At 51.0% G+C, this 135685-nt stretch overlaps 6 protein-coding genes across 20 annotated transcripts; 3 read left to right on the top strand and 3 right to left on the bottom strand.

Moving 5' to 3' along the window:
- Positions 1-21242: 21242 nt before the first annotated feature.
- On the bottom strand, positions 21243-23058 carry Zg16b (zymogen granule protein 16B). Its single transcript, XM_047534419.1, has 3 exons — positions 22924-23058; positions 22610-22715; positions 21243-21611 (listed from the first exon to the last, which is right to left on the bottom strand). Exons 1-3 carry the CDS (start codon positions 22988-22990, stop codon positions 21275-21277), a joined length of 510 nt encoding a protein of 169 aa, XP_047390375.1. The 5' UTR covers positions 22991-23058; the 3' UTR covers positions 21243-21274.
- A 4771-nt stretch (positions 23059-27829) lies between these two features.
- Positions 27830-36597, bottom strand: LOC124970807 (serine protease 41-like). Of its 3 annotated transcripts, none has more exons than XM_047534417.1 (7): positions 36485-36593; positions 36365-36391; positions 36255-36281; positions 35914-36079; positions 35012-35292; positions 28628-28785; positions 27830-28281 (listed from the first exon to the last, which is right to left on the bottom strand). In XM_047534417.1, exons 1-7 carry the CDS (start codon positions 36558-36560, stop codon positions 28027-28029), a joined length of 990 nt encoding a protein of 329 aa, XP_047390373.1. In that variant the 5' UTR covers positions 36561-36593; the 3' UTR covers positions 27830-28026. The 3 variants fall into 3 exon arrangements, with proteins under 3 accessions (XP_047390373.1, XP_047390374.1, XP_047390372.1); XM_047534418.1 differs by having other exon boundaries at positions 36508-36590; XM_047534416.1 differs by having other exon boundaries at positions 36365-36597.
- Positions 36598-43351: 6754 nt separating this feature from the next.
- On the top strand, positions 43352-52431 carry LOC124969967 (testisin-like). Its single transcript, XM_047532961.1, has 7 exons — positions 43352-43487; positions 48498-48644; positions 48740-48766; positions 49093-49258; positions 49878-50161; positions 51770-51924; positions 52189-52431. The coding sequence occupies exons 1-7, from the start codon at positions 43352-43354 to the stop codon at positions 52429-52431; spliced, it is 1158 nt and encodes a 385-aa protein (XP_047388917.1).
- Positions 52432-58122: 5691 nt separating this feature from the next.
- LOC124970540 (serine protease 33-like) lies at positions 58123-67106 on the top strand. 4 transcript variants are annotated; one of them, XM_047533947.1, is made up of 10 exons: positions 58123-58231; positions 58324-58350; positions 58434-58460; positions 58636-58801; positions 59423-59703; positions 65088-65114; positions 65205-65367; positions 65494-65765; positions 65973-66142; positions 66840-67106. In XM_047533947.1, exons 1-10 carry the CDS (start codon positions 58156-58158, stop codon positions 66858-66860), a joined length of 1230 nt encoding a protein of 409 aa, XP_047389903.1. In that variant the 5' UTR covers positions 58123-58155; the 3' UTR covers positions 66861-67106. The 4 variants fall into 4 exon arrangements, with proteins under 4 accessions (XP_047389903.1, XP_047389900.1, XP_047389902.1 ...); XM_047533944.1 differs by having other exon boundaries at positions 66749-67106; XM_047533946.1 differs by having other exon boundaries at positions 66339-66883.
- Positions 67107-70279: 3173 nt separating this feature from the next.
- Elob (elongin B) lies at positions 70280-75243 on the top strand. Its single transcript, XM_047534270.1, has 4 exons — positions 70280-70589; positions 70699-70833; positions 71548-71653; positions 74564-75243. The coding sequence occupies exons 1-4, from the start codon at positions 70320-70322 to the stop codon at positions 74674-74676; spliced, it is 624 nt and encodes a 207-aa protein (XP_047390226.1). The 5' UTR covers positions 70280-70319; the 3' UTR covers positions 74677-75243.
- Srrm2 (serine/arginine repetitive matrix 2) lies at positions 75244-93722 on the bottom strand. 10 transcript variants are annotated; one of them, XM_047534265.1, is made up of 15 exons: positions 93523-93722; positions 90179-90448; positions 89207-89314; positions 88842-89006; positions 88550-88627; positions 88216-88278; positions 88071-88103; positions 87471-87521; positions 87205-87297; positions 86379-86571; positions 78300-84973; positions 77265-77552; positions 76098-76211; positions 75887-75997; positions 75244-75783 (listed from the first exon to the last, which is right to left on the bottom strand). In XM_047534265.1, exons 2-15 carry the CDS (start codon positions 90418-90420, stop codon positions 75774-75776), a joined length of 8223 nt encoding a protein of 2740 aa, XP_047390221.1. In that variant the 5' UTR covers positions 90421-90448; positions 93523-93722; the 3' UTR covers positions 75244-75773. The 10 variants fall into 10 exon arrangements, 5 of the variants coding, with proteins under 5 accessions (XP_047390221.1, XP_047390223.1, XP_047390224.1 ...); XM_047534267.1 differs by having other exon boundaries at positions 75887-75994; XM_047534268.1 differs by having other exon boundaries at positions 88216-88275.
- Positions 93723-135685: the final 41963 nt, after the last annotated feature.

Here is a 135685-nt window from a genome sequence, read left to right as displayed (position 1 = left end):
CCACGGTCCCCCACCTTCCTCCTTCCTTTAGTCTCTGATGCAGTTTCAATGCCTAAACTTCAAGTCAGCAGGCTAATGGCGGTGGACAAAGATTCAGAAGCCACAGCCTGCTTCCATCGGGCTTCTCGTTTGCTTTAAGCCATTGCTGGTCGGTTTTCTTTTACTCGTAGCTAAATGCATTCCAACTGACATACCTGCCTCAAACCCGCTATTTTAGAAGCACTTTAGATTTGCAGAAATCTTTTTTTCTTGCTTTTTTCCCCCAGAATGCTCTTCTTGTTTTCATAGATGCAGTATATTTGATTCCATTGGCACAATCGAATAATAAATTACCTGAATGACGAAGGCTCTGGGCTCCTACGGTCAGCTCCACGTGTCCCAGGTGTCTTCTCTCTCTGCCCTGCTGCAGGCCTCCCGCTCGGTGTAGCTGCCCAGAATGGCACCTGCAGGAGTCTCACCGTTGCCCTGGTGGCGGTCTCCAGGGGCCCACCAGCGTCCTTGCTGAGGGCGCCGTGTCCCCAGGTTCCCTGGGCTGCCACCCAGTCCCGGCTGGACTGCTTGGGTTTCCTGTGGTGGGGAAGGAATGGCATGTCCTGGCTCTGAGCCACGCAGTTGACCCCTGCGCCCACGTGGCGGGACTTTGGTGTCATAAGCGTCTCATGGAGAGAGGGTCTGACTTCCTGTAAGCAGCTGCGAGCCACCATGCGGACAGTGGGCAGGGTTGTCGCAGACCATACAGAGGTGCAGCAATCATTTTCTTGGACAAAGACACTTTGCTTTGTTTCTCTTCTTCCCGACCTGGAGCGATGGAGGTCCTAGTCAGCACACGGTGGTTTCCCTCCTGTGTCACTTACAGTCATCCCTTGGGTTGTAGCTGCAGGTGGTCGCAGAGGGAGCAGTCTCCCTGTCTTACGCTCCCCGTGCGGTCGATACAGCTCATTCTTAGTTATTTGTTGTTTGTTTTTTTTAAATGTGGTACTGGGGATCGAACCCAGTGCCTCACGCATGTTGGGCAAGCACTCTAACACTGAGCCACAACCCCAGCCCACAAAGCTCACTCTTAACGTGACCCAGAGGAATCCAAACACCCCCACCCAGGCCCGCCTCCCTTCCCAGGAAGGGAAACCTCGGAGCAAGAGCCCCTCGTGCTGATGGGAGGGAGCCATGGGGCTGTCACACATTGCTGGTGGAGAGGCAAAGTCCTGGACAGAGGCTGGTCTTTCCTCTAAAGTTTAACATACGGGCAGCAATCCTAAGCCTACAAGTCTTTCAAGAGAACAGAAAGCAGATTCATGAAAAAACCTGTATGCAAATATTTATAGCAGCCTGTTCAAGGTGAACGAAACCTAGAATCCATGTCAGGGGATTAATTCGCTGATTGGGTTTCAGCTCTCGTAACCCAATCATTTCACCCCCAAACCTTCTTGCTTTGTCTTGCACGTGAACTTTTGGGGGATACCTCACATCTAAGCCATAACACCTGGGTTTCTGTGATAGTCTCCAGACTGGGATCCTTACTTCTGCTTTGGCCCCACTGTAGATGGTCTGTGGTTTTTAATGGTTTGATTTACAATAGTGAGGAACTGACACATGTCCAGCAGAATTTTGATCTACTGAATCAAAATTCAGTTGCTTCACAGACCATTCATGGGTGGGTGGTGGCAGTAGCCCTGCCAGGACAGGGGGACGCAGTCCACATTCTGAAGCGTGCTATGCAAAAATATTCTGAATTTATCAGAGTTAGGCCTTTATCTTGCTCACCTTGTACTGTCTGTATCTGGGAGAAGAGTCCAGAAGGGTAGCAAATGTTACTGGACGTTTCACTAGTTAATGGTAATAAGTGCGATCTGGCTCATCACTCTGGCGGGCAATGCACGTGCATGTCTGTGGTTTTTCTAACTGATCACTGGGTTAATCCAGGCCCAGATTGGATGAATCAGAAATTCATTCTCTCCTAAGACCTTCCCGCTCCACCCATGAATCGTCCACGTATCCTGGGGGTTCATCAGTTCTAGGGAACTAGAAACTCCCATCATTCCTTCAGTTAGTTCTGTTGTTTTGGTCAGTATCAAGCTGACGATCACTGGTCCCCATGCTCTGATGGACATCCCCAGTGACCTGGTGATGCCCTTGTTCATAGAGCTTATGGCCAGTCCTGCCTTGTTATCTTTCATGTGGAATCTGAGGTTTATCGATCCTTCTAAACACAGAAACTGTGAAAGCAAAAGGGATTTTATTGGGGTCTCAGGGATTGCCATTCGGGGGGCACGGATGCAGAGGGCACTGAACCATGTTTCCAAGGAAGGCAGGGAGGGGAGAGTTCACGAGGGCTACGAACACTGAGGAGAAGCAGCGGCAAAGAGGCCCACGGAAGATAAAGGAAAGGATGTAGGAACAGATGGGCACCCCTGCAAAGCAGGGTCCAGGAGCCTCACAACATGCACCCGGTGCCTCTGCGTGTTACCAGAGCCTGAATCTGGGGGTCCCAAAAGACCAGATTTGCTCACGGGCCACCTTGAGACATGAGCGGTGGTGAAGCAAGAAAGGAATTCATTCAGTGTGCATTCTAAGCCCCGCCCGGAGGAGAGCCTCAGGTCTACAGAGGGGAAGGACAGAGGCTGGAGTGAGGAGTGTCATCCTCCAGCAGTCTTGGTCCCCTGTGGTCTGGCTGGTGATGATCTCAGGCCTGGATCCAGGAGGTCCTGCCCGAGATCGTGAGATGATTGCTTCCACTTGGGGGCAGTAGCGGTTCCAATCACAGGGTGATCTGCCTGCAAGACTCGCTGTCCTGGAATCTTGAAAATCTCTCCCTTACTGTCATCTTGGTGTCTTCAGCTTTGAAGCGGAAGGACAGAAGGTTGGTAGATTCAGGGCTAATCAGCCTTGATTACCAGGTTTTAGAGACACTCTAAATGATGAACACGTCTATGTGCAGAGTTGAGCAGGAAACTGGTCAAAGGAGCCACGTGGAACACGAAGGCAGAGGAGCCAAGCTGTCACCCTGCTTAGTTACCCATTGGCCATTTGCAGGCCCGAGGGAAGCTTTTTTTTACTAAAAGCAGCCTTCAGGTCCCTGCTGCGTAGATGTAACAGGACTGTGGATGTCAGGTGGGTTCTTTATCTCATGAGTTCAAAGAAGAGACTCCACAGACACAGGTGAGAGCAAAGTGACAAGATTTATTAAAGTAATAGAGAGCAGAGCTCCTGAAAAGGGAGGGTTTTTTAAGGGCTTGATCTGTCCCTACGGGTGATTAATGGAATGACATGTAAATATAGGATTGTAAAGGGGGTCAATCAAATCTTTATTCTGTCTTCTTCAGCGAATCCAGAGGAAAGTGATTTATAAGCCTTTATTACCACAAGGGGGTGTGGAGAGTCTATTGGGATAAGAGAAGCTGCCCTTCGCGGTTGGTTCAGTCTAGGGCTGTTAAGGAGCCGTCCTGCGGCTGGGGCCAACTGGGTCTGAAGCTCGATTTCCCTGTCCTCTCTTCCTCTCGGCCTTCTCCGAGACCTTCCTGGCTGCCTATGGGTGTCTGTCTCATGTGCACAGTGAAGTTGTCCAGTTCGGGCTCCAGATGCCTGCAACCCGGGGGCGGAGGGGGACCAGGCTGACACCCAGGCCTCAGTGGAGGCTCTGACCCCGCTTTGAGTTGCTCTTTCAATGTCGCTTTCACCACAACCCCCTGTGTTTTCTGGTCTTCAGTTCTTCCCCTCTCACCGTTTCCCAGAGCACGGCACCTGTGCGGCCTCAGTCTTTGGGTTTGCATAGGGTTCATGCATCCCACTGGGCTGGGCTGTTCTAATCAGAAGAGCAACTCTGGCAACACCAAACCTCACCAAACTCTACTCTGATGACTGACCTCCTACCTCTATTTAAGTTCTATTTACTATTTGGGCTTACTCCCATTTCTTGTTTTCTCCTGTTGGTGGATCTGCTTGTGATTCTTGGAGTTTCGGTGAGTTTTGCATGTGTGAGTTTTATCATTCAGATTGCCTAGTGATATGGGGTCCAGGAAATGCTGCTGCTGTTTCCTTGTGCTGTCATGGAGTCTGCGCATCAGGAAAAGTTAGTCTAGAGACAGGAGCTTAATGCACACACCAGGAAGTTGTGGCCACGTCATGGGGAACTCTAAAGACTTGATGACAGATTCCTCTAGAGTTGCTCCCTGGCCCTGTGTATATTTGCTCAAGACATCACTCAGATTTGCCTATCAATGTTTTTACTTAATTCAGTGAAGGAACCAGGGAGACGTTACAACTGGCTCAGAGAATTCAGAGTACATACATATAGAGACCATCAGGAAAATTGAAATTAATTGGCTTAATAAATGCAAAAGAAGCTTCTTCACACTGAGGAAGGGAAATACACTAAACTTCTAAAAATACAATTCATTTGCATGTCTGTGGATCAGAATAGTTTGCATTTCTATCAGGTATCTACAACTTACAGAGTATGAAATTGCTCAAAGATAGGGATTCCTGTAGAATCAGAAAATATAGAAGGATGAGCTGGATAACCCTGATGAAGATACCCAATACTCTTTGGTCCACTTAAAGTCTCACAAGTTTCTCTTGCAAAATAAAGTTTATTGAAGTTAATTGATGCTGGCAAGTGTTCAGGGATGCCAGGCAAGTATTCTACCACTGAGCTACACCCCCAGTCCCACTAACTTCTCATTTATAGGTTCACTCTCCATACTGTGTCTCCTCTCCCTCCCTCTCTCTCTCTCTCCTGGTAGACTGTCTTACATTAATAAAAGCAGTTACTAAGAGCACTGCCTAGGGCAAGAAATTTACTGGACTGAACACGACAATATTCCTTTTTCATTTGTTAGCTGGAATTCTTCCATAAAGAGAAAATTTTCTTTGCAGTCTAATTATAATTTCCTTGCAGACTCATTATAATTAAAATTATCAGTTATTTCCTTACCATGATCAATAAATGACAAAGTCTTTCTGTCCTTCCATTGTGAGCTCATGAGTTTAAATTTGTTTGATGTACTTCAATCACTTGAAATTAATGCTCCTACTGGTGCCCAAAGTGTCCTCTCTGTTCAGTGGGCGCCTCTCCCAGTTGGCTCCTGAGAGGGACCATTCATTTCACAGATGAGGACCTAAGGCTCAGAGTTCAGGGATTACCAACAAAGGGATCAGCTGGTAGGACACAAGATCAGGCTTCAAACCCAGGTGTGTCCAACAGGGTCCAGTCATCACAGTAGCCACTGTTATTGGAACAACTAGAATTTTACACCAAGAAGTATCAGCTAAGTCTAAGGGCGCCAGGGTATCTGAAAGGGCAAAGAGGTTTAAAACGTCTAGGTTGCTAGTAACTGCAAGAAGAAGCGTCACCCGAAGGCTACGGCAGGGTAAGAGCTTGGACTCGTTCAAATTTAGAGGCACAGAAGGGCCCTGCGTGGAGCAGACGCTCAGGCCTGAGAAGGCAAGGCTCGGCTGGTGCTGGTGAGCTTGGGCCTGGGAGGCTGCGCTCCCGTCCTTCGGTCTGAGATGAGGCAGGGTCAAACTTCCTCTGGAAGTGTTGGGGAAACCCACGGCTCCGGTAGGGAAACGAGGCTGTCAGGGTGAGAGCACGCGACTGAGACGGTGCTCCTGGAACATCAGGGTGACCGGAACCTCGCTGCGGGAGCACGGTAAGCCCACCGGAAGCTCGCTGGAAGCCCAGAGGAAGTTCGTTGGGTTCTCGCTAGAAAAGTACAGGAAGTTTGTCGGAACATCTTCAGAAACGCACAGGAAGAACTATTCTCTTCTTCCCGCGCAGTCCCAAACGCGCCCTAGCGCCCCCTGTTGGTAGAGCCGGCCCGCAGCGCTGGCATGAGGTTTGCAGGTGGGCTTGTGAGCATCTGTCGGCCGTCTACCGGCGGGTTTAGAGCTGAAAAGCAACAACTGGGTCATCAAGGAGGCCTGGCCTCTCAGTCAAGGTTTGAGGCCCTGTGAAGCACCAGTGCATGGTGCATGGCGGTGCAGCAGCCTTGGGGACTGGCCCAGAGCCCACACTCCCTGGGCCGTCTCTGCATCTGTCCCTGGAATGGGGGTGAAAGATTTGGAGCAGCCACTGCAGCGAGTAAAGAATACCTGAAAACATTGGCTCTTTCAGAGTTGACACGTCCTGGTATGGAGGCCAGTCCTGGATGTGTTTGTTCCCTTAGTGACCAACAAGAATCCATGGGCTCCTGCTCCTTAAATAAGGTTGGCCAAAGGAGGACCATGACCTGCAGCACCCACCTCAGTGGCAGCGCACCTGCCTAGCGTGTGGGAGGCCTGGGGTTCCGCACTGAAAAGAGTGAAAAAGAGAGGTGGGCCAGTCTCCCCTGGTGCCACCTTAGTCTCCGTTCAGTTTAGGTCACAGTAGCACTTCTCAGTGTGAGGGTGGAAAAAACACAAGCGACAAACCAAAAGTGGGGGTGGGGGTGGGGTGTGGCTCAGTGGCAGAGCGCTTGCCTGGCATGTGTGAGGCCCTGGGTTCAAGTCTCAGCACCACATAAAAATAATTAATTAATTAATAATGAAGGTCCATCCACAGGTAAAAAATATATATATCAAAATAATGGGCTGGGGTCGTGGCTCAGTGGCAGCACACTTGCCTGGCATGTGTGAGGCCCTGGGTTCCATTCTCAGCACCACATACAAATTAATTAATTAGTTAATTAAGTAATAAAATAAAGGTCCATTGACAACTGAAAAAATATTTTTAAAAAGTGTGGGTAGAGTTGGGCCAGCAGCCAACTGTTACTGCTCATTGAAGAGCTAAGAACAAGATGCAGAATCCATGTTTAGAATGCATTTAGAATAATTTAACGAGTAATTTTAAAATGATCTCTTTTTTTCCCACAAAAATCAACTTTTTTTTTTTTTTTTTTGGTACTGGGGATTGAACTCAGGGTCACTCGACTGAGTCACATCCCCACCCCTATTTTGTATTTTATTTAGAGACAGAGTCTCACTAAGTTGCTTAGGGTCTCACTAAGATGCTGAGCCTGGCTTTGAACTCATGCTCTTCCTGCCTCAGCCTCCTGATCTGCTTGGATTACAGGCAACTACAAAAATTGGCTTTCCTGAAGTACAATTTGCATATGACATATGGCACCTGTTTTGATTGTACATCTTGATGCATCTTGGCCCACTTCTATATCCCTGTGTCCTCACTGCATAAAGGTACAGAGCATTTTAGTTATCTCCAAATCTCCCCAGTGCCCCTTCTGGTCAGTTTGCTAGCCCACTGCCCAGTTCCCAGGAAAACATTTATCTGCTGTCTTTTCTACAGTTTCATAGAAATGAAACCATGCAGTGTGTAGTCCTTGGTGCCTGGCTTCTTTCACCCCACCGTTGCCTGTGAGGTGCAGCCAGGCTGTTGGGTATGTTGGGTGCTGTGGCTCAGTGATACTCTCGTGTGGGAGTGCCCCAGTTCACACACCCACTCTCCTTGGTGGGCACTGGGTTGTTCCAGTTTGGAGCTATTACAAATCGCGCTGTGTAAGGACCTCTGTGCGTGTTTCCTGTGCTCTTGGGCACGGTGTTGATGTGGAGTGGCTGGGACACAGGCAGGTGACATCTAGCTGCCCCACTCCTTTCCATGGCCGCCTCACCATTGCATATCCACACCCCCCCTGGAGTCACCCTGCAGCAGAGGGAGGGAGTGCCCCATGGGCCTGAGCTGAGGGGGAGCATCCTCTGCTGAGGAGCAGGGACTGGACAAGGGCTCTGGTCCCTCTGCAGGAGGTGCTGCCCGGCCAGGCTGGACTCCCCAGATGGAGCATCACCTCGCATGCCTGTGTTCCTTCTGTGTCTCCAGAGCTGGGGAGGCTGTGTCCCGGCTTGCTCAGGACAGTCTTGTGCTGTGTGCTTACTAGTAGCTTTCCCATTCCCTCTCAAGAGTGACACCAGAGTGGGATGATGACATGGCCATGGTGGCACAGCCAGCCTACCATCCCCTTGAAGCCCACAGGACTTTCAGTTTCAGCATCCTTGTGTGGTTGCTGTGGCCACCAGAAACGGGGCCTGCTCTGCCAGCTCCCCTCCCCTGCTGGCGACTGCAGGACCAGGCCCTCCACCTGTGTCCTGGGGGCATGGACAAGACAGCCCTTTGCAGAGCCTGGCCAGCTCATGCAGGGAAGGACACGTTTGGGGGCTTGCATCCTCTTGTCACAACATGACCAGCTCCCACTGCCTTTGTGGGACGAGGCGGCCAGGCCATGAGGACCATGCGGAGGACTGCCTTCTTGGGGGGCCATCTCTACCCGCGGGGTTGAGTCTCTACCTCCTGCAACCACTGCCCACACACAACGCCTCCCGCCACCCCAGAGTGGGGTTTGTCTTCCTGGGGCAGAGGGCGGGGACGAGGGGGAGCAGTGGGCCTGGCACTGCTGGAAACTCTGTCCTTCCGAGGGGCAGGCACCCTGGACAGCCGCCGAGTTATGCCTGGGGGAAATCTCCATCCCTCACTGTGGAAAGGTGGGGTGCTGAAGAACCGCTTGCTCCTCCCGGGCGTGCCCTTCTGAGCAGCCTGCTCTGTGCTCTGCTGCCCTGTCTTCCCAGGGACCCAGCCCTGCCCCTGTGCCTCTGCCTGCATCCCAGGAAGGGCTGCATCCAGAGGGGCCTCACCAGCCTTCCCGACCTGAGTCCCGCAGGTAGGTTTCTGGCCTTTCCGATTCTCTGTCTTGTCTGATAACTTCCTGGGGCTGTTTTGCTAGGCTCTCTTGTAATGCAACAGGGTCCACTTTAGCCTTTAAACACAAGCCCCGCTGCTTTGCCCCTGAAGCTCATTTTACTTTTTGTAGTTGTGGATGGACAGAATGCCTTTATTTTATTTGTTTATTTTTATAAGGTGCTGAGGATCGAACCCAGTGCCTCACACATGTTAGACAAGCGCTGTGCCACTGAGCCACAGCCCAGCCCCTCTGAGGCTCATTTTAAAACCGATATGTTGCCTTGTGTGTTGGGGCACACCTGTAATCCCAGTAGCTCAAGAGGCTGAGGCAGGAGGATCGCAAATTCAAGGCCAGCCCCAGCAAGGCCCTAAACAACTTAACAAGACCCTATGGCTCAGTGGTAAAGCACCCGTGGTTTCAATCCCCTGGTACCAAAAAATAAAGGACACTTTTTTCCCCTCCTCTCCTCACTCTTGCACAACTAACCATGAGAGAAACATGATTAACTTTCTTCCTATCCCAGTGTCCCAGTGTCAGTAACCTGAACTTCAGCTCACCCGGCCACAGGAGGAAGGCGTTCAGACTTCAGCGGATTCAGGATAGGTCTCTCAAGGCTGCAGATGAATTTTGACTTGTGGCAGAGGGCACAGCTGGAGCAGAGGCTCAGTACCCGCTCTGTGAAAGCCCTCTGTTCCCCCAGCAGTGGGAGTCACGGCCTCTGGGACAGGAGTTACCTGTGTTTCTCCTTTGCTACCAGAGCAATAAAATTTCTGCCCCCTCCCTTTTTTCTTCAGTGCTGGGGGTTAAACCCAGGGCCTCACACATCTTAGGTAAGTGCTGTACCACTGAGATAAGCCCCCAACCCTAAAATTTCTTTTTTCCTCTTTTTTTCAAAACCTTGTCCTCATCGTTGGATCCGCATGGGGGACAGGACCAAGCTTTCAGTATCAGGAATAATCTCCTTCCAGAAGCCAGTGAGGAGAAGGTGGTGGATTAGGGGGAAACCCCAGCTGTTCTTCTGTATCTCTGCTGAACATGTTATATCAGCTGGCAACTCCCCCTCAAAGCTGGGGCCGCCCAGGAGGTCTCCAAGACACCACCCCCAGTCTCTGGATGCCTGTGCAGGCTGCGCACGCTCTGGGTGTCTGTGTGTCTCTGAGTTGTGGGTTCCTCAGACCCCACCCACACTTCCCAGCAGCAGGCAGACAAACACAGCCCCACCTGCCTCAGGGGCTGCCCCCACGCCTTCCCTGTCTGCCAACAGTGGGTTCCAGGAAGGATCCCGAGAGCAACAAGAGCAACAAGTACCACGGAAGGATTTTCTCCGTCTGACCTTGTCTGCAGTACAAACAGGGTCGCCTTTGTCTGACTTGCCTCTCCCTCCACGGGCGGTGTTTGTGGAGGACTTAGAGACTGGCAGCTGGGACCACGAAGCTCCTCCCAGCCCCCACCTACTGCAACAGACCAGGAGGTTCTCCTGGTGCAGTGCGGGGGCGTCGCGGGTGTAACAGTTGGGTACCTGGGTCAGCACTGCTTCCCACGGCTCCAGCCCCAGCTCCTCCATCGGCACTGGAGTGGGCACTGGGTACCCCTGAAGAACACGCCTGCTGGCTGCACTGTCCGTGCACCCTGGATGGCCTCCTGCAGGCCCCAGGGTGACTGATATGTTCGGGGACAGGTCGGGGCAGAGCTGCCTGGTTCATTGTTGTGCAACAGGAGACAAGTCATGGCTGACACCCAGACGTTCCTCCAGGGTTGAGCCCGAACACGGATAAGGAAGTGGTTACAATTTATTCAGATGTTGTGGAAGGCTTACAGGGTGACTTCTGTCTAAAGGCGGGAGTCGTCTCTCCACCCCCTCACCCAGCATTGGGGGATGTTTTGCCAAGAGGAGAAGCAGGAGCAGAGGCAGGAGCCAGCCAGGTGTGGGATAAACAGTTCCGTCCTCACCCAGGACCACGGGGTTCAGGCCGGTTCAGCCTCATCAGGGAACGTGCAGTGAGTCGGTGAGAAGGAATTCACAGGGACAAGGGGGCTCTGCAAGCCATGCTGTGTGAGGCTGGGCCTGAGTTTCCAGAACAAGAAAAGCCCACGCTCTGCGCGCTGACATAGGTGGGCCCTTGCAATGCAGGGACACTCAGGAGAGGATGTCCCCTAGGAGGGGGCGGGGCTGGCGTCTGAGCAAGAGTGTCCAGAAGGTCCGTAGAATTTGGATTTAAGTCCTATGACTCACCAGGTAAGTTACTTCAACTCTCTGAGCCTTGGCTTCCACATCTGTAAAAATTGGAAATTAAGGGCTGGGGAGATAGCTCAGTTGGCAAAGTGCTTGCCTGGCAAGCACAAGGCCCTGGGTTCAATCCCCAGCACTGCAAAAAAAAAAAAAAAAAAAAAAAAAAAAAAAATTAGAAATTAACAGAGTGTTTATGATGATCAAGTTGCAAATAATTGTGCAAATGCCTTCCATCATGTGTGGTCCAAAATTGGTACATGATGAATGGTAGGGTGTTATTACATCCATCCATCCATCCACCACCCATCCTTCCCTCTATCCATCCATCCATCCATCCATCCACCACCCATCCTTCCCTCTATCCATCCATCCATCCATCCATCCACCACCCATCCTTCCCTCTATCCATCCATCCATCCATCCATCCCTCCATCCATCCATCCCTCCATCCACCACCCATCCTTCCCTCTATCCATCCATCCCTCCATCCACCACCCATCCATCCCTCCATCCACCACCCATCCACCCCATCCATTTATTTCTTTTTTCCAGGAAAAAGATTCAAACCACAGGAGACTCCCCAGCACAAACACTCAAAACACTTCAGCAGAAACTGACTTCTGGGGGCAGGGGCGGTGCTTGGGACAGATCGTAACCACCTTCCATCACAGAGTTCCTCACTGTCGTCTAAACCTCCCTCGACATCCCGCCTTCTCAGCCCTTAGCCTCACGCTTGACCTGGAGATGCCAGGGCCTGGTTTCTTTTGTCCGCTCTTGAATCTTTCAAGTTGCCCTGGACAAGTTTTTCTTGTGGACTTCTCCTCTTGCCCCCAGAGCAGCTCTCTCCCTAAGCCACTCTCAATGGCTGGAGGCACTTACCCACCTGAGATCCTCTCACATGTCTACAGTGACTTTAAACACTGGGTGGAGACAGGTCAAGATGTCGACAGTGAGTATCTCTGGGTGATGGCCCTTGTTTTTATATATACACATACTGGGGATTGAACCCAAGGATGCTCTACCACCAGACTACACTCCAAGTCCGTTTTATTTTAATTTTTTAAAATTTTGAGACAGAGTCCTGGTCCGTTGCTTAGGGCCTCACTGAGTTGCTGAGGCAGGTCTTGAACTTTCATTTCTCCTGCCTCAGCCTCCCGAGTCTCTAGGATTATAGGTGTGAGCCATTTATGACTTTTGTGATTTAAAAAAAAAAAAGATATTTCAAAATGACATTTCAAAGAAACTTCTATTTCAATTTTGATTGCTTATCCTTAAAATTTTGATTTTTCTGTCAAAATTTCTTAATTTGCCAACTTTTGAAATGTTTTTAGCCCCGTTATTGAAGGAGACTTATGCAATTGGGTTAAAGGTGGTAGGGTTAGTTCCAAATTTGTCAAAAAATGAAGACCTTTCAGAGAAAACCCATCTTCTGCAACACAACTGCCTCTGGCCACACCCTCTTACCTTTCCTGAGCCCTGGTAGAGGTAGGCAGGGCTGGAAATGAGAGGGGTCCCTCCCGACAACATTTGCATGTGGTCACTAGACCCCACTTCACCTGACATGCCAAGATGGTGGCTAGAGGAAGGAGGAGCTTGCAATGAAAACATGAAGCAGCTGGGAGCAGCCACTCATGCCTGTAATCCCAGCAATCCCAGCGGCTCGGGAGGCTGAGGCAGGAGGATCGCAAATTCAAAGCCAACCTCAGCAAAATCAAGCTGGACAAAAAGTGGGGTATGTACTTCACAGAGGAAGACATGGTAGACACCACACAGGGCAAGAAGCCCACATCACTGGTTACCAGGGAGATTCCTGATACCAACTGTCAAACAGGAGCAGAGCAACTGGAGCAGCTGGAGAGGGCGCCACCTGCACAGCCTCCTGGGACAGTCGTTTGACAGTCTGTTACAAATGCACACTCAGCCCCCCCTCCAGGATGTTCATCAGAAGGAAGGAACCATGTGTCACACTGATGTTCATCAAAGCTTCATCATGGGCGCTGGGCTGGGCTCAGCAGCAGAGCACTCAGCGAGCGTGAGAGGCACATAAAAATAAATAAAATAAAGGTCCATCGACAACTGAAGGAATATTTTTTAAAAAAGCTTTATGATGAAAACCTTCAACAGCACAAGTGTTCATCACCTGGCAAACAAATAAATAAACCGAGTTGTACATAAAAAGAATAAACTACTGCACTGCAAATAACAGAGGAATCTCAAAAACCACGCAGAATAAGAGAAGCCAGACACAGGTGCACTTGTTTAAGACTTTAGAGAAAGCCAGACGGTGAGGATCAGAAGCAGATGTGGTCTAGAATGAGGGTCTGAGGGTGGGGGAGAATGAACGTCAGGAGAAACTTTTGGGGTGATGCAACTTTGTATATATGTGTGGCTGGCCCTGAGCTTGCGATCCTCCTGCCTCGGCCTCCTGAGTCTCGGGGAGCAGGTGTGCAGCCACCAGGCCTGACTGACTTTCCATATTAATGGCACCAGTTACCCTGGTGTGCACCTCTGTCAAAATCCATTCAACTGCGCTGTCAGCACAGATGCACTTCTTTATGTGGAAATTATACCGCTCTGATCCTGTCTCTCTGGGTTATCCATGTCAATTCATATAATGTGAGAGGTTAGCAAATGTGACGCTTTGTTTTGTTTTTGTTTTTTGGTACCAGGGCACTTAACCACTGAGCCACATCCCCAGCCCAGTTTTGTGTTTTATTTAGAGATAGAGTTTCACTGAGTTGCTTAGGGTCTCGCTAAGTTGCTGAGGCTGACTTTGAACTCAGGATCCTCCTACCTCAGCCTCCAGAGCCGCTGGGATTACAGGTGTGCATCACTGTGTGCCTCCGTGCCCAGCAGCAAATGTGTTCTTATCATGGTAAAATCTACATAAAATGCGAGATACCGTACGGGGGCTGCATGCTGAGTGCAGGACTTGGCGATGGTGTGCTGGCAGGTGGCAGGCCTGAGCGCAGCCACAGTACTCCATGCCGTCAGCTCGCACTTAAAAACTGGTGCAAACTGCAAATTTTATATTATGCATGTTTTTTTTTTTTCTTTTTACCTTTTGTGGTGCTGGGGGTTGAGCCCTGGGCCTTGTGCATGCGAGGCAAGCACTCTACCGACTGAGCTACATCCTAGCCCCCTTGTGTATGCTTTACCACAATAAAAACCAAGTATTTGCTAACCTCTCACAACCAGGAATTGATATGGGAAATGCCAGAGAGACTGGGGACGAGGATCTGGAAGGGAAGAAGCTCGGATAAAATACCCATGCCCCAAGTCTTCCATCCCATCTACTTGGGAGCTGGAGGTGTAAAAGAGTAGAGACCCCCCCCCTCCTGCTTTACAGAAAGAAAACGGTAGAGAGTGTGATTAAAAACAGATACAAAATGGGTGTAAATAAAATCTTTTGAGTTGTGCTGACGGTGGTGAATACAAGGACACAAATACCCAAGATGAAATAATATGGCCATCAGTTAAGGACATTGGGACTATTTCTGCAAAGCAACCCATTCCTCCGGAGGCCCCAGAAACTGCCAGTTTCAGATATGGGTCGTCTGACTCCCGCGCCCCGCTTCCACCTGGCTGGCCCCGCGAACTCGCCAGGTGCAGCCCAAGATAGATAAACTAAAGCTTGCTGTTTGTATTCCTTGGGAAAAAAAGAAAAGAAAGACCCCTATTGTGAGCCTGCCAAGATTTTTTTGTGTATGATTTTTCACTTTAAAAACCAGCTTGCTGAAGTCACTACTACTGCCCTGCTTGGAGTGGGGGTCCTTGCCTGTCTATTTCCCACCACTCTGACACTTGACACGGTTCTGTTGGAATTGAGGACTCAACTTTTGACACGGATCTGTTGAACAACCATCCTCCCTCTTGGGGGTCATAGGCATGGTATATACCCATATGCAGTTGCTTTTAATCAATATATCCTTAGATTCAGATTATAGAGAATACTGGGGAGATTTCATGGTGTTGGGACACAAAATAATATACAATAAAGTTTAATATTAATACGTAGATGAAATCATAAGTAAACAATTATGATTTGCTCAAATTTGTAAGGAGCCTGTGATTTCTTTAGTATACAAATTCTCTAAAAGTTGTATATAGGTATATGAGAGTGCATTCCTCTGAGCTTTGATGTGGTGTTTGGTCTTCATTGCTTTCTTAGTGTTCATGATTAAGGATTATTTTTCCCACTTAAAAAAGAAATAGGTTAATCATAAGTACAATTTGTATTCTTCCTATGTCTAGTTCTTTAAAGATCAAAATAGAGTTTTAGTCCGCCATTGAGTCCATGACATAGAATAAATATTAACTAGAGGCTGATTCCTCTATTCTCTGTTAGTAACAACAGAAACTTTCCACTGTTAATAACTAACATTAGAGCTCATGGAAAGGGTGATTTCTATAGAAACTTAATGACGTATTCTTTCTGGGAAATTAAAACTAAACAGAGCATGGTGCCCTCTACCTTGCTGGGAACTGGGTTGTTCTGATTTAACTATCATGCAGTAAGAACATGTTTCTTAAAAAAGATGATTAATTATACTCTTAAAGATCTTTACGTTACATTTCTTTGTATTAACCATGAAATGATGTAATCAATACCAAAGTAAAAACATACAAAAAGATTCTGTGAATAATAAAGATTGAGATTCGGCCTCAGGACACTTGGCGCCTGTCTGCCGTTTCTCCCCCGAGCTGACCTCCCGTCCACCCAGGACCCCGACCGCTGCTGGGGCTGGACCCCGGCAGTCCTGACGCCTCAGTGTGTTTTCTTTTCTGTTCTTTTTTTCCCCCTTCCCCAAAGTAAACTTTTGTCCTACTTTAGTTTCTGGTGGTCTCACTATGTGTTGATAACTGGACCCCACAACGGAGGCAGGAGGGTCACAAGTTCACAGCCAGCCTGGACAATTCAAGGAGACCCTGTCTCAAAATAAGAAAGAAAGAAAAGGGACTGGGGATCGCCCAGGCAAGCTGCCCATGGTACAGCACTCGCTTAACACAAGGGAGGTCCTGGGTTCAGTTCCCGGACTGGGAAAAACAGAACAAAAAACCTGCAGGCAAGGCTTCCTGCCTCAGGCTTGAGGAAGCCTGGATCACGAGGCCTTGGCCTGCTCTTCCCAGTGACCCGCCATCCCTGTGCCCACCGGGGCCCCTTCCCTCTCCCCCTGCACTGCTGCAGTTTGCTGAGGGCCTAGGGGCTTAGCAGGCGGCAGCTCCCCAGAGTGCCTCCTGTCCCTCCTGTCCTTCCCCAGATCCCCTCCTGAGCATTGCAGCCTCCCTCAGGAGGTTCGCCCAGGCTTTGGGTAGGAGGACAGGGCTCCCCACCACTAGGCAACCTCCCAGGGCCCCAGGATTCCTTGGAAAGAAAGTTCCTGGGTTCCTGCAAGAACCCCTGCCAGGGGTAGAGCCCTCGAGGTCCCACATGAGAGGATGGATGAGGGGCACCCGGGTATAAACAGGCTGAGGGGCTCAGACCGTGCAGTGTAGGTAAGAGAGGGGATGGGTCCCAGGTGGCCCTGGGAGGAGAGGCCAGAGTGGAAGAGAGGGCATGAGTTGACCCACCTGGAGACTGGATCAGGAAGCAGGGATGGGAGGGGTCTTACAATATGGGGCTCTTCCAGGACTGGCTGCAGACTTTGGGGAGCCTAGTGTGAAAGGGGGGGCCCTTTGATGAAACCTTAGGAATTTTGGCACAGCAACACTCGAACTTTGAACACAGGGTCCTACTGAGCCACTGTGCAGTCACCTCCCGCAAGACACCAGCGCTGGAGGCTTCTGGCAACTCCCCCCAGAGCTTCGTTGAAGTGTTGCCCTTCCCGGGGCTCCAGACCAAAAGGCCTGTGCCCAGCGCTGCTGGAGCCATGATGCTGTTCCCGAGCCGGGCTCTCCTCTGGTTCCGCCGGCAGCGCCCAGGGTGAGCGCTGTCCCGGCCGGCTCGGGGTGCAGCCCTGGCCTCCCACGGTTTGACCTCAGGCACAGGGGCCGAACGGGGAGCTGCAGCACGGTCTGAGACGCAGGGCTGGCCTCAGGGCTCTTCTGTGCCACCTTGCTGCAACCTTTCTCCAGAGATGCAGGGCGGCGGCTCCTACTTCTCACTCAGGGCGAAGAGCAGGGAGAGAACCAGGGCATGCGGGTCTTCGTGGGAACCCTGGGCCTCATCAAGGGGTCAGGCTCTGGCTCCTGGGCCTCCGCGCCACACTCGCGCTTGCGCCCACACCCTGCTCTCGCTGGAGCCACTAGAGGGCGCGCTGTCCTCACGCACCAGACAGGGACGCTGCGGGCTTCCGGGGCCTGACCGCGCGCCCCTGCGAGGAGAAGGGCAGAAATGCCCAGGCGCGGGTGGACGGGCGCACCCTCAGGGAGGCGGAGGAAAGCGCTTCGGGTTTCGAATTACTGGGCTCCGAGGGCCCTTGCTCCCGGAGGTCTGGCGGCCTTAGGGCCGCTTGGTCGTGAGCACAGACTGAAAAGACCCCTTTGCCTTCGCCCGTGGAACAGCGCAGTTCTCCCCCACACCCTCCACTGGTCCTTCTTGATATCCAAGAAAGGCAGTGTCTCCCGACAGGCCGGAACTTGACTGTTCCCACCAGTCTGAGCCTCCCCAAGGGCCCTGGGTATCTTGGGTCAGGGTTGCCAAGTTTAGTAAATGAAAGTGAGGTGTACCCAGCTCAGCTGAATTTCAGATCAAAGATAAATTGTCACTATTGTTAGGTAGAGGGATTGAATCTAGTGGTGCTCTACTGCTGAGCTACATCTTCGGCCTATTTATATTTATTTGTTTGTTCTGGGGTCGAACCTAGCGCCTTGAGCATGACAGGCAAGTGCTCTACCAACTGAACTACATTCCCAGATCTTTTATTTTTATTTTAAAACAAGATCTCACTAAATTGCCCAGGCTGACCTGAACTTGTGACCCTCTCGCCTCAGCCTCCCAAAGCGGGAAGATTATGGGCCTTCTATTTTCTAGAGTAAGCGTGTCCTGTACAGCATTGGGGATATACTTGTCCCCGTAAAAATCCAATGACTGCACAGGGCTCAGTGGTGCACACTTATAATTCCAGCAACTCGGGTTGCTGAGGGAGGGAGATGGCAAGTTCAAGGTCCACCTTGGCAATTTAGAGACTGTCTCAAAACTAAATGACCAAGGGCTGCAGATGTAGCTCAGTGGGAGAGCACTCCTGGGTTCCATCCCCAGTAACACACACACATCAAAAAAATTCACTATTTTCGATATGGTTATACTTTTAAAATGCAACGTTCGGGATACACTTAAAAAAGTTCATTGTTTATCTGAAATTCAAAGTGAACCGAAAGACCTGCATTTTATCTGCTTGGGATGTCTTAGCACTCCCCTATTCATATGCAACGAGACCATGCAAAGCCTGGTCCGATTTGCTGTCTCTGACCCTGAGAATAACCGGTCCAGCGTGGGTCAAGGTCCTCCTCTGGTCTACTCGGTCTAAGGGAGGGATCTCAAGGTGGCAGCTGCGGCCTGACTCTGGGTGGTTTGGGGAGGAGGCTCCCAGGAGGAGAAATTGTGAGCTGTGCAGACCCTGCAAAAGATGCAGCCTCAGGCTCAGGATGGGGCCGGCAGTAGGAGAGCTGACCCGCAAGGTCGCAGCTGGTCGATCCCGGCCCACAAGGACGTGCAGGAATAGGCCCAGGCGCGAGGGCTCCAGGACCGCGGGAGAAGCACACCCACTTGGAGCCAGGATCTCGGGGGATCGGGGGGAGGGGCGTATCTCAAGAGGCGGAGGCCGGAACCAGCAGCCAGGGGAGGACAGACTGACCCTTGCCAAGCGGAGCGCGGCCGGCACCTGCCCGGAGCCCGAAGCGTGCGTTCTGAACGCGGGGAGGGCCCAGCCTGCAAGGGAAGAAACTGGCTGTCCCTGGGGGCTGTGCGGGCTGACTCGGTCTCTGCCCAGCATCCTGCAGCCGCTCGGCGCGCTCGGGAGCCGGCGCCGCGTAGAACCGGCGGCCGCGCGCTGGAGCTCCTGCTGCCGGCGGGCGAGCGCGTGACCGCCGTAGACCGCAGCGCACGGCCCGGGTCCGACACCTGCGCTGGACCACCAGCAGGAGGCGCTAGGTCACCTTCGCGCGCCCGGCAGGCCGGAAGTTCCGCGCCCACCCTCCGGCTCCCGGCCAGCAGCTCCTGTCCGCTAAAGGCCGGCACTGGCTCCTCTGACGCTTGGGAATCGGCTCCAAATGGGGCTTTACCCCAGCGAAGCCGCCCACCCAGGGCCCACCGAGGTCCCCGAGGGGCCGAGCGCCCGCGTGGACAAGGGCTCCGGAGCGGGTTCTGCGCCCCTACCCGGCGCCGCTTCCTGGTGCCCCTGTGCGCTCGCCGGGTGGGGCTGGGAGATCTGATGACCCCGGGCTGGAGGCAGCAAGGCCAGAGCGGCCCCGAATCCCCGGTTGCGTAGTTTCGCACCTGTGAGAGCCGGTGCGGCCCTCGTCACTAAGGAGAGTGGGCTCGTTTTGGCCCTACACCCGCGCACTAAGCCGTTTGCACGGGGACGGCCTCCAAGTCTACGCAGTCGGACCCGAGGTCCCCGAGAGCAAGCGCAGCACCCCAGCCAGAGCCGGTGTCGATGCAGGGCTTGGCACGCAGAGTGCTCTGAGTGTTGGCTGTGGGCACCATGACGGGATTCCCCGGAAGTCTCCAACCGGGTTGCCCGTGCCGCTTTGCGCTCCGCAACCGCTCCTTGAGAGGGCGTCATCGCCTTCGGCTGCTGGCTCCCTCCTCGAGTTCCCAGACACCTCGTCCTCTCCATCTTCCCTCACAAAGCAGAGGATGCCTTGGGGGAGCAGAGCTGTCACTCAAGTCCACGGCCCCATTCCTGACCATCCCTGTTGCCATACCAAGGCATTGGAAGACAGGTGCCACCTCCCGTCTCCCGTGCGGCCCAAGAAAGGACAAAGAGTCTGGGTAGTACTGCAAACCAATTTCCCTTTTAGAAGCCGGTTGAAGGAAATAAATTAAGCTACAGAACTGACTGCCCAGCATGGTGGAAAAACTGGGAAGGCGAGGGGGGAGGTCCCCAGCCAACCCCAGTGGCTTCTCCTCCCCCACACAGGAAAAAAAAAGGGGGGGGGCAGGATCCCCTGCAAAATCACTGCATCTACACTTGCTAGAACGTTCTTTTTTTAAAAAAAAAAAAATATTTTCAGTTGCAGATGGACTCAATGCCTTTGTTTATTTATGTGGTGCTGAGAATCAAACCCAGTGCCTCACACGTGCTAGGCAAGTACTCTACCACTGGGCCACAACCCCAGCCCAAAGAATGTTGTCTTAAACATAAATGCCTGCCCTAAGGGACGAGCCCCATGACCCCTATGAGAGTCAATTTTTAGGTGCCTGTGATGACCACAACTGGTGTGTTAAATTCACAGATGTCATTGTGCGGCATGTCAGGTCACGTTCATACAGAAGGGATCACAAAACATCCAATGGAGGGCAAAGCCAGTAAAGACACCCCCAACCCCACCCTGGTTCCTGGTTCCCTGAGGTTCCTGGGCTCTCCACATTTACAATTTCAGAAAGAAAAAAAAAAAAAATGAAAGGAGAGAACAATATCAGCATGGATCTCATGCAGAGCGTTGAGGAGTTTGTGAGATCTTTGCCTTCATCCAGGATCCAGGTTCCAGCCTGCAGCTGGGCCCTACCACTGCCACTTCGTGCTGTGTGAGCCAGGTCAACATCCTCTGTGCCCCATGCCTCAGTTTCCTCGTTTTGCACACAGAGACCATGGAGAGTCTGTCTGTGGACTGCTGTGAGCAGGGTGTGCAGGCAGAGCCCTGTCCTCAGCTTTCCCTGGCTCTCCTTGCCTTTGGCTGCGTTGATCCTGCGCCTGGGGCGTCCTCCTCCCTCTCCTTTAAGACTTCCCAGATGCTGCCTCCTCCAGGAAGTGGTCCCCGAAGCACAATGCCACCACCCACAAGTGCCTATCTATGCACAACTACCTGCTGGTGTCCCTATCAGTACAGATGCCACAACACGCTGCCACCGTCTGCCTCTGCATCTGTCCCACTGGGACAGCCAGTTCCTCAGCTGGACACGTCACTGGCCCTTTTTCAATTCCCCAATGTTCAGGGGAAGCAAGTGTGAACAAGACCTTCGCAAAAGCTTGCTTTGTGAACAAACGAAGGAATGAATGGCATCCCTGTCCCTGCACACTCAGAGAAGCCTGCAGCTGGGCCTGGTCAGTGGAGGTCAGCTGGATGGGCCCATCCCTCATCTCTACTCACTGGGCTCCAGCCCTGGGGACTTTGGTTCCTCAAACCCAAGGAGCGAGCCTGGACACACTGCTATTGCAGAAGCTTTATTGATTGGTAGATTCGAAAGCCAGACTTGAGCCAGCGCAGCCCGACGGCCTCACTTAGGGTAGCCGTTTTCTTCTGCAGTTGAGTTCAGTGGTACAGAACCCCACTTAAGGGCAATGCCCTTGATGCCAATGAGACCATGCACGCCACAGATGCCCGTGAGCACATGGTCTTCTTCTTTGGGGAAGGCGGAGAAGTTCTGGCCAACCATCTTCCCAAACGAGGCACAGCGAGCCCAGTTGGTGCACAGGATCAAATACTTGAGGTTGAGTAAGAAGGAGCCGTGGACCTCTGTGATGTACTCGTCTGACCCCAGCTCTAATTCCTGAGCCCGTCCACCTGGAACGCCCTGGATATCATCCCAGGAGTCTCCAAACTTCACCTGGAAACTGGGAGACAGATCAAGCTCTGAGCAGCCCTGCACTGCCCGGCTCCTCTGGGCCCTGCTCCCTCCTGCACTGTGCTTCCTGAGTGAGACCCTGGGCTTCAGCAGTCTCGGGGCCTGTGGTCTTGAGTCCGTTGCCCAGCCTCCCCCCGCTCAGTTTCCTCCTGTGTAAAGTGGGAAGAACTGCTGGGAAGGGTCACTGAGGGCATCCTGAGAGCTCAGGCAGGGTCCAGTCATCGTGACCTGTGATCCTCAGGAGGAGCTGGCTGCTGTCATGTACCAGGCCTGGACATCCTCAGTCCGAGTCACTCCTAGGAGCAGGTCACAGGCCTGAGGAGCAGTTCCTTCCAGGTGCGTCAGTTGTTCACCTACCCCACCTGGCTGGGCTTATCCGAGTCCTTTGGCTCACTCTGGTGCTGTCTTAGGGCTTCCCTAGCTTGCCCCACCCACTGTCTGCTTTGCCATTGGTGGCTCTACACCATTCTGTCTCCCACATCCCCAGTAACCCCTAAGTGCAAGGCAAAAATCCGCCCCAGACCTCAAGCAGGGGCATCCAGTATTAGGGTTTCCAGCCTCTAACACTTCGGCCACACATGTTCAGTCAGCAGCCTGCGCTGACCCTCACCTCCTTTTCTCTTCAACCCTAGCATGATACACCTTCCCTTGGTTGTCCCATCAGGCCTTGGAACTGAGGGGCCATTTTTGGTTGAGTTGTTTGGGTTGAAAGGAGAGGGTAGGGAGAAGCACTGCCAGCCCTCTCTGAGCACCCAGAAGGCAAGAGTGTGGAGTCAAGAGGGAGGCAGCGAGCAGGACAGGAGGTGCTAGGGAAAGGGAGGCTGGGTAGGTGGCTCTGCGACTCAGGAATCCACCGGCTTGAAGAGCCGTTGGGAGCCAGGCGAGGATTCGGGGAGAAGAGGCCCTGCGTGGACCTTCTACCAGGTTCTTGACACCCGGGAGGGTTGGGACACTGAGGCAGGGTCCCACCACCCAGACCCCACTCACTTTAAAATTATGCCAAGGATATTCGTAGACACCCGGATCCCCTTGATGGCTTCTCCCTTGTGCTCAGAGGTACAGAAAAACGTGCCCTTGTTGGACCCATACATCTCTGCGTGGATGAGGACCAAGATGGGAGAAAACCCACGCCGTCAGCTGGAGGCCACCTCTGCCCCAAATAGTGGACCCCACCCCACAGGCAGAGAGCATGGCCCTGGGAGCAGGCAGCCTGGGACAGGGGCTGGGAGAGTCTCTGGGCCTCTTGGGCAGAGGGAGGTGAGGTGGCCACCAGGGACGTGGGCTGGAGGGGGCAGACCCACCAGACATTTGGTCCGCCCAGCAGGCTGGGCTCCCCAGCAGGGCGAGGAGGGTCAGCAACAGCAGCATGGCTTCCAGTCAGCACCCAGGGTTCTTGGCAGGAGAGTGGAGACGCCGGATTCCCGGTGCACCTTACCTGCCGGGAGAGCCTCCTGCAGCCTGGGTGCCCTTCCTCGCCCCTTATATGCTCCTGGTGCCTGTGGCCCCCGTCCAGAAGGAAGGAGCCAGGGGCCACCAGGGGGCCAGGAAGGAAGGAGCTGAGCAGTGGGGGCTCTTCCCAGGGGAATCCCCAGGGCCAGGCGGGAGGCTCCCGGATGTGCTGTGTTGGCTGTTTTGGCCCAGGAATCTGCACAAACAGAACTGGGGACAGTGACAGGCACTGGGGACAGTGACGGGCACTGTGCTCTTACTCCTGGGTTCTCTTCCATCAGCACTGGGATCGACCTGGACTTCAGGGGTTGGAGAGCCCTTCCCTGACCTGGCCAGGCAGGTTTTGACCCTGGGGGCTTGAGGGCCTGCGGGCAGCAGGATAGGTGTCCTCAGAAGCTCTCTGGGGCCCAGACACCTGCCTGTCTAGAGCCGGGTTCAGGACCTCGTTCAGCCTGGCAGGGCCCCAGGTCTGGCAGGTTTTCAGAGCCCAAGCCAAGCTCCTCCTGAGCCAGAGTGGACAGTCTTGGCTGTCCCCAGGGCTCCCACCTTTGGGACAGACACCGTGTGGTGATGGTCAACACTGGGTACTGGAGCCTGGCTTGGGGGCAGATCCCACTCCCTGCTCACCAGGGCTGAGACCGTGTCATCTGTTACGTGTGGATTATTGTCTGCATAGAATCTACTCTTGGGGTGGCTGTGAGGATCCAGATTCTCCATCTAAAGGCTGGAATGCCTAAGCCTGCTCGCAGGTGCTGCGGGCAGACGACGGCTGATTCTCTGGGAAAAGCAGCAGGTTACCAAGGACAGCCTCTCCTAGCAATGACAGGGCGCAGACACAGTGGCGTCCACCACACCCCAACACCGCAGAGGTGTGGGGAGGAGGGCCCATGTCCTCGCCACGCGGGCCTTTCCCCCAAGGGAACCCTGTGTGGGTGAGCATGTCTGGATGCCCCCGTGAGCTTCTAAGAGAAAAGGTGGGGAGGGAGTGGCTGGAAGTCGCACAGACTCTTGGGAATGGGGACCCTGGTCTCATGGGATGGCAGGAGGGGAGGGGCTGCAGGACAGGCCGGGCTTCCCCAGGGCCCCCAGGACTCCCCGGGCCAGGCACTACCTATGCCAGGGGTGGGCAAACCATGGCCCTCAGGCCAAAGCAGCCCACCACCCGTTGCTGAGCTAAGAATGTTCTTCACACGTTAAACCATCAGACGAATTTAAAAGAAGAGCATGTTCTGTGACTTGGGAGCATGCCGCCATCCACAGAGGACGCATCAGGGCGGGAAGCCACACCCAGTCATGCCGCCCGCCCGGGGCTGCTTCCCGCACACAGGCAGCACAGGCACCCTCCGCCCACGAAGCCCACGACTGTGCTACCCGGCCCCTCGCACACTGTCTGCCCACCCAGGAGGGCACCCGCTCCCCTCCCTGGAGCAACGCAGAGCCCTCTTGGTTTTGGCTAGACGGGTGGAGTCAGGTGACTACGCCAAACAGCCTTTAGAGCCCCTGGTTCCAGCCCCAGCGGTGTCTGCCTGGGGAGGCTTGGCCGATTCAGGTGCCTTCCGAGCCCCAGTCCTACCTGTCCTCCCAGGGACCCTCTGGCCTGCAGATGCAGTGGAGGCTGGGTCAGGGACAGGGTAGCAGGGCCCCCTGCTGAGGCCATGGGCAGCTTTCGGGAGGTGAGGTGGAGGTGGAGGAGCCGAGCCCTCGGCAGCAGAGCTCTTGGAGGCAGGGGCCTGGAGGCCACACAAAGGGGGCTGTGTTCTGTCCCAGCCTGAGGCACCTTTGCAGGCTTGCTGCCTGTTCCAATGCCTTCTGGAAGGATCTGGCACCCAGGAGAAGGTCTGTGTGGGCCAGGACTCCAGGAAGCATCCCCCAGGGTAGTGGGAAATTGGAGGAAGAGGCAGTTGGCAGCTTGGCCAGAGGTGGACAGGACATGCCAACAGCACACGTGAGGCACGTTTCCACAGAGCGGACCAGTGTGGCCTCAGACCCACATGCCTGCCTGTGCTCGGCAGTGCAGGCCACACACTTGACCCCGGCTCTTATACGCAGGAGTAGGCACACACGTGTTGGCCCTGTGTGTGCACAGCGGGGAGGTCCGGATCCCGGATCAACCCCACGCTGCACCCTCCAGCCACCTAGGCCGAGTGCTGGCCCTGAGCCTGCTCTCACAGATGCTCAACACAGGCCCTTTGTCCCCTGGGATCAGGGCTCCCAGGAGGGGGATTTACTGAGCATTTACTCCATGTCCTGGGCACGCCCCAGGCTGCACTCTGCCAGGAAGCTGAACAATGAGGCCTTCTCCTCCCAGAGAGGTGGGCCCTGGCTGGGTGGCCTTGTGTGTCAGAAGTTGGATTAGGTCACACAGGCCCGGCCTCCCTGCCCTCCTGACGTGGGGCTTGGGAAGACCGATCTCAGCACAGCAGGCCAGAGGGCCTCCATCAGTGGCTCATTCAGAGCTGCAGCCTGAGGGACAGGCTCCTCCTCTGTAGGACGTCCCAGCCTCACGTGGAGGTGGGAGTCTCAGTCCCTACCTCTGGCCTTGGGACAGAGTGAACTTTCCGGGGCGAAGGGGGAACTGGCTTCACCATGCAGCCTCCGCCCATCACTGAGACCTCGGACACCAGAAGAGGCTGCTGGGAAGGGGATGGGAACTCTCAGGGGTGAGGGCAGAGGCTGCCTTCGTGCATGGACTTCCCTTGAGTGGCTACCATGGGGGAATGAGGCCCCCTCCCCAGAAGGCTTCGAGGCGTTGGGGAGCAGGAGGCGAGTCCACTCTAAGTCCCTGGGACCCTGCTGCTGCATCTACTCGTGTTCACGTTGGGCACTTGCTGGGCATTTTATCTATTCTCTCCAGGAAAACTCAATACCTACTGGACAGTCAGGACATCCGGGCATGCATTTTACCTAATCTTTAATGTTATTAAAATCCCATTAGTATGGGTATTAAATTTTTAAAAAAATTAAACTATATTCAAATGGGGAGGCAGGGCTGGCGGCTCCTACTTGGTGTCTTAACGAGCTCAGGCTGCCCCGAGGACTGCCATGGCTTAGCAACGGCCGGTTATGCTTGGAGGCTGGAAGTCTAGGGTCAAGGTTCCTATGGATTGGGTTCTCGGTGATGGCTGCTTCCTGGCTGGTAGGCAGCTGCCTTCTCCCGTGTCCTCCCTGGCCAGGAGGAAGGCAGCTGAGGAGAGTTCTGAGGTTAGGACCTCTTAGCATGAGGGTCCTAACCCCATCCTGGAGCCCCGCCCTCATGACCTCACCAGCACCCGATCACCTCCAAAGGTTCCACCCCCTCATAGTCACATTGGAAGTCACAAATTGAGGGGACATAGGCATTCAGCTCGGGCTGCCTCTGTACTGGGAGTTGAGGAGTCCCAGCCAGGTTGAGGGAGCAGGGGCTGAAGAAGAGTCGACCCCTGCAGCTGGGAGCGCCAGGCTCTGCAACTACCTTTTCTCTCTGACAGGTTCCTCCAGGCCACCGTCCACCTGCACCCTGCTGGCCAATCAGTCTGTTGAGCTGTGGCCAGGCTCAGACTCAGGAAAAGCACCTGGATTCTTCTCCAGGCCCCACCCTTCCGACGTCCCAGCAGCATGTGGCATTGGGTCTGTGACCCACTGCTTATTTCTGACACGATCCCTCTGACCAACTTCCACTCTAGTCCATTGTTCAGTGCCATCCAGAAGTCCCCAGATCAGACAGGGCCCTGGATCACCTCTTCTCTCTGGAATCGGCATGTGGCTCCAGACACCCCTCGGAACCTCCCTTCCGATCCACACCCAGCTCTCCTACCTGCTCCATCTTCCTCTTCTCCAGACAGGGACTCTCCTCTACTCCCCATGGATGGCACCCCAGGAGTCAGAGGGACAATGCAGCCTCCCTGCAGCAAACTGGCCAGTCCACCCACATCAGCTGAACTGCCCACTGATGATGCAGACCCACAGGGCAGACGGATAGCAAGGTAGTGGACCCCTGCCCAGGATGGGGAATCAGAGCCCTCTCCGGCCTTCCTCCCAGACACAGAGGTCAAAGGAACATGAGCTTCAGGGGTGCATTTTCCATGAAGTGAGGCTTGGGGAGGTGGCACTGGGAGGGAGGAATCTGGCCAGAGCATCTCCGTCTTCTGGGCTCAGAGCATTCGGGAATCTTGCAAAACCCGCTCTGCTTGAATAGGCTAGAGCCCCGCCGCAAGGCTGCCCTGGTGGACAGGAGCCCTGGCCACGCTGAGGAGGGCCTGCGGGGCACAGACAAGGCAGGTGCCTTCCCACTGCTCCTGCCTCACCTGCTGCTGCTGCTTCGGGTGGTGAAGCTCTGACTGACAGCCTCAGCTGGGATCAGCTCCTGCTCTGGAGAATCCCATGCCTCCGGACCTTGCTGTGCCTTGGGGGTCAGGAGGAATGCCAGCCCTGCTGTCCTTGTCCTCAGTGGGTGAGTGTGAGGTTACCCACAATGGTAACCTCCTTTTTGTATAATCTCTGTCCTCCCTGCCCTGGTTTCCCCACTTCGTCACATCCCAAGTAAACTACCTGCACCTAGTCCTGGTCTTAGGTTGGCTTTTGGGGGACCATGGTAGGATCAAGCTCAGCTGGCACTGGGGTGATGGGGCACACTATATGGGGGTCCTCAGTTGGGAGTGATTGCTCTCTGGCACCCTACCCCAGTCTTCCCTGGCTCAGACATCCTGGGGCTTTCCATAAGTCACCTTTATGACTGAACCTGCTGGAGAGGGTTCGGCTAGTTGGACAAGGTTTAGGAGTTTGGGACAGGTCCTGGGCTGGACTGGTCATGGGTGAACACAGACAGTTGTCCAGGAAGCCACTGGATGCCAAGAAAGCTCTGCAGAGCACAAATTCAGACACGCACTGTGTTTATTAGCAAATGGGTCAGGAGGGGACTGACGCCTGGTCTGGCAGGCTGTCCCCACAGGACCCTGAGTGTATCAGCACTGTGGTGCTCACATGGGCCAACTGGACTCAGCCAGCTCCAGGAACTGCAGAGCCCAGAGCGTAGAGAGGAACAGCGGCAGCAGGGAGGCGTCTAGCCTGTGTGCACTGTGGGACATCAGTGTCCAGAGCCATCCGAAGTGCCAGCTGACGTTGGTGTAGACTCCAGGCCTGGTGGGCCGACCACAGCCCACTCCCCAGCTCACAATTCCAATCTGATACCACAGCCCTTCCAGGTCGCAGACTAAGGGTCCTCCTGAGTCACCCTGGGGAGAAGCCTAGGTGAGCCCAGCCAGGGCGGGGTGCGTGGGGCCTGCAGAGGAGCTGGGGGAGCAGGGGTGGCTGTGGAGCTGGCAGGGGGCCGTGAGTCCTATTCCCTGCTCCCCGGCAGGGACAGAGCCCCAGTTTCTGCATCTGCAAAGTGCAGTCTCTACTTCCAGGATGGATGGGATGTGGGAGGAGGCACCACCAGTGGAAAGTGAGCAGTGTGTATCTCACTGGTGAATAAGGATGCAGTTGCTTCAACTCCAAGTGTGGGCTGGAAGGGGGCTCGGAGACTGCTCTCAGCCCTGGGGCGGGGAGGTGGGATTTCCGGTGGGACAAGGCACTCACGTAGCAGGAATCTGCACTGCCATTCTCAGCACCAGCACAGATCATGTCGAAACTGATGAAGCTGCGTTGAAAGGGCAACTTGAACAGGTCCCTGCACCTGCTGTTGTTCAGGATGGTAACCTGCGCTTCCCGGAGGCGGTAGGGGGGTGGCAGAGGTACTGGGGTAGGACAGGGACAGAAAGCAAGCTCAGCCTCTCCTCTGCCATCTGGAGCAGGGTGGGCTGGAGGTCACGGCCGGTAGCAGGGGAAGGTCCCGGGTGACCACCTCACATCAGGGGCAATCAGCACCGTCCCAGAGGGACCCAATGGATAGGCTGGTGTTGCACCTCCCCCGAGACTCAGTTCCCAATTTGTACAATGCAGATGGCAGCCCGAGTGCACCACTGGAGAGATTCCCTGCCAAAGCACAGAGAAAGTAGAGCTTAAGGAGGGCGAGGTGGTTTGGGGCTGCAGGATCCAGAATGAAAGATCCAAGATCTAAGGAAAGACATGAAACTACAAGTGCAAGAAGCCACGCAAGCTCCAGTCTGGGTGAACACAAAGATCCACACTGAGACACATTGTGATGAGATCATCAAGCAAAGACAGCCGTGTCGACCACAGAGAGAAGCAAGGCATCAGTTCAAGGGGCCGTCCACAAGATCGACAGCTGGCTTCTTCCCAGAAACCGTGGAGGGCAGAAAGCAGTGAAAGACACATTTAAAATCAAAGGGCATGGGGAAATGGTCATGCCAGAGTTCTATTATCATACAAAGCTCTCCTTCATGAAAAAAGGAGAAAGTAAGACATTCTCAGATAAACAACAGCCGAGAGGGTTCATTGCGAGCAGACCGACCCCCACAGGAAACGGAAAAGGGGTGCTCCAGGCTGAAACGAAGGGACACCAGACAGTAGCCTGAAGTCATCCGAGGAAAGAAACAGCACCTTTGAAGGAAAATGCACTGGAAAACAGAAAAGCCAGTCTTACTGTGTTTTTAGTTGATGACTCTTTATTTCCTATCCAAGGTAAAAGACAAATGTGTGGGGCTGGTGTGTAGCTCACAGATAGAGCACTTGCCTAGCATGCCCTGGGTTCAGTCCCCAGCCCTGAGGAAGTACATGAAGCAATAATTGTGAATTCATGTGAATGTTCTGCATAAAGATATAAATTGGGATAAGAAGAATAAAAAGTGAAGGAATAAAGCTATACAGGAATAGAGATTTTGTATACTGTTGAGGCTAAGTTGGTATTAATTCAATAGTTATTATTACAAGTTGGAGATACAAATTGTAATATCCAGGGCAACCACTAAGAAAATAACTGAAAAATATAATAAAACAAAAACAGAGAAAACCTATATGATATCCTAATAAATCATTTAAATGCAAGTGAAAAAATAAGAAACAAAGAAGAGCCCGTGTGGCGGTACATGGCTATAATCCCAGCTACTTGGGAGGCTGAGGCAGAAGGATTGCAAGTTTGAGATCAGTTGACCTCAAAATGAAAAATCAAGAGGGCTCAGATGTAGCTCTGTGATAGAGCACCACTGCGTTCCATGCTCGGTACCAAGAGGCGGGGGGTGGGTAGAGAGAGAGAGAGAGAGAGGGAGAGAGAGGGAGAGAGAGGGAGGAGATATAAGAGATAGCTATAGATATACAAAGATATAAGATATAGAAAACAAATAAAAAATAGAAGCAAGGATTTCCTGTTCAGTGATTACTTACAATGTACAGGAATTAGATGTTCCATCTAGAAAGCAGAGATTGGCAGAATGATTTAGGATCAGGGTCCAGTTGTACACCTTCTACACAGGATTCACTTTAGATCCAAAGACATACAAAGGCAGAAGGTTGGCAACAGAGACTCTATGGAAATAATAACCAAGAGAGCTAAGGCTGCTAAACTATATCATAACAAGTGAACTTTAAATCAACACTTGTTATAAAGTCAAAGAAGGAAATTACATATTGATAAAAGAGACCAATCCTCAAGAAAATATAGAAATTATTAACATCCATGCACCTAATAACAGAACCCCAAAAAACATAAAGCAAAATTGACAGAATTGGTGGTAAGAACAGAACATTCCGTATCAATAGCTGAAGACTCTGATTCCCTGCCTTTAATAATGGATGGGGAAAGCAGAGAGATCAATAAAAATAGAAAATGTGAACAACATCATAAGCCAAGTATATCACAGAAATACACAGAACAGACCTCCAAAAAGCCAGCAGAATATACATCCCCCTGAGGTGTGTGCAACAGTCTCTGTGACACGCTGCGTGTAGCTGAGTTGGAAAACACTGACACCATACAGCACATCCTCCCTGGGAAGAAGAAATCAGGAACGGCAAGAAGATGGAATAATCCACACGCCTGTGCGTATTAAACAGCACACTCTTAAACGGTCCATGAGTAAAGAAGAAATCACAGAGAAAATTAGGATAGACCCTGAACGGCAGGAAGATGGACACAAACCCACAGACAGCAGCAAAAGCACTTTGGAGCGCGGCCGGCGCCGACTAATGAGGAGGGAAATCTCGGATCCGTGGCCCAGGGTCACATAGTAAGGAGCTGGAAAAAGAAGAATAAACCAAAGCCACCAGGAAGAAGGAAATGAGAAGTTGATGGAGAAAAGCTATAGAGAAAATCAATGAAACCAAAGAGGAGCAGGACGAGCCAGCAGAGTGAGGACAGGAGATGAGCCGGGGCAGTGCACGAAGGAATCCGTGACCAAAGAGCCTCCAGCGAAGAAGAGCTCGGGTGGGACAGCGTCCAAGAAGAACGGACACCAGCCCTTCCTGAGCTCTCCCCAAAAACGACCAAGGAAAACACTGCCCGGGGAGCCTGAGAGCAGCCCCGAGAACGCCACAGCAACAAGAGAGAAAGCTAGAAAACAAGCTCCCTTCTGAAAGCATGAGGGAAATCTTCAGCAGAACACTAGCAAAGCCTGCTCCATTGCTTCATTCCGGAGGACGCGGGGTCTGCGTTTGGAACTCAATACGGCGTAGACACAATAGAACAAGGAAGAAAACAGGGCTACCTGGACTGTGGCAGAAAAGGCATCGACAAAATTCAGTGGCCTTCCACAGAGGAGGAACAGAGGGACTGCTCAACACCACCAAGGCCCTGCAGACGAGCCCACGGGGAAAGGCTTGCTCCAGAGCAAACAACTGGACGTTTTCCCTCTAAGGCCAGGCACAGGGGAAGGATGCCCGATCCCACCCCTCCATCCACGTAGTGCTTTCCATGTAGAGGTGGAAGTTCTCACCAGAGCAATGAGGAGAGAGAGAGAGAGAGAGAGAGAGAGAGAGAGAGAGAGAGAGAGAGAGAGAGAGAAGGAAGGAAAGAAAAGAAAACCCAATGGGGGGCTGGAGAATAAAATGACCTCCATTCCCAGATGACATGACCTTATATACAGAAAGAGTGAGTGCACAAGAAATGTGTATAGAAATGCTGCTAGAGCTAATAAACAAATGCAGCAGTGCAGGCTACAGACTCAACGATCAAGAATCATGCCTGTAATCCCAGGAGAACAGAGGCAGGAAGATTGCAAGTTAGAGGCTAGCCTCAGCAAGTTAGCGAGGCCCTGTCTCAAAACAAAATGAAAAAGGGCTGGGATGTAGCTCAGAGAGAAGGCCCCCCGAGTTCAGTCCCAACACTGAAAAAGAAGTCATTTGTGTTCCTATATACTAACAATGCACACTCCAAAGAGGAAATTAAGAAAACATTCCATTTACAATAGCATCAAAAGATAAAAACTTGGATAAATTTAACTTAGGTGTTATAAGACTTGTACAAAAAAACCACAAATTTCTACTGAAAGCAAGGAAAGGTGTGAATAAATGGAAATGTGTATATTGATGATTGCAGATGTATTAACATGACAATGCACCCTTAAACAACCCAGGTATTCAATGCAATCCCCGTCCAAATCTCAGTGGCCTTTTTCAATATTGACAACCTGCCTCTAAAATTTGCCAGAATATGCAGGGGCCCTAAGTAACTAAAATAATATTGAAAAAAACAGAACAAAGTTGGATAATTCACTTCCTGATTTCAAAACACACTGCAAAGATACATGAATCGAACAGCATGGTCCTGTTTGATTCTACAAAGACAGATGTACAGAACAATGTAACAGAATTGTGAGTCTTAGATATAAACCAACACATCTATGGATGATTGATTTTTCACAAGGTTCCAGCAAAATTCAATGGTCTTTAACAAATGGTGCTTGGACAACTGGCTACCCACAAGCCAAAGAGTGAGACTGGACCACTACTTCTTATCGCATGCAAACCTCAGCTCAAAATGATTCAAAATTATGAACATAAGAGCTAAAATTACAAAAGAAAATGTAGGGGAAATACGTGAATATTCAGGATTCTGGATCTGACAATGTTGTTTTAGATACAACACCAAAAGCCATGCCTGTAATCCCTATGACTCCAGAGCCTTAGGCAAGAGGATCACAAGTTCAAGACCAGCCTCAGGAGTTTGGAAAGGCCTGCCACAAAATAGAAAATAAAAAGGGCTAAGGATGTAGGCTATTGGTAGAATGCCCCTGCACAGAAAAAAAAAAAAAAAGATAAAACTCCAAAAGTACAAGCAAAAAAGGAAGACAAATTATATTATATGCATTTGTGAATATGTCAAAATGAACCCCACTAGTATGTATAACTATAATGCACTAATGAAAATATTTTTTAAAAGGAAGAAATAAATAACTTGGATTTCATTAATATTAAAAGGTTCTGTACATCAAAATACATAACCAAGAGAGTGAAAAGAAAATCCAGATAATGGGAGAATGTATTTGCCAATCATATATTCTATTAGGATCTACCTAGAGTAGATCAGCAGTATGACTCAACCAAAAGATAACCCCATTATTAACGGACAAAGAATTTGAATAGCGATTTTTCCTAGGCATACAGAAAGGTCAATGAACACATGGAAGAAGCTCAGCGTCATTTGTCATTAGGGAAGTATAAGTGGGAATCACAATTAGACACCATCACACCCACAAAGACAGTCACAATCAAAACTGGAAAACGGGAGGGGTGTGGCTGAGAGGTAGAGCACCTGCCAGGCATGCTTGAGGACCTGGGTCGGCCCTCAGAACTAACCGGAAGAAAAGAGAAGGACCGGTGAAAACAACACATGCCGGCAGATGGACTAACAGGATGCAGGCAGGAGCTGCCGCTGCCACCACTGGTGTCCCAAGGTCTGACACAGAATCACCTCCTGGTCCCATACGGTGACCGGGAGCACACCAAGGGTACCTGGAGGGGCATCAAGCAGTGTGCATGTGTGTGCTCAGCCCGGCAGCCACCACTCAGCAGGCCAAACCCTGAGGGCCCAGCAACCAATGACGGGACAAGGACTTTGGTCGGGACCAATGTGCCAAAGGGGGAACACTGCTGTCCATGGGAAGCACTGAGCTCGGACACCGGCTAGCAGGGGAGGCTGTGAAAGAAGCCAGAGCAGAGGCCATTTCTCTAGATACCCAGGAGAAGCCAAGGCAGAGGAGAAGTCTGGGTGGTGGCTCTCGGGCTGCAGGGAGGGCCCACAAGGAGCCACAGCTAGGTGGCAAGGGGGTCTCCATGGAGTCCTCCCTTGTACAGGGTTATGAACGTGCTGAATACACCGAGCTGTGATTCTTCACATTTCCAGTGGTTCAATTGATGTTCTGTCATTTGTACATCAAAAAAAAAAAAAAAAAAAAAAAAAAAAAAGAAAAGAAAAAGAAAAAGAAAGAAAGAAAGAAAAGAAAGGAAAGGAAAAAGGAAGGAGGGATGCAGGATTGACAGGCACCGCAAACTGGACAAACCTGGGAAGAAGCAGACACAAAAGGCCACCCACTGTGCACTGCATTAGTAGGAAGGTCCAGAACAGGCAGAGGGCAGGCGGTGTTGCCACCGGCGACGGGTCCAGGGCACAGGGGGCATTGAGAGGAATGACCAAGGAGGGCAGGGGCTCCTGCTGAGAAGGAGCTGCCCTGCAGTTAGTGCCCACGGCCACACAGCTCTGTGAACGTTCAGACTCTGAACGGCATGCTTGGCCACTGCTGGCTTTAAAGTTTTGGTTTGTGAACTAACTCTCAGTGTAAGGAAGTTAAGGCCTGAGACCCCTGTCAGGAGGCTGTCCTGAGCCCGCCACCCGCTGGCTAGCAAAGGCACCTGCCAAGCCGGCCTCCCCTGCACCCTGCCTCTGGCCCACGCAGTGTCTGAAGGGAAGGGACTGAGCCTGTGCTTCCTGCCCTCAGTGGGAGCAAGAGGAGGGAAGCCCATGAGGAGAGAGTGCTGAGCAGGTGCCCAAGGCCATCGAGGGGCAGCTGGGCCTGGTGGCTGAATGGGATGAGGACAGTGCCCAGCCCAGCCCTCTGTCCCCAGCCTTACCCATATTCTCATGGATTGCTCCCCAGCCAGTCACCCAGCAGTCAGACCGGTGCAGGAACATGAAGGTGGAAGACAGGACACAGATGGGCTGGACGTACTTGCTGTAGGTGACTGAGGAGGCCAGCCTCAGCAGGGCGATGTCGTGGAGCTTCCCTTCAGCCCGGGGGTTCACAATGATGTCCTTCACTCTGTACCGGTTGCGGTAAGCCCGCAGGTTCCAGAAAGATGAGTGCAGAGTCAGCTCACCAAGCTGGACTACCCACTTGGAAGCACGAGGGGTCCTAGCAGGGGAGAAGAGAGCCATCACCAGGGCCCTGGGAAGGGGCACTGGCCACCTGAGCACACCTGGGCCCAGGTGATGCTGTGGGGCTGCTACCACTTGCTCATCGTGGACACCATTAGTGTGCATGGCAAGTCCTTCTTACGGGCCCCAGGGACCCATGTAGAGACCAGGGACCCAGACAGCCCCAGCCAGACACTGGGGAGGAGGGGCAGGACTGTGCTGCCCCTGGTGACTTGTCCGGGCCCAGACCCTTGTGGATCTGGCCAAGAAGGACTGAGCACGTGTGAGGCCAGTGCCGGGCCTGCGCTGGGAGTCCCGCAGCGGCTGGGGGCCAGCGCAGCCCCTCCTCAACGCAAGCCGCCCACTCCACTGGGAGGCGAAATAAGGTGAAGCCGTTTGGTTAAAAAGAAGGGAAAACACAGCACAAATGCACGGTAGCGCTCTGGTGAAGCCGGCGGCAGCGTGTGAAAGGGCTCCCTCCAGGGGCGCCTCTGTGAAGTCGTTCGTCTGCCAGGAGGTGCAGCGCTGCTCGAAGCAAAGGGGAGCACGAGGCCCGGTCCAGGAACCAGGCGCGCCCCCCGCGAGGCCGGGTGGCGTCCCTGCGCCCGCGCAGACTCACCTGCGGAAGCAGTGCGCGGCCGACAGCACCCAGCGGCGGCTGAGCAGGCTGCCGCCGCACTTCTCGCCGCTGGGCACGCGCACCAGGGCCTGCCACGGCCAGCGCCCGCGCGAGGCCTCCACTCCGCCCACGATCAGAGGGCGCACCGCCCGGCGGCCGCAGGGCCCTGGCGCGCAGACAGCCGCGGTGAGCTCGCGAGCAGGCCCGCCGCGGCCCGGGCTGCCTGGCCACGAGGGGCTCCCCGGAGCTCGCCCCCCGGGCCCGCGCGATCCCGGGCCTGCGGCGGAGGAAGAGGGCACTCTCGCGCCCGCCCCGGCCCTCCCCCAGGGTCCGGCCGTTACTTGACAGCAGCAGCGTGTTCATGGGACCTGAGGCGGAGGAGAGGGAAAGATGAGCGACCTCGGCGCGCGCTGCGGGCCACCGCGCGGGAGCGCACGGCCTGGCCGCTCACCTGACTCCGGGTTCTCTTCCTGCGATTCTGAGTGGGGGCGAGAAGGTGAGCGCCCCTGGACCTGCACGGCCCCAGGGTCCCACATCGCCCCGTCCTGCCCGCAGCGCCCCCTGAATTCACCCTGCGCCTCGAGTCCCATGCACCTCAGCAGCGCCAGCAGCAGCAGCAGTGGCAGCCAGCAGGGCCGCTCGCCCATGGCCTCCTCTGCAACCTGACGGCCCCTCTGCTTCTGCCGCTCCACATCCTGCCGGCGCCCCCTGCGGGAGGCGCAGGAGGCTGGCGGCCTTGACCACCGCCTTCTCCCAGGGAGCTCCCTGGGGCCAGGGGCCGCTCGGGGACCACAGTGCCTTCGGCTCCTCCATCCTGATGTGGTGCTGCAGCCAGTGAACCCCAACCACCCCGCTCTTGTCTCAGCCCCGGGGGTGCTGGCTGCCTCCTCGGATGCCCTTCCCCCACTCACAGATTCCCCCAGGAACAAGGACATGGTCCCCAGCCAGGAGCCCCCCAGGAAAGCCCATTAGCACCCCCTGATGGGAGGCTGGTCTGCAGGCAGCTGTGTGGGGCCTCCTGCTGAAGGTGCTTGTCCTTTGCAGAGTCGGACCTGACTCTTTGACCATGCCCAGGGCTTGAGCTGCCTGCAGGGGCCTCACACAACTGCAAGGGGCCTCCAGGGACTCTACTTCCTGTGGGAGCAGGGGCAGTGCGCCCCCACTGGTGAATGGAAGCCAGCCAGGCATCCACACCGACACCCCTGGTCAGAGATTCCTGGGGGTCCCACAGAACTCAGAAGGGTCAGTGTGCTCCTGGGTGAGGACACAAGCCCAAGCTTCCAGTGTGCTCCCCAGCAGAGGCCAGTGTCAGGGCTGATTCCCCCAGAGTGGACCTGAGATTGCTGGCCTGAAGTAGTGCCACAGGGAAGCTAGCGGCATCTGAGCGCCAGGCCTGGACTGAGGTGTGCTCAGGGAGGCATGAGATGCCCAGGTGGGGACCTTGGTTACTCAGTCTCCAGCCCCTGCACAGGTGCAAGTGTGCCACGTGGCCCGAGCCCCACGGGGAATCCCACTCTTAGTGGGGCCAAGAGTTCACCATCCTCCAGGGTTGCAGGGACACTCCTTGGGAAGGATGGTCCAAGGGCTCCCGTGATTCCCCCAGAGCTGGTCAAGGGCAGTGCTTTGCTTGGGCTGTGCTGGATTGGAGCAACCTGCTCCTGCTGAGTTAGCCCTGGACTGCAGGACGAGGAGGATGAGGAATGTCCCAGGAGCCTTCATCAGAGAGCTCTGTTGCAGTAAGGTCAGCTGAGCGCAGAGAGAGTCCAGATCACCCAGGGAGAGCAGACACCTGGGAAAGTGCTTCTTTGTTCTTCCTACTGGAGGTACAGCCCGGGGTGCTCTAACACCCAGCCATCCCCCAGCCCTTTCAAATAAAGTTAGAGACAGGATCTGCTAAGTTACCAAGGATGGCCTGACTTGAGATCCTCCTGCCTCAGCCTCCTGAGTCACTGGGATTACCAGCATGCGCCTCCACACCCTGAGGGAACTAGTGTCCCTCAGCAAGATTCAGGAGGAGTCTGCAGGGAGGAGGCAAGAATTGTGCAGGAAAGGAGCCATCAGAGAACAAGAGTGTGGAGAAGTTGGAAATATCACTGCTGAAGCAGAGCATCTTCAGAAGGGCTGAGCACTACTTGGTCATAGCTGAGGAATGCGGTGGTGAGCTCACAGAGAAAGCAAAGAAAGAAGCTCGGAAGGCAGAGCGAAGATTTGGAGGGGTGTTATGGCTTGGATGTGAGGTGTGCCCCAAAATCTCACGTGTGAGACAATGCAAGAAGTTCAGAGAAGAAATGATTGGCTTGTGAGAGCCTTAACCCAATAGTGCCTTAATCCCCTGATAGGGATTACCAGAGTGGCAATTGAAGGCTGGTAGGGTGTGGCTGGAGGAGGTGGACTTTAGGGGTGTGGTCAGGGGCCTATGTGTATCTGTTGGGAGAGCCTCTCTGCTTCCTGATCATCCTTGAGCTGCTTCCCTCTGCCACTGCTTTCGGCCATGATGCTCAGCCTCACCTGGAGCCCTGAGCAATGGAGCCTGCTGTCTATGAATTGAGACCTCTTAAACTGTGAGCCCCCAATCAACCTTTCCTCCTCTGCAGTTGTTCTGGTCGGGTCTTTCAGTCGCAGCAGTGAAAAAGCTGACTAAAACGGATTGGGGTGTTCCATGAGCAAAGGCTGTAAAGACCAAGACTCAGCCAGATGTGGTGGCGAATGCCTGTAATCCCAGCAGCTCAGAAGAATGAGGCAGGAGCATCCTGAGTCCCAGGACAGCCTGGGCAACTTCTGACCCTGCACAGGACCGGCCCTGACTCTGCCAGGCTGTCAGTGGATGGCTAAAGCTGGGGTCACAAATGTTAGGAGGCCTGAAGAGGACGGGGACATGCTGCCCTTTTTCCTGTCCCAAAATCAAAAATAAAAACAATAGGGGCCCTCGGGTGTGGCTCAGTAGCACAGCGCTTGCCTTGCACAGGTGAGACACTGGGTTTGATCCCTAGCACCACATAAAAATAAATTAATAAGGATATGAATAGACACTTCACAGAAGAAGATCTACAAGCAATGAACAAACATATGAAAAAATGTTCACCATCTTTAGTAATAAGAGAAATGCAAGTCAAAACTACACTAAGATTCCATCTCACCCCAATTAAAATGGCGATTTTCAAGAATAGAAGCAACAATAGGTGTTGGAGAGGATGGGGGGAAAAAGGTACACTCATACATTGCTGGTGGGATTGCAAATTAGTGCAGCCACTCTGAAAGCAGTGTGGAGATTCCTTAGAAAACTTGGAAAGGACCCACCATTTGACCCAGCTATCCCACTCCTCGGCCTATACCCAAAGGACTTAAAATCAGCATACTACAGAGATACAGCCACATCAATGTTCATAGCTGCTCAATTCACAATAGCCAGACTGTGGAACCATCCTAGATGTCCTTCAATTGATGAATGGATAAAGAAACTGTGGTATATATACAATGGAATATCACTCAGCTATAAAGAATAATAAAATTATGGCATTTGCAGGCAAATGGATGAAATTGGAGAATATCATGTTAAGTGAGATAAGCCAATCTCAAAAATCCAAAAGGCAAATGATCTCACTGATAAGTGGATGATGACACATAATGGAGGTGGGAGGGGGGCAAGAATGGAGGAAGGAGGGACTGTATAGAGGGAAAAGAGAGGTGGGAAGACTGGGGGGGAAGGAAAAAAATAACGGAATGAATCAAACATCATTACTCTATGTAAACGTATGATTACACAAATGGTATGCTGTTACTCCATGTACAAACAGAAACAACATGTATCCCATTTGTTTACAATAAAAATAAATTTAAAAAATAAAGTAATAAAATAAAGGTATTGCGTCCATCTACAACTAAAAAAAAAAAATTAAAAAGAGAAAACCAATAGGGGTCAGGGGTGTGGGAATTTAACTCAGGGATAGAGCACTTGTCTGGCTTGTGGACAACTCTGGGTCCAGCTGCCTGTATCATATAAATGGGTAAATAAAGAGGGAGAAGGTAAAGATGGCCTCTGCAGTGGTGAGTGTCCGAACCAGGGGGCAGGATGCTGCTGGACTCCTGTGCCTCAGTGTGCACCCTCATTTTCCACCGTTAAAAGTGTGGGAAATAGATGGGGGACTGGAAGAGAGGAAGAGCCAGGTGGGCTCCAGGAATGCCCCCAGCACCCGTTTGGTGCTGGGACGTGCTGGGGTCCCGCCCGGGGGCTCCAGGTGCATGAGCAGGGGGTGTGTCCAGACCGAGCAAGTCTGAAGAGGCAGAAGCACTAGCTGCACTTGGAACATCCCTGACCCCACGTGGGCTGAAGCAAGTGATGGGTACCCTTGGCAGGGAGGGCTTGGAAGGCTCTTCCCTTTCCCAGGAAGTAGGTCACCGGGGCCAGGCAGAGACCCTCCTCAGCACCAGACTCGGCAGGCAAGCCACTACCCAGGAGCACAAAGAGGCTCAGTCACGATGGCTGGGTGTCCTGGGAGCAGCTCACTGATGCGGATGGTGCTGGAGATGACAAGGACTGGGGTGATGTCTTCAAAGGAGACTTGCAGGCCGGCACTGGATCCCTTCCACTAGGAACCACCCCCAAAACAGAGACTGCTCCAGTGGGAGGCTGTGCCTTTATCCCCACAAGTTTTCTGAATCATGTGAAACTCACAGAACTCCATCATTGGGTTAATAAGAATAGGTGAGCATCTTTTTCTTATTTTTCTTCTGTTTTGAGAAGAGATTCTGAGAAGAGGTCCTGAGACTGAACCCAGGGGCACTGAGCTACACTCCCAGTCCTTTTTTAGTTCTAGTTTGCTGCAGGGTCTCGCTGAGTGGCTGAGACTGGCCTTGATCTTGCACCCCTCCTGCCTCAGCCTCACAAGTCACTGGCATCACAGGTGTGAGCCATCACACTCAGCAAAACTGGACCTTCTTACAAGATGCCAGCTGGCATATTCCTGTGAATGCAAGCAGAAGTGGGTGAGGACAGGTTTTCTGTCATTTCTTTCTATTTGATTTTTTGTTTGAGGTACCAGTGATCGATCACACCCAGGGACTTGTGCATGCTAGGCATGAGTTCTACGGGTCAGCCACATCCCCCGCCTGTCGTTTCTTTCCAAATGCTTTCCTTCTATTTCAGTTTTCATCTACATTGTTGAAAGAATTGCAGAAAAAAATGAAAGCAGATGTGGAAATTTTACTGTCACATAAAATGTGGTCTTAGGTTTGAAAACCGAGGATGTTTTCCCCAGACAAAAGTTGCATTCTACTGAAAGATGTAGGAGGCATGTACCTTTAATCCCCAGAGCAGAGGTCTTGGTAACACGTAAGCAAAATATTGTTCAAAATACCTGAGAAATGAAAATCCACATTTCCCCCCTCAGAAATCAGATTCGTTAAAAGACGAAAATGAGTAAGTGGAAAAGCAGTCATGCAGAGTGGTTCCCAGGCATGATTTCTACTGCACTTAAGCAGAAGGTCACCGGGTGCTGGGAGCACCAAGCCCCTTGGAAGGCTGTTGGTTACCTGGAAGTGAGGTGGAAGGAAGCCCCAGTGCCAAGGCCGTCCAGAGATCCCTTGCCCAGGGAGGCCCACGGCGCCCCCTGGTGGCAAGTGTGTGGATGTCATGGCGCTTGCTCTGTGGTGAGAGGGTAAGTACTTGGGTTTTTCCTGTTGAGATCCAGTCTCCTTGATTAATGAACTTACCTCTCTCATCCCAGGTTTCCTGGCCCACCTAAGCCCCCCTCCCAGAGCCCCAAGATGGAAGGTCAATGGTCAACAGGGCAGAGCGGGTGTGCTTGGACAAGACGCCTGTGGCAGGCTCTGGGGTCTGCAGCTCCACTGCCCATGCGGTGGCTTCCACCCCACAGGCCTGCAGGCAGCTGCAGCACAGAGCAGAAGCAGGATATCCCAGCTGAGTGCCGTGGCACTGGGGCAGGTCCTGTACCCTGCAGTCTCAGCTCCTCAGCTCACAGTGGGGGTCATAAGAGCTCCTGGGAGGCGGGCGAGGTGGGTGTCCAGGAGGTGTCAGGCCAGGTACTTCAGCCCGCACCCAATGAAAGGCAGGCGTTGTGATTCCAGAGCAGAGCAAGGGAAGGGAGGCCCTGGGGGCTGGGTCAAGGACCCCAGATCATGCAGGCCAGGGCCCCTGTTCTCAGGCATTAGGTGGGGCTTCAGGCCCTGCCCAAGTTTGGAGGACAGCTGTGAGTCCAGCCCCACCCCAGGGTGAGCCCAGGAGCCCACGAGCTGTAGTCACCTCCCTCCTTCCCAGAGTGTCGGGCACTCTGGTCCCAAGACCAGCCCGGTGTGCAGGTGTGGTGCATCATGGCCTGGCCCTCCCACCATCCTGCTCTTCCTCCTACTCAGAGCCCTCCTGGGAGTGAGAGTCCTCCATGAGTAAATGGCATAAGCAGAACAGATATGGAGAGGGAACAGGAGCTGCAGGAGGACACACCTGGGATAGGCAGCCTGGGATGGGGTCGATCCAGAGCAGGGCCCGACCCCAGGTCCTTGTCGCCTGCACCTCACTGGCCATGTGCAGTGCTCCCATGACACCCAAGACCGAAGCCCACACAGCTCCCAGTGCTGCTGCGACCAAGGAGGGCAGAAGGAGGGCAGCGGTGACAGGCAGGTAGCTGCCGGGTGCAACCCGGTTCCACCACCTCTTCTCAGTTCGTGGACACCCAGGGACATTGGTAGCATTACACAGAAGCAGGATGTCCTTCCAGGCCTGTGGTCTCACAGGTCATCCTGAGGGACAGTGAGTGCATGGGGGTGGTCCTGGACCGCTGCCGCCCACTGCTCAGCTAGTGGGGGTCTTCCCAGGCCAGTGAGACCTCCGTCCACTCCTCTCAGCACCCTCATTCTCCCTCCAACCCCGGCCTTCGCCCACCATGGCAGGAGTGAGACAGGCTCATGTCTACCTGGCATCCTGCTCATCCATCCAAGATGGCCCAGTCTCTGGGCTGGCACTGGGGTGAGAGTGGAGGAGTCAGACTCAGCCCTGACCCCAAGAAATGCTCCTGTCCCTGGAAACCTTTTGGTTCTTTCTGGGCAGCATGTCCTTTGCTGATCTAAGGTCTCGCATGCTCTGCTCACTCGTCAGGCGTCCCTTGGACGGCTGACCTGCAGATGTGTTCCATGCCTGCAGAGCTGAGGAAACGGGAGACTTGCAGGACCGCGGGACCTTTAACAGTGACCATTAAGCGGGACGCTCCGTGTTGCTGCCGCGTGCTCAGCTCTCCAGAAGGTCCCGTGGTGATATCAGGGTCCCCATACAGAGAACGCCATTTGTGCTCACCACGGGATCACAGCGTGGCTCTAGGGCTCCCCTGGCTTCCTCACCCCAGGAACCAGCCCTGTCTGCCGACCTTGTGCTGCCACTCCATCTCCCCCTCCACGGACAAGGAGTCTGGGAGCTGCGCGCCACGGCCCAATGCTGGCGCCCGAGTGCTCACAGGAATGTGGCCGTGGAGACACTGTGCTGGGGGTGCAGCTGGTCTCCTCAGTCACCTTCAATGGCCTCATCCTGCCAGTCTGCCTCCCCCAATCTGGAGATGCTCTGGATCCTGGTACCTGGCATTGGATCACCGGCTGAGGTCACATCACCCCCAGTCTAGGCAAGGATGTTCAGAGCGGGTGGCAAGGTCGGGGAGGCAGGGGTGACTCAGCAGGGCTGGTCCTGATGATGTCCCTGGGCCAGCTGCCCCAGCCATCACCCTCCATGGACTGACCCAGGGGAGGTGCACATGCCATCACAGGGTGGTGCCATTGAAACAGTGCCACGTCGGCTTGTCACCACTGCCAGTCCCCACTGGTCCTCCCGGCCTCCAATAACCAAAAGATGAGTGCTGGGCCCAGACAGGGAGGGAGTAGTTTCCATTCAAAGCCAGCTTGGAGGAAGACGGGAGCTTTTTCTTCCTTGGGTCTCCATCTTGAGGGGACGCAGGGGTAGAGGAAGGCAGTGGGACAGAGGCAGGAAAGACACGAGTGGATTGGCGAGGCTGTGTCTTCAGAGACTGTTGCAGCCTCCGCACCCACTGGGGCCAAGGTGGTGGGGGTGCTTCAGCTTCTGTTCTCAGTGTGAGGACGTTGGGAAGTTAAAACAATTGGCATCTTTTCATTTCAAAGGGGGTCTTTTTCAATGGGCTGCACCCCAGGGCCTGCCTGGGCTATCCTGTCTGGGTGGTCTCCAGCAGCCTCGCTGGGTCATGGTGCTGCCTCTGATGAGGGCGAGCTCATGAGAGCCACCCTGGCAGGGTTAATGTCAGGGTGACATGGAGTGATGCTTTGGGGGCATTTTTCACAGGGTTGGTGACTGTCATCAGTATCATCTTCATCATCAATGCTCACGTTTGTGACAGCATCTCATTTCAGTCTCCTGGGGCTGCTGTAACAAATGACCACAAACTGAATGGTTTATAAAACAGAAAGGTGTTCCCTCTCAGTCCTGGAGGCTGACGTCTAAAATTAAGGTGTTGTCTGGGTCTTGCTCCCTCTGGAGGTTCTGCGGAGGTTCTCTTCTTGTCTCTCCAAGCCTCTGCTAGCACCTGGTAGTCTTTGGCTTTTAACATATGACTCCAGACTCTGCCTCCATCTTTGTGGCTCCTGCCCTATGCATGTCTTCCTGGATCATCTCCTCTTCAGTCTCTTATAAGACGCTCTCACCCTAATAATCCACGCTGACCTCATCTTAACTAATGGCCTCTACCTGCAGAACCCCTATTTCCAAGGTCACATTCTGAGGTTCTGGGTAGACAGGAATTTGGAGGTCACACCACTCAACTCACTCTACTAAATCACCTTTGACCTGAGACTTGGAAAGCTGAGCAGAGCAGGGTCATGTGGAAGGGACTCGACCATGGTCCTGGGCCACCAAGTGTCCATCCCACCCTGCTGCCCTACTGCTGGGATGGATCTGAAGTTCAGTGCCAGGGCTGTGGTCAGGGCTGGGGGTCACGCCTGGGCCTGCCTGGAGTGGGCCGGTGGTGTGATGTCTCACACCTACTGGGTACAAATGGCACAGGAGCAGTCGCAGACGGGGGTGCTCTCAGTCTCTCTCCTTTCTCACTCTTCTTTCCAGTGTCTCCAGGGAACTCTGGGTACTAACCCAAGATATCCAAGAAGAGAGCTGGAGGCCCAGCAGGGTTGGAGGGACAAGTGAGGACCCCTGGCCCAGAGGTAGGAAATGGGAGCCGTGGAGCCTCTTTGGGAAGGAGTCTCAGTCTCCATCCCAGGGCCCTGGGAGCCTCTGCTGCAGGCCCCCACGGGGACCTTCTCTCCCAGCCTCACGCTCACTCTCTGGGGCTCCCTCCAGGGTGTCCCTTCCTTGCTGCCTTACTCCCCTGGACCCAGGCTCCTCTGGACATGCGGGGCATGTGTCCCTGTCACTCCTTCTCAGCGGCTGTGACCGGACTGTCTGCCTCCAAGACTGACTCCTTATGGCCGGTGAGTCCAGCAGAGCTAAGGGAGAGCTAGGGCTGGGAGGACGGGGCTGGGAGGAGGCCAGGCCAGAGACCAGGGGGTGTAGCTGACCATGCTGGAGGAAAACAGCCCACACTGTTTCCAGATCAGCCAGCTGGTCAGTTACAGAAGACTACAGCTGACTGACCACCAGGGACACAGCATGATCACCTGGCCCCAAAGCTCCTACATGCCACATGTGACGTGTGCCCACGGGACCCTGTGCTGCCTGTCTGGGGTGGAAGGAGAAGGAGCATGGCCCTCCCCTCATACAGAAGACCCCTCCCACACCACACACCATGCATGTACCCCCGGCTGCTGCTGCTCACCTTCTCCGGGCTTCCTGCCCTGTGGGAGCCTGGGGCTGGCAGCCTGGTGTGCTACAGGAGAGCAGAGAGGAGGGGAGGAAGGGCTTTCCCCACCCCATGGCCTCCCGGGACTTCTGAGCCTGGCAGACCTTGCCTCTGGCCTCCACAGAGCTGAGATTCCCCAAGGTGTCCACAGGGCTGCCCAGTGAGACCCAGGGCTGAGCCACTCCTTGGCAGGTGGTCCCACTGACCTGCCTCTGAGCCCTCAACCCCGGACACTGTGAGCCTCCTGTTCCTACTCCTCCAGAGCCTCCCTTCCTTTCGTCCCCATCAACCGACCGCTTCACAAATGTTCCCCAAGCCTGCCTTGAGCAGAGGTCGGAGGTGGCGGAGGTGGCCAATAACCACGCACAAGCACCAGATGAGGCCATTCCAGACACACCGCTCAGCTGTGGGGGCAGTGGGTGGACAGACAGGGGGGCCTTCAGGGTTTACTTTCCACAGGGAGCAGAGGTGAAGTGAGGGACCTGAATGCCAGGAAGAAGCCTCCGGCAGCTCTCTGGGAGGCGGGCAGTCTGAAGGTTTGTTCAGGACCTGCAGACGGAGGGCTCCCTCGGCCTGCAGTTGAGAAGGTCTCCCTGGGCCTCCCCACAGCATCAGAGGTGGTGGTTGGTGGTATGTCTTGGGTGATGATCTGAGTTTGGTCCCAGTGGCCAGGAGTGCTCAGGAAACTGGCTCAGATACATGTGCTGGAGGGCTAAGGGAAGCAGAGGGGGACCATCTTAGGGACACTCTTGCCCCATTGTCATGCACATGGACCTGATCTCTCCCCAAGCCTTGGCCTGCTGTGGAGGCCTGTTCTGCCCAAGTGCCTTGGCCTGAGCCCAGGTCCATGGCCACTTTCTCTGCAGAGGTGACCTGGTCACTGATGTGTGAAGTCAAGGAGACATGAAAGTGGACTGTCGTAACCACAGCAGCACTCAATGTGCCCGGTCAAGGACACCATCTGGAATGCTCTCTGCTGTGCCTCCAGCCAGGGTCCTTGTCCGCCTCTGCTTCATGCCCTGACCCAAGACCGAGGACTCCAGGAAGTGGACACCTTTGGGACACTCCTGCAAATCCTGACTGTCCTACCTGGAGGGAGCTCCCTGAAGGCCAGGGGAAGTCAACACTCTGAAAATCCACCCTCTCCCTGGGAGTGTCCCGGACACAGAGGGGTACAAGCCGGCACAACCCTCCACAGACCCCCTCCAGAAGCCTCAGGTCACAGGGACACTGGGATGGACAACCCAGTGGTGTCTCTATCTCCCTTTCCATGCATTCCCTTGATCCTTGGACAATAAAGTTTGTCAAAGGCAGTTTCAGCTCTGCCAGATTTGTATTGGTTGCCTTTCACCACAGCCATGATGCAGGTCTGCAGAGCTGAGCACAGCAAGAAAGCTAGGTTCAGGTTTACAGCAGGACACTGCTCAGCCCAGTGTCAGATGAAATCCTCTCATCTGCAGCAGCATTTATGTATGAGCTGGACAACATTATGGTAAATTAAATAAGGTGGGCCCAGAAAGACAAAAAGTGACTTCACCTATATGTGGAAGCTAAAAGCAGTTCATCTCAAAGAAGTAGAGAATGGAATGGGGTCACAAGAGGCTGGGAAGAAGCGGGAGGATGGTTACCAGGTGCAGGGGTGCAGTTACACAGGAGGAATAAATTCTAAAGTGCCACCCAGTGAGGAAACTGTGGTTGACAACAACTTACCTAATATTCAAATTAGCTAATGTAGAGGATTTTGTATGTTCCCAACACAAAGAAATGATAAATGTTTGTGGTGATGGATATGATCACTATGTATTGTATGCATGCATCAAAATGTCACATTGTACTCCATACATATGTACAATTATGTGTCAGTTAAAAACAAAAGATATACCAGCAATCCAGGAGGCTGAGGCAGGAAGATCTCAAGCTTGAGACCAGCCTAGGTGAGTAAGCAGCATCCTAACTCAAAAAATAAAGAGGGCTGGGGATGTAGCTCATCTGTAAGGCACCCTTGAGTTCAATTCCCAGTACTACTAAATAAATAAATTTTAAGTGGGTGTATAAATATACTTTATTTTAAAAAAATATATATATATTTTATTTTTAAAAAACATATTTTAGGGTTGGGGCTATAGCTCAGTTGGTAGAGTGCTTGCCTTGCAAGCACAAGGCCCTGGGTTCAAATCCCCAGCACCGAAAAAAAAAAAAAAAAAAAAAAAAAAATATATATATATATATATATATATATATATATATATATATATATATATATATATATATATTTAAGGCAATCCGCTGATACTCCATACCCCACCTAGACCCCATTAAAAAAAAAAAAAAAAAAAAAAAAAAAAAGGCTCAACGTGGAGGGTGAGACGGGCTTGCCGCTAGGGGGCAGCCTAGGCGGGTGGGAACCAGACCGCGGTCTGCTGGCAGAGACAAAGCCCAAGACCCTCACTTTCCCCAACAAGTCCTGTGAAGGTACATATTCCTGCCCGGCAAACAAGGAGGAGGTGCTAATGAGTTTTCCTGGGGGCTCCTGGTTAAGGACCAGGTCCTTGGTCCGGAGGAATTTGTGGGTAGAGGAAAGGGAGCAACAGGGGAGGCAACCAGGAGACAAGAAAGGAGTCGTCGAGGTTCACTGTCTGCTGCCCCGTATCAAGGGGTGTAGCAGCTGAGCCCAAGGGCTTCTGTGGTGTCCAGCCAGCCCGAGCCCAGGGAGCTCCTGCTGGGGGAGGGTGGTGGCCAGGGCTCTCAGTCTGCTGCCGCCCCCAGGGGGCTCCAGCCCGGCCCGGAGTAGTAGGAAGCAGAGGGGCCGCCAGGCTGCAGGAGAGGAGGCCATGAGCACTCGGGGAGAGAAGCTGCTGCTGCTGGCGCTGCTGCTGGCGCTGCTGCTGGCGCGGGTGGGACCCGAGGAGGAGGGTGAGCACAGGGGGCGCTGCGGGCAGTACTCCGGGCGAGGGAGGGGATGACGGGCGCGGAGGTCAAGGGGAGCTCACCTTCTCGCCTCCACCCAGAATCACAGGAAGTGGACCTGTTGTCAGGTAAGGCGCCCAGGATGCCCGCTACCTGTGTGGCTGTGTGCGCCTGCGTCGGGGTGCAAAGAAGGCCTCATCCCTTCCTCTGCCTCGCCCAGGATGGAGAGCTCGACGGTGCTCGAAAGTAGCGGGGCCCTGTGGGAGGCGGGCCGCCGCGGGCCACGTGGGGAGGATCCCGGAAACACCTTCTCCTTCCACAGTCGACCCCGCATGCGCGCGGGCACTTGCGTGGGACTCGACAGAGCCCCTGCGGGTCAAGCACCCTGGGGGCAAGCCGGGCGGGGTGGGCCTGTCTCCCGCGAGGCAGCCACAGGTCCGTCTGACCATCCCAGGGCCGTGCGGCCACCGGACCATCCCGTCCCGCGTGGTGGGTGGAGATGATGCGAAGCTCGGGAGCTGGCCATGGCAAGGGAGCCTGCGCCTGTGGGGCAGCCACGTGTGTGGAGCCAGCCTGCTCAGCCGCCGCTGGGTGCTTACTGCCGCCCACTGCTTTGAAAAGTGAGTGCGGGAGAGAGCAGGGGCCAGGGCCCACCTGAGCACGCGGTGGTTGCAGCTGGTCTTGTACTGAGCCAAGGCTCTGCTGCAGCTGGTTATATCCACAGGAGTTTCTGTGGGTGCCCCTGGAAGGAACCTTCTTCAGTTTCCTCCAGAATGTTCTTCCACTGCACTCCCATGCACCTCGTGTATTGCTTGCCCTTTCTTCCCTGCCATGCTCCACGGACCTGCAGATGCATACTTCAGGGGTGGGAGGGGTGGGTACAGGGGTGGGCAGGTGCTTAGCAAGCAGCCTGGCCAGCGGAGCTCTCTCCAGAGCAGCCCTTTTACTTAATCCTGCCCAGCACCCCCACCCCCACATCTGTTTGCTTCTCTTGGGCTACATAGGGGTCCCTGTCCTTAGGACAGCTCTTGGAGGTGACAAGACCACTGGAGGGAGCCACTGTCCTCCGAGTGCCCAGAAGTGAGGGCTTTGGGTGTCTGTCTTGTTTCCACAGGGGCCCTTGGGCCCATCAGAGGGACTTGAGAAGGGCATTTGGGATGAGCAGTTAGCAGCCCCCCAGTGTCACTTCAGGAAGGGGTTTAGGTTGCTCAGGTGGCTGGCTCTCTCCTCCCCTGCCAGGTCCCTTGATCCCTATGAGTGGACAGTCCAATTTGGCGAGCTGACTTCCAGGCCATCTATCTGGAACCTGCAGGCCTACTACAGTCGCTACCAAGTGCAGAATATCTTTCTGAACCCCAGCTTCAAGGGGGTGGCACCCTATGACATTGCCCTGCTAAGGCTGGACTCCTCTGTCATGTACACAAACCTTATCCAGCCCATTTGCATCGTGCCCTCCATGTTGGAATTCGAGAACCGTACTGACTGCTGGGTGACTGGCTGGGGGAACATCGAAGAGGAAGTAGGTGAGGCTGGGGGCAGGTGGGCCTGTGGGAGGGTACTACTCATCCCGTTCAGCCACCAGGCCCAGCTGCCCCTCGCTGGCCTTGGGCACCTGCTCAGCACTCTCTCCTCACAGGCTTTCCTCTTCTTGCTCCCACTGAGGGCAGGAAGCACAGGCTCAGTCCCTTCCCTTCAGACACTGTGTGGCCAGAAGGCAGGGTGCAGGGGAGGCCAGCTGGGCCAGCCTGAGGGATGGGGGTCCTGAAGGGCATGTAGAAGGGCCTCAGCTTCGCTTTAGTCATGTGTCTTTCCACTTCCTTGGCCAGTCCACCATTAAGCCCCAGGCTGGCTCCTCAGTGCCTTCTGCAGCCACCCTGGTTCCACTTGCCTGACCTAGAGAGCAGAGCCCTTTCTCTCTCCTCAAAATTTCCAAGCCACTGGGTGTGACTGGCACAGCTGCTCAGTAGGCTGAGTCAGGAGGATGGCAAGTTCACAGCCAAGCTGGGCACCTTAGTGAGACTGTTTTATAATAAAAATTTTAAAAAGGGCTGAGGTTTTAGCTCAGTGGGAGAGCACTTGCCTAACATGTGTGAGGCCCTGGGTTCCATCCCCAGCAGCTGGGGGTCGGGGGGCCCTACCTTCACAGGGTAGCTCTGAGGTTTAACAGGATTAGCACCCAAGCTCTTAAAAGTGCCCAGTGTAGAGGAACCACCATCTGCGAGTCTCTGCAGGGTCCTGGGGTAACTGGACCCAGACAGGAATTGGGTTCACATCAGGCTCTGACTCTTCTCTGGTGCCTTTCTGGAGGTGACTCTTCCCCCAACCTGTTCCCTATCTGGGAGTGGGTCTTGATGCCACAGCATCTCAGAGGCGATGAAGGAGCCTGAGAGCACAGGGTTCAGGCCTTGGAAGTGCCCCGGATGTCATCAAGGGGAGAGCATCAGCAGACTGCCCCTACCCCGTCTGGCATCTGGATGCTGCAGCAGGGCTGTGTTGATCATGAAGCCGTCTCAGCCTCCTTAGCCTGTCCTCCTGTTTACTGCCTCAGGTAGTAAATAGCTTTGTGTGCATTCTACAGAGAGCAAAACTAAGTCTTGGGAGAGTACCAACAGCCTGTGCATCCACTGGGTCCCTCTTTTTTTTTTTTTTTTTTTTAACCAGGGATTGAACCCATGGGTGCTTAACCACTGAGCCACATCCCCAACCCCTTTTTAATATCTTATTAGAGACAGGGTCTCGCTGGGTAGCTTAGAGCCTTGCTGAGTTGCTGAAGCTGGGTTTGAACTCATGATCCTCCTTCAACCTCCCAAGCCCCTGGCATTACAGGCATGGGCCTCCATTCCTGGTTCCATAGGTCCCTCTTTGGTATTCTTTTGTGTGTTGCAGGGGTTGCTGGGGATTCAACCCAGGGCCTGGAACACGCTAGGCAAGCACTCTACCACCGAGCTACACCCCAGCCCTCTTCTGTTGATTGCTTCTGAGTACAGGGCTGGAACCGAGGCCCGACAAGAGAGAGTTGCAGGCATTGTTGGTGCCCAGGGACACCCCGACCCCACAGCCTAATGCTCTCTCTCTCCCCCAACCCAGTGGAGGATCAAGTTGCCTGTTTCTCTGTCCCCTGTCCCCCACAGGGCTGCCATCTCCTTACACCCTCCAGGAAGTGCAGGTCTCCATCATCAACTCGACCATGTGTAACCACTTGTTCCATGCATCAGACTTCCGCTATAATATCTGGGGAGACATGGTTTGCGCTGGAGAGGCTGAAGGCGGCAAGGATTCCTGCTTCGTGAGTGTCACCCCAGCCCACCATGGTCTCCTGGAACTGGTATCCCACTGCTCCCAGCCCCAGGCCAGACAGCAACTTCTCACCCGAGACCTCTTTTGATCTCATGCTACCCCTGGAAGGTGGAGACTGTGGCCCCACTTTGTAGATGCAGAGAGAGTGAAACTCATGCCCACCTGCCAGCTCCACAGCCACCCCTGCTCCCCCAGCTCCTCTGCAGGCCCCACGCACCCCGCCCTGGCTGGGCTCACCCAGGCTTCTCCCCAGGGTGACTCAGGAGGACCCTTAGTCTGCGACCTGGAAGGGCTGTGGTATCAGATTGGAATTGTGAGCTGGGGAGTGGGCTGTGGTCAGCCCAACCGGCCTGGAGTCTACACCAACGTCAGTCAGCACTACAACTGGATCCGGAGGCTGATGATAGCCCATAATGGCATGCCCAGGCCTGACCCCTTCCCTGCACTGCTGTTCCTTACCCTGCCCTGGACTCCCAGGCTCCTGGGGCCAGTCTGAATGAACCTGGGCTGTGAGGGTTGGAACCTTCTACTAAGTACAGCTCTAGTCCTCTTCTGGCTAATAAACACATTCAGCATTCCTCCAGTCTGGGTGCTTCCTGGACAGTCTCCTCCTGTTCGCCCCTGTCTGGTTCAGCCCAAGACCTGTCCCCAACTCCCCAAACTATCTCTTAATTACATTAGCCAAGCTTTGAGCTGCAAATGCAGAACCCTCTCCATTCAATCAGATAATTTACAGGAGGGGTGTAGTTGTAAGGTGACTGGGGGCTGGGAAGAGTGGGGGTGCAGGTGCTCGGGAGAATCCCAGTGTGCCCCATCATGCAAATGTCAGTCGCTCCTGGTATTACCATGGTCCCCTAAAAGCCAAACTAGGACCAGGACTTGGTGAAGGTGAGGACGTGGGGAAACTGAGGCAGGAAGCACAGAGTTTGTACAAAAAGGTTGCCACTGTGGCCCACTGAGGACAAGGACAGCAGGGCTGGCATTCCTCCTGACCCCCAAGGCACAGCAAGGTCCGGAGGCATGGGATTCTCCAGAGCAGGAGCTGATCCCAGCTGAGGCTGTCAGTCAGAGCTTCACCACCTGAAGCAGCAGCAGCAGGTGAGGCAGGTGCAGTGGGAAGGCATCTGCCTTGTCTGTGCCCCGCAGGCCCTCCTCAGCGTGGCCAGGGCTCCTGTCCACCAGGGCAGCCTTGGGGTGGGGGGCTCTTTATTCAAGCAGAGTGGATCCTGCAAGATCCCCAAACGCTGTGAGCACATAAGATGGAGATGCTCTGGACAGATTCCTCTCTCCTGGTGCCACCTCCCACCCCAGTCCCACTTCATGGAAAATGCACGAGAAGGCTAGAGAGGCCTTCTGGCCCCCACCCTGGGGGTAAGCTGCAGAGGACGCACTGCCCTCACTACACCGTGGCTTGGTCTCCTCCCCTCCCCCACGTGGTTCCCACAGAGAGATTCAAAAGCCCTGTGGACAAGTTCTGTGCGCACTGAGCACCACCGGCTGCTCCTGTCCCAGAGCCGCCGCTCTCCTCCAGGCTGGCTGGCTGCTCCACCCCTGGCGGGCGGGTCTTGTCCCATCAGCCTGGTCTCTGCAGGCACCCATCTCTCCGTCTCGAAGGTCTGGGCAGCCTACATGCAGCCTGCACCCGCCTGCTGCTGGCGGGAGCGCTCCTTCAGCACCTCACACCTCTCTCCCTTCCTGCCCAGTGTCTCCAGTGATGTGTTCCCAGCTGAGTGACCCGCAGTCTGTGGTGGCCCGGAGCTTGGAGGCGGGTTGGTTCCACCTGGCTGGGGTCTGCGCCGGGTGGGGCCGCGGTGGGAACGTGCAGACACCTGGGTGTCGCATCCCGCCCCAGCGCTGCCCCTCCTCGGTGCGACAGATGGGGCGACGGCGCGTTGGACGGAGGGGACCCCAGCTGGGACGTCATGCTGGTTCGGTGGCTGAGGAGGAACGAGGGCGACTCGCGCGGGGGAGCGCGGCGGGGGCCTGGGACGCCCCCTGCCGCCCACCCCCCGCGTCCGTGGGTTGGGGCTGCTGCGGGGAGCGAGGAGCACTGCGCCCGAGGCCTCACCTCCCCAGCAGTGGGCGCGGCTGCGGCCGCTGGGTCCGCCCCCTCGGGAGGCAGGGGTCCCGAGAGAAACTGCGGCCCAGCACCAGGGCCCAAGCCTCTGCGCCCTCTGTCGGAGAAGGGCCCGGCCCGCCAGCCCAGCCCCGTCCCTCGCGGGCCTCCCAGCGCGTGGCGGAGTCACGCATCTCTTGGAGATCAGCACCCTGAGTCCCGCCTCGCGTCCCCGCGACCAGGGGTGCTGGCCCTGCAGCGAGTCTGAATCACTTCCCAGCAGTCGCCTTGGGGACAGGCCCTACCCTTGGCCCCACTCGTGTTGGGGAAGGAACTGCATCGGGGGTCGGGGGCTGAGGGACCCCCTCTGGTTAAGTCCTGTGCCATTTGGATCCAGCGTGGGTCATTTGCGCGCGATTCCGGGTCAGGAACTTCAGTGTCGGCTCTGGGGACTTTCAGGCCATTTGGATCCACGTGGTTTGTATAGGGTGGTGAGCAGCTCGACACAGCCAGTAAAGACCATCTCCCCAGTCTCTTCTCCCCGAGGAACTTGTTTTGGAAGGGGGCCCTGTGTGGTTTGGGTTCCTTTGGTGGGTGGTTTTGTTTCTTTTCCTTGCAATTTGAAGTGGGCACCTGGAACTTGACTCCTTCTGAGAGCCCTGTGGGTGCTCCCTTCTCTCTGGTCCACTTAACAGCACTCAGCCAGAACCTAAGAAGAGTCGGGCTTCTTTTGTAATGCACCTGGTCCTGGTATTCTTTGGAATAAAAAAGCAATTTGAAAGTAGGTCCTGAAGACAGCATTGGACAGTTTTTATTTAAACACCCCAAGGTAAATTGCTGCTGGATTCCTACACACAGTTGGGGTATGGGGTAGGCTTCCCCCTATTTTTTTTTTTTTTTTTTTTTTTTAGCAGAGATTTCACCTCACACTTTTTAACATCATTAAGGTTTGTTTGTTTATTTATTTGTTTAGGTACCTGGGATTGAATCCAGGGGCACGAACCACTGAGCCATACCCTAAACCCCACAGGTCCCAACCCTCTATCTCTTTTATTGTTATTTTTGATTTATTTATTTTGAGACAGAGTCTCCCAAAGTGTCCTGAGGTCAATAAATCCCTTGGAAGCAGCTGGTTACCTGAACATGAGGTGGAAGGAAGCCCCAGTGCCCAGAGCCCATCTGGGAGGCCCCTGATCCCAAGAGACAGGCCCAAGGTCCTCCCCTGGAGGCAGGTGAGTGGATGTCAAGGTGCTTGATCTGCTATGGTTTTTGTGGTGGAGCCTTGGGAAGCGATTAGATGAGATTAGGTCATTTGGGTAGAGTCCTCATGATGGATCCCTGTGGCTTCATAAGAAGAGGGAGGAAGACCACAGAGACCCATGAGCTCCCTCCGCCCCATAGCTCAGGACTCTGCCAGCAAGAAGGTTATCACCAGAACTGAACGATGCCAGCACTGTGCCCTGGAGCCTGTGATGCCAGCACTGTGCCCTGGAGCCTGTGAAACTGAGCTCAATAAACCTTTTCCATCATGAAGCTGATCTGCTGTGGTCACCTTTACAGTCCTGAAAAGCTGGCTGACACAGAGCTTCCACACAGGAACTCTGGAGGCCTGGGCTGTCAGACAACAGCCTCCAGTGGGCAAAGGAATGCTCCATACCAAGTGGGCACCGTGGGAGTGAGTCCATAGGGCTGAGCCTGGCAGCTGGCTGGGGAGGAGGGGACCCCATGGTGACCAGGCCCACCCTCAAGACCAGCTCTGGGCTGGGAGAGCACTTGCCTGGCACTTATGAGACATGGGTCTGACTCCCCAGAACTAAAGACCAGAGCTCTGCAGTTGGCTGAGGCTCCCTCCTCCAGGTGGAGTGCATGAAGTGCGCAGAGTCTGGAATAGTGCTTGGGACAGGCAATCAGCAGTGCCAGGGAAAAAGGGCAGCATGTCCCCGTCCTCTTCAGGCCTCCTAACATTTGTGACCCCAGCTTTAGCCATCCACTGACAGCCTGGCAGAGTCAGGGCCGGTCCTGTGCAGGGTCAGAAGTTGCCCAGGCTGTCCTGGGACTCAGGATGCTCCTGCCTCATTCTTCTGAGCTGCTGGGATTACAGGCATTCGCCACCACATCTGGCTGAGTCTTGGTCTTTACAGCCTTTGCTCATGGAACACCCCAATCCGTTTTAGTCAGCTTTTTCACTGCTGCGACTGAAAGACCCGACCAGAACAACTGCAGAGGAGGAAAGGTTGATTGGGGGCTCACAGTTTAAGAGGTCTCAATTCATAGACAGCAGGCTCCATTGCTCAGGGCTCCAGGTGAGGCTGAGCATCATGGCCGAAAGCAGTGGCAGAGGGAAGCAGCTCAAGGATGATCAGGAAGCAGAGAGGCTCTCCCAACAGATACACATAGGCCCCTGACCACACCCCTAAAGTCCACCTCCTCCAGCCACACCCTACCAGCCTTCAATTGCCACTCTGGTAATCCCTATCAGGGGATTAAGGCACTATTGGGTTAAGGCTCTCACAAGCCAATCATTTCTTCTCTGAACTTCTTGCATTGTCTCACACGTGAGATTTTGGGGCACACCTCACATCCAAGCCATAACACCCCTCCAAATCTTCGCTCTGCCTTCCGAGCTTCTTTCTTTGCTTTCTCTGTGAGCTCACCACCGCATTCCTCAGCTATGACCAAGTAGTGCTCAGCCCTTCTGAAGATGCTCTGCTTCAGCAGTGATATTTCCAACTTCTCCACACTCTTGTTCTCTGATGGCTCCTTTCCTGCACAATTCTTGCCTCCTCCCTGCAGACTCCTCCTGAATCTTGCTGAGGGACACTAGTTCCCTCAGGGTGTGGAGGCGCATGCTGGTAATCCCAGTGACTCAGGAGGCTGAGGCAGGAGGATCTCAAGTCAGGCCATCCTTGGTAACTTAGCAGATCCTGTCTCTAACTTTATTTGAAAGGGCTGGGGGATGGCTGGGTGTTAGAGCAACCCGGGCTGTACCTCCAGTAGGAAGAACAAAGAAGCACTTTCCCAGGTGTCTGCTCTCCCTGGGTGATCTGGACTCTCTCTGCGCTCAGCTGACCTTACTGCAACAGAGCTCTCTGATGAAGGCTCCTGGGACATTCCTCATCCTCCTCGTCCTGCAGTCCAGGGCTAACTCAGCAGGAGCAGGTTGCTCCAATCCAGCACAGCCCAAGCAAAGCACTGCCCTTGACCAGCTCTGGGGGAATCACGGGAGCCCTTGGACCATCCTTCCCAAGGAGTGTCCCTGCAACCCTGGAGGATGGTGAACTCTTGGCCCCACTAAGAGTGGGATTCCCCGTGGGGCTCGGGCCACGTGGCACACTTGCACCTGTGCAGGGGCTGGAGACTGAGTAACCAAGGTCCCCACCTGGGCATCTCATGCCTCCCTGAGCACACCTCAGTCCAGGCCTGGCGCTCAGATGCCGCTAGCTTCCCTGTGGCACTACTTCAGGCCAGCAATCTCAGGTCCACTCTGGGGGAATCAGCCCTGACACTGGCCTCTGCTGGGGAGCACACTGGAAGCTTGGGCTTGTGTCCTCACCCAGGAGCACACTGACCCTTCTGAGTTCTGTGGGACCCCCAGGAATCTCTGACCAGGGGTGTCGGTGTGGATGCCTGGCTGGCTTCCATTCACCAGTGGGGGCGCACTGCCCCTGCTCCCACAGGAAGTAGAGTCCCTGGAGGCCCCTTGCAGTTGTGTGAGGCCCCTGCAGGCAGCTCAAGCCCTGGGCATGGTCAAAGAGTCAGGTCCGACTCTGCAAAGGACAAGCACCTTCAGCAGGAGGCCCCACACAGCTGCCTGCAGACCAGCCTCCCATCAGGGGGTGCTAATGGGCTTTCCTGGGGGGCTCCTGGCTGGGGACCATGTCCTTGTTCCTGGGGGAATCTGTGAGTGGGGGAAGGGCATCCGAGGAGGCAGCCAGCACCCCCGGGGCTGAGACAAGAGCGGGGTGGTTGGGGTTCACTGGCTGCAGCACCACATCAGGATGGAGGAGCCGAAGGCACTGTGGTCCCCGAGCGGCCCCTGGCCCCAGGGAGCTCCCTGGGAGAAGGCGGTGGTCAAGGCCGCCAGCCTCCTGCGCCTCCCGCAGGGGGCGCCGGCAGGATGTGGAGCGGCAGAAGCAGAGGGGCCGTCAGGTTGCAGAGGAGGCCATGGGCGAGCGGCCCTGCTGGCTGCCACTGCTGCTGCTGCTGGCGCTGCTGAGGTGCATGGGACTCGAGGCGCAGGGTGAATTCAGGGGCGCTGCGGGCAGGACGGGGCGATGTGGGACCCTGGGGCCGTGCAGGTCCAGGGGCGCTCACCTTCTCGCCCCCACTCAGAATCGCAGGAAGAGAACCCGGAGTCAGGTGAGCGGCCAGGCCGTGCGCTCCCGCGCGGTGGCCCGCAGCGCGCGCCGAGGTCGCTCATCTTTCCCTCTCCTCCGCCTCAGGTCCCATGAACACGCTGCTGCTGTCAAGTAACGGCCGGACCCTGGGGGAGGGCCGGGGCGGGCGCGAGAGTGCCCTCTTCCTCCGCCGCAGGCCCGGGATCGCGCGGGCCCGGGGGGCGAGCTCCGGGGAGCCCCTCGTGGCCAGGCAGCCCGGGCCGCGGCGGGCCTGCTCGCGAGCTCACCGCGGCTGTCTGCGCGCCAGGGCCCTGCGGCCGCCGGGCGGTGCGCCCTCTGATCGTGGGCGGAGTGGAGGCCTCGCGCGGGCGCTGGCCGTGGCAGGCCCTGGTGCGCGTGCCCAGCGGCGAGAAGTGCGGCGGCAGCCTGCTCAGCCGCCGCTGGGTGCTGTCGGCCGCGCACTGCTTCCGCAGGTGAGTCTGCGCGGGCGCAGGGACGCCACCCGGCCTCGCGGGGGGCGCGCCTGGTTCCTGGACCGGGCCTCGTGCTCCCCTTTGCTTCGAGCAGCGCTGCACCTCCTGGCAGACGAACGACTTCACAGAGGCGCCCCTGGAGGGAGCCCTTTCACACGCTGCCGCCGGCTTCACCAGAGCGCTACCGTGCATTTGTGCTGTGTTTTCCCTTCTTTTTAACCAAACGGCTTCACCTTATTTCGCCTCCCAGTGGAGTGGGCGGCTTGCGTTGAGGAGGGGCTGCGCTGGCCCCCAGCCGCTGCGGGACTCCCAGCGCAGGCCCGGCACTGGCCTCACACGTGCTCAGTCCTTCTTGGCCAGATCCACAAGGGTCTGGGCCCGGACAAGTCACCAGGGGCAGCACAGTCCTGCCCCTCCTCCCCAGTGTCTGGCTGGGCCTGTCTGGGTCCCTGGTCTCTACATGGGTCCCTGGGGCCCGTAAGAAGGACTTGCCATGCACACTAATGGTGTCCACGATGAGCAAGTGGTAGCAGCCCCACAGCATCACCTGGGCCCAGGTGTGCTCAGGTGGCCAGTGCCCCTTCCCAGGGCCCTGGTGATGGCTCTCTTCTCCCCTGCTAGGACCCCTCGTGCTTCCAAGTGGGTAGTCCAGCTTGGTGAGCTGACTCTGCACTCATCTTTCTGGAACCTGCGGGCTTACCGCAACCGGTACAGAGTGAAGGACATCATTGTGAACCCCCGGGCTGAAGGGAAGCTCCACGACATCGCCCTGCTGAGGCTGGCCTCCTCAGTCACCTACAGCAAGTACGTCCAGCCCATCTGTGTCCTGTCTTCCACCCTCATGTTCCTGCACCGGTCTGACTGCTGGGTGACTGGCTGGGGAGCAATCCATGAGAATATGGGTAAGGCTGGGGACAGAGGGCTGGGCTGGGCACTGTCCTCATCTCATTCAGCCACCAGGCCCAGCTGCCCCTCGCTGGCCTTGGGCACCTGCTCAGCACTCTCTCCTCATGGGCTTCCCTCCTCTTGCTCCCACTGAGGGCAGGAAGCACAGGCTCAGTCCCTTCCCTTCAGACACTGCGTGGGCCAGAGGCAGGGTGCAGGGGAGGCCGGCTTGGCAGGTGCCTTTGCTAGCCAGCGGGTGGCGGGCTCAGGACAGCCTCCTGACAGGGGTCTCAGGCCTTAACTTCCTTACACTGAGAGTTAGTTCACAAACCAAAACTTTAAAGCCAGCAGTGGCCAAGCATGCCGTTCAGAGTCTGAACGTTCACAGAGCTGTGTGGCCGTGGGCACTAACTGCAGGGCAGCTCCTTCTCAGCAGGAGCCCCTGCCCTCCTTGGTCATTCCTCTCAATGCCCCCTGTGCCCTGGACCCATCTCCGGTGGCAACACCGCCTGCCCTCTGCCTGCGTGGTCTGCCTGTTCTGGACCTTCCTACTAATGCAGCACACAGTGGGTGGCCTTTTGTGTCTGCTTCTTCCTATGTCATCCAGTTTATGGCTCCCATCAGTCCTGCATCCCTCTTTTTTCCTTTCCTTTCTTTCTCTTTTTTAAAATATTTTTTTAAGTTACCAGTGGACCTTTATTTATATGTGGTGCTGAGGATCGAACCCAGTGTCTCACGATGCTAGGCAAGTGCTCCACCACTGAGCCAGAACTCCAGCCTCTCTTGCTTTTTTTTTTTGAGATCTAATTCACAGAACGTCAAACAAGCCACTTAATGTGTGCAACTTGGTATATTCTCCAACTGGGCAGCAGGGGTGCAATCTTTATTGTCCATTTAGAAAACCAAATCTCAGGGGAGCTGCAACTGCTTGTCCTTCTGGGACAGGCAGCACTGAGTCCCTCTGGGACGGTGCTGATTGCCCCTTATGTGAGGTGGTCACCCGGGACCTCCTTCTGCTACCGGCCGTGACCTCCAGCCCACCCTACTCCAGATGGCAGAGAGGCTGAGCTTGCTTTCTGTCCCTGTCCTACCCCAGTACCTCTGCCACCCCCCTACCACCTCCGGGAAGCGCAGGTCGCCATCCTGAACAATAGCAGGTGCAGGGACCTGTTCGAGTTGCCCTTTCAACGCAGCTTCATCAGTTTCGACATGATCTGTGCTGGTGCTGAGAATGGCAGTGCAGATTCCTGCCACGTGAGTGCCTTGTCCCACCAGAAATCCCACCTCCCCGCCCCAGGGCTGAGAGCAGTCTCCGAGCCCCCTTCCAGCCCACACTTGGAGTTGAAGCAACTGCATCCTTATTCACCAGTGAGATACACACTGCTCACTTTCCACTGGTGGTGCCTCCTCCCACATCCCATCCATCCTGGAAGTAGAGACTGCACTTTGCAGATGCAGAAACTGGGGCTCTGTACCTGCCGGGGAGCAGGGAATAGGACTCACGGCCCCCTGCCAGCTCCACAGCCACCCCTGCTCCCCCAGCTCCTCTGCAGGCCCCACGCACCCCGCCCTGGCTGGGCTCACCCAGGCTTCTCCCCAGGGTGACTCAGGAGGACCCTTAGTCTGCGACCTGGAAGGGCTGTGGTATCAGATTGGAATTGTGAGCTGGGGAGTGGGCTGTGGTCGGCCCACCCAGCCTGGAGTCTACACCAACGTTAGTCAGCACTACAACTGGATCCGGAGGCTGATAGCCCATAATGGCATGCCCAGGCCTGACCCCTTCCCTGCACTGCTGTTCCTTACCCTGCCCTGGACTCCCAGGCTCCTGGGGCCAGCCTGAGCATACCTGAACCCATGAAGATACTGTGGGGACCATAGCACTGCACCTCCCCCATCCTATGGACACTCCGTATTGTGTGGTGACAGCTTCGCAGACCAGGCCCCCTTTCCCTGCTGTCTTGTTTGCTAATAAACACACATGCATGCCCAAGTTGGCAATCCACAGAGCATTACAGGGACCCAGTGGCTTCCTGGACAACCGTCTGTGTTCACCCATGACTTGTGCAGCCCAGGACCTGTCCCTAACTCCTAAACCTTGTCTAGCTGTTGGATACAAACAGCAGAACCCCTCTTGTCAGTTCAACCAGAAAGCTGATTTATGGAAAGGTTCATCGCCTCTTGGAAGTCTGGGGAAGGGTGCCAGGAAGCAAATGCTCCTGATGGACACCCCCCCATCTTGGTGTGCCCCACTACACGAGTCTCAGGTGCTCCTGGTGTTGCCAAGGTCCCCAAGTGTAGTTTACTGGGGTGGTAATCCCAGGAAGCACAGGTGAGGAGTGTGTTGGTTTTTCCCCCATTAAGAAAAGAGGCTAAGAAGGAAGTAGACTTGGCTTGAGATCTCTGCCTTGGTTTCTCGATTGAGAAGGGGTTGGGTGTAAGGGCTCTTTCCTGCTTCCCAGGATTCAGATGCACATTAACCAGCCTGCTGCAGACCCCTCCCCTAAAAAGAGTCAGTTTCTCAGGAACGACCTGTGCCCTCTGGTTGCACTCCTCCCTCCGTCCTGGCCTTCACCCCTGATCGCAGCGCCCAGCAACCGGCTGAAGAGTGCCCAGCCCTACCCCTGCTCTCCTACCAAGGTCTGGCCCAAGTCCCTGGGATGACCCCACTCCCACTCATCCCTCCCGCTTTCCAGCTGCCTCTGACCCTGCACAGGACTGGCCCTGACTCTGCCAGGCTGTCCGTGGACGGCCGAACCTGGGTGACTAAAGGTCAGGAGGCCTGAAGAGGACGGGAACATGCTGCCCTTTTTCCCTGGCACTGCTGATTGCCTGTCCCAAGCACTATTCCAGACTCTGCGCACTTCATGCACTCCACCTGGAGGAGGGAGCCTCAGCCAACTGCAGAGCTCTGGTCTTTAGTTCTGGGGAGTCAGATCCATGTCTCATAAGTGCCAGGCAAGTGCTCTCCCAGCCCAGAGCTGGTCTTGAGGGTGGGCCTGGTCACCATGGGGTCCCCTCCTCCCCAGCCAGCTGCCAGGCTCAGCCCTGTGGACCCACTCCCACGGTGCCCACTTGGTATGGAGCATTCCTTTGCCCACTGGAGGCTGTTGTCTGACAGCTCGGGCCTCCAGAGTTCCTGTGTGGAAGCTCTGTGTCAGCCAGCTTTTCAGGACTGTAAAGGTGACCACAGCAGATCAGCTTCGTGATGGAAAAGGTTTATTGAGCTCAGTTTCACAGGCTCCAGGGCACAGTGCTGGCATCGTTCAGTTCTGGTGATAACCTTCTTGCTGGCAGAGTCCTGAGCTGTGGGGCGGAGGGAGCTCATGGGTCTTCCTCCCTCCTATGAAGCCACAGGGATCCATCATGGGGACTGTACCCAAATGACCTAATCTCATCTAATCACTTCCCAAGGCTCCACCACAAAAACCATAGCGGATCAAGTTTCCATCCTCTTAATACCATTAACATAAACCTTTGGAGATAAAAATGCTTCAAGAGTTGAGTTTGGGGAGGGGCAACCATATTGGGACCATAGCAAGCCCTAATCCCCAGTGTGACTGTATTTGCCTTTATGGAAGTAATTGAGATTAAATGAGGTCATAAGAATGGAGCTCTGATCCAGTAAGATAAGTGTCCTTAGAAAAGGAGACAAGAGCCCAATCTCACTCTCCCTCCCCTCTGCACACAGAGGCCATGTCAGTACCCAGCAGGATGAAGGCCACCTAGCAGGCCTCGGGTAGCGGCTTCAGAACAACCCTACCTGGTTGACTTTGACCTTGGACTCCTCAGCCCCCAGAACCTTGAGGAATACATTTCTATTTAAGGTGCCACACCTAGGATATTTGTCACAGCAGCTTGAGCTAATACGGGGCTACAGACCCAGACCCAGCCTTGTGGAGAGGAGATGAACAAACCAACTTGGTGTGAGGGAGGCTTGGCCTGAGCTGTGAGGGCCCCTGAGCAGGAAGCAGCAGAGCGAGGCTGAGGGACCAGAAGCGCCAGCCAGGCAGAGGGGCTGCATGGTTCTTGTGCCTGAACCCGAAGGGTGACTCAGGTCTGGGCATTGTCCTGGTCTCAGCCCTTCACTGGACCTGCTAGAAGGGCAGTCCTTGCCCCGCTTCCCCACCTCCTGGCCTCACACTAGACCAGCAGTCTTGCTATGCCCTGGCCACCCCAAGCCCAAGAGTGGACTGTTTCCTAAGGTCACACCTGCTTCTGGCTCTGGTCAGCCAGGCATTCCTACTCTGAGCTCAGGATCCAGGAGGGGCTGGCCTGGTTGGGGTCTCTATATGGAGTCAGCTGGCCAAGGATGAGGTATGGGGTCCAGGTCCAGCGGTCAGGAATCCACATGGGGCTGGCTGGCCCAGCCAAGCTGAGATTACGGGACAGAACAATAGAACTCAGAAGCCCCAGTGACCATGCCCCACAAGGAGGCAGGATCAGGTTCAGGGATGACCTGCCAAGGATTCTCCAGCGCTTCCCAGCCTGACCGCAAGCCCCAGTTCTTAGCAACTGGTGTCCTCTCCCTGCCACTTCCGAAGGACTGCTCAAAGTATCTTTGTTTGAGGCTGGTCAGGTGGAGCCACAGCCCTGCCTTGGCCTTGACCCAGCCTCCGCCCCTCTGTCCTTTAAGCCCCTGGGCCCTCCCCTAGTCCCAGAGAGCAGAGAGGGCACCGGACTGAGGGTGAGAGCAGTGTCCAGGGCATGCTGGGGCAGGACAGGGCAGCTGCTGGGCAGTGGAAATGAAGAATGGGGTTTGTGGACAAGGCTCCAGGATTCCTGTTGAGGCCTGGGATACCCAAATCTGAAAGTTGGGGGGATTAGATACTGGGCCAGAGGTGGTCACCCAGAATCTGGGCAGAGGAAAGGGTGTTGAGCCTGGGTGGAAGGGACAGTGCAAACAGAAGGGCCACAGAGGGTGGGGCAGGTGGGCTAGGATGTTCTCTCCGCTCCCCACTGACTCCAGAGTCCAAGCACCGGGCAGTGCTGCACTTACCCAGCCCAGCCCCAGAGACAGAATGATGGGGGCTGCCCACCTCCAGGTCCTTTGCCTGCTGGTGCTCGGTGAGTGGGAGCAAGACTTAGGGGTGACGGCCCCAGAGACCTTGGCTCCAGGTCACCCACATCACCCACCTCTGGGCCTGGTTCCCCTGGAATGTCCTCAGGCATTCTAGCCTGAATTCCTGAACTTGGGCTCTCCAAATCCCAACGGGCTGCCTGTGCAAAGGGCCTGGGTCCCACCCCTACCCCACAGTGCTCAGGAGGGTGACATCAGGTAACCAATCACACAGGAGCCTGGCACAAGAACAGGTCCCACCACCCTCCTGATCTCTGACCCCCCCCCTCCCCGTTATCTGACACCAAGTCCATGATCCAGTTCCCTTCCCACTTCCTCCTCCAGGAGCTGTCGGGTCGCTGGCGTCTGCAGGTAAGAGCTGCCCGCTCCAGGACCTTGGCCTTGCCTCCTCTGCCCATCCAGTCCTTGGTCAACCCTTGCTGCCCCCTTGTTGTCTCACAGCCTGTGGACAGCCCCGCATGTCCAGCCGGATCGTGGGGGGCCGGGATGCCCGCGAGGGAGAGTGGCCCTGGCAGGCGAGCATCCAGCACCGGGGGGCGCACGTGTGCGGGGGGTCGCTCATCGCATCCCAGTGGGTGCTGACCGCAGCACACTGCATCGCCAGGTCAGCTCCCCGAGAGCCCCAGAGGCAGTGGGGGAGGCGGGCGCCTGGAGGCCTAGGCAGGGCCAGTTCCCACAGCCAGTCTTCTGGGGGGATCCTCGGCCAGTCGTCCCCACTCCTGTCCCGCAGACAGGCGCTGCCATCTGAGTACCGTGTGCGCCTGGGGATGCTGCGCCTGGGCCCCGCGTCACCCCCCGCGCTCTTGGTGCCAGTGTGGAGGGTGCTGCTGCCTCCGGACCACTCTAAGGATGCCACCCGCGGTGACCTGGCGCTACTGCAGCTGCGCCACCCAGTTACCCTGAGTGCCCACATCCAGCCCATCTGCCTGCCCATGCCTGGTACCAGCCCACCACCCAGCTCACCCTGCTGGGTCACTGGCTGGGGCACCCTCCGCCCAGGAGGTGAGGCACGGAAGGCTGGGCATGGGATTACTGGGTGAACCCCCTCCTTTATCCGACTGAGACCCTCACAGCCCCAGTTCTGGACATGGTGCCTCTTCTAAAAACCTGAAACTCCTCCCAGTCAGACCACGGTGTCCCCTGCTGACAAAGCCGACTCAGGCTCACTTCTGCCATGAGTCCTGCTCCATGCTCTGTCCTCTCCCCTAGTGCCACTCCCAGAGTGGCGGCCCCTGCAAGGAGTGAGGGTGCCGCTGCTGAGCTCACGCGCCTGCGACCGCCTCTACCACGTGGGCACCAGTGTTCCTGAGGCAGAGCGCATAGTGCTGCCAGGGAACCTCTGTGCTGGCTACCTTGGGGGCCACAAGGATGCCTGCCAGGTGTGTCCTCCCACCATAACCTCTAGAGTCCATGCCCCTGTGTCTAGCACCCCACCTCCCTAGAATCCAGGACCCAGCAGATCCCACCTCCAAGCTGCTTCCCAGCCCCCAATCCAGAGATATCACCCCAGTGACCTGGGACAGCTGCCCCAAAGTCTTGGGAGGTCTGGGACCTGAAGTAGCCTTTCTGTTGCAGGGAGACTCCGGGGGGCCCCTGAGCTGCCTGCAGTCCGGGCACTGGGTCCTGGTGGGTGTGGTAAGCTGGGGCAAGGGCTGTGCCCTGCCCAATCGTCCCGGTGTCTACACCAATGTGGCCAAGTACAGCCCCTGGATTCAGGCTCACCTCAGCCTGTAATGCTGGGTGGTTCTGGTGCTGCTGCCCTAGAGCCTCAGCCTTAGCCCATCTGGGGACCTGCACACTTCCTTCCCCTCTGACTGGAGGCCAAGATGTTAAGGGGCCATCCGTGCACCTGCCTCTCCATTCCCCTGCCTCTTCTCCATGGGACTCACTGAATATGACTCCACAAGCCATTATCCAGGGACCTTCTGTGAGTCCAGGGGCTCACTCTCCTCCCTTCCCTCCTGGCTTCCATTTACCCTCCTCAGCTGTGGCCAGAGATGAGGACAGGACAGCCAGATAGAGACAAACCAGCTGGCTCACTGTGTGGCCTGTGTCCCCCTTGTTTTCTGGAGGAAGTCAGACAAATTCAAAGCATGAGGGGAGTCAACACTGAGGCGGCGTCTCCGCTGCTGGCTCTGAAGATGGCGGGGCCAGGAACTGTGAACATCTCCAGCTGACTGGCCCTGGCCGACACTCAGCAGGACAAAGAATCTTAGACCTACAACCACCAGTTCTGTGAGCCCCAATAGCCCCTTGCCTTCTTCCTAGTGAGACCCTGAGCAGAGAACCCAGCTGGACACTGGACTCTGACCTACAAAGTCATGATTTAATAAACTGGTGTCCTGTTAAGCTGCTACTTTTGTGGCAATTTGTTACACAGCCATGACAACTAGTAAAGATTCTGCTCCACTGTGCTGGAGGTGTTCCAGGGGAAGACAGGCTGTTCCCTGCTCAGAAGTCGGTGTGCCTAGCCTGGACCCTTCAGCCTGGGAGGGCAGGGTGGTGGTCTCCAGGCACGGCCTGCCACGGCTGCTGCTGCTCCTGTTGCTTCTGACCCCCATTCACCCCGTTCAACTCACACATGTTGATCTGGACCCCTGATCTGGACACCAGCCTCTCCTGTGTGGCTCTACGCCCTCCATTGACTCCCCTTCCAGCCTGGGGCCTCCTCTTGCCTCCCTGCCAGACCCATGTCCCCAGGGCCAGGACCTCTCTTGTCAACAGACAGAGGTCAATTTCTGGAGCAGCAGCAGAATAAGAAACAGAGCAAAATCTGGAAAATCAAAGCCTATTCTTTGGAGCTGAGATGGGGAGAGGGGGTGGGTGCATTGAGGCCCCTTCAGGCAAACCTGAGGCCCTGGCTTGCTCAGTGTCTCAAGTGCTGCCCTTTGGAGGAGCGTCCTGGGGACCCTCTCTGGCCTGAGCCTCTCTCCCTCTCTCCCTCACCAGTGGACTTACACAATGGTCACTGCTAGACCAGGCCAGGTTGGGTGGGGCAGCGGGGGGATGTGAGAGTGGTCTATTCTGCAGTAGAATTGGGTGACCGACAGGAATGGCCAGCCTGCAGAGGCCATGGGCATATATGCAGTAAGACCCTACTGAGCCATGTCAGTTGCCCGCTGCTCCCATCTGAGAGTGCACCCCAGGCCTTTCTCCTCCCATGGCTTCCCCCGCCCGAGGTCAGCCAGAGAGGGTTTGCCTTTCCATCCAGAGAGCCCATGTTTCTGAGGCACAGCCAGCAGCCAAGGCTGCGGGAGGAGTAGACAGGGAAGGGAAGAACCAATTAGAAGAGATAACTGCTCCTCATCGCATCCTAACGACACCACGCAGGTATCATTACATCACATCATCACATCAGATCCTTACCTCAGGCTCTGCTTGGCAAGTCGCAGCGACTCAGTCCTGCACTGCTGCAACCCAGCTGCCAGCCAAACCCCGCAGGCGTGGGGGGTCCTGCCCTGCCAAGCTGGAGGCTCCTCAGGCCACATCAGCTGAAACCTGCCCACAGGCCTGACCTGCCAGGCGATGGACTCAATGGGGACTGTGCTGAGGTTCAATGAGGGAGGTCGCAGGTGGGGAAGGGACTTTGGAAGGCTCCTGAAAAGCCAGAGGCCGCTAGTCATAAGTAATAATGCCTAGTGTGGCTTCGAAGCAGCTACTGAGACCCCATGCATTTCAGTTTTTCTTTGGTCTTAAAGAGCAGGGAACTGAGTCTTGATGAGGTTGACGCCCGAAGCTGCAGGGTCATCCGTGGAGCCAGGATCAGAGCCCAGAGCCACCAAGGTGGTGGTACCTCTGTGCTGAACACAATGGGTCTGTCCCTTGGCGAATGTGAAGTCAATAAGCACAACCGGGAGATAAAAGAGTGAAGAGAGATTTATGAATTACAGCAAGGAGAACACTGGGAATACTTCCCTAAGCAGAGTCTCCCTGAACCAAGGGAACATGGAATTTTACTGGGGCAACTCACACATACTGATATCTGAGAGACTGTCTCGTGCAGGTTTAGGGTTAGGGTTAGGGTTCCGGCCATGCACAGTTCAAGATCCAGCTTCTTAGCATAGTGACTGCTTAAAACTGGCAGGTGGGACAGCCTCTGGGTAGAGAATTTAGTTTTCCAAGGCGATTATAATGAGCAAGATCCAGTGACCTAGAAGAGCTGATCTGGGGTGGCTTACACAAGCTCCTTATGGTCTTTTCTGGAGGGCCTTATCTAAAGCAAAAAGCCGGGGGGTTTGAAGAGATGCAGTCTCCTACCCCACCCCAAGCACTGGTGCCTACCCCTCTGACTTCCTCTTACAGCTGACACCTTTGCCCGGCCCCTCCTGGACACTGAGACCCCAGCCCCAACAACTGCAGAGCTGTGGTGGTGTCCAGGGTCACCACCAGTGGGTCTCTTGGGCTGGTGGCCTTGTCTCACACCTGCCAAGCAATGGCCCAGGTGGAGGCTGTCCCCTCCTGGGGACTGGCCAGGTTCCAGAGTAGTGTTCAAAGCTGTTGGTGGGAGTCTCCACCAGTGGGGAAATTGGGCTGCCCTCAGGACCAGGCAGGGAGGGAGTGCTGCCACCCGGAGATGGAATCTGTCCAGGAAGTCAGCCGGAGGGGGCATCCCTCCTGCCCTGGACACCCAGGGACAATGCGACCTGGCCAGGGGATGCAAGGTGAAGGCCAAGAGCAGACTAGCAAGGCCAGCTCAAGATAAAGATAAAAGGGCTGGATGCAGCTGGGTGGTGCAGCGCCCCTGGGTTCAAGCCCCAGCACCAATAAAATAAAAGTAAAATAAAAAACAAAAAGGGCTGGATGTGTCACCAAAAGCTCAGTCCTTGCTCTCAATGTCAATCCAATTACAAGGACACGGTTTTGAGAAAAAGGAAAAAGGTGTATTGCTTTCCTGTAAAGGAGAAGCACAGGGGTCTGTCCCAGAGGGAGGCTGATTCCGCCCACCATGGGGAGCAGGGGGCTGCTGCAGAGGCGCCTCCGAGGCCGGGCAGTGTGCTCTGCTGGAGTCCAGCTCCCTGTTCTCTCGGGAGACGGCCATGCTGAGGGCTCCCAGTGCCTTCCCCACGGTCTGGACCCGCCCGGTGGCGGGTGCGAGTCAAGGACAGACAGCTCTAGGGCGGGAAGCAAGTGACCTGCTCCCCGAGACCAGGGAGAGGCAGGGGAAAGACTGGCACCTGAGGGGAAGGCCGGGGCGAGCAGCAGGCCGCGTTCCGAGCACCGAGGGGACTCGGTCAGGGCCGCAGCCCCAGGGTGGAGCCACCCTGGGCTCAACCCTCAGCCAAAAAGCATTTCCTAAAGGCTGCAGGAGCCAGCCTGTCCACGGGCGGACAGGGCTACGGGAAATGTGGCTGCCTGCGCTGCCACGGGGAAATCGGGGCTCTGCGGGGGCAACGGGGGGAGCTGAGAACCCAGGCTGAGCAGCGTGCGCGGCCGCAGGTCAGAGTCCTGGCTTCCTCTCAGAGGCGGGAGCTAGCGCGGGAAAAGGGGGGGAGGGTCTCACGGAAAAGGACGTCAGCGGAAAGGGGCCGTGGCCACGTCGAGTGTGTGCACGTGCGAATGTGTAACAACGAACCCCGCCGCCATCTACGACTACCTCCGCCAACACCGACAGGCGAGAGACGCGGAGAGGGCCGCCGCCCGCCAGGCAGCAAGATGGCGGCCCGCGCCGAGCCCCTTCCGGCTCACTTAAAATGGCGGCGGGGGCGGGACCGCGCGAGGCGGGGAGGGGCGTGGCCGCGCGGGGCACGCCGGGACGCGCGCGGGCTGCCGGGAAGGGGCGGAGCGCGGCCGCGCCGGCGCGTCGAGCCAGAGGCAGCAGCCGCGATGGTGAGCGGGCGCGGGGGGAGGGGCGGCCGGGCCGGGCCGGGGGCGGCGGGGGGCGGCGGGCCGCGCGGGGGGCGGCGGCGGGGCGCTGACGCCGGCTCGCCGCCCGCAGGACGTGTTCCTCATGATCCGGCGCCACAAGACCACCATTTTCACGGACGCCAAGGAGTCGAGCACCGTGTTCGAGCTGAAGCGCATCGTCGAGGGCATCCTCAAGCGGCCGCCCGACGAGCAGCGGCTCTACAAGGTGCGGCGGGCGGCGGTTGCGCGCTCGGGGGCCCGCGGCGTCCCCCTGCCGCCGGGTGGGCCGGGGCTGGCGAGCGCGTGCGGGGGCCCCGGTGCGCCCGCCTGCGGACGGCGGGGTGGGGTCCTCGCCCGGTGCCGGGGCGCAGGTCTCGGGCAGCACGGCGGCCCCGCCGCGCCGACGCGGGGCGAGCCGGAAACGTGCCCAGCGGGGTTGGGCGCCTCCGCAGGCCTTCGCTGGCCGCCGGCTGCGGGCGCTCCGAGCACGGGGACCCTCCGTGTGCCGCATGCCGGGCCCGCTGCCCTCTGCCCCGCTCCAGCTCGTGGACCCCCCGGCCGCCCTGTGAGCTAGGAACGCCGGTGATTCCCGTTTTACAGTTGAGAACATCCGATGGGAAGAAGCTGGCCACCTCGTCCAGGGCGGCAGGGCTGTCAGTTAAGCCCAGCCGTGCTCCGTCCAGACTGGCCCCGTGGCTTCTAAATCAGATTCGCCAGCAGGGTTTGGAGAAACCAGATTCCAGGGCCTTTCCCTGCAAGGTTCTTCTTTGGAAATTTGGGGGTCGTGGCTCTGGAACCTTGCGTATCCAGTGTGTTCTGTGGTGGTCATGAGCCACGCTTGGGAGTGTTTCCTCCCTCTGCCTTCCAGTGTGGCTGCTGGCTAGGGATCCGAGGGTCTCGCCCTTCTGGACCTCTCCCAAGGCCCTTCTTCTTTCCTCAGGATGACCAGCTACTCGATGACGGCAAAACTCTGGGCGAGTGTGGCTTCACCAGCCAAACAGCACGACCACAGGCCCCAGCCACAGTGGGGCTGGCCTTCAGGGCAGGTAAGGGCTGGGCCAGGTGGCAGCTGGGCATTCTGGTAATGACCACAGAACAGGGTCTTCAGGGAGCCTGAAGCTGAATTTCCAAACCTTTGTGGAATTTACCAATCCACAGAGGGGAAGAACTATCGCTGACAGTGTTTCCCATTATAAAACACAAACAAGAGACACTTCTAGAAGTTCAAGCCTGCTTCACCATGGTTGACGATCCCTTGCCCCAGTCCCCCCTCAGATTTACAGAGGATTTATTGAGCACAATCGTCCCTTCTGATCCTCTCAGCCTGGAGATGTCAGCACTGCCATCCACATTTGCAGACAAGGATGACCAAAGCTTGCTAGTGGTTCCATGGGGTGCCATGGGTGAGAGGCAAGCTGTGAGGACTTTGCTAGAGCCAGATACCATACCACGCTTGATTTGTGCAGTTTATCACCTGATTCCCCCAGTATCTCTGTGGTCAAGACTTAGATTTGTGACAGTTTGGGGGGTGGTGGTTTTGGTGCTGGGGATTGAACCCAGGGGCATTTTACCACTGAGCCACATTCCCAGCACTTCTTTGGTTTTGTTTTTGAGACAAGGTCTCAATAATTTGCCTAGGCCCTCACTAAGTTGCCAATACCTGCCTCAAACTCACAATCCTCCTGCCTCAGTCTTGGGAATTCCTGGTAATATAGGCCTGCGCCTTGTGGATTGTGTGTTTTAAGGATGTGTAAATGTGAGCCTGGGGAACTTGGGTTGCTTGCTAGGATGTCACCTCCAGGGTTCAGGGTTCAGGTCCAGAGCCTGTACTCTTGTTAACCTTACCCCAACCCTCCCGAGCTTTTGTACCATGAGGCGTGGGGGGATGTTCAGATTTCCTTCCACCTTAGAAAAAGGGAGGGCAGAATTTTTACTCTTGGCCTTCCGAAATTTAAATAGAGGTCATAGAGTTGTATTTTCACAGATGTGGACCCAGGGGTTATGTGGGTAGTTGAGGGAACATGGATAAAGGAATTATTTTCTGTCTTATAAGAAAACAGCACAGGCTGAGAAGGAAGAGTGTGGTCCTAGCTGTAGTCTTGATAACTTGGTTAGACCTCAGCCTCAGCAGCTGTGTCCTCAGGCCAGTTACTTCTTTCCCTGCTTGACCCAGCCTGAAGTTCCCATCTCCACAGTGAAGTGTGATGGAGTGGGATAGGACCCACTCCACAGCAAGGCAGCCTAAAACTTAGACTTCCTAGGCCTGGCCTGCTGTGAATACTGCGGACATCATACAGGAGTGTCTTTCAGCTAAAGTCACATCTGGTTGGCTTTCTGAGCAGAGGCAGCAGAGCTGCATTCTCCCAGAAGTAACCCTTTCTCTATAGACTTTTGGTTTTGATACATGGTAATTGAAACCAGGACCTCACATGTGCTGGGTTAGCACTCCACCACTAAGCTATATCCCTACCTCTTTTTATTACTTCATTTTGAGACAGGGTCTCACTAAATTGCCCAGGCTGTCTTGAACTTGGGATCTTCCTGCCTTAGCTCTTGAGTAGCTGGGATTATAGATATGTGGCGACTTCTTTCTCTAGTTTGAACAGGAGCACCCTAGAAGGTGCTTGGTGTGACTTGGAAGACACTAGCCCCATTTTGCAGATATGAAAATCAGTGCTAACGGGCATGACTTGTTTTTTTCCCACCATGGCACTGGATGTGGTGGTGATTCTGGGACTTCGCTCCTGTTATCTGTAGGCAGGTAGTTTGGACTGGTTACTTTTTTGTTTCCTCACAGACTCCTTGCAAAAAGACATCTTTGTGCAGCTGACCAGTCAACATTAGGATCTTGGGCCTTGACTGGGTGCCATACCCTCTGCCACTGTGTCCTTGCTAAAGGATGAGACACATGTGTCTGCCAGCCTCAAACTGCTCAGTTAGGGAGATGACAGTGTCATATCAGGTGTGAAATGGCACTGGCCAGACAAATCATAGCAATGTATATGTAAAGGCAAGTGTGTCCCTACAGGTTTGTGACTTGAAAGAGTAAATGAAGGTGGGTCAGGTTTGTTACCTCAGCAGTATCAGCATTTAGGGCTGGATTGTGTGTGTGTGGGGGGGGCATCCTGTGCATTGCAAACGTATGGCAGCATCCCTGGCTTGTCTTGACTGGATAGCAGTTGTAGCCCTCCACCTGCCCCATTATGACCACCAACGCTCTCCAGACAGGAGAGCAGGGTAGTGTGACTTTCTCTTGAGGGCCCAATCAATTGAGCATGAGTCAGGAGAACAGACTCCTAGGTGGAGGAAAGCACAGGAGAAAATGTATGAAGTGGCATACATGTGTTCTGGAACTAGAGCCACTGTTTGAGTGGGAAAAGCAACCTATCAAAACAAATCTGACAATCAACTGTTGGTAAATGCTGCCAAGGAAATGCCCAGAGTGCTGGGGTGCAGTGACTGTATTGGGGAGCTGGGAATGTTTTTCTGAGGTGACGTTTGAGCTGAACCCTGAATGCCCACAGCATATCCTGTGTGACAGACAGGTGTTGGGTCTCACAAGTACAAAATCCTGAGGCAGGAAAGAGCTTGGTGTGGGAGTGAGTCTAAGCACTGGAGAAACGAGGTCAAGGACCTAAGACCTGTATGATGGGAAACCACTGGAACATTCTGGGTAGGTGGAGGGTGACGTTGGCTGTGGATGCAGAAGGTGGTGGGCACCTGCCAGAAGTTAAATGTAGGGGACTGGAATGGCCAGTGAAAGGGGTTGGGCCACTGGGGGCAGGAGTCACTCCAGTGCCACTCACTGCTAAGTGAGGCAGCTGGCAGTGTGGGCAGGTCATGGTTTTGGAAGAGTAACGTTAGGTCCCCCACAACTACAGCTTATTACAGGGGGACACTAAGGCCCAGCTGCGGCATGAGTTGAGCACCTTTCTAGCTCTGTCCTTCCCCTACAGATGATGCCTTTGAGGCCCTGCGCATCGAGCCCTTCTCTAGCCCACCAGAGCTTCCAGATGTGATGAAGCCTCAGGATTCCGGAGGCAGCGCCAATGAACAAGCTGTGCAGTGAGGGCCTCAGGCCCACCCTTGAGGCCCATTCCCCCCAATAAAAGAGATTTGGGTGTCCGCCTGGTTCCTGCCTCTTTCTCCACACCCTCCTCCCTACTCCAGGCATTGATTGCCCTCCCTGGGATGGGTCCTGCTCCCCCATATCTCTTTGGGCTCTTACCAGGCTAATGCTATGCTGTCTGAGAACTTGACCCAGCCTGCCCCTCACATGGGATCTGGGCTGTCCCGAGGGCCAAGCTACTCCCAGCCTTGAAGAGGTCAGAATTCTGAGCCCTGGGCCAGCCTGATGCAGTAGGGGACAATATTTCCAGCCTTTGTTCAAGGTGTGCTGCCCCATTTCCAGGTGTCCTGTCTGCCTCCAAGCCTTCTGAGGGACTCAAGTTCCAGGCTGGAACCAGTTGCCTTGGTCTGAGTGGGTTCCATGAGGCAACCACAGGAGCCCCACCCCGCCACCCAGGGCTTCAGGAGATCTAGGGCAAAAATCTGGGGGATTTGCAGTGAGGGTGGAGATGGAGGTGGCTCTTTTCCATTGCTCTTGCCACTTAAAATAAACAGTCTATAGACCCAATTCCTGCATTTCTCATTTTTATTTGACAGAAAAAGTTGCTCTTGCTGTACAGATTTTAAAAAACCAAAATGCCTTTTAAGAAACATGAAGAAAAATTGGGGGAGGGGGTCACAACCTCATGGGGGCAGCAGGGGCCAGCTAATTTCAACTCCTGCCCTTCCAAGAACACCTCAATATAACTTCCTAAATTCTAATCCATCACCCCCAGGAATTTCAGGCCACTGCATCTCTCAGGGCCTCTGATTCCAGGCCTTGGTGTCCTGAACTATATCCTCTCCTCCCCCAACTCCCATCAGCATTCCCTCCCACCCCCAAACCCCCCCCAAACACATGAACCAGGAAAAACTCACAGAGATTAACATTTCACAGGAACAAAGAAAAAAAGGGGGGAAGGGGGGGAAGGAGCCCTCCACCCAAGATGCTGCCAGGATTCAAAAGGTGGGGGAGGTGGGGGAAGACAAGGGCCTCCCACAGCTCTGTTGGGGGAAAGGGGACACTCCCTGTGGTTCCAGAGCATGGGGTGCGATGACTTAAGGAGACCTACAACAGAGAAGATTGGGATCAACACCAAAGCTCCATCAAGCCCTCAAGTTCAGCTTCCTACCACCCTCTAGAATGGGGCCAGCCTTCAGGGGAGACATACCTGGAGGAGCGGTGTCGCATGGGACGGGGGCTAGGAGTCTCCCTCCTGCGCTTATGGCCCGGAGAATGGCTATCCCCACGCTGGCCTCTCCGGGAAACCCGCTCACTGCTGCTGCAAAGAACGAACACACATCAGACCTCTGGGAGGCACCTGCTTTCTGCTCAAGTCCTGTGGCAGTTGAGACTGCATTAACCTTTGGAGAGGGCCTTACCTCTGCTGGTCCCGGGGTGAGGGCTGAGGTGAGGGACGGCGACGCTCCACAGGTGAGTAGCTGAGGGACCGGGAGTCCCGAAGGGAGTCTATAGGCTTCCGGGGGCTGCGGGACCTGCAGAGCAGAGCAGGTTCCCATAGCACAACGCCCTTCCAAATCCACCAGCCAGCACTCAGAACCACCCACCCAGGTCCTGACCACCAAACCTCACACCACGCAGGGCCAGCCTCAGACCCACCTTTGTCCGCACTCACCCATCCGCCCGCACACCTTCCACTGAGTGCCCACAGTGGGCAGGGCACAGGGTGCAGCGGGGGATGCAAAGATAAAGACAGTCCCTGCCCTTGGAGGAGCTCAGTCTGGTAGTGAAGGAAGGCCAACAAGGGAGGCACGTAGGGCCCCATGTGTAGGAAGCAGCCCCACAGGGATGGATGTGCATGATCTGGGGACTTGGGGCAGGGGTATATGGGCAGGGCAGGGGCAGGGGCAGGACAGTCTTCTCGAAGGTGCTGTCTGAGTGGAGTCTTGCAGAACGAGGAGTTCACCAGGCGGACAAGGAAATTCCAGGCAGAAGGAACAGCATGTCCAAAGGCATGGGCTCTCCTTGACTGCAAGGCGCTGGGTGTGGCTGGAGCACAGGGCATGTATAGGGGCGGGCAGGAGGAGCACAGGGTGGGCAAGGCCAGCTGGTGAAGAGCCTCACACGCCATTCCCGCAGAGGTGGGGCTTTATCCTGCAGGCCACAGGGCGTCCCGGAAGGATTTGTGGAGTGGAGGGAAGTAACCAGATGTGCGTTTTAGAAAGATCCCTCTGGCTACGTGTGGAAGAGAATGGCGTGGAGGCAGGGAGACAGGGAAGAGGCTGTGGACAGAGTCGGGAGAAGATGACGGTGGCCAGACCAGAGCCCTGCAGCAGCAATGGGGAGACTTAAAGAGCTAGAATCCCTGGGACCAGGCTGCATGTTGGGGGAAAGGAAGAAACCTAGGACTTCCCAATTCTTGCCTGAGAACCCACTTGGATGGTGCAGCCCTTTACCAGACAGGGTGCAGAGAATAGTGGGCAGAGGAGTGTGCCCAACTCCTCCCTTACAACCAGACACTGAAGTCCACGAGGGCCCCATTGTGGAGAAGTCACCCTCCCCTCCACCTCGGGCAAGTCAGGACTCACCTCCGCTCGCCAGGGGGTGGCTTCTTGGGGCTTGCAGGTTTGGGCAAGGCCTGAGGGCCTGGCTTAGCAGGGGAAGGGGAAGAGGAAGAAGAGGAGGAGGAGGAAGAAGATGAGGAAGAGGAGGATGAGGAAGAGGAGGAAGAGGAAGAAGAGGAGGAGGAGGAGGAGGAGGAAGAGGAGGAGCTGGAACTAGAGCTGCTAGAGCGCCTCTTCCGTTTGGCTGGGGCTGGCTCCTGGGGACGTCCCTCTCGAACAGCCTCCTTTGGTGCTGGAGTGGGGCTGGGGACCCTGTGGGAGAAGGCCAGTGTTACAAAGAAACAAGCTGCCCCAGCCCCAACCCTACCTTCCTTGGCCTGGAGGAACGGCAGTGGGGGAGGGGTGCCTGAGAAAGGCCCTGGGAGCTCTTGGAGACACGCGAAGCGAGCCAGTGAGTGCTTCTCTGGAGAGCATTGGCCTGAGCGACCCGACCTCTGCTAACACAAGCAACAGGCTGGGGCCCGCAGCACAAGGGATCAAGGTTAAACCTCAAGAATGTCCCTGATGAAGGAATAAGGCCCCTGGGCTCAGATGTGGAAGCTGAAGCTGGGTGGTCTCCTTCCTCGGAGAGGGAGAGCCGCAGCTTGGGGAGGCCCCTGTGAGTGCAGGTTGGCTTGGGGAGGGGCCGTCCTGCCTGGAGGCAGGGAGAGGGATGGGATGACCTCTGAAGATCCTTCCAGCCCAGGGAGTTCCTCTTGAGGTCTAACTGCCATCCCTCCTGCTGTAAAATTAAGTCCATTTCCTCTAGTTCTGTCCTCTGTAGAGATGGAAAACTTATCATTATCCTCTAGAGAATTAACCTTCGGAGACTTTTCTGTCCCATCCCTCCCCCCCATAGCCCCCACCCAAGCATTCTCTTCTACCCCCAGCTTGAGGGTCAAGGTTCCCCATACCTCCTCAATGAGTCAAGAACCTGTAACATGGTTTCTCCCTCCCCACTCCCTCATCCATTCCCAATTCCTTTCCCCTAGAAGATTCCTGAAAATTCAATTCCCTCACCTTTTCAGTGCCACCTCAGGTTGAGCTGGAAGGCTAGAGCCCTCTGAGTCACTAGAACTGGAGCCAGAGGACGAAGATGATGACGATGACGACGATGATGATGAAGAGGAGCTGGAGGAGCTGGAGGAGCTGGAGGAACTCCGCCGCTCCTTTGCTGGTTGCAGGGTGGCCAATGCAGAAGGCTGCTGGGCCCCAGTAGAGGCAGGTGGTTCCCCACCCTCAGGGTGAGGCACCCCAGGAGTAGGGCCAGAAACCATGCCATTGTGGTCACCAGTGGAGGACACGGCCTTTACCACTGTACCAGAGGACAGGGACTGAGACCCTGCTACAGAAGTGGTCTGGGCATTTGAACGCGATTGGTCTGAAAATGCAGATGGCACAGGAGACCTAGGTCTATCCTGTGTTGGAGGGAGAAGAGACTGTGAAGGAGCCTGGATCATTCTAGAGGCAGGGGAGGGAGCCCGCTCAGAGGTCATTCTAGACTGGCTTGGGGCTGATGGTGGTGTTCTGGACCTGGCTCGGTCAAGAAGTGGGGGTGAGGCTCTGCCACTAACACGCTCATAAGCAGAAAGGGGCACCCTAGGGCTGGTAAGGTTTGCACCAGACAACGCTGGAGCCATCCTAGCACTGGTGAGACTTGCAGGGGCCAAGGCTGAAGGGGTTCTAGAGCTAGCAATATTCACAGGAGCTGTGGCATGTGCAGATCGTGGACCAACAAGGTTTGCAGGGGCTGGAGCCTGGGGTGTTCTGGAGCTAGAGGGATAATTTGCAGCAGTTGGAGGCGTGCCAGATCCTGAAAGACTCAAAGCTGCCAAGGCAGCAGGGGTTCTGGCTCCTGCTAGGTTCACAGCTGGAGCTGTGGGGGTCCGAGGATCAGCAAGATTCACGGCTGAAGGTGCCACCGCTGTTCTGGGACTGGCCAAGTTCATGGCTGCTGCTGCAGCTGGTGCTCGTGAGTCAGCTAGGTTCACTGCTGTTGGGATAGCCGGTGTCCGGGCACTGGCCAGGTTCATGGCTGCTGCAGAAGCTGCAGGAATCCTGCTAGCAAGGTTGGCAGCTGGGGCCGTTCTGAGACTCATGAGAGGTACCGGAGCTGGGACCTGGGACATTCTTGCAGCAAGACCAGCAGCAGACATGGATGGAGGAGGCCGGGCAGTGCCAAGGCTGATGGCTGTCAAGGCAAGTGCAATTCTAGACTGAGCATGATTTTCTGGCACAGATGTTCTTGGATGATCAGGTATTCGGGGACCTGGGCCATCCATCATAGAGCCACCAGCTTGCTGCAGGACAGACATGGGTGTTCTAGCACTGCCAAGGGGTTCAAGCATTCCAGGTGATCTACATCGATCGAGAGGAGTTGGTGACATGCTAGGACGGCTGAAACAGCTCATTCTGGAGCTATTGAGTGCCACTGGAGGTGTCCGAGAACCAGAATGATTCCTTGTTGCTGGAGGAGTAGCAGAACGTGAACGATCAGAACTACTTCCAGATGCAGAACGCCTGCGGATAGCCGGAGGAGATCTTGTTAAAGACCGTTTGCCCCGAGTTGCACGGGGTGTACGGGACCTAGAACGGCGGCGAATAGCAAGTGGTGAGCGGCTTCGAGAACGTTTGCGTGGCAACAATGGCGTTCGAGACCTAGAGCGGCGTCGAATAGCTGGAGGCGTTCGGGACCTAGAACGGCGACGAGTCACTGGAGAGGTTCGAGATCGGGACCTTCTCCGAGTGACTGGAGATGTACGTGATCGAGATCGCCTTCGAGTGACTGGGGATGTTCTGGATCTTGACCTTCTGCGAGCAATAGGTGAAGTTCTGCTTCTAGATCGCCTCCTGTTTACTGGTGGGGTCCTAGATCGGGACCTTCTGCGAGTCACTGGTGGAGTTCTAGAACGGGAACGTCGGCGTGTTGTTGGTGTTCTGGATCTTGAACGACGACGGGTTACAGGAGGTGTCCTGGACCTGGATCGCCTTCGACTCACTGGGGACGCTCTCGATCGAGATCTTCGTCGAGTCACTGATGTTCTGGATCTGGACCGTCTCCGACTCACAGGGGAAGTCCGAGACCTGGACCTACGTCGGCTGATCAAGGGTGTTCTAGACCTGGATCGCCGGTGTGTTGCTGGGGAGGCTCGAGATCTAGAGCGTTTCCATGGGGCTGGTGATGTGCGTGACCGAGAACGCTTCCGACTGGTTGGGGGTGTTCGAGAGCGACCTCTTCGGCGTCGAGAGGAAGTTCGGGAACTCTCCTGGCGGGCAGGTGATCTGGAGTGGTAACCAGAGCCCCCCCTGCGCCTACGAGTGACCCGAGATCTGGACCGGCTCCGCTGTCTTCTTCGGGAAGTTGACTGAGACGATCCAGACCTGTCTCGTCGACGGGTTGTTCTGGTTTTCTCTCTACGTGAGCGGGAACGGGACCTCTGGAGTCCACGTGGCTTTGGTGAAGGGGAACGGCCTCTCCTTGAAGTTGTCTTAGTGCGTGGAGATGAAGCTGAACGCCGCCGACGAGAAGACCTAGACTTTTCAGCTGGCTCAGGGGAAGATACAGAGGGACTTCTTCGGCGTCTTGGAGGAGTTCTGGAGCGGGTTTCTGGTGATGAGGAGGCAGAGCGGCTCCTACGGGACAGTCTGGCCTTTCTAGTTAGCTCAGGAGATGACCGAGAGCTGCGACGTCGAGGTGGTGTGCGAGACTTTGTCTTTGGCTCTGGCGAGGACCTGGAGCCTCTTCGAGCAGTTCTGGATTTGGGTGGGTGTTCTGGTGAGGACTCGGAACTGCTGCTTCCTTCAGGAGAAGGTTCTCTGCCTTTGCTTGATGAACCTGATCTGCTTCTTCTGGGAAGGACCCGAGGAGCAGGTACTTTGGGTTCAGGAGAGGAATCAGAACCACTCTGGGTCCGAGGTGCTGCTCTTGGCTTATCTTTCACTTCAGGAGATGATCCAGACCTACTGCGTCGAGGAGAAGCTCGGGATTTGCTGTCAATCTCTGGAGAGGATCCAGAGCGACTCCTCTGCCTAAGTGGGGTTCGTGTCTTGGCTTTAGAATCTGGAGAAGAATCAGACTCACTTCTCTCCTGAGGAGATGCACTGGGTTTCCCATCAAGCTCTTGAGACGATCCAGATGGACTTCTCTGCCCAAGAGGCGTCCTAGCCACAGTTTTCTGCTCAACTGATGATTCTGATCCACTTCTTTCTCTCTGAGGAGTAAGACACTTATTGTTGATCTCTGGAGATGATGGAGAACGACTTCTTGGCCTTGGAGTTTGAGGCAATGCTTTTGGTTCTGGGGAAGAATCACATTCACTTCGCCCCCTAGATGGGGTTCTAGGTATATCTTTCATTCCAGGAGAAGACCCAGACAGGCTGTGCCTGGAGGGAGTCCCAGAACCATCTCTAAGTCCTGGAGAAGACCCAGACCGACTTCTCCTTGATGGAGTTCTGGGTAAACCATCTTTCAGTTCAGGAGAAGATGCAGAACTACTTCTCTCTCTTGAGGGTGTTCTGGGTACAGCATCAAGTACAGGTGAAGACACACTCTGATTTGAAGACATTCCTGCCTTTTCCACCACATCTGGGGACAACTCAGAACTGCTACGCCTGGAGGATCTTGTCGATTGTTCTTTCACATCTAGAGATGGGTCTGTCTCCAGCTGATTAAGGAAAGGTCCATTCAAATCTTCTTTAACCTCAGGTGAAAATCCAGTATTCATTTCTGTAGCAGTGCCTGAGTTTCTAAATTCTAAAGGTGATCCAAAGTTATTCTCCCTGGGGGGAGAGTGAGACAGTTCTTTATGCTCTGGAGAAAAATGTGGCCCTCCCCAACATGAGGCCACTGCAGGAACTTCTTCCAAAGCAGTCTGTGACTGGCTTTGGTCAAGAGCTAAAGACACATTAGGCCTTTCTTCTATTTCAGGAGAAAATTCAAAGTTACTTCCAGTCATTTGTTTAAGTTCTGGAGACAAACGGGGCAGGACTTGGCTTGAAAGTTTTTCAGATTTCTCTACCACCTCCATTAATTCTTCATCTTGGTTTGACTTAGGTAATGTATTACTTTGGTCTTTTGTATCTGGTGATGATTCAGTGCCACTTCTTTCCCTTGATGGGGCTCTAGGTGTGTCTTTTAGTACTGGTGAGGATTCAGTCCTATCTTGTACAGGTGTACAAAGTTTGTCTCTTGATCTAGGAGACAATGCAGCAACATCCTCCTGAAGGGGTAAACCCATTTTCTCTTTTGATTCAGAAGACTCCAATCGGCTTTGTCCCAGAAGAGACTTGGAGTCCATTGCAAGATATGGGCAAGAGTCAGACTGGGGTCTGCTCTGCTCAGGAGACATTCCCGATTTCAGCCTAGGACTTGATAATTCCCCTCCATCTTGTCTTGTTGGTGATCTAGATGCCAGTTCAGTGACTGGAGAGGAGGACCCTGACCCACTGCCCTTTGGGAATGTTTGAGATTTGCTTTGCAGAAGTGGAGATGTCAAGTGACTCTGTCTCGCTTCTGGACTTGAAGTATCAGATCTGGGATCTGGTGAAGTTTGAGATTGTCCTTTATGTTGCAGAGATGAGGAGCCAAAGTAGCTTTCTCCCGGTGGTGTGTTAGATATTACTCCTGGGCAGAGGGAGAAGGATCCAGAGCAACTCTGAGATTGAGATTCTTTAGAGTTTTCTTGGGGACATGGTGATTTTGACCCAGACTGACTTTGCCCTGGTGGAGTTTGGGGCTTTACTTTGGGGTATGGTGATGTAGACCCTGAGTGACTTTGTCTTGGTGGTGTTTCAGGTTTCACTTTGGTATCTGGTGAGGAGGATCTAGAATGGCTCTGCCTTGGCAACAATCTAGATTCCACCTTGGTGCAAGGAGACACTGATCTGCTTTGCCTTGGAGGTGTTCCAGAAGTCACCCTACTAGGACTTGGAGAAGAGGAGCCAGAATGACTTCTTCGTCCTGGTGACCCTGTCTTCACTTTGGGCTGTGGAGACAAAGACCTAGATGGGGTCTGTCTTGGAGGCGTACTAGACTTCACTCGAGGAGGAGAGGAACCAGAACAGCTTTGCCTCGAAGGAGTCCTAGATTTCACCTCAGGATCAGGTGATTCAGAATGGCTCCGTCGTTGTGGTGTTGCAGATTGTTCATTGGCTTGGGGACTTGGGAAGGAACCTTCTCGTAGTGGTGTTCCAGATTTCACTTTTGGGTGAGGAGATAAACTGGAATGACTTTGTCTTGATGGTGTTTTAGATTTCTGTTTAGGTGGTGAAGAACCAGAACGACTCCGCCTTGGTGTTCTAGATTTAGCTTTAGGTTGTGATGATCCAGAGCGACTGCGCCTGGGTGGCGTCTGTGACTTTTGTTTAGGGCACGGAGAGGACCCGGAAAGACTCCGCCTCAAAGACAAGCGAGATTTTGCTTTGGATCGTGGTGAAGAGAGAGACCTGCTCCGCCTGGAGGAAATGTGAGATTTTTTCATTTCTGGACTCGAGTTGGACCTACTCCTCCTCTGAGATGTTCTGGATTTGTTCTTCCGCTCTGATGATGAACCAGACCTGCCTCTTCTTTGTGGTGTCCGAGAGTGAGATCTTCCTCGTCTAACTAGACTTCTACTGCGGGATCTTCGTCTTGCTGGTGTTCTAGACCGAGACCTCCCTCTTCTAGCTGGGGTTCTAGAGCGTGAGCGGCCACTGCGCCTAGCTGGGGTTCTAGAGCGTGAGCGGCCACTGCGCCTAGCTGGGGTCCTAGAGCGTGAGCGACCCCGTCTAGCTGGGGTTCTAGAACGTGAGCGGCCACTTCTCCTGGCTTGCGATCTACTACGAGATCTCCTTCGTGCTGGTGACCGGGTCCTAGATCTGCGCCTAGCAGGTGTTCTTGACCGAGACCTGCCTCTACGGGCTGGCGTTCTTGACCTGGACCTTCGCCTGGCAGGTGTTCTGGATCGTGATCTCCGTCTAGCAGGTGTTCTAGAGCGGGACCTGCCCCGCCTGGCTGGTGTTCTAGAACGAGATCTGCCTCTGGTGGCTGGGGATCTAGAATGTGATCTGCCTCGCCTTGCTGATCTAGACCTGCCTCTTCTCTGGGTGTTTCTGCTCCTGGACCAACCTGGTCGCTGAGGGGATCTAGAGCGGCCACGCCGTTGGGGGCTTCTAGATCTTCCCCACCTCTGTGCAGATCGGGACCTACGCCACTGAGGGGACCGGGAACGAGAATGACCTCTCTTGGTGGGGGTTCGAGACCGGGATCTCCCCCTCTTAGCAGTGGCAGGGCTACGTGATCTCCCCATCCTACGGGAAGGGGTATGAGACTGTGATTTATCCCGCTTTGCTCGGCCATGTGACCGATTCTTGGATGTGGGAGAAGAAGAACTCTCTCGGCGCGTCCCAGGAGCTGGAGTGGGTTTAGGACTTTCAGGGGAAGAGCTGGCATGCCGAGAAACTTTGGTAGGCTGTGGGGATGGTGGGCAGCTCTCTGAGGAAGAAGACTGAGGTGGTTTCTCAGGAGACTTAGGTGGTGAAGGGCCCCGGGTTGGGGAGGCCTCAGATGGGGGGTTCACTGGCTCCTGACTTAAGGAGGTTGTTGCAAGGGGCTGTGGGGAGCCGCCATGCTGCTCAGCAAGGAGCGGGGTGGGAGCAGGTGGTTCTGGGCCTGTGCTGCTCCTTTCCGGAGAGGGGCTAGGTCGAACTGCAGATTTCTGAGTGGAAGAGAAAGTAGGGATAGGGATACATAAGCACCCAAACTTCCTATCACCCATAAGATCCCAGTACCTTTCCAATTAAACTTCTACATGCCCCATCATACCAACCGGTCCTTTCCCTCACCACAGGCAGTCATATTCATTCAATAACAAAACAATTGTTAAACACAAAGCACAGCAGGAAAAACATGAAAAATCTGTAACCCGAAGTCTTAAGATGTAGAGAAGAAACAAAGTACAAATAACTAATGCACTACAATTAACAATAAATGCCACTTGTACAAAGTATACAGAAAGGGCAGGAATTGGGGTGGGGCAATTGGTTTTTGTTTTCAGAGATGCTGAGAACCCAGGACCTTGTGCATGTTAACACTCCCAGATCTCCAATAGCATTTTTAAGAAGAAAAAGAAAGCAGTTTCCTAATGTAGGTGGCACTTGACCTCACTCTTAAAAAACTACTATATTAAGGTAAAAGAAACTGCAGGAACAAATGCAAAATATTGAAAATACAATTTGTGTTAAGTAAAAAAAAAGTGACATAGAGCTAGGGATGAAGCTCAATGAAGAGTGTTTGCCTAGCAGACATGAGGCCCTGAGTTCAAGACCCCAGGGTTCGGGATGGGGAACGAAACTGGAAGGTTTGACCAGAATGGCTAAAATACAGAAAAAAAGAAAAGGAAAACAAACTACACAAGTCTATTAAATACAACTCAAAAGTCACAGAAAACATACAATTTCTGAGGTAATCAAACTCATAATTTACAAAGTTTGTTAGATGAGACATAAGGCAGAGAAGTTATAATAACTGAAACAAGAATAATCAGGATTGAGAATTAGGACAGAAGATGTAAAACAGTAACTACAGGGAATATCATTCCTTTTAGTGTTTTCAGCCTGCTGGCAAAACCCCAGCGGGTTCAACAGTTTTACAAACTACAGAAAACAGAAGGGCTGGGGAGATAGTTCAGCTGGTAGAGTGCTTGCCTTGCAAGCACAAGGCCCTGAGTTCAATCCCCAGTACCACAAAAAAAAAAAAAAAAAAAAGAATAAGAAAACAGATATCTTAAATAGTAAATTTAAATGTGGCTTAAAGAACTTTCTATTCCAGTTCTATCTATGTAATGTGTAAACAGAACACTGATACAAAATCTATTATAAACAAACATCCAGTGAATTTTGATTCTAAAGACTTCAAAGATTCATTGAGTCACATTCTAAAATATGTACAAATATAAAAGAACTTGATTAAGTGGGAGAAGAATGCATATCAAAAAAAAAAAAAAACTAAATTCACTTCTCTTAGTAAGCCATCATCTTTCCTCTTCACTCCACACCCCTATCCTAAAACCCATAACCTAGCAACCCAATAATCATTCACTACCCTCAGGAACATACCCATACCTCCTTCTTGTCTTTGTCCTCATAAGGACTGCTAGGCTGCTTTGTAGAGGTTTCTGGGCTGGTAGGCCGTTGTATACTGGTGGTACCTGGTTCACTAGAAGGCGCATCTCCCTCCCCTCGACGCCCTGGAGCAGGGGAAGGACTTTGCCCAGTCAAAGCGGTTGCATGTATTTTAGCTGCAGCACTTCGAGACCTGTGGGAGTTAATGGAGGATGGGGGAGAGCAGGGAAATCAGTTCAAGGGAGAACAGAAAACCCCCTCCCAGCTCCCATCTACCTTTCCTAACCATACACAGCCCTCTTCCAAAAAGCCTTAGTCACACTTCAAATCATTCACAGAAATGCAAATTCAGTTCACTTTGTTTCTTCTCTTCCCAACACAAACCCAAAGAATGTTCTCCCTCTACCCCTTTATTCACCTCCCCCAAACATCCCCAAACCCTCCACCCAGCCCATTCCCTACCCACTTCATTCAAAACTCACCTCGGAGCCCACCTCCTTCAGGAAGCCTTCCCCGATTAAGGAAGCCAGGGTAAGGATTCCTTCCTCCCCCAGACACCACGAACAAACCACCCCCCCTATTCTGGCAGTCCATATACATCATAACGAAACAAAAATAACAAATTAAAAAAAAAAAAAAAAAAAAGAGAAGGGGAAATGTATATGTCTGTCCATCCTGTTGCTTTAGCCTGTCAGCTCCTAGAGGGCAGGGACCGTGTCTTCCGAATGGTCTGTGCAGCGCCTAGCACACCGTGGGCGCTCAATAAATATTAAATTGATTAACCCACCATTCCCTCTCCCTCCCTTCCTCCTGGACTACCCCTTACCGACTGCGAGAAGTATCAGAGGAGGAAGCAGAATCAGCAGAGGTTGACCGATGGGCCCGGCGACTCTTGGGAGCTGGTGTCGTACTCCGTGACCTGAATGAATCCCATGAAAGGCAGCTCAGGAGGCTGTCAAACCTACAATGGACTCTACTCACCCCTCAACCCTTAACCCTTAACCAATCAGAGACATGATTAATTATGTCTTATCCCCCCTAAGGGAACCTATTCATCTACTTACTACAAAAATTCCCCTCAAATTCACTTACCGCTTCCGCTTCTTGTCTTTAGATTTACGTTTACTCTTTGGAGTGGGAGACCTAGGAAATTAGGTGAGGATGTTAAAATTTATTTATTTGGCAATACTAGAGACTGAACAAAGGGAACTCTACCTCTCAGTTAGTTCCTGGCAAGCCCCCCCCCCAACACACACCTTTTGAGACAGTTAAGAGACGTGGTATTAGATTTGTGATCCTCCCACCTCATCCTCCCAAGATGCTGGGATTACAGGTATGCAAAGCCATACTTGGTTCCTCAACCCTCTTTTAAAATTGTGAGACAGGGTCTCGCTAAGTTGCTAATGCTAGCCTTCAACTTATGATTTATCTGACTGAGTTTCTGGGATTACAGGTATGTGCCACCATACTTGGCAAAAAAAAAAAAAAAAAAAAAAAATTTTTTAAGGAAAACAAACCAAAAAGTGAAGTGGATGGAACTACAAAGCTTCTCTAACAATTAGAGAGACCAAGGATTAAGTTTTACTCCAAGATAAACCTCCCAGAGGCCAAATAAAGAGCAAGCAAGGCCATCAAGCAATAGCTTGTCACTCCCATGTGTCCCTAAGCCCCTATATACCAAAGGGCTCTTACCTGTGCTTTCGTTTCTTAGATTCGGATTCTGACCTGTTGGGGAGATGGGAGGAGAGAAAAAAAAAATCATATACCTATATCTATGCCTATGCCTGAACTCATCAATAATCCTTCTCCAATCACCCCAACTACTTCACCCTCATACCTGTGCTTCTTCTTCTTCGAGCTCTTTTTTCTCTCCCGTCGAGGAGAGCTGCTCTCTGACCTGCTAAAGATGGAATCAGAAGCAAGATCATTCTGCCTGGCTTCTTTCCTGGCCCTACCACTTACAACCCATTCTCATAAACAGTTTTCTAAAACACCCAAATAACCCCAGCAACATCAGGAACACCTAAATCTAGGACTTATTTCCTTATTTTCCAAGAAGTAGAGGTAAATCTGCCTGCTGTTCCCAGAAAGCAGAATCCTTGACTTCCAGAGAAAAAGTACACCACAGGATTAGTTGTCTGTACAATAGAGTAACTTTCCAACTAACTCACCGTCCTCTATCTTTCTTCTTTTTCTTCTTCTTTTGCTTTGGGGTCGGTGAGCGAGAACTGCTGGACTCCCTAACAAGGCTGGTAAAAGATAAACAAAAAACATGGGTAATAAGACAAACTGTCTTTAAGACATTTCAACCTCGAAAGTAAAACCTTAAGACTCTGAGGAGGAGTTTGCACCAAAAAAAAAAAAAAAAAACAAACCAAAACCAAAACCAAACAACAACAACAAAAAAACGGAGTGCTTAGAACCAGGAAGAGAAATTGATAGTGGTTTCTAGGTCTCGAGTACCTGTAAGGTTTGGGAGGCTCTGGAGCTGGTTGTTTAGCTTCTCGAGCACGACGCTGAGGATCAAAAGAGCTGCCATCCACATAGGAATCACTGATGCCAAAGGCAGCACGGAGTCGCTCATTCTTCTTCTCATTCAATTCTGCCAACTGATGGGTTTCAGTTACCCTAGAGAAAAAAAGGTAGAAATCTGAACGATACAGGAAGCAAAGAGCAGAAACAAATTCAGAACAAAATTATAAGCAGGAGCCAAACAGCCATGGAATAAGGAAGATGAAAGCAGGGAGAAGTTCCAAATAAGGAGAGAGGGTAGCAGCAGCAGCAGCAGATAAAATCCAGAGGGAACCAAGGGAGAGTTCAACACTCACGCTGGCCTCTGCCCTGGGGTCTCTTCCTTGCCCCCAGGGTTCACATCCTTCTCCAGCAACATGAGTCGAAAGGTCGCCACTTTCTCTTGAATTTGCTGTTCCTCGTACCTGAAGAACAAATTCCTTCAGGGTTAGAGCTTGACAGGACACTTCCCCAGTCCCAGGTTCACATTCCCATTATTCCCAGTGGGGATCCCTTCCCTCTCCATGCACACATAGAACTTTTCACTCACTGTCACCCTAAAATGCCTTAAAGTTCTGATCTTTTCCCATCATCTTTCTTCCCTTTATTCCCTATGCCTCTAGAACAGTGGATTTTAAACATGCTACAATTCAGGAGCCAAGAAAGGAAAGTTAGCTGGCAGAGTTCCCAATGTGCCTCACCAACTTAAACAAGAACAATCTCTTACTTCCTGGGCTTCCAAAGGTATATTATATAAAAAGGGTACCATTGATGAAGTTTGAAAACCACTGCTCTAAAAGGTGTCTTAATGTGCTCCTTCTTCAAAATTTCACTTCCCTACCCGCCCATGACACTCTTATTCCAATATTCTACCAATCCTTATTTTTCTGCCTTGTTATTTTCCAAGGCCTCAATCCTTAAAATCCATTTACTTCCTATGTCCTACCAATGACAACACCTGACAGCTTGCCTAGCTCTTCTCCTACCTAATTTCTGCCTTCCCATCTCTCTCTTTCAGCACACGTTTGTTCCTCAATGGTCCCCCTTCCCCATGTGCATCCATCTAAAGTAATTCAGACTCCCTTAGGCTCTCATTTAACACGAGACACAGTTTCCTCACCTCCCACTTGCACTGCCCCTTAACTCTTTTCAAATCTTTAACTCATTTACCTCCTCCCCTACAACTCCACTCCAGGGCTCTTTCAACCAGCCCTAAACTCCACACATCCCACCTAACACCCAGCTCTGCACTCACTCAGTGCTTGCCTCTCCCCCAGTCCTCCCCTCACCCCTGCTCTTCCATCATCTCCTCCAGCTCGAGGCATCGCAGCTCCACGCGCCGCTTGCGCTCGTGGTCCAGGATGTCAGGATTAGGCCGCTTCACCAGGGCAGCCTCCAGGCGCCGCAGTTCCTCCTCTCCCTTGTAGTCAGGCCGCTCACCCCGGCGGCCCCGCACCAGGGACAGGTTGCGCTGGACGTAGCCGTTGGTGCCGCTGCCCCGGGGCGTCGGCAGCCCGATCCCGTTGTACATGGCCCTGTGCCCGGGGGCACCACCGCTCCTGAAGGGGAGCGGGGAGACACGGGTCAGGCCCCTGGCCCCAAACTAACCACTTACCACCACCCATGTCTCTGCTCTCCATCTTCACACTACATCTCCATGAGCTGCGTTCATTCTGAACTAACAAGTTCCTTTCATCCTTTCAACCAAATCATAACCCAATTCTTAGTCTTTTTCTCCCAATTCTCTTCCACATTATTCAAAATCATTCCTCCTTGCACCTAGACTTCCTTCTTTTTCCACCCTAGGCAATCAAGGTTTCTTTCAAATCTCTCCACATTACCATTTTATTCTCTGTTGAAGCCAATACACTTTAAATAGTGTCTTCATCAACTACTCTTGCCATCTAACCTCTGATAACCAAGTGTCCTCCAAAGTGGACATGATAAACAAAACACATCTGTAGTGCCTAAGGGCCTACAGTCCACATTGAAAGAAACTTCCAAGAACTTACCTAAGGATTTCAGACTATCCAGTATGAACACAAAATGGACTAAACAATCTCTTAAGGTATCTGAACAGGTAGGCTGCTGGGTAACATCAATCAAATGCCTGTGCAGTCTCATATCCAGACTATAACCAGTATACACATCAGGAACACAAGAACCAGGACATGTAATCTTGTTTCACCTCCCAGGGAAGAGTCATTTCTTTGATTCCAAATATGCACAACTCTTAACAACCCTAAATTTTCACTCCTTTAATTTCCTTCCCAACAGGATTTACGACTTGCACTTCCTCCAAATCTTGCTACCTCTTGTTAAATATTACCCATTTTCAATTCAATGTTCTAAAGACACCAAAACAGCCTCCTCTGGTTCAACTGCTTCCGTAGTTTCTCTATATGCTACCCTAAACTTATCCAGTAAACCTTGCATCTCTGTACCTCATTTTCATTAATGCCCAGCTTTTTACTTTCCCTATCAATTCTGTTGTGGCACCTTCCTGGGTTTTCTCTCTCAATTCTGCTTTATTCCTCTCAGGTATGTTAACACTACGCCTCCTACCAGATTCCATCCTCTTGATTTGTCCCAGCCCAATGTGACTCTGAAGAACTCCTAAATCCCAATTTTTCTGGCTAGATTTATAGGTTATTCACACTCTATTCCTACTATATATGGTACTATCTCTTCAACAAATCCTCTCCAAATAGTTTCACAAGGTATGAGGGGAAATTACCTCAGGAAAAAACCCAAGGAACAAGCAAAGCAGAAAGTTTAGTCAGAAAAGATGGATTTGGATGTGGGGAAGACTGCATTTAAGAAATTCCAGAATAGCCAGCCAAGCACAGTGGCATATACCTGTAATCTGAAGCACTCAAAGAGGCGGAGGCAGGAAGAACCCAAGGTGAGGGATGGCCTCAACAACTTAGCAAGACCCTGTCTTAAAAAAGGATTCGGTACTCCTAGGTTCAATTCCCAGGCCCAAAAATAAATAAAATTTGGGGGGTGGGCAGGAAGGCATCAAACAAATGCCTGGACGAAAGATACCAAAATGTGTAGAAAGCAAGGAAGTAAAAATAAGGCGAGATGTTGAAAGGAAGGGAGCTGCCCAATTTGCCTCTGTCCCATTCCTAAGTCTGACCAGTCCCTGCCCAAACCCCAAGGTAAACCCAAGAAAGTTCTGAAGTGAAAGATGACCATCCCAAGGTAAAGGAGTGACACACAAGGTTAAATTTAGGAAAAGCAAACAGAAATTCAGGAAGAAATGAAAAACTTCTTTACAGCACCAGAAATGAGTTTCTCTACCTTCCAACTCTCACTTTAGTTTTCTAAAACCAATCCTTCCCCATCTAAACTTAAGCCATGTGTTGTCTCTCCATGTCCCACATAATTTCTGCTTTGCAAAAAGCTTCTGGCCTGCGATTAATTCTTCAGCCTAATCATTCACCCACACTTCCATACCGCCTCACACAAAAATCCCCCCACTCCCTAAAAATGGAAAAATTGTAAGAAAAGGGTAGTAAGTCACAACATTTTGGAGAAATTTTAGGGGATGACAAAAAAAAAAAAAAAAGAATGGGGGGTGGGGGAGAATCATAGAATCAAAATACAAGGAAATACAACACAAAACTACCAAAACGAGACAATTCTTAAATCGGAGTGATCAGATTGGATATGCTAAAGACACTCCAAGAATCTGCAGAAAGTAAAAGGAACCTACAAAGACAAAAGAATGTTTCCTGTTGGAAAATTACCGGAATGCCAAATAAAAGCACCTCGAAATCCAATACTAGGACAATCAAGAAAGGAAACGGCACGGAAAGGGCAAGAGCGGGTGGGGACCCGGCGCCGGCCGAGAATGGCGAGGAACGGACCGGGCCGAGGCCGAGGCCCACGACCGTCAGCGGAGCGCGGCAGGCGGCCGCGGCTCCGACCCGGGGCCTAGCAGAACCCAAGGCGGGGCCCTCGAGGGCTCCGCGCCGGACAGCGCCCCGAACAGGAGGCCGTACCCTCACACGCAGCCCGGAACTGCCTCCCCGCAAGAGCCTCGGGCCTGCCCGGCCTCGCTGCGGCGGGCAGGTCTACCGCTCACAGGCCCAGCACGCTCTCCCCGCGCCGGGCTTCCCTCCGCACCCCGCGCACCCGGAGCCGCGCCGCCCGCCGCGAGGCCTATTTTCGGCCCGGGGTGGGGGAGGGGCTGCGCGGCGCCCGGGTCTGGAGGCTCGGGCGGCCGGCGGGCCCGGGAGCGGCGGGGAAGGCGGAGGCACCGCAACGCGGCCGGGCCTTCCCAGCCACTGAGGGACCGACGAGGGCAGCAACGGGGGCGAAGGCTGCCTCCGCCTCACGCGCGGGGCGGCGAGAGGCCGAGTCTCGCGCGCTCCTCAGTCGCCGAGCACGCGCGCGAACCCGTGCGCAGGCGGCGGCGCGCGCCGTTGCCATGGGGGAGGGGCGGGAGTCGAAGGAGGCGCGCGTCCCGGACGGCGGGGAGGAAGAGGGCAGGAGAGGGCGTCCGCGCGAGCTGAGAGTGGCGGGCGCGCGTGCGTGCGGCGGCAAGGCCGTTCTCCGCGCGCTGGGGCCTGGCGCCGGAGCCGCCCCTCCCCCACCCGGCTCGCGCGCTCCCTCGCCCTCTCACCCGCCGCCGCCTCCGCCCGCCGCCTCTGAGGGGGAGAGGTCTTGCCGCTGCCGCTGCCCGGGCTCCCGAGTCCCTCGGGGCCTGGAGCCGCCGCCTCGCCTCGCCGGTCCGCCCGCCTCAGCCGACGCCGACGCCTCCTCGCTTCCTCAGGGGTCGCAGCGGGCTCCGACTGCGCCACTCGCACCCCGCCTGGGCCGCGCTGCACGTCAGCACGACTCAGTGCGTCAGCACGCAACCGTGCGCACCGCAAGGCGCGCCGGTATGCGTAGTACGCCCTGAGACCTTGTGCGCAGGCGCGGAAACCACACCGTTGAAAAAAGTTCCTGAAGGTGCTGGGAGTTTCAACTACTCAGCCGAAAAACTACGAGTCCCGTCAGACTGTGCACGGATGAACGGCAGAGCGAGCGAGACCACAACGCCTGCAGGAGGCTTTTCGCTGGGGGAGGGGCTCAAGGCCTAGCGCCACATCGGCGGACGCCGAGCGCGTCTCAGGCTCCCGCCTTCAGACCAGGGCATTCTGGGATTTGTAGTCCAGGCGCGGCGCGGAACCCGGATGTAGCCTTGGGGGCACGGCGGCCATTTTGTCTTCTCATCTTGGGCGGTGATGGCGAATCTTGGGGACACTGCACCGTTGCCCAGCTCAGCACTCGATTTGTCGTACTGGGATGGAGTAACCTGAGAGCCTGATCCTCGCGCACCGCTGGCAGCCGGGAGCCCAGCCTCAGGCCCTGGGCCTGCGGGAAGGCCGAGCCTACTGCCCGCCGGTACCGAGCGAGGGGGAGACAGGTTCCAGGGAGGTCGCGTCCTGTCTGTCGCCTTCGGGCAGAGGACGGCCGGACGCGAATTCCCCGCAGAAGCAGCGCGTGCTGCAAGCGACACCGCCCACACGCGAGCCCTGCGGGCACCGTAGCTCCTCGCGGCGGCGGCGGCGGCGCTGCGTGGTCCGCCCGGTGTGCGGGGCAGGGTGCCGGCCGTGCGCGCGAAGCCTGCCTCGGGTGGCACTGTGTAGTTCCTTTTTAACGTGCCCACGAAGGGCACTCGGGTGCCTGCACCGGCGGCCGCCACTGGTGCCGCCTTTTCCCGAGCCTCTCCCTGCGTGCAGACAGCCGGGCCAGGTGACAGACCTTCCCGAAACCAGACCCCCCATGACTTCTCTGTGTTGATGAGATTTTTTTGTGCTGAGTTCTGTACCTGAATCATTGGTGCATTAAATGCTCGTGACAACCCCATCGGAAGAAATATTCTTTTCCCATGAGGATGATGGTGAATTTCCCCCATGAATCCACAGTACAGTTTTTGAAATGAGCAGAATGACATTGAAGTAATGCCACTTCCTCTCTCACTTGCTCCCCCATTGCCATAGGCCAGGAGGTGGTGCACCAAAGGTAGGAGGCCCTCCAGGCCTCCAAAGCTGCAACCTAAATAAATCGCTCTGTAAAGTCAGCCTGCCTCGGATGTGTTTTTTTCTTATAGTAATGAAAAACCAACTAATAAACCTTCACCCAGTGGGAAATGTATTTTGAGGCCAAATTTGAATGTTAGATGAGCTTATAATTACTGGAATATCATTATTTCTAGGCCCTCTTGAGGTGATGAAACTGGGAACTGAATGAAATAACAGTCCTGTTTCCATGACACTGATGATTCCAGTTCATCTAATGCTGCTGGGTTTGTTCTGTACTTCCCTCTCTCTAATTTCTTCCTCCCACTCTGAGAAACTTGTCTTCCATTCCATCACCATCACCATCACCTTTTGTTGTTTTGTTTGTTCCATGCTAGGGATCCAACGGAGGACCTCAGACATGCTAGGCAAGCACTCTTCCACTGAGCTATGACCACAGCCCTCTCCAATATGCTTCATCCTAGAATTGTAAAAAGTAGCTTCAAAATCATTTGTACATGTTTCCTGTAGGGGTAGGGAGGATATACCTACAAATTAGAGCTCAGTATTTGGAATTGGTTTTGTCTTTAGCTTGAGGGTATACAATCTGTTAAACACTGTATGCAAAAATTATGCCAGCTGTACATACCTTTAATCCCAGCCACTCAGAGGTTGAGGCAGGAGGATCCTAAACCAGCTTGGGCAGTTTAGTGAGACCCTGTCTCAAAATAAAAAATGAAAAGGGCTGGGGATGCAGCTCAGTGCTAGCACACCCTGTACCATTAAAAAAAAAAAAAAAAAAAAAAAAAAATTACTACAATTAGCTAAATATTTTCTTTTCCTTTAAGTGTGTTTTACTTAGTTTAGTTTTTCAAATATTTAAAACAGTAACATGGTCCCAAAAGTCAGGCATATACAAAAAGATATATTCAGAGAAGCATCTTCTTCCCCATCCTCGTCCACTCCCTTTTGTCAAACAAGCTCAGTCACCTTTTTACTTAGCTAGGTTTCTTTTTGTTCAAATGTCTGTTAGCCACCCCTGCTTTTTCCCCCCAGTATTGGTATCCAACCCAGGGCCTCACACATGCTAGGCAAGGGCTCTACCGCAGAGCTACAACCCTAGGCCTTGATTCGCTTTCGTACACAAAGGTAACATACTCTAAATATTCTTTCACATTTCGCTTTTTCACTTAGCAACATCCTATCCTGGACATCATTCCCTATGGGTTCTTAGAGACGTGTAAAGGTACTGTTGTTTATTCAGCCACTATTCCATATCTGGACAGTATTTTGTATCAGTATTTCATATCAGGTTCAGTATTTTGTAGTTACAAGCAATGATGCAATGATTAACCAAGTGCATTTGTATTTTCATATCGTTAGAGGTGTAGCTTCTGGGCAAATTCCTAGGGGTGAGAATGCTGAAGCAAAAAGCAGACATAAGCAGTTTTGTTAGTATTGGCAGCAGATCTGCCATTTTGCTGCTACTATTTTCTCCCTGCCATTTGCTCCCCTGCTATTTTTTCTCTCTCTCTCATCCTTAAGGACAGACACTGCTTGTCCACTTAATAAATCTCTTGTGTGAGAGTCCCATGTGTGGCATGGTGCTTGAACGCTGTTTGGACTTACCACGTGTCCTTTCATTGGTGCCATGACTCAGATAGGCTTTCCCATGGCTCTTGCTCTCCCCGTGGGGATCTGAGCTGCTTTGGGATCCTATATTCGGTCTAAGTCCACCCTCACTGCAAACTCACCTTCCATTTCACCCAGTGCTTGACTTCTGATCCACCACTGGCTGATTTGGGTAAGTTCCCCTGCCTTTGATCGACTCAAACGGCCTGCAGGTCCCAGGAAGTAACTGTTGAACGTCCAGCACTCCCAGGGTTCCTCATTTGGCTGGGCACTCCAACCACAGCTTTCAGAGCCACAGTTGATCCCCACTGTCAACCAAGTCTGTGGGGCCAGAGGGCCTCATTCTGGTAAAAGATCCTTCTCTACAGGTCTCTGTCACCCTTCCAGCCCAAAGCCCTGGTCACAGGCACCGAGAACCCCTATGGGCCTTAGCCCCAGCTACCACCATCCTGAGGCAGTGACGGCTCCCAGAGTGGTCAGCTCCTTCTCGTTCGGTACAAGAGAACAGAGGGACGCCTCTGCTGCTCCCTACCAGGCTCTCTTGCCATGGGTGCAGCCACCTCCACCATCCCCTCAGACACCCCTTTGGGTTGCCTTTTGGCAAATTTGGACTCACATCGCCTTACCCCTGACTCAAAGGCACAAAATTAGTTTGTCTCTGCAACCAAATTTGGCCCCTCTATACCTTAGACAATGACTCCAAATGGTTGCCTACTGGCACCCTGGATCCCAACATTTTGAGGGACCTTTTCAACCTTTGTTGAAATGGACAGGGATCCCCTATGCCATGCTTCTCCCTCCTCTGTTCCAAGCTGTCCCTCTGCTCCGCTTGTTCTCTGACCCAGGTTCTACTAGCTCTTAAGACCCCTTGACCCCAGGACCCTGCTGACAAGCCCCCTCTCTACTGATCTCAACTTCTGCTAAAAAGACTTGGGATGATTAGTAAGAAAATGCCCAGTGAGATATTTGGTTAAACAAAGAAACAAAACAAAATAAAATCATACCCCAAGGAGAGATAGCTATGTGGTGACAAAATGGTAACTGTGAACAACTGAAGACTTGCAAGCCAGAAGTGAAATGTTGCCATCCAATCTATAAGCATGACATGTTTTTAATATCACATTGCTCTAAGACAGAGACTAATAGGTACCCATATGTGAGAGTTCCTGATCAAAAACTGAAAGCCTTAGTGTTCTTATTCCTGGATATACCTAAGAGAATGGAAAAATGTATCCACACAAGAACTGGTACACAAGTGTTCATAGTAGTATTATTCAAAATAGTCAAAAGTGGACCTAACTCAAATGTCTGCTAACCACGAGATAAAGAAAATGTGACATACCCATACAATGAAATATTATTCAACATTAAAAGGGCTTAAATATCGATTCATACCATAGGGTTGAACCATGGGAAATACTGTGCTAAGTGAAAGAAGCCAGTCAAAAAAGACACATATTATGTAATTCCATTTAAATGAAACATCCAGAGCAGACAAAACAATAGGAACAGGAGATTAATAGGTACCTAGGGCTTGGGGTAATACAGGAGGGAGTAGGAGAAAATAGGCAGTGACCACTATTGGACAAAGTTTCTTTTTAGGATAATAAAAATGTTTCTTGATCCGGTACATAAATCCGGTGTATTTAAATTGTGGTTAATTCCCTTAGCACTACATTTATGATCTGATATCTTTTCTACAGGTACAAAAATAAAGGAAAAACTAATGACTTAGGGGGAAAAAAAAGAAAATGCCAGGATTCCCTTTGTTCCCAGAGTTAGCCTTCGCTAGTCTATAATCTCCCCATTAGTGCTCCTGTGCTTGAATGTGCTCACTGTGTTGTCTTTAAGCTGCAAGAGGGAGGTATTTAAAATCAACACCTCCTATGAGACTCTCTAAGAACCAATAAATGTCTCCTCACCCTCTGGAGAGTCCTTTAGTCTACAGGGCAAAAAACAGACAAATATGCACAATTTTTACTTTTGTCATTTTTTTTTCATAATTAGGAGTTTATAATGGCAGGGAGGAAAGCAATAATGCCCTTAACTCCAAATCCTCCAAGGGTCTCTGGCATAAGGCAAACTAGGACCCTAGCACTGCCAAAGAAGGCCAAAATTGACTTTGACAAAGCCCGGTGGTAAGAGACGGATTTTTCTGGATTGCATGGAAGCTCAAACTTAGGGAGACGTCCCTAATACTTCTTCTAACTCAGATGGGAGCTTCTCTCTTAACGGTATTGCCAGGTTCACCCTGCATACTGCAAAATTACAAATGATCAATAAAAGTGACTTTCGTATGTTACCAGGCTTGGCATGAGAGGAGAAAACTTTGAGGAATCACCTACGAAGGGGGAAAAATCAAGTGGACCCCCCCAACTTAAGACAGATAAAAATAATTTAGGAAGGTTTTTGGAGGATCCAAATAAATATTTTGAGATGTTTAAGAACTTATGCCAGGTATTTGGCTTCACCTGGAAAAAGTATGCTATTACTTAAGCATCTAGAGCACAGACAATTCCCAGAAACCACCCTAACTTGGATTCAGATGAGTAGGATGCCTAAAAAACTGTATGAGGCCTTCAGGAAAGTCCTGCTATTTTCAGGGAGAGACTCAGAAAGGCAATAAGAAACACACTACCCTGAATCCTGAATCCATAGAGGGCAACCTATTTTTAAAGGATAAATTTATCATTCAGTCAGCCCCAAACATTTAGAGGAAATTACAAAAATTGGCACATGGCCTTAATCAATCCTTAGATGATCTCCAGCTTGCATCTTCCATTTTTTTTATAATAAAGATTGAGAGGAAAAAAAGGGAGCATAGAGACAAGAAAACGTGCTTATTAATGATCATTAAAAACCTCAAACAAGGGCCTGGGGATATAGCTCAGTTGGTAGAGTACTTGCTTCGCATGCACAAGGCCCTAGGTTCAATCCCCAGTACCACCAAAAAAAAAAAAAAACAAAACTCAAACTACAGAAACTTTGAATGCCTTGCAACAGCCCATACAATTCAACCATTGTAAGAGTTCAAAAGTCAATAGTCCAAAACCTTAGAATAACTAATGAAGCAGTAATTTCCCTTCACCCTATAGTTCTTAATCCATGTATTGTTATCTGAGATTCCAACTGCTGCTTGGTTTACTATGTTAGATTTAAAAGATGCCTTTTTCTGTATACCCTAGACTCTCAATCACAATTTCTGTTTACCTTGAAGGAACCAGATAGTGGATCTCAACTAACCTAGAAAGTGTTGCCTCAAGGATTTGGCAATAGCCCTCACCGTAGGGTTCTGACAAACCCTAAGAACTTAGCAAAATTCCGAGATAATACATCTCTAACTGTTCTCCAATATGTAGATGACATCCTTTTATGTGCCTCCACCTGGGAGGAATGTCAAAAGGCCATTACAGAGCTCCTAAACTTCTTAGCTGACAGGGGTTATAAGATCTCAAAGAAGAAAGTTTAATCATGCCATCAACAGGTTCAATACTTAGGATGAAGCAAAATTTAACCTGCTTGTCACTGAGAGAGAAAAATAACCCTAACCAGCCCAACAGCCTATGGCGTGTCGCAGTAAGGAGTATGATAGAGCAGCCCCATTCCTCAAAAGTAGTGGAAGATAATGTTTTATAATTTTCTGCATCCAAACCTGATCTGATTACCAACCAGGAAAAAAGGGTTAAAAAGCCCTAGGCAGCAATTTCCTTTGCCTAGCCTTGCTGAAACCTACATTGGAATGTAGACTGCAAAAGCCAGCAGGCTCAGCGAGGGACCAACCTGAGGCTGAAGAAAAAAAGTGTCCATTTAAAATTTTTCCAGGGCTGCAACACAGAAAAATGGTTTTAAAATTCATTCATTTTCTCTCTCTCTCTCCCTCCCTCTCTCTCTCTCTCTCTCTCTCTCTCTCTCTCTCTCTCTCTTCTCTCTTTCTCTCTCCCTTCCTCTCTCTGCCTTTCTCTTTCTCACTTTCTCATACTATTTTACTAAAATAATTAATGGCCATTGTCATTTTTTCTTCTAGGACTCTTGTTTTGTTTTGTTTTTCTTAAATGCTATATTTTTCAAGCTCACAATTTTGATCCTACATACCTAGGTTAATGTTTTTCTGATCAGTTATATTTTTATTCAACTCTAGAGTTTTTTTTTTTTTAAACATCTATAACATTGCAATGGAGAGTCACCTGCAAAAAGCTACAAGGCCTTTGCTTTTGTGTTATGTGTGTATAGTGTTGTCTGATATTGTGTTGTCTGTCTATATATGTGCATCCAAATATTATGTACATGATATCAAAATTGATATATAATGAGTACTCATGAATTAAAATTAAAAAATTAATCCAGATACCTTTAATTCATGTGATTTAAAAAGGATAAATTTAAATTGGGTAAACAAATGAAAGTAAAATGTCTTTAAAATTTGTTACCTCACAAGTCTGTAGGTGGTCAAACTAATAGAATGTTGATGCCTAAAATGTCTGATATCAATTGTTTCTAGAACTTTTCTTCAACAGGAAAGAGACCACAAATACTGTTCAATGCATTTGTCTGATATCTTGGTTTTTACAGTAAAATAAGTCAATTAGATTTGACATGTATGGAATTACTCAAATGTGTTTGTTAGAGACATGTAACTAATTTACAAAGTTAAAGTACTAACTGTTAAATAACATCAAGTCCTCTTAACTCCTTAAATACCATGGGGTAACATACTTAAACATTATTGGTGTTTTCATAGATTGGTAAATAAAAAGGGTTTAAAATTGCTTTGTGTCATCACTAAAAACAAGGTTACTAAGAGTTAAGTCCTAACAGGTATAATTCTATATACAAAGGGAACCAAAAGTTTCAACTGTTTTTTTTTTATTAGAGTACTGTAAATAACATAAAATAGTTCATCTTATTAAAATGGAGTAATTTATCTAAATTCAAAAACTTCATAAGAGTTGTTTCAGAATGTGAACAAAAAGGGGTCAACAGGAAAGAGAAAATAAAATGTTCTAGGTATGGAAATATATTTAGTAGAGGGGAGAAGAAAATATTTCTGGGTAGAAAGTGCTTGTGTGATTAAATACATGAGGGTCTAAGTACTAAGAAAGTCTGTGTGTAAGTGAAGTGCATTTTTCAACAAGTTTGTATGTAACTAAGTTGGTTATATATGTATGTGAGATGATCAGTTAAAGCTATTTAAGGTTTTTCCCTTAGATCTGTAAGGAATTTCCATGGAACCACGCCGGACACGGGAAATCACATAAGGGAGTTTATTAAGCAAACAGTGTTTCCCTGTAGGGTAAGAGAGAAAATGAGAGGAAAATAGAAAGGAAAAGAAAAGGCGCACGCTAGAGAGAGTGGAAAGCCAGGAGGATAGAGAACAGTGTGTAGGACAGACAGAAGAATGGAAAAAAGATGGCGGGGAAGCTACAGTAAAACAGTTGAATTCTGCCGGGCTCATGGGACCAACATGAGAGAAGAATACTTGCAAGCTGACTGATGAACCAATAGCTAGCCAGGATGTTCACAGATTGTCAAGTGGTTAGGAGGCAGGCAAAATGGCTGTACCTGGTGGGCGGGGGAGCAGCTTTATACACTACAAGATCAAATATAAATGGACTGATATAAATCAAAGTTTAATCTATATGTTAAAATTATGAGGATTTCTTAAAAACACTATTTAATCTTAACAGTATGTCTGTTAAGTTTTATTCTTTAGGACAATTAAAAACAATTAAAAATTAGAGTTTATACAATTATGGTTAAACAACAACTGTTAGAGTATTGTACTGTGTTACGGAGTCAAAATTTTTCCTTAAAAACTAAACTTGGTTAATATAAAACTATCAAGGTAATTGTGGAATGGTCACTCTTCTTTGTATATTAAATATGTTCATATCTTCTAGGTATACAAGTCTTTAAAGCAGAAAATGTATCAAGCTGCTGTTCTCCAAACTAAACTTGTCTATAATGGAAATTTTAAACTTATAAGAATAGCAAACTTTATTGGAGATTCACTTATATCATTTAATGTTTTATAACAGGACCTGTTGTCAACAGGATATATGTAAAATTTTATGTTACCATTTACATTGGGATAAAAATGTAAATGTATTTCTAAAAGTTAGTGAGAGCACGATTTGTTTAAAGGTTAATATAATGAAACATGAAAGCATTTTGACACTTTGCCACACAAAAGGAAAGTTAAAATTCTCTAAGCCTCTCCTTGATGCATGTTTTAGATGTAATGTCATATTGCATTGACTAACATTCATAAAGACTCAGGAAACAATATATGTAAACTTTGTAAATGATATTTAAAGAGGAGGCAAAGATCAGCTTCAGAACTAGAATACTGTACTGTGAAGAGCCCTGCCTTACCTGAGATAAAGCTTTGCCTCTCACCTTACTACATGTTAGAGTGGCTTAAAATAAGCCAGACTTCAGCTTATTTAAAGTTATACTCAAAAGATTGTATTTTGTTGTAAAATCTCTATGATCTCAAGCAGGGGATATAATGTATAGCTCAACCACAATTCAACATAGCTATTACACAAACTAAATGTTTTTACTGTTGTTAATTCCATTTTGTATTTTCCTTGTCAATTTTATAACTGCTGCCTGTTAATGTTTTGTAGACACACTACTTCAAGAACAAACAACTGAATTAATTTGAGTTAATAAATCATCACCTATAGGACAAATAAGATAAAATAGACCCCAGTTAAATGAAAGTGGGTAAATAACTGTAAAATTATGGAAATTGAAGTTAGAGTCCAGTACTCTTACTATATGACTGAGACTAGCTTGCTGGATGTTTAAGATCAAACTAAGAAGTTGAGATTAAAATAAAGGAGCCAAGAAGCCAGTATTTGGCTCTTGCCCACAGAGTCAGTCTGAATCCAGGAAACAAGAGAACTTCTCTAAGGAGCTTTGCAACTCTGGGTCACACAACCTCCTGATCAAGGAGATTGATAAGACCACTAGAGGATGAGAAGCTGATCAGTGCACCTGCTGCAGAGGAGGGTCATTGGAAAAGGGAGATATCCCTGATGCTTCCAAAGGAAGCCACCTCATCAAGGAGACCCTACCTAGCAAATGGCACTAAAGGATCTAAGAAGCTGCTCTCAAGATCCTCAAGAGTGACCCCTGTGAGAACTCAGCTGACCCTTAACAGCAGATAAGAACAAAGTCAATTTGACCAGCTTGATCTTGAACACCTAGCAAAAGAGTGAAAACCAAAACATAGCCATTCCTAGGCATTTAAAAGAAGAAACAGTAGTTAAACGTAACTTAAGATGTACACTTATGTTAGCCCCAAGAATAAGTAAGACTGGAGGCTACCAAAGAGATTCTTAGGCAGGAGTGCCTGATAACTATCAAGAGAAACTGTCAGAGTCAGAAATTTTTGGTCGTTTTAAGGTCTACAGATCTTCCTAAACAGGACCATTCCTGCTAAATTGCCTACAGAAGTTCCTACAAGATCAGATGCACAAGTTCACCAACCAATCGGTCAATCAACTGCTTCTCCTTCAAGACCACCAGCCCCTGATGCCCAAAGCCGAGACCTGCGATTCACTATTGACACCTCCAGCTCCAAAAACTCTGCTCCCACCTAAAGCCCTCCCTGATCCCCTTTTTACAGTAATGAGACTCTTTGCCCCTAACCAGCAGTAAGAATCTACAGAAGAAAGACCATCATCCCACCCCTGGTATCTATAAAAACAAAAGTGGAGGAATATTGGCATCAGATCTGCCATTTTGCTGTTGCCATTATTTTGTCCCTCCCCCATTTTACAACCTAGATTGTTAGCCCCTGAACTTCCTCATCAGCCATGGGTCCGATCATTATTAACCTGTGAATTTCCACTACTTAATAGCTCCCCTGCCATTCATTCTCCCTCTCTCTCTCTCTCTCTCATCCTTAAGGACAGACACTCTGCTCATCTGCTTAATAAATCTCTTGTGTGAGATTCCAGTGTGTGGCATGGTGCTTGGACCCTGTTCAGATTTCCTGTTTGTCCTTTCAGTTAGTGATCCCAAATTTCTCTCAGTAAGGACTATTAATTTGCATTCCCACTTGTGAATTGAGAGTGCCTGCTTGCCCACAACCTCACCAATAGAGGGAGTTGCTATGCTTCTGAATTTTTGTAGGTCTGATAGGCAACAAATTGTACTTCAGTGTAGTTTTTTTGGTGGTGAAATGTGAGTAACAAAATTGATCATTTTTGCCAGTTATACCTACACAATTCAGTGGTGTTAGTATGTTCATAATATCATGTAAAGTATCACCACCATCCACATCCAGCACTTTTTTTAATATCTCAAATAAGAAATCTGTACTCTTCATTAAGTAATGACCCATATCTCCCCCTGCCCAGCCCTTTTAAGTTCTCCTTTGCAGTCTATCTCAATGAGTCTGCCTGCTCTTGGTGTTAGGTGGTAGCTAGCAATGAGCAGTGAAATGCAGACAAGGTCACCGTGTCTAAATTACTTTAGGGTCTTCTTTAAACTACTTCCAAAGTAGACGAGAAAGCAAAGGATGGTAGTTAATTTATATATATTGTTCTCTGAGATTCTCTCAACTCAATGGTGGACTTCCAAGAACCTTCTTAGTTCAAACTGCTGAATGCATGGTTTAACCTAACTTGGTAATGTAAAATATAGAAAATTGTTTCCAAAAGCTCAGTCCTTGTCCCCAAGGCCAATCCAAAAACAAGGATGGTTTTGAGAAAAAGGAAAAGGATGGTTTATTGCTTTGCTAGCAAAAGAGAAATGCGGGTGACTCCTGTTCCAAAGACTGTGGTTCTGCCCATCATGGGGAACAGGGTTTTTAAGAGGTGATTCAGAGAAAATGAGATTAGGGAAGAGATATCAGAAAGGAGAAGATCAGGGAAAAGAAGATCAGGGAGGAGAAGGTTAGGAAAAAGAAGATCAGGGAAAGGATTGGGAAAAAGAAAAAAGCATGTAAGTTTCAAAGTGACAAGGGATATAGTCAAAGCATCAAGTGAGCCCCTGTTACATTTCCCCACTGTCAATTTCTAGCTTGCTTTTTTTTTTTTTTACTAGAGGTTGAACTCAGGGGCACTGGACCACTGACCCATATCCCCAGCCCTATTTATTTTATTTTATTTTATTTTATTTAGAGACAGGTTCTCACTGAGTTGCTTAGCAGCCTCACTTTTTTTCTGCGACTCAGATTCCAGAGCCACTGGGATTACAGGTGTGACCACTATGCCCGGCTGGCTAGCTTCCGTTTATATGGACAGTGGGGCAATGACATCTCCAAGCTATTTCCTGCTGAAAGGGGGCAAAGTTGAGGGAAGTAATCCAAAATCCAGAGAACGGCAGTCTCTGGTAGGAAGCCAAAGAATTGATCCTTCCCCAAATGCATTCTTCCCAGTGACAGTACGATGGGGCCCTGAAGGGAAGGAGGTGAAGTATGCTGACCCCAGACCCTCCATTCTTCCCCAAGTAAAACACTACCCAGTAAGAACAAATTCAAATTCTCACAAATCTGTTTCAGAGTGCTCAAACTGACACGCTCTTGTCAATAGTCAAGTCACCTCTTAGTGTAACCTATATAAGCACAGTCACCCCCTCATTTTCCATCAGGAAAGTGGGTCCACCAGAGGCATGTCTCCATCACTGAATAAAAGCTGTGCTGATCTGCGAAGTTTGCACCTAGCGTGGTCGTTTTGTGCTACAGGCAATGTCGCCCTACCTGAGACCCACTTCCTAGTGGTGCATCTCCTCCCCCTCCCTAAAGTACCTTAGAAGAACACCTCATACTTTTCCTGATCTGGCTGAAGTTTTACTGCACATACTACCCACCATTCTATGGGCTCTAATAAACTTCTTTGCCTAAAGGTTGAACCAACTCCATGCCTCCCTGCCACACACACAAGCTAACAAAAATAACACAGATTTGTTATCTTATAGTTCTGAAGGTCCAGAATCCAATATGTGTCTCAGTGGACCAGGACCTAGACAAGTTCCAGGGGGGCGATGCTTCTTCCTGGAGACTGAGTGGAAATCCCTTTCCTGCCTTTCCAGCTTCAGAAACTGCACATACCTTGTAGCTCGCAACTCTTTCCATCTCTCCCGTGCCCCAGATGTTGCATTAGACATCACCAAAACCTTATCTGAAGAAGCAGAGCCTCCTCCAGGATCCAGTGGGCTCGAAGTCTTTTAGGAACTCCAAAACATTTTTCTAAATGACCTACCTAATCACTTCCTCCCTCCTAATGAGACCAAGGGACAAAAAGGACAGGCAGTGTAAATAATAAAGAATTGGGTCTGATAGGGGAGATGGGGGCTTGTTCCACAGCAAAGGAAATCAAATGCTAATACCAACAGAGCCCTTCCCCTCCTCTTCCACTTGTGGCCAAGGGAACCAGCCTCCAGGGAACTATTCCTCTTGACAGGGGCTGTTAATGAATGTCTCCTGGGCTGCTCCCCTTCTTTCTGGCCCAGGATCACTCCACCCTTGACCCACCTTTTGGCTACTGGTCACATATGCAGGATGGGCAGAGGAAAGAGGCAGGATGAGGGAAGGAGAAGTCATGAGAACAAAGGGATTCTAAAATGTATAAAAAGGGCAGGACACCCCCACTTCTTCTGATACCAGCTCTGGATCCCCTTCTTGGTGGAAAGACTATCTGTGTTCTATCCTTTAAATAAAACTTGCATTCTACACTTGCTTCAGCATTTCTTGGGTGTTCAATCTTCACATCTGGGGAAACAGAACTCTGCCCTGTTTGATTCTCATCACTAATATCACTAACAAAGCCATCCCATCCCTCCCAAGTATTGGCACCACCAGAACAGCTTTCCAATGACAGGGTTCATCTCCAGCAAGGATGGTGACAAAGTCCTTCTACTATCTCCAGAGGAATTTCCCAAGAAGGAAACCTTAACTCAGTACACATGGGATCCTTGGTGTATGTAAAAGAAAAGAATTTCAGCACATGTCAATCAGAGACAGGTTTATTTAGGAAAGCAGATGCACATTCGAGGGGAAATTCAGGCCTTCTCCAGAGGAGTCAGCAGCCCCTTGGTCTGGAGCATTGATTTTCAGCTCGGGGCCGGACTAGAGGTGCAGTCAGGCTGAGTTACAAAATTTGGGGCCATTTTCTTCCTGCACTTGCATACTGCCCCCATTATGTTGCTTTCTATGCAAGGACACAGGTTGAGGTCGTGGGCTAAAGCTGTGCTGCGCTGGTCTGCTCAGGAGGTCCTTGTTTCATGTTTCAATGATTCCTGGGCACTTCCTGCATTCCAGTGTTCCAGAGTGCTGCTCTCGCCCTGCCCTACAACCTGCACTGGGTATTGCACAGGAGCCTTCTACCCTTGAGATGCATCCCCAGTCTCTTTTATTTTTTATTTTGAGACAATTGCCCAGGCTGCACTTGAACTTGGGATCCTTCCTGAGTTGTTGGGATTCCTGGTAGCACTACCATGCTTGCCCAGAGTGCTTCTCTTTAGAGGTCCAGTGTACCCCCAAATTCCTGTCTCACTACCATTTGCATGGGAAAAGCCACTTGGGACTCCTCAACCTCCTTCTCCCTGGGGATCCCCATAGGGCTTCTCCCCAAGATATGCCACTGACCTCTCAAGCCCACGTCCCACTCTCCAGGCAGCCCCAAGGCCTAGTGATGTCCTGCTCTGAGCTCCCACGGTCAGGCTCTGCTGGCAGAGTACTGTGGTGGACCCAGATGCACAAGTCCAGGGCCTCTTACACTGAACTTAGATTTGCCACCCCTAGCTCTGGTCCTGTGCTTCTGTTGCTTTTTTACTGGCCACTGGCAGGCTGCCAGGGGCTAGTCTCTGCTTCAGCCTTGAAGAGGGACTTTGATGAGTCCTTAGTTGACTAAAAGCAGGAGCAATTGAACTGCTTTTATTTCAGAGCAGATAAAAAAATAAATCAAATTAAATGGCACCTGAGAACCTGAGAGCAAAGTTCAGAGTGAAAGTACATGAAAGGGAATACAAAAAGAAAAAGAAATGGAGACAGACCTCAACAGTTTAGTGATGCTTTATTAAGCAGCAGAGGGGCACATTTTCAAGGGGAAAATGGCAATGGGCTCCAACAAGGGTCTGGGTTTTATATGGTTTAGCAAGACCAGGCCTTGGGAGGATTTGGAGTGGTGGGTTCATGTAGGGTGGGGCAGCAGGGCGGGGAGGGGAACAGTTGTAGACAAAGGAAGTTCACCTATTGTCCATGTCCTTCATTCCAGACCCTGAGAGGAGTGTAACAAGTTGGGGTGATGTCATCATACCTGGTAGTTCCTGCTGAGAAGGGGTGGAGTAGGGGATCCCCTGTCAGAGATCTGGAAGAGGGTGAGGAGGTGGGAGGTATTTTAGGTTTCTCTGCAATCCTGGAGGTTGTGACTTGAGGGGGTGTAGAGGGAGGGAACCTCGACATTGTCAAGGGTGATTTCTTCCTTGTGGGGCTCAGGAGAGTCACATTGTGGGTGAAGGAGGGGATGGCTTTTGCATGTTCTCAGGAGGTGGTGTGGGCAAGATGGGTCACCCTGTCAAGAAATTGATTCTCGGGCTGGGGAGATAGCTCAGCTGGTAGAGCGCTTGTCTCGCAAGCGCAAGGCCCTGAGTTCGATCCCCAGTACCAAAAAAAAAAAAAAAAAAAAAAGAAATTGATTCTCTATGAAGCTCAAGGGGAAAAAGTTATTACAAAAAAAATGAGTATTGGAGGGGTTAAAAAAGGGAGAAGTCAGGAAGTCCACCATTTTAGGAATCAGCTAGTTCTGATCTCAGCTGTTCCAGTCGGTCCAGTTGTTGTTTAACCTTATACCTTACTAGTCCTGATGATTGACAGAAGTGACATTTTTCCCCAAGGAAGAGTCAGAGGCCACCTCATTCAGCAGTAAGGAGATCTAGGCTCCAACAATTTTTCAGGAAGATAGACACCAGAGAATCCAGTTGATTTTGTTAAGTCAGTGGGCAACCTATTGGATATCTACAATAACCTGTTTTGACAACTTTTTACAGTAGTTAATAGGGGTTCCTAATCCTGCTGCTCCTGTGCCAATGCCAACAGATACCTCTAGCCCTGTGAGTAAAGGAATAAATTGAAGGGTCCTCTTGTGTCTGGTGTGCACTGTTATCAGGATAGGCAAACTCTAGTTGTTAGGTAAAACATCAATTTGAGGAGTAAGGAAGACCATGATACAAAGGCCAGTCCATTTTTGGTAGACAGGGGTAAACAGGAGCCTCACAAAGGGAAAAACAATGCCTCAGAATTTGGGGAACAAATTCCAAATTTGTCCCCACAGGACCATGGGACTGAAACAAATGTATACCTTAAATTTGATTATTTTCTTTTAAATACCTGGGTATTGCTGTACTTCAGTTATAACTGTTTTTGCTAGGTGTTCAAGACCAACTTGTCAAATTGACCTTGTTCCTATCTATTATTAAGAGCCAGCTGAGTTCCCTCATGGGGTCACTCTTGGGAACTTGTGAGCAGCCTCTTAGCTCCTTTAGTGCCATCTGTCAGGATGGGTCAGGGTCTCCTTGACCATGTGGCTTCCCATGGAAGCATCAGGGATGTCTCCCTTCCCCAGTGACCCTCCTCTTTCGTGGTATGTGCACTGGTCAACTTTCTGTTTTTCAGGATCTCAGTGATTCCCCAATCAGGAAGTCATGTGACCCAGAGTTGCAAAGCCCTTAGAGAAGATCTGATGTTCCCTGTGTTCACGATGACTCAGAGGGCAAGAGCTAAATACTGGCTATTTTCTTTCTTGGTCCTTTTACTTTCTTAATTTTAATCTCTAAGCTTTGATCTTAAACGTCCAACAAGTCAGTTTCACCAGTCTTGGAGTACTGGGTTTTAACTGTAACATCTATAAGTTTACAGTCATTTACTTCTTCTATCTAATTGGGGTTTGTACTAGTACTGGAAGTTAGCCTTACATCCTGTCTACAGATAATGGCCTACTATCTCAAATTAACTCAGGTTGTTATAGTGAAAGTTGGATTTCTGTAAGGCACTAACAGACAACTGTTAAAGTTTACAAGGAAAATATGAAATGAAATTAACAAAAGTAAAAACATATTGAGTTTATATAATAATAGCTATGAACTAAGAAACATAATCTTTATAATCCCAATCCTTTATTTTAAACATTAGTTTGAAGAACACCAACTTGGTTAAATGTTCTTCTAAATCTTATACTTGAAAGATTGTATACTTGGAAGTTTATTGGTCTCTTAGCATACAAAGAGGCCAGTAATAGCTCCATAATTACACTGATGTTTTTATATTGACCAAGTTAAGCTTTTAAAGAAAAATTCAGAATCTGTAATGTAATACTCTAAAATAATATTTATTACTTAACCAGAGTTCTACAAAACCTAAATCCTTTAAGATCAGTTGCTTTAAAGAATAAGAATTAACCTTGTTTTCAGTAAAGACACAGACAAAGCAATTGTCTTTAAGAAATATTTTATAGTTGTAGATGAACACAATGCCTTTATTTCATTTATTTATTTTTATGTGGTGCTTAGGATCAAACCCAGTGCTTTAAATGTGCTAAACAACACTCTACCACTGAGTCACAACCCTCACCCCACAGACAAAGCAATCTTAAACAACTGTTTACCAGTTTATGAAAACACACATAATGTTTAAATATATTACTTTATGGAATTTAAGAAGTTAAGAGTACTTGATTTTATATTTAGCAGTTAACATTTTAATTAAATGTCTCTAACAAACACATTTATGATTAATCCCATTTATGTTAAATCTAATTTCCTTATTTTTAACTATAAAAACCAAGATATCAGATGAGTGTAGTTATCAGTACTTTCCATCTATTGTTGAAGAAAAATCCACAAAGCAATGAATATTATGTCTCAGATATTTTATAAAAATTAACACTTAGGCTGGTGTTCAGTGACTGAGCACAGAGCACTTGCCTAGCATGTGTTAGGCACTCTAAATATATATATATATTTATATAAATTAACACTATTAATTAGTAATTTTAAAGACATATTTACTCTCATTTGTTTACCTAATTTAAATTGAAATTTTTAGGTATTTGGATCCATTTTTCTTTTAAATTTTAATTTGAGAGTGCTCATTAATCTATATGCCAATTTTGATACCATGTACATGATATATAAGAGCAACTCAGTGAGACCCTATCTCTAAATAAAATATAAAATAGGGCTGGGGATGTGGTTCAGTGGTCAAGTGCCCTTGAGTTCAATCCCCAGTATCTTCACAAAAAATATATATAGAGAGAGAATTTTAAAAAAGAGTTCTAAAAAAATTGACATGGCTGTTATGAGATCAGAGTTCACTTTTGGGTCAGGTTAGAGTTAGTTTAGATATTGAAAGAATGGAGAGCCCTAAAATCCTTAGGTAAAGATTCTCGAGGTAAAGAAGACTTGACCATTTAATTTTCCCTCCCTGTACTGCAGTGTTTAGGGAGAAACTTGTTAAGAAAGCAGCATAGTAAGTCATTTGGGTTCCAAAAGCACTGGGATTTAAAAGTGATACTTTTTCTTCCTGCAGTCCTCTGCAATTTACATTTCAATGCAAGCCTTGGTGAGACAGAGGTCTGGAAGAAGCTAAGCGAAGCTGCTCTTTTGAGCAACCTCCTACACAGGGCATTTTAAACTTTATTTTTAAAATTTTCCCCAGTTGGTAATTTGGCTAGGTTGGATGCAGAAAATTATCAGGCATCTTCTTTATCTCAAGTGTGATTAAATCATCCCTTAGTATTGCTTTTGAGGATGAGGCTCCCCCCTGAACAAAATTTTTTAAAAGAGGGAGAGAGAGGCACCTGTGTCCAGAAAACTGTCTCTTTAGCTAGGGAACAATTTCCAATCCAAGATATTAGATATGGGAAATGAAAAAATCCCAAAGATAATGTGGGGAAAAAGGAAGTGAAAAGAAGGCCATGCACTGACAGCCTTCATCTCCCAAGACAAAGGTTTCCTGGATGCCAGCTGCAGACAGGGAGGAAGTGTTTTATCACCCCAAAGTGACAGTCTCAAAAGGCATTAATCCCCTTCAAAAACAAATCCTTTCCAGAAACTATCTGCAGTCACTTGACCCAGAAGGTCAAATTCCTAAGCCCTCAAACTGACACCTTCATGGTTGATAGAACAGACTTCAAATTCCTGAGTGCTCAAGCAAACATATATGCTCACTAGACCACCCCTCAAAATAACCTGTATAAACCCAGTCTCTTTCTTTGTTCAGTGGCTCATTTTCCACCAGGAAAGTGGGTCTACCAACACCATTTCAACCCTGCATCCCCTGTTCCTGTGTGAAACTTCATTCCTCAATGAACAGCTGTGATGATTCGTGAGGTTTGCATCCTGCCTGGTCTTTTTGTGCTAACACCAGAGCCTCTAGAGATCAGCAGATTCTGCCTTTTCTTCCATGACCTCTGGCTGGAGCCTCACTCAGAATGATAACTATTTTAATTCGAGGGAGGACATTTGCCAGCTAATTGCGCCCTTAGAATTTCTTACATGACCCCTTTGTCCTTTGGGGTCCTCATACTCCCTGGACCATGCTTTCACAGTATGTTGTTCAATTTGAAGTGGGAAGTCTGTTAGTGCTCTGGGTGATGTCTCCACTATAGAAAATAAATAATCTGGATTCCTGAACTATGACAGAAGAGGAATAGTTTTACTCTAATTAACTGAGACAGATTTTCTGGTCTTTTCATGCCAGATGAGGGGAGTACAGAAGAAAATGTGTCTTATAAGAGTCTAGGGAAGGTAGTCTAATTTTAGAGATAGGTGAGTTCTATCTTGAGACTCCCCCAGAGTTCTAGGATCTGGTCACAAAAGTCTCCTCCTTGAGGGAAACTTCCTCTTACCAACATCACTTGGGGCCTGCATTTCTCCTGCTGTGAACAGGTAGTTTGCTAAGGAATGTGACATATCCTGTCCTCAGAGGCCAGGCAGGGCTATTGCTTCTTGCAAAAGAAAGTATAGAGGGTCAGCACAGTGGGACCATTCGAGAGAATTACACAATATTTAGCAGGTTTTCTCCTCCCTGCATCCTGCCTACACGATTAGTGACCAAAAGGTGGGCCAAAGGTGGGAAAGGCTTCCGGGGATGCCTCTCTGTGCCTGCCCAAACAGGCAGGAAAGGAGGAACCTCATTAACAACTACAACTCCCTGCAGGGAGAAACAATTCCCTGTAGGCAGGTATCCTTGGCAACAGATGAAGGAGGAGGGGGAAGTGCTGTGGAGATATTAACATTTCATTTCCTCCTGAATTAGCCCCCATCTTCCTGACCCAATCATTTATTATTTACAATGTCTATGTTTTGGTTCCCTGGTCACAATCCCCCTTTTAAAAATGGAAATCCTACTGCTATAAGGGAAAACGGACAATGATTTCTCTGGCTGCTTTGAGCTCAGAGGGGACAGCATAGGACAAGCGGTTTGGGTTTCCCTTTTAGGAATGCTTTGGAACAGTCATAGGGTCTGGGCAAAAGTCTGGATTGGAAAGAAGAGGTTGTAAAGTCATCTGGGGATAGGTGTTTCTATGAGGCAAACAAAAAGACATGAGGACTGGAATGAGATTAATACAAAATAAATGTTGCAGCATCTGGAACATGTCAATGAGTACCAATGAAGACGATAGAAACCAGTAATCTCTCATCAGGAGGTGCATGAGCTAAATTGTTCCCATAACAAGGCCCGTGAGGATAAGGCCTTTATTTGGGAGTGTAAATCATGAAGGATTATTTACATTACCAGAGTTATCAGGAATGGAAATACAACAGTTAGTTTTTACAATGTCATAGATGTCCCCATAAGATGTAGGTAAGCTATCTGATGTTATTTGATTTTTACAAAATACCTTTTTATGGACATAACCTCTGTGCTTAGTAGAGATCCCTTTATTTCTGTTTCTTAGGGCTAGATAACCATACTAGCAAACTCTGATCAAGTCTGCCTAGGTAGGAGGTAAAGATTTGTAGGCCTTAAATTGACTAAAACAAACTTCTGACTCTGATAGTCTCTTTTGATAGGTATCAGGTACTCCTGTCTAAGAATCCCTCTTTTGTAGCCTCCAGTCTTACTTCCTCTTAGTGGGGGTTCATCTGCTATTTTGGGAGCAGTAAATGAAGAGGGCTGGGGATCAGGACCCAATCTAGGGGACTTATGGAGTGAAGAGTCAGCGAGAATGAATTGTACAGCAGAGCAAGTTTGGCATAATGAGGTCCTTGAGCAAAAGTTAATGAAAGCTTGGAGGTAAAGAACCTCAGACCATTTGCCATTTTGTTGGAGGAAATCCTCTTAAGTCTTGAAGGATCTTGGGGTCAAAGGTCCTGGATTCCTAATTCAGGCCATTGACTTAGGTTGCCTAATTTACATTGCAGTTTGGTGGAGGATCCCTGGGGTCCAGATGAGCAAGGAGACATCCTAAGGTGGAGTCCCTTGGGAGTCCCCATGTTGGAGAGGTTTGACCTGGGTGGCAGTTGAGATAAGGAATCCCTTGATGTCTTGTGTCACCAGACAGAGTTCCACCAGAGAATGAGAGGGTGTTCCCTCCTGCAGTCCAATTGGTAGAGGACCAAAAGGCAAGGATCTCAGGCAGGGCGCCTCTGCGAGAGACCAAAAGGGATCTTACCTCTTCAAAGAATAAGAAGGCTGGTGTTGCAAAATGGCAGAAATTGACCTTTGCTCCGAAGGTCTGAATGCATAAGAGAAGAAAGGAATTGGATTGGATAAGGTTAGAAGGAGAATGCCTTCAATATCATTAAAAGACCCTACACAGGTCCTTGCTCCATGCACGTGGCAGTAAGGCAGCAAAAATTTAGCCCAGGAGTCGTGAAGGGACCCCTTCCTTGAGTATAGGGTGGAGAGAGGGGGTAGGGAAAGAAATGGGAGGGAAATGTGAAAAAGTGGTAGAGGTTGAATAGGACGGGAAGGGGTAAAGATCCCCGAACTTCCATTCCCGGGGTTTCAGCACCAAATGAAAGCACATGAAAGAGAATATGAAAAGAAAAAGAAATGGAGACAGACCTCAACAGATCAGCAGATCAAGAGTGAAAATGGCTCCGGGCTCCGGGCTCCAGGCTCCAACGAGGGTCTGGGTTTTACAGGGCTGAGCAGGTCATGGGAGAAGTTTTGGTGGTGGGCTCATTTAAGGTGGGGCAGGAGGGCAGGGAGGGGAAGTTTGCTGAGGCCTCTTGTCCATATCCTTCACAGAGCCGACATGACTTTAGACAAACCCTCATCGTTCTAACAAGTCATTTCAGGAAAGAGGAAATAGGGTGGGACAGCCTCTCAGCTCTCGGCTTCAGTTCCCAGTCTGAGACAGAAAACCCTTTCCAGCTGAGGGGATCGCCCTCCTCACCAAGGTGAGGGCAAGGGGGGAGGAGGGAGAACTCCTCCGGTGTGGGGATCCCTCAGCTGGTTCATCATCGGAGCAGCAAGGGCTTAGTCTGGGGAGGGCGGTAGAGAACAGAGAGTGTTCTCAGATAACAGGAGGCCCAGGTGTCAAGGCTGTGGAGATGAGAAATGGGGGCCTGTGTGGCAGAGAGTGAGTTGAAGACCCCAGGTGGCCCAGCTCCCCACCCAATACTGCCCCACCCAAGCACCCCAGCTTGTCCACTGCAGGTTCCCAGGACCCACAGGTGACTCAGGGCTCTGTGGGAACAGTGAGATTGGGGAGCCAGACAGCAGAGTAAATGGGCTGGGGACAAGTATGGGGCTGGTGGGTGACTTTGAGCACCCAAGGAGCAGAGGAAGAGGCAAGAGGTCACTCCCTGGATGCTCAGTGCTCATGCAGAAAGGGGCAGGGGAGGCAGAGGGACAGGGGCACGGTGAGGGGGCATCCTACCAGAGGACACAATGTTTTCCAAGGTGAGTCAAGATGAGGAGCCGGGAGGCCCAGGGCCGACACCAAGGGAAGCTGTCGCCATCCAGAGGTTGCAGAGGCCTTGGGAGAATCCAGCAGGGTTGTAGCTTGAAGGAGAAATGGCAGCGGTTGGCCTCAACCTGCCCACTACCCACTGAGGCTGGGGGACAGCTGAGCTCCCTTCTCTGCTCCAACCTTCTGCAGCTGCTTCTCAGGTCCTCTGCCAGATGCCACAGGTGGAGCAGAGAGAAGGAAGTGGGGAGGGGTAGGTGGAGAGTAGCTCTTGTGACCACCCCAGTGCGCTGAGGCTTGTGGAGGGGACCCTGGGCTGGAAAGCACTGGGTGTAGCTGGGGACTTTGGAAGGCAGTGGCCCCACACCCAGTCCTGAGGGGCCCTTGAGCACTTTCCCTCAAGCCTGCAGAGGCCTTGACCCTTTACGTAGCTGAGGCCAAGGGAATGCTCCAGACACGTGGGGGGTTGGTTGGTACAGCCCAAAGGTCCTGGGCAGTCCACTCTGCCTCTTGTCCAAGTATGGTCCTGGTGAGTTTGAACCTGCCATGGTTTGGGGTTTCAGGCCCCAGGGCTCCCAAGAAGAGTGATGGAATATGACTTGGGCTTTCTCCCAGCAGGCTGAATTCTTTTAGACTTACAAACATGGATCCTGGAATCTGGATCTCATTCTCCATGGTAAGAGTCAAAGACTGGTCTTGTGATGGCAGGACAGGAGCAGGACCCTGGTCACTTCCTTAGTTACTTGGGTGGACCCAGGATGGCTCACACCCCAGGACACCTGAGTTGGGGCTGTCCTGAATCACAGCCCTAAAGCACTCAGGAAACCCAGAGGAGCCCTCAACATCCATCCCCTGCTGTGGGCTCCAGGCTTGGAGAGACAGTGCTGGGGCGTCAGAGGGACCCTGGACCCCCAAGCCCTGAGCCCCTCTGTAGCAAGCACGTCAGCCTTCATTGTGAGATCTCCCACCAGTCAGGCCTGCTCTGAGTGCCTCCATATGTCCCTCAGGTTCCTGCCAGCCCAGTGGTGGAGGGTGGGGTCTCCAGGTCCTGTGGGAGGCTGGGCTCAGAGAGGCTAAGTCACTGTCCTGAGGCCACCAGCTGGTCACTGCAGAGGAAGGGATTGGTTTCTCTGGTCCTCTGGAACCTGAGCCCATTGTCCCCTTCGTGTCCCAAATATGCAGGGTAGACACAGGGTCCTTTAGTTCAGCTGACCCATTCTTCCCCCATCCAGAACATGTTCGGGGCGTCTGACTCTGACGTTGGGTGGGGCTGTAGTGTGGCTCGGTGGGAGTGTGTGGTTCTGGCTCATTGCTGGCATCACCTATTGTTGCATGAAGCAGGTCAGAATGGGCAGCCTCTTGCCTGATGGCACCTGGGCTGGGCTAGAGTGGTACTGGAGGCAGGAGATACGTGACCAAGGGGGAGGCCCAGGCCAAGTCTGGGAGAAGGATGTAGCCGCACCGTGGTCCTGGAGGCCTCATCCTGCCAGCTGGACTCCCTTGCCTGCCTCCTGGGGCTCTGCTGAGTTGTCTCTTTCTTCTTCCAGAGGAAGACGAAGGAGCTGGTTAAAATGAACTGATGGAATGTGCGTGGTCACACAGCGTTTTGCACTTTTCACATTCTGAGTATGAAAAATGTAAACTCTGACTCACTAAATATGATTGAGCACCAACTGTGTGCCTGCCTACCCTCTAGAACCAGGCTCTGAATTCCAGAATTCTGGGTCCTTATAGAGCCAGCTCCAAACCCACCACCACTGTGTCCTTCTCCTATCCACCAGCCCTCCCTGCCCTGCCCCAGAACTGCCTGGCTTGGGCTTTCAGACCAGGCAGACTGCCTTTTGGGGCTTCCAACTCCCAGGCGTCACACCATGGGCCTCCTGAGGCTGAAAAACTGGTCACAGACCATAACGAGGTGGGGTCCCTGAGGTTTCCCCTTTCTGCTGTCCTTGGCCTGAAAAGGGGGCTGTGGGAGCCCTGCCCTGGGCCCCTGGGAAGCTGGGGAGCCCTGATTCTTCCTACAGGGCTGCAGGACAGTTGTAGGGTGGCCTTGGTCACTGCTGGCTCTCCCAGTAGCCTTCAAGGGCACCTTTAGAATGTACTAGGAGGCAACATTCTGAGATAGGAAGGAACCACCCAAAATAGCCAGGAGGCCTCCTGAGTTAGAGGGGAGCTGACCAGCGCAGCCTGAGTGTGTGCACGCGTGCTCTGATTGCAGTGGTGGGTGAAGCAGCTGGACTGCTCCTGCTGGCTGGCGAAGTGGTCATCTCCACTGCCCAGAGGGAGTCATTCCTGGGGACTGGTTGTGAGTGACCCTGTCTCCCAGGCCTGACCCAAGAGACTTCAGCCCTTCTGCTGGGCCCTCCCAGGGTGCCAGGGTCTTCCATCCTTGTCCTGGAAGTCTTCCAGGCCTGATGGCTGCCCTGTGCCTGGGCCCCTGACAAAAACAGGCAGTGGGCTTGGCTGGGGTGGGGTGAGCTGGAGCCTGGTGGCCAGGAGGGGTTATTCTGGCCGCACTGCAAGGCACTTCCAGAGGCTCCTTATGGGAGGTTTGGGGGTGAAGGAGGACTCTGGGAGGCTTGACCCCTCCAGCCCGTGCCATGCCACCCCTGCAGGAGGAGGAAGGAGCGTTTCCCCCTCGAACAGGAAGTGCGACCGTGGGCAGGGTTGCTCACTCTGAAAACTGCCCCAGCATGTAAACAAATGGGTTGTTTTCAAAACGCGGTGGGTTGTTCAAAATGGGCCGATGTTATGTGTGTGGTGCTGGGGGCGCAACCCGGGCCCTCCTGTGTGCTAGGCCGGTGCTCTACCCCCGGCTACACCCCCAGTCCTGGGAGCCAATGTTCTGAATTACATTTTTCAGTATTAATCATTGACTCTTAGGTAATCAGGGCATTCCATCTTTTCTCATGTTAACTTCTTTTGAAAAATTCTCTCTACATCGACCTTGTTCATAGCCATTTGGCATCGTTTCCGAGCCGTCCACCTGAGCGGCACATGTCAAGGCACCCAGGCTCCGCGTGGCCTCTGGGTGGAGGTGTTGCCGGGAGCCAGCCCCAGCAGCTCACAGGTCCCCAAAGGATGGGTGGAGTCGGCAGAGGGGCAACACCAACCCCTGGAGCAACTCGCAGCAAGTGCTGCTCAGATTTATTTTAGTGCTTCTTTTACAGTATTGAGTAAAGCAGGATTAAACAAGATACCAGTTATAGAGAAATTACCATGAGATCTGTCATTAACCACACTCCCCAGCAGGCGTCTAACACAGAGCAGGTACATTAAGGTCAACTTTCCATATTTACTTAAACAACTTGCACAAACATATTACAGTGAAAGATATTTTCCTCTTTTCATCCTACTGGCCTTTATTTACCCTCTGGTGTCAGACCTATTGTCAGCATAATGACTCTATTTTGTTTTAAACTAATTCTACTGAACTGCTAAGCAACACAAGCACTTAATTTTTAGCCCATATTATTATGTTTTTGGTTTAACCTTAAAGGCCTACTCTATTACCTAAACAAGCTCAGTTAAGACTAAGGTTATTTACTGCCAAACAATCAGTATGAGTGCCTAACTTTTATCCTAATATTCTTTATATTATTGATTTGTCCTCTTCCTATTTTAATACACATGTGAGACCTAAGCCAGCATAAACTACTTAACCAGTTAACATGCAATGAGGGCATTTGATCTTAAGATATTTTTCTAGTTGTTTGCGTATGCTGTTTCTTTGTTCTTATGTCCTACATTTCCAGGGTGGCCCTTGATGTCCAAGCCTTTGAAGGAAAGACAAATATTGGACATTGGTCCAATTACCATTAATATTAATTATTCATTCACCACTTTCATTGTACCTTCCTGTATAGGGAAGAGGTGGGTCCTTATACTTATTTGCTTGTTTCCCTCTAGGTGAAAACCACAAATGTCCCCCAATTTTGTAAGGTAAGTAGGGCGGTCCTAGTACTGTGGGGACAACAACTCTCCTGTTTTGTTTGTCAGGCTGTTTTACTGGTAAAGCGTTAACCGGGGCAGGTGTGGTCAGCATAGGAGCAAGCAATTCCTGTGAAAGGCCCCAGCTCTTTGTCTTAAACCCATGACCTAGGACACTCTACCAAACCCCCCCCCGGGAAGGTTGCACGGCCTACCTGGAGGTCGTTAAACTGATAACTAGGTTTAGAAAGAATAGGGCGGTTGGGAAAGCATAGATCATCGGGTCCCAGGGAGTGCCTGAACAATCAGGAACTGATAAGCGGGAACCAGGAACCATAAAAATACCAAGAATACCAAGTAATAATTGTGGATTTTTTTGGGATATAATAACCTTACCCTTCAAGTAACCTAGGTGCTGTGTACGTGCTGGATTCAAAATAACCAATAGGAAACCTGTTGCTTACCGCGCGCGCGAAACCTGCCCCTTTACCCTATAAAAACCTGTACCCCAAAGAGCCCGGTGTGCCAGTTCACCGAAGCTCCGGCTGAGGTTTTACTGAGCACCCGCAGGCGCCTGTGTAACCAATAAACTGCCTCTTGCTTTTGCAGCCAGTGATTACGTGAGTTCTTCCTTGGACAGGGGGGCTTAGGGTCTTTCATTTGGAGGTCCCACCGAGATTTCCCCTCGACACCCCAAACCCCTGCCCGAGGAACGGCCAAATACTCTGGGAGGTGAGTTAAGCTGGCCAGCAGGGGGTTACTGTCTGTCTTTGTCTGTCTTGTGTAGTTGCTTTGTCTTGTTCGTTCTGAAGCGCAGCGATTGTACTTTGTAGGGGCACGCGTGTTCCATTTGTAGTTTGGGCAGTCTGAGAGGGAGTTGACGAACTCTGACTTCTCTCCTGCTACCCTGGGAGACGTCCTAGGGGTTTTGGTGCCCGATCCGTCGGGACTTGTTTGGTGCCCGATCCGTCGGGACTTGTTTGGTGCTCGATTCGTCGGGACTTGTTTTGGCCGGAGGGGCTTGCACTCTCCGACCAAGACGCGCAGCGCTTGTAATCTGTTGTCTGGTCTATGTTTTCTTGTGTGCCTGTTTCTTAAATTCCTTTTTTTACCAGCAAGACTGAAATGGGGCAATCCATGGTGACCCCTCTGAGTCTCACCCTCGATCCTACAGACCTAGGTTAATGATTTTTGATCAGTTCTTTTTATCCAACTCGAGTTATTTTTAAACATCTGCTACATTGCAATGGAGATGAATATTACAAGGCCTTTAGTTTTGTGTTAAATATAAGCGCGCATAAAAATTAAATTTTTTAAAATGGATCCAAATACTTCTAATTCACGTAATTTAAAGGTTCAATTCAAATTGGGTAAACTAATGAAAGTAAAATGTCTTTGAAAATAACTCACAAGTCTCTAGGTGGTCAAGCAAATAAAATATTGATGTTAATAAAATGTCTAATATCAATTGTTCCTAGGACTTTTCTTCAACAGGAAAGAGACAGCAAATACTGTTCAGGACACCTGCCTGCTTTCTTGGTTTTTACAGAATAAGTAAATTAGAGTTAACATGTATGGGACTACTCAAATGTGTTTGTTGGTGACATCTGATTAATTTGCAAAATTAAAATGCTCATTGTTAAATAACATCAAGTACTCTTAACTCCTTAAATTCCATGGGGTATCATACTCAAACATTATTGGTGTTTTCATAGGTTAGTAAATAAAAGGGTTTAAACTTGCTTTGTGTCATCACTAAACTAAAAACAAAGTTACTAAGAGTTATGTCCTAACAAGTGCAATTCTATATACAAAGGGTCCCAAAAGTTTCAACTGTGTTTCAATTAGAGTACTATAAACAACAAACTATTTAATCTTATTAAAATAGAACAATTTATCTAAATTCAGAAATTTCATAAGAGTTGTTTCAGAATGGGAACAAAAAGGGGTCAACAAATAGGAAAAAGAAAATAAAAGGTTCTGGGTATGGAAATATATTTAGTAAAAGGAAAAAGGAAATGTTTCTGGGTAAGAAAGTGCTTGTATGATGAAATACATGAGGGTCTAAGTAAGTGCTAAGAAAGTCTGTGTATGTAAAGGGCAAGTTTCAACAAGTTTGCGTGTAACTAAGTTGGTTGTATGTATGTGAGACAGCTAAAGCTATTTAAGGTTTTTCCTAAGGTGAAATACTAATGTTCTGATATAAACCAAAGTTTAATCTATATGGTAAAATAACAAGGATTTCTTAGAAACACTAATTTACTCTTAACTTTGTGTCTATTAAGTTTTATTCTTTAGAACAATTAGTCTTAAAAATTGGGGTGTATACAATTATGGTTAAACAACTGTTAAAGTATTGTACTGTGTTACAGAGTCTAAATTTTTCTTTAAAAAACTAAATTTGGTAAGAAAAAAAAAGTGTCAAGGTAATTGTAAAATGGTTTCTAGTTGTATATTAAATGTGTTCATATTTTTCAGGTATACAAGTTTTTAAAGCAGGAAATTTATCGAGCTGCTATTCTCCAGATAAACTTGTCTGTAATGGTAATTTTAAGCTTATAAAGAGTAAATTTTATTGGGGATCAATTTCTATCATTTAATGTTCTATTATAGGACCTGCTATCAATGGGGTACGTGTAAAATTTGTTACTTTTTACACTGAGATAAAGAACTTCAAATTTAAATGTAAATGTATATCTAAGAGTTACTGACAGCCTGATTTGTTTAAAGGTTCATATTATAGAAGGTAAAAGCATTTTGCTACACAAAAGAAAAGTTAAAAGCTCTCTCAGCCTTTCTTTGATTGATTCCTGTTTTGGATATAATGTTAGACTGTGTTAACTAATTAAGAAAGAGTATAATGCATTATAGCAAAAATGGGACAACAATGACTGAGATTGGGGTCCCTGACTTCATGACTGTAGCATGCCTGGTGCCTGGAAGTGTTCCTGTGTAGGAGCACAAGATGCCTAACTGCTGTGGCAGTAACCTCCCTGGGGAGGCTCTGTACAGGAGTCCTATCAGCTCTTACATTGATATCAGGCACACAGCTCTTGGGCAGAAAGAAATTGTTTTGCTAGATAACCAGTGTTTCATCAGTTCCCTTCTCTAGTTCCTGCCCACCTTACAGTAACTTTGGACAGTGGACTTATTTGAGAGCTACACAGAGTTCCTAACATTGCACTTTGCAGTTGTGGGAAAAAGTTGCATAGATGGTCTAGTCTCTGTAACTCTCCTAAAAACAAAGAATAATGCTTACATAGTCTTTAACTTAATAATAAGACATGTATAAAGATTGCTAACATAACTCTTTAGATCTACATTTCCATCAGAGAATAGAGCTCCATCTGATCTCAGCTTAATCTTCAAAATCTGTGTTTATAAACCTTTATTTTCTAATACTCCTTTGACCCTCACTGAACTTGAAAATTTGGTCATGCTGGTCATGGCAAAAGGGGCAAAAATTAGTTGTAGGATTAGAACACTTAAGGTCTGTAAAGAGCCATGCCTTACCTGAGATAAGGCTCTGCCTCCCACCTTACTGCATGTTAGAGTGACTCCAGCTTATTTATTTGTAAGTTAGACTTCAGCTTATTTAAAGTTATAATCAAAAGATTGTTTTTTTTTGTAAAATTACCATGATCTCAAATAGGAAATATAATGTGGTTCTCAGTCAAAATTCAAGATAGCTATTATACAAGCAGAATATATTTTTTACTCTTGCTAATTTCATTTTGTAAAACTGTTACCTATTAATGTTTTGCAGAAGTAGCTGCTTCAAGAACACGCAACCTAGGTAACTTATGATAATAAGCCATCACCTAACAGATAGTGGTAACAGATATCAGAACAGATAGTGGTAACTTCCAGAACTAATGCAGACTCCAGTTAGATAAAAGGGTAAATAACTGTAAAGTTATGGACATTAAAGTTAAAGCCCAGTACTCTTACTTTATGACTGGTGAAACTGGCTTGCTGGATGATTAAGATCAAACTTAGAGATTGGAATTAAATACAGAAGGCAAGATAGACCAGTATTTGGATCTTTTGCTCTCAGTCAGCCTGAACCCAGGGAGCAAGAGGACTTCCCTAAGGAGCGCTGCAACTCTGGGTCACACAACCTCCTGATCAAGGAGATTGTTGAGACTAGAGGATGAAAAATCACTCAGTGCATCTGCTGCAGAGGAGGGTCATGGAAAAAGGGAGACATCCCTTAATGCTTCCAAAGGAAGTCACCTCATCAAGGAGACCCTACCTAACCAATGGCACTGGAGGAGCTAAGAAGCTGCTCTTAAGTTCTCTACAAGTGGCCCCTGTGGGAACTCAGCTGACTCTTTAACAAGACAGGAACCAGGTCAATTTGACCAGTTTGATCTTAGACACCCAGCAAAGCAGTTAAAACCAAAATATAATCATTCTTGGGCATTTAAAAGAAATAATAGTTAAATGTAACTTAAGATGTACACTTGTGTTAGTCCACTAGAATAAAAACTGAAAGCTACAAATGAAAGAAAGATTCTTCAGCCAATGTGCCTGATAACTATCAAGAGAAACTGCCAGAGTCAGAAGTTTTTAGTCAGTTTAAGGCCTGCAGACCTTCCTAAGCTATACAGGTAGACTTGATCTATGTTTGCTCTTATGATTACCTAGCCCTAAGTAACAGAAGTATAGAGCTCTCTACTAAACACAGGTTATACCAATAAAGGGATATTTTCCAAAATCAGATGACTTAAGTAGCTTAACTATATTTTTTGGGATATCTATGACATTAAGAGTTAAATGTTGTGTTTACATTCCTGATAACCTGGACAATGTTAAAGTTCCCAAATAAAGGCCTTGTCCTTTCCAGCCTTTGCTAGGTCTAGTTATGGGAACAATTTCTCAGTTCTTCCACCTCCTGGTGAGAGATTGACTTCTGTCATTTTCATGATACTCAGTGGCATGTTCCAGATGCTGCAACATTTACTTTGTACTAATTGCATTTCAGTACTCATGTCTTTTTGTTCTTCTGTCATAGAAGCACCCACCCCCAGATGACTTTACAACCTGCTCTTCCCCAACCAGACTTCTACCTTGGACCCCTCGATTGACCCGATTTTTAAAAGAAACTCCAAACTGCTTGCCCCTCACTGCCCCCTTTCAGCTTCGAAGCAGCCAGAACGACCGACGCCCCCTTTTCCTTAAAGCAGTTGGGAGTTCCTATAGCTAAAGGGGAGAATGAAGCCAGAATTAAGGACAGGTAGTTAGTGTAGAAATAGGAAATTGGGTCAATTCGAGGAAATGGAGGCCATAAAGCCATCTGCCTTTGGAAGTTGGAGACTGCCCCTGGAAGAATGGAATGTCAAGGATCTCCGGAGCCCATTGATGACCAAATTTACCTGCCTTTATCAAGGACTGCAAGCAAGGAGATGCTAATTAATGCCCCCTGGGCCCTTACCTGCCTGAATCACCTTGGCCCTCCCCCTGCCCTTGGCTTCTCACTTATGCAAAACCGGGCCTAGTCACGAAGGCAGGAAGGAGAGAGAGGTAAGGGGGGAGAGAACTGGAGAACAAAAGAGACTTTAACCTATAAAAGATGTAGGGTGCGCTCACTTCTTGGGACTTTTAGAACATCAGCATAACCGAGGCAGGATGGACAAATGGATATAAGATTCTATCCATGATAAGAAAAAGGGGGAAATGAAAGGCCCCAGCTCTTTGTCTTAAACCCATGACCTAGGACACTCTACCAAACCCCCCCCCCCGGGAAGGTTGCACGGCCTACCTGGAGGTCGTTAAACTGATAACTAGGTTTAGAAAGAATAGGGCGGTTGGGAAAGCATAGATCATCGGGTCCCAGGGAGTGCCTGAACAATCAGGAACTGATAAGCGGGAACCAGGAACCATAAAAATACCAAGAATACCAAGTAATAATTGTGGATTTTTTGGGATATAATAACCTTACCCTTCAAGTAACCTAGGTGCTGTGTACGTGCTGGATTCAAAATAACCAATAGGAAACCTGTTGCTTACCGCGCGCGCGAAACCTGCCCCTTTACCCTATAAAAACCTGTACCCCAAAGAGCCCGGTGTGCCAGTTCACCGAAGCTCCGGCTGAGGTTTTACTGAGCACCCGCAGGCGCCTGTGTAACCAATAAACTGCCTCTTGCTTTTGCAGCCAGTGATTACGTGAGTTCTTCCTTGGACAGGGGGGCTTAGGGTCTTTCACCTGTAACTGTAATTTTCTGAAGAACTCCTCAAACTCTGCACTTTTAAACTTCTGTGTGATATTGGTACAGTTTTTAAAGCATTCCTCATCCTCCCTCAAGCTCCGCAGACTCCTTGAGGTTAAATTCTTATCACAACGATCCAGAGAATATGATTTGCAGTTGCACTGTTGTAAGTATGATGATTACAGGAAAACACCCAATTCCTAGGAGAGATGGCAGCGGCAGTTTCCTGGAACGGTGGCCTTGCCAAGCCCCTCCCCATAAGCAGCATGGCGGAAACGGTTTCCTCCAAGGTGTTAAAGTCATTTCTGATTGGATTTTTTTTTTTTTTTTTTTTTTTTTAATGTGCATGTTTGGTTTCTGGTACTGGGGGTTGAACCCAGGGGCACTTAACCACCGAGCTGTATCTATGTCAGGAGATGTGTGTGTGTGTGTGTGTGTGTGTGTGTGTGTGTGTGGACGGGATCTCCCTAAATCGCTCAGGGTGGGACTCGCGGCTCCACCCGTGGGGCAGGGCCATCATCCCGCACCAGGCGGTCGGACCCGAATCCCTTTCCCCGGCTCCCCGACGCCCCCGCCCGCGTGTCCGCCCGTCCGTCCCTGCATCCTCCCCTCCTGGCCTCTCCCCGGCGGGAGCCTCCGCGCTGCCCTCGCGCCCCGCCGCTGCCGCGTGGCGTGCAGATCGCGCCCCGCGTGGCCCGGGAGGACCACGGGTGCGCTCGCCAGCGGCCGCCCGGCGCTCCGCGGCCTCCCACCCGGGACCCCGGAGCCGCGGGGACACCTTCCGGAGCTGGAGTGCCCGGCGGCCGACTGGGCACCGCCACGCCGCGTCGCACCACCGCCTCCATGCCCTGCAGTCCGCCGCCGAAGGGAGGTCCACTGGCCGGCCCTGTGTGATTCGGAGGACGAGGACCTTGACCTTGACCTTGGGCTGAGACTGCATATCCATTCATCATCTGGCCTCTTCAACCCTGAAGATGAAGCCTAGTCCCGGCAGCGTAACCGGCTCTGGCGAAGCTGCCTGCAAGCGGAGAAACCTGTGTGAGGTCTGCGTGGTTTCTCCCTTCTGAGTGCGTGGACCTGCATGGTCCTGAGTGTAAGGTAGAGATGGCTGACGTACTTCAGGGTGGGAAGAGACACAGGCGTGGCACACCTCCATGTCGGCAGCTCTGGATGAAGTACTGCCACATTTAGAAACCCTGCATATGCAATCTTGAATAGTTTAAGTTTTCCAGCTTGCTAGAAAAGCTTAGGTATATTTTAACTACTTTACAGCTTAAGAGTTCAGACTGTCCACAAGTTGATTCCAGTGAGACTGCTTGCTATACTACATCTTTCTCCAAGTCGTGCAGTTATGTGATGGTCTTACATTTTTATAGTTCACCTCTTCGACTGTGCTCTCAACACACCCTTATAAATTGTGGACAACTCCTAACCTAGGTGAGTGGAAGGGGATGAGATGGGAATCATGTATGTTTTTTGTGTATGTGTACATGGGTGAATGAGAATTTCACCCTTGACCAACAATGTGATTAAAAAATCTGAATGCTGACATACCCACATAAGTACAGTTACCTCATACTAGACAAAGGTGCCAAAAACATACAATGGAATAAAGATAGCCTCTTCGACAAATGGTGCTGGCAAAACTGGATATGCAGTTAAATGAAATTAAACCTCTATCTCTCACCCTGTACAAAACTCAATTCAAAATGGATCAAGGGCCTAGGAATTAGACGTGAGACCCTTTACCAAATAGAAGAAAAAGTAGGCCCAAATCTCCATCATGTTGGCTTAGGACCAGACTTCCTTAACAAGACCTCCATAGCACAAAAAATAAAAGCAAGAATCAATAAATGGGAACGATTCAAACTAAAAAGCTTTTTCTCAGCAAAGGAAACAATCAATAATGTGAAAAGAGAGCCTACAGAGTGGGAGAAAATCTTTTCCACACACACTTCAGACAGAGCACTAGTCTCCGAAGTTTATAAAGAACTCAAAAACCTTTACACCAAAAATACGAAGAACCCAATCAATAAATGGGCTAAGGAACTGGGCAGACACTTCACAGAAGAAGATATACAGGTGATCAACAAATAGATGAAAAAGTGCTTATCATTTCTAGTAATTAGAGAAATGCAAATTAAAATCACCCTAAGATTTCATCTAACTCCAATTAGAATGGCTATTTTCACGAACACAAGCAATAATAAGTGTTGGCATGGATGTGGGGAAAGAGGCACACTCATACACTGCTGGTGGAGTTGCAAATTGGTGCAGTCACTCTGTAAAGCAATATGGAGATTCCTCAGAAAACTTGGATTAGACCCACCAGTTGACCCAGCTATCCCACTCCTTGGTTTATACCCAAAGGACTTAAAATCAGCATACTACAGTGATGCAGCCACATCAATGTTCAAAGCTGCTCAATTCACAGTAACTCAATTGTGGAACCAACCAAGATGCCCTTCAATTGATGAGTGGATAAAGAAACTGTGGTATATATACACAATGGAATATTACTCAGTCATAAAGAATAAAATTATGGCATGTGCTGGTTAAATGGATGAAGTTGGAAAATATTATGCTAAGTGAAACAGGCCAAACCCAAAAAAAACAAAGGCCGAATGTTTTCTCTGATAAGTGCATGACCATACATAATGGGGGAGGGGGGGTGGGGGGGAGAGAAGAATGGAGGAACTTTGGATGGTGTAGAGGTAAATGGAGTGGGAGGGGGTGGGGGAAGGAAAGATAGAATGAGACAGACAGTATTACCTTATGTATATGTATGATTACATGAATGGTGTGAATCTATGTCTGCACAACCATAGAAATGAAAAGTTGTACTCCATTTGTGTAAAATGAATCAAAATGCAGTCTGTAAAAATAAAAAAAAATTTTAAATAAAAAATAAATAAATGATTGCAAGGAGCTTTAAATGTCACTTAGCAATAAAGTGCTTGGCTTGCCTAGCATGCATGAGGCCCTGGGTTCAATGCTAGTGAAATGTAGAAGAAAATTGTGAAAGACTTAAAAAAACTGAATGCTGGATAAATCGATCTATTGTGGGAATTAAAAATAAAAGGAAGCAAAAGTAAACTAATAAATAAATAGCTTAGGGTCTTGTTAAATTGCTGAAGTTGGCCTCCAATTTTCCATCCTCCTGCCTCAGCCTCTCAAGTAGCTGAGATTATAAGCATATGCTACCATGCCCAGCTGTTTGCCATGTTTCTCTGGTCACCTTCAATACATAACAACAAACCAGGAAAATTTTACAACCATTAGTAATTTAAAATGTATGTGAAATCCAAATATTCATAAGCCCTACTTTATTTGGGTGGGGGAGGTTACTGGGGATTGAACCCAGGGGTGCTTTCCCCCTGAGCTATATTCCTAGGCTTTTTTTTTTTTTTTTTTTTTAATTTGGAGTCAGGGTCTCGCCTGAGTTGTTGAGGCTGGCCTCAAACTTTTGACCATCTGCCTCAGTCTTCCAGGGTCACTGGGATTTACAATCATGCCTGACTTGTAATCAATTTCTAATTTACCACAGCTTTCCACCTTGATATTCTGTTTTATCGTGGGCCCAAAGCAAAGGAGCCAACTGACATTGGACTGAAACTTAGGGAGGCCCTCAGCAACTTAATGAGAAAACAAAAACTAAAAAGGGCTAGGATGTGACTCAGCAGTAAAGTGCTCCTGGGTTCAATCCCCAGTACAAAAAAAAAAAAAAATTCAAGTGAGCTATATTTATATCAGGATCAACACTGAGTGTGTAGGAATATTGTACCTGGGTGTAGGCACTTTCCAATTCGAATCTGACTAGATGTTTACTGCAATGAACATTCTTTCCTCACCCACAGAAAGGCCACCACTGGCTCTTGGCTTCCTGGCTATTGAACTGAGCAGCTTTCTTCCGCTGTGACATTCTGCTTTTCCTGGAGTCAGAGCCAACCACGGATTGAAACTCTTGTGATGGGCTGACAGATCTGACTCCGTGAGAATGTTACAGGCCAGACTAAGGGAAATGACTAAACAGACTCCATTTTGCTCTGAGACTCCATGTTATGAAGGAAATAAGCTTCTCCCATGGGAACACCCTGCCTCTGTGCCCATCATCAAGTACTTACTGTGACATGTTTAACAATACAAAATGACAATTCCTATGTAAAGAAAAATTGCTCTCTTTTGATTCCTATTGCTCCTAAACAATGTACCATGTGAACAGTGATTTTGTGGATGTTGGTAACCATTCTTTAGTTTGTACCTAGGTAAGGGTCATTTTGACCCACTTCCCCCTCTGTCGATGATCTCATGATGTTAGTTTGTAATTTCGAATCATAGCAACAGACACTTATGATTGATGTGACTTTTGGCATAAGAACCCCTACAACCCTGTGGTCGGGGCTGTTATCCCAATAGCCATTTGGGGGGCATTGTGTGAAACAGTCAGCCGACCGGCTTAATAAAGACTCAAATCTGGACTTCTCAGTGGTGATCCGTCTGTTCTTAAGTCGCGCCCCATAACACTCTGAAACCAGGAGCCAAAATAAACTTTTCCTAAACAGAAAAAAAAACCCTGACTTTAAACTTAAAACATCTCAGTGAAAAACATGAATGTGGGACCAGAGAATGAAGTCAGTATCAATGCAAAACATAGCAAGGATTTTTTTCAAAGTTCTAAGTTTATCAATTAGCCTAACAATTGACAAGCACTTTAAATAATTGATGATTTTAGCATAAAATCTTTATGAAAATATACAGAAAATGCATGTCTAGAATTAAAAAACAAAGCATATTTTAGTTTTCCAATTTTGGTATTTAAAATAAATGTGTTGGGCACAGTGGTACACGCCTGTCATCCCAGCTACTTGGGAAGCTGAGATAGGAGAATTGTGATTTCCAGGTTAACTCATATGATTTAGGGAGATCTGTTTCAGAAACTAAAATAACAAAGAGAATGATGCAAAACATTGAAATTATGGGTGTTCACACTTGTTTTTACACTGGAGATTGAACCTAAGAGGTGCTCGTCTACCTGAGCTACATCCCCCCGCTGCTTTTTTTAATGTTCATTTGGTACCAGGCATTGAACCTGGGGCACCCTTTACCACTGAGCAACATCCCGAGCCCTTTTTATTTTTCATTTTGAGACAGGCCCTTGCTTAGGGCCTCACTAAGTTGCTGAGGCTGGCTTTGAACTTGTAGTCCTCCTGCCTCAGCCTAACAAGCTGCTGGGATTATATGCACCACCCTGCAGGCCCCAGTCTTTTTTTATTTTTTATTTTGAATTAGTATCTTGCTAAATCACCCAGGCTGTCCTCAAATTTGTGATCCTCTTGCCTCAGCCTGATGAATGGGATTAAAGTTGTTCATCACCATGCCTAGCTTGTTCAAACCATTTTTAAGAGTGCAATTTGAATATTTTGCTCTGTGTGTGTGTGTGTGTGTGTGTGTGTGTGTGTGTGTGAGAGAGAGAGAGAGAGAGAGAGAGAGAGAGAGAGAGAGGGACCTTGTGCAAGCTAGGCAAGCACTCTATCACTGAGTTCTACCCCTGGCTCACTTGAACATGCGTTTCTTCTTTTTAAATTAGGATTTAATGCTGGGCACTGTGGTGCAGGCCTGTAATCCCAGCAACTCGGGAGGCTGAGGCAGGAGGATCACAAGTTCAAAGCCAGCCTCAGCAATTTAGTGAGGCCTGAAGGACTTAATGAGACTCTATCTCAAAATAAAAATATAAAAAGGGTCAGGGACGTGGCTCAATGGTTAAGCATCCCCGGGTTCAATTCCTGGTACCAAAAAAATTGAGATTTAATTCACTATTTTATTCACTATACCATAAAATTCACTATTTTTGGAGCGCATAATTCTGTGGCTTTTAGTATATTCACAAGGCTATGCAACCATAACTGCTATTTCCAAAACTTTTTCAGCATCACTGAAAGACCTCATTAGTCACTCCCCCAACTCCCAGCAAGTCAGCAAGTATTTACTTCCTAGTTAGGGGTGGGGGGTGTGGAGAGGCATATTACATGGTAGGGATGCACCGCATTTCCTTAATCCATTCATCATTTGATGGGCATTTGAGTCACTCCATATTTGAGTCACTTCTGTTATGGTGAGATTGCAATAAATCACCGAATCAATCTTAAAGCAGGAGATGGAACCAACTTTATTCAGCAGCTGGTGGAATGCAGAGGCAGGTATAAGTCTACACTCCTCGACCCCCTCCAGGGATTAGAGCACACCTTTTATAATCTAAAACCACAAGTAAAGCATGTCAGTACATTAGTCATAAGTGGCTGTTGCTATGATTCAACACCAAAAACAAACATCACGAGATCTAAAATCTTAAGCAGAAGGGGAGGGTGGGTCAAAACGACCCTAGTCGAGAATAATTTAAAGAATGATTACTAACACTTAGACAATCATTTGCGGTCTGTGTGGTCAGGGTACATTGCACAAGTACAGTGTGTAAGGATAGAAGGAACAATTTCGCCGCTTTGCATTACCAACATGCTAAGTTCAGGAACTGATGGGTTCAGAGGCGGGTGTTCCCATGGGAGAAGCATTTCTTACATGCCATGGAGTCTCAGGGTAAAATGGAGTCTGATCGGTCATTGCCCATATAGCTTGGCCCATTACTCTTCAAGTCTGAATTATAACTAATTCAAAACATCTGTGGCTAAATTCGTGCCACTTGGGGATATTCCAACCGAGTGCAACTGCGATGGAACAACTAAGTCAGGGGATAGACAGGAGTCGGTCCATGCGTGGAAACGCCCAGAAACCTGCATCCTGTGCAACGCCGAGGGGCCGCGCGCCAGGAACAAGGCCCGCGGCTCTGCTCTTTGCCGGGTTAGCACTGACCGGCCGCCGCTCCCCCAGGTTCCCGCCTTGGAGACCCGGCGGCCGGCGCTCCTGGCCGCAGGGCGCGCGGGCTCGGCGGCCTCCCGCGGCTCGGCAGGACCCCGGCGCGCAGCGCCGCCGCAGGACCCGGGCGCAGCGCCGCCAGGGGGCGGTGCCAGGCCGCAGTTCTCGCGCTCTCCCGGCACCTAGCCGGGCTTTGAGGCGGGTCCACTCTTTCCGTCCTTTCTACAGGTGGACAGTGTTCCTCCCCTGCGTAGGGCACAGCGACAAGGCACCATTTTGGAAGCAGAGAGCAGCCCTCACCAGACACCGAAACTGAGAAACAAGTTTGTGTCGTTTATAAATTGAACAGTCTGTTACTCTTAGAGCAGAGCAAACAGGCTGAGGCAAACACCCGCTTGAAAGTAAGCAGGGTATTTCCACCGTAGGAGGAAGCGAGGATTAATCTGAACAAAAGCCAAAAAAAAAAAAAAAACTCTAAATGAGTAAGAAACAGATAACCACCAACAGAAAAAATGGACAGGGGCCAGCAGTCCTCTGTTGGTGGTCTGGTGACTCCTGGGGTTCCCAAGAGCCTTTCAGGAGGTTCCAGATTATTTCATAGGAATACTGAAAAGTCTTTTGCCTGGTCCACCGTGTTGATATCTACACTGATGATGCAAAAGCAACACGCTGTGTTCTTCATCACTACACCCTAGCAGCGGAAAAGCGGCTCTCTTTAAGAAAGTCCTTCTGGAGACCAGTGGCCCATGCCTGTAATCCTAGAGGCTCAGGAGCTGAAGCAGGAGAATCGAAAGTTCCAAGCCAGCCTCAGCAATTTAGTGAGGCTCTAAGCATCTTAGTGAGACCCTGTCTCAAAAAAAGAACAAGGGTCGGGCATAGTGGCACAGGTGTGTAGTCCCAGCTATTTGGGAGGCTGAAGCAGGAGGAATTCTCAAACCCACAAATACAAGAGCCTGGGCAACATAGCAAGACTCCATCCTGTGATGGGCTGATAGATCTGGCTCCATGAGAATGTTATAGGCCAGACTCTAAGGGAAATGACTAAACAGACTCCATTTTGCTCTGAGACTCCATGTTATGTAGGAAATAAGCTCCTCCCATGGGAACACCCCACCTCTGTGCCCATCATCAGTCACTTGGTGTGACATGTTTAATAATATACAATGGCAACTCCTATGTAGTAAAGAATTGCTCTCTTTTGATTCCTATTGCTCTAAACAATGTAGCATGTAAACAGTAATTGTGTGGATGTTAGCAACCATTCTTTAGTTTGTACCTAGGTAAGGGTCATTTTGACCCACTTCCCCCTCTGTCGATGATCTCATGATGTTAGTTTGTAATTTTGAATGATAGCAACAGACACTTATGATTGATGTGATTTTTGGCATAAGAACCCCTACAACCCTGTGGTCGGGGCTGTTATCCCAATAGCCATTTTTTGGGGCATTGTGTGAGACAGTCAGCTGGCCAGCTTAATAAAGACTCTCAAATTTGGACTTCTCAGTGGTGATCGGTCTGTTCTTAATTTGCGCCCCATAACACATCCCAAAAGAAAAAAAAAAAGTGTAAAACACTGACTTGCTGATTCTTTTTTGTTTGAAGATAGTTGAGCAGTGGATTCTTACGGTAATTTAATTTCTCAGTTTAAAATTCATATGATAAATTGTGATAGATGGAACTCAAACCAAATCTTTTGAGCTTTCTTCAATGATAAGAATGTAAAGGGCCAGGCTCAATAATCCTAGCAACTCCTCAAACCGAGACAGGATCATAAGTTCAATTGGGCAATTTAGTGAGACCTGTCTCAAAATAAAAAAATAAAATAAAAAGAACTGGGAATGTAGCTGAGTGGCAAAGTATCCTCAGATTCAATCCCCAGTACTGGAATTAAAAAAAAAAAAAAAAAAAAAAAAAAAAGCGTAAAGGAATTCTGAGACAAATCATTCTAAATATTATTGGACTAAGGAATAAAAACCCAAGACTCCTATCCGCACACGGCAATACTTTTAATTCTCACAGTTGTAAGCGGAAAAAGGGTGGGAAGCAGACCTCAATGGATTCAGAGAAGCCTTTATTCCTTCCTGGACTCAAGTGCCTTGGGGCCCAATTTCCCGGTGGGAAAATGGCCCTCAGTTACAGAGGGGATTTTGGTTTTATAGGGTACAATGAGGATGATGTAATCAACGGAAATCCTGCATGTGCAGTTTTGACAGTCAGGGGCTAGTAGTAAGTGTTAAAACCAGACCCGGAGGGCTGAGTACTCAAAT

Source organism: Sciurus carolinensis, chromosome 18, assembly GCF_902686445.1.
Source record: "Sciurus carolinensis chromosome 18, mSciCar1.2, whole genome shotgun sequence".
In the NCBI taxonomy this organism is placed as follows: Eukaryota; Metazoa; Chordata; class Mammalia; order Rodentia; family Sciuridae; genus Sciurus; species Sciurus carolinensis.
Note: the sequence above shows the minus strand (reverse complement) of the source record. Positions and strands in the feature narration are given on the sequence as shown.

Bases quoted from the DNA above. Each gene is read 5' to 3' on its own strand.
- Zg16b (XM_047534419.1), bottom strand. From the start codon at position 22,990: ATGCTGCTGTTGCTGACCCTCCTCGCCCTGCTGGGGAGCCCAGCCTGC. The intron at 22,716-22,923 runs GTGGGTCTGCCC...TCATCCACGCAG, and splicing joins CTGGGCGGACCAAATGTCTG to AGATGTATGGGTCCAACAAG. The intron at 21,612-22,609 runs GTGAGTGGGGTC...TCTGTCTCCCAG, and splicing joins ATCCTTGGCATAATTTTAAA to TTTCCAGGTGAAGTTTGGAG.
- LOC124970807 (XM_047534416.1), bottom strand. From the start codon at position 36,560: ATGGGCGAGCGGCCCTGCTGGCTGCCACTGCTGCTGCTGCTGGCGCTG. The intron at 36,080-36,254 runs GTAACGGCCGGA...TCTGCGCGCCAG, and splicing joins GAACACGCTGCTGCTGTCAA to GGCCCTGCGGCCGCCGGGCG. The intron at 28,282-28,627 runs GTGAGTGCCTTG...GCTTCTCCCCAG, and splicing joins GCAGTGCAGATTCCTGCTAC to GGTGACTCAGGAGGACCCTT.
- LOC124969967 (XM_047532961.1), top strand. From the start codon at position 43,352: ATGCTGGCGCCCGAGTGCTCACAGGAATGTGGCCGTGGAGACACTGTG. The intron at 50,162-51,769 runs GTGAGGCTGGGG...TGTCCCCCACAG, and splicing joins GAACATCGAAGAGGAAGTAG to GGCTGCCATCTCCTTACACC. The intron at 51,925-52,188 runs GTGAGTGTCACC...GCTTCTCCCCAG, and splicing joins GCGGCAAGGATTCCTGCTTC to GGTGACTCAGGAGGACCCTT.
- LOC124970540 (XM_047533944.1), top strand. From the start codon at position 58,156: ATGGGCGAGCGGCCCTGCTGGCTGCCACTGCTGCTGCTGCTGGCGCTG. The intron at 58,351-58,433 runs GTGAGCGGCCAG...CCTCCGCCTCAG, and splicing joins GGAAGAGAACCCGGAGTCAG to GTCCCATGAACACGCTGCTG. The intron at 59,704-65,087 runs GTAAGGCTGGGG...TTCCTCCTCCAG, and splicing joins AGCAATCCATGAGAATATGG to GAGCTGTCGGGTCGCTGGCG.
- Elob (XM_047534270.1), top strand. From the start codon at position 70,320: ATGTGTAACAACGAACCCCGCCGCCATCTACGACTACCTCCGCCAACA. The intron at 70,590-70,698 runs GTGAGCGGGCGC...CGCCGCCCGCAG, and splicing joins CAGAGGCAGCAGCCGCGATG to GACGTGTTCCTCATGATCCG. The intron at 70,834-71,547 runs GTGCGGCGGGCG...TTCTTTCCTCAG, and splicing joins ACGAGCAGCGGCTCTACAAG to GATGACCAGCTACTCGATGA.
- Srrm2 (XM_047534265.1), bottom strand. From the start codon at position 90,420: ATGTACAACGGGATCGGGCTGCCGACGCCCCGGGGCAGCGGCACCAAC. The intron at 86,572-87,204 runs GTAAGGGGTAGT...TAACTCCCACAG, and splicing joins TCTGATACTTCTCGCAGTCG to GTCTCGAAGTGCTGCAGCTA. The intron at 76,212-77,264 runs GTGAGTCCTGAC...TCTGCTCTGCAG, and splicing joins CCACCCCCTGGCGAGCGGAG to GTCCCGCAGCCCCCGGAAGC.